We start from the raw sequence: 132,393 nt of genomic DNA, 5'->3' as shown, positions 1-132,393 counted from the left end.
AACTACACATGCGCATTCACACCGGAGAGAGGCCGTACTACTGCACCCAGTGTGGCAAGAGTTTTATTCAAGAGGGAAATCTCAAAACACACCAACGTATCCATACTGGAGAGAGGCCGTACCACTGCACCCAGTGTGGCAAGAGTTTCACCCAAGAGGGAAGTCTCAGAACTCACCAGCGTATACACACAGGAGAGAGGCCGTACCACTGCACTCAGTGTGGCCAGAGTTTTACTGAAAGGGGAGATCTCAAACGACATCATCGCATTCACACAGGAGAGAGGCCTTACCACTGCACTGAGTGTGGCAAGAGTTTCACCCAGCTGCACCACCTTAAAGTACACCAGCGCACTCATACAGGAGAGAGGCCGTACCAGTGCACCCATTGTGGCAAGAGTTTTTGTACGAAGGGAAATTTGAAAAAACATCAACTTAAGCACACCGGGGAGAATCTGTAGACCTGTCCTGGGCGGCAAGTGGAGGTATTTGTGTCACACCGTAGGCTTAAAGGTGTAGTCCATGATTCTAATCTGTAAGATTTTACAGCATGTCCTGCCTGTGAACATGAGACTCACAGTAAAGCAGCCGCTGTGACCACCAAACATGTGGTCACCATAATCTCCCAAATGGTAAGCTCATCATGGTAACAAAGGATAGGTCCCCACGCTGATATTGCACACACACCTGGGGTCAGGAAGCAAACTGTTGTGTGAGCAGCCACATATCGTAGTTTGTGGAATAGGGAATGGGATGGGACATTGTGGAATGGGGGAAGGCCACTGAGAACCATCTTACGCAAAGGGTAAAAGGGAGAGGAACTGAATCATCATACAGAACAACAAAAGGTCGCCAGACCTGTTTGCATTAGAAGCTGAGTTAGGTTCCATTACAGGCAGGTAACCTAAACAGTATATTTGACTGTAGCTTTGAGATGCTTGTTGTTCAGACCCACGGTGTTATTGGTAGGGGTGCCAGTACCTAAGGACCCTGGACTCCACACACACACAGACACACACACTGTTGTGCTGTTCTTGTAGGTCACATTAGCCACAGGTTGTGCGGTCAGTACAAACAGATGCCGAGTTTTATTTACACACTCACAAACATGGCAAACATGTGTAAGGTTACACGAAGCGGTGGTAAACCACACAGCACCAAAAAAGGTAAAAAAAAAAAAAAGAAAAAGTATGTTAATTGTTTAAGTGTTTCTTTTTCGTTTTAAGGGCGGGCGGGCGGGCGGGATGCTGGGGGTGTGTTGCCTTAGACTGACTCACACTGTAGTTTAGACAGAACTCTTTCATGAACACACCCCATCCACAAGGGGGCGCCAGCCTGCTCCTGGGTTACCTGTGGGTCTAGCTGCCCTGAAGCGGCACTAATAGAGGACGAAATCGGCGCTTAGAAACCTGAATTCTGTTGGTTACGTGGGGGAAGTTTGTTTAAGTATTTATTTTGTGTTTGGCACGTTAATCTCTCTCCACAATGAATGCTCTTTGGTCAAACTTAGATCAATGAACACATTCATGGACACACCCCAAACCACAAGGGGGCGCCAGCTGAGGCCTGAATGCTGTTGGTTAACCTCTCCACAATGAATGAAGGAATGCTCTTTGGCCTAACAGAGATCCATGAACACATTCATGAACACACCCCATCCACAAGGGGGCGCCAGCCTGCTCCTGGCTACCTGTGGGGTTGAAGCCTAATGAAGGACAAAATCAATTGAAGCCTGAATGCGGTTGGTTAACCTCTCTCCACAATGAATGAATGCTCTTTGGCCTAACGGAGATCAATAAACTGGGCTATTTGGACTCATTTTAACGTGTTGTTTCTTAAAATTTCAAAATGACCGTGCATGTTTTAATAATTAAGACCTTTGTCAGGTTTTTAAGGGCACACACGACACACTGGAACACACACGTGCATATATGGAGGCGACACAGGACACACACACACACACACACACACACACGCAGGTAAGCCTGAGGTCGCGGTGAATTTAGTTTCTGCTTTTTCCCATCCTGGACTGTCCTTCCTCAAGGACCCCCCAGGAGCAGTGGGCAGCTTGTAGCGCCCGGGGACCAAGTGAAGTGAACTGTCCATCTTTGGTCACGGATGGACATGTGTTCTGTTATTTTGCATGTTTTTTTCTGTTGGGGTTGTTACTGGAGGAAACCCCTTGTGAAGAACATGCACATGTGTGGAGAACATGCAAACTCCACACAGAAAGGCCCGGGAGATTGTGCACTGTGCACTCTGGGGAGGACCTGCCCCCCAGAGCCAACAGCGCCCCATGTGGGAATCGAACCCATGACCTTCTTGCTGTGAGGCGGCAGTGCAAGCAGTGCAAGCAACTGAGCCACCGTGCCACTAGGTAGGCATAGCAGTAGTCAGCAGCCTGTGGTTGATCTGTGTTCAGGACTGATTCTCAGCAAGTGTAATACAGAGACACGCAGAGAGAGCTTATACCAGTGTTGTACAATAAAGAATACATTTTGGGCTCCCCTATTAAAACCTTAAACAACAAACAGCAAGCAAACTAACTAAGAAATAAAATAATATTTCTGGCTTTTGTCAAGAACACTCATACTTTTCGTTGAATCTATGAATAAGCAGCTACGATTTTCAACTGTCAGGTTGTGAGGTTAATGTCTAAGTTGTCTAACTTAACTGACTAACCGTCAGGTTGTGAGGTTAATGTCTGAGTTGTCTAACTTAACTGACTAACTGTCAGGTTGTGAGGTTAATGTCTAAGTTGCCTAACTTAACTGGCTAACTGTCAGGTTGTGAGGTTAATGTCTAAGTTGCCTAACTTAACTGGCTAACTGTCAGGTTGTGAGGTTAATGTCTTCTTGTCAAACACCCCCCTGCCTCCCTCAGTCTTCCCAGAAATAACACGCCTCCCCCTCTGTTTCGGACAAAAAGGAAAAGAAAAGAAGGGGGTAAAAGAAAACTAGGCCTCCATTTTTACTGGCTCACACACTCATGCCTGTTTCACAAGAACCAACACAGATAAAGGCCAACCAACTCTCACTCTGTGTGTGTGTGTGAGTGTGACCAACCAACTCTCCCTCTGTGTGTGTGTGTGTGTGTAAAGGCTGGCTGTTTCCAAATAAAACCATGCTCACTCATATATTATAATGTTTTAGTGTAAATTAAGATGAATATGAAGACTGCAAGGTATGTGTGTGTGTGTGTGTGTGTAGATGGATATGAAGACTGTAAGGAGTGTGTGTGTGTGTGTGTGTGTAGATGAATATGAAGACTGTAAGGAGTGTGTGTGTGTAGATGAATATGAAGACTGTAAGGTGTGTGTGTGTGTGTGTGTAGATGAATATGAAGACTGTAAGGTGAGTGTGTGTGTGTGTGTGTGTGGATGAATATGAAGACTGTAAGGTGTGTGTGTGTGTGTGTGTGTGTGTGTAGATGAATATGAAGACTGTAAGGTGAGTGTGTGTGTGTGTGTGTGGATGAATATGAAGACTGTAAGGAGTGTGTGTGTGTGTGTAGATGAATATGAAGACTGTAAGGTGTGTGTGTGTGTGTGTGTAGATGAATATGAAGACTGTAAGGTGTGTGTGTGTGTGTGTAAATGAATATGAAGACTGTAAGGTGAGTGTGTGTGTGTGTAGATGGATATGAAGACTGTAAGGTGAGTATGTGTGTGTGTGTGTGTGTGTGTGTAGATGGATATGAAGACTGTAAGGTGTGTGTGTGTGTGTGTGTGTGTAGATGGATATGAAGACTGTAAGGTGTGTGTGTGTGTGTGTAGATGAATATGAAGACTAAGGTGTGTGTGTGTGTGTGTGTGTGTGAGAGAGATGAATATGAAGACTGTAAGGTGTGTGTGTGTGTGTAGATGGATATGAAGACTGTAAGGTGAGTATGTGTGTGTGTGTGTGTAGATGAATATGAAGACTGTAAGGTGTGTGTGTGTGTGTGTGTGTAGATGGGTATGAAGACTGTAAGGAGTGTGTGTGTGTAGATGGATATGAAGACTGTAAGGTGTGTGTGTGTGTGTGTGTGTGTGTGTAGATGGATATGAAGACTGTAAGAAGTGTTTGTGTGTGTGTGTGTGTGTGTGTAGATGAATATGAAGACTGTAAGGAGTGTGTGTGTGTGTGTGTAGATGGATATGAAGACTGTAAGGTGTGTGTGTGTGTAGATGAATATGAAGACTGTAAGGATTGTGTGTGTGTGTGTGTAGATAAATATGAAGACTGTAAGAATTGTGTGTGTGTGTGTGTGTGTGTGTAGATGAATATGAAGACTGTAAGGTGTGTGTGTGTGTGTGTGTCTGTGTAGATGAATATGAAGACTGTAAGGTGTGTGTGTGTGTAGATGAATATGAAGACTGTAAGGTGTGTGTGTGTGTGTGTGTAGATGAAAATGAAGACTGTAAGGTGTGCGTGTGTGTGTGTGTGTGTGTAGATGAATATGAAGACTGTAAGGTGTGTGTGTGTGTGTGTGTAGATGAATATGAAGACTGTAAGGTGTGTGTGTGTGTGTGTGTTTGTGTGTGTGTGTGTAGATTTATATGAACACTGTAAGGTGTGTGTGTGTGTAGAAGAATATGAAGTGTGAGAATGTTCCGAAACCCCAGTATTCCGAAAACTCGATATTCCAAAAATATGCTAATTTGTCCAGATACCAAAGTTATGGTAGCCCTACCCTGACAAAAGAAAACTCATTAGTCTGACGGCCCGCTGTTCCGAAATTGTGAGCACAGCAACGTGAACCACTATTGCCCACATGCACATCCCAATGAATTGATTACACAATCATAAACATACAGTATAAATGCATTTATTTCACAACTATGAACTTTAATCAGAATATTATTATACACACATGGCATTTGCATTGCGATGATAAAAAAAAAACTTTTACGATAGCCAACTTTCAGAGCAAAAAAACAGCATCACTCTAAACAGCCTAGGTTATTATAAATAATAATAATAATAATAATAACGATAATAATAATAATAAATATAGCTGCAAGCAGCGATGCGGATTCCTCCAAAGATTGCGAAACCAGGGGAAAATGTATATTCTTCACAATTTTGGAAAGAAGAGTAAAAGAAGGAAAGAAGAGTGGAAGAAGGAAAGAATAGAGGAAAGTAGTGTCTTGCTCAATGACGCTTCGACAGGGAATTGAACTAGCAACCTTCTGATTACAAGACGACTTCTCTACCCACTGTACCACTGTCACCTGAAGTTGCCTTTGCGCACAGCATTAAAGGAGAAGAGAGTGAGACATTACATCGAAATTCACGCTGGCAACTAGCGATTTGCAATTTGCTTTATATCAATCATTTTTGAAGATATGAAGTTGCCTTTGCACATGGGAACATGTTGTAGTGTCTTCCACGTGCATACCAAGTTTGGTGTTGATATCTGAAAGATTTGCTGAGGTATCACTTCACTTTCTGTTTGGCTGCTTTTCTGCTGAATTTGAGTGGCTGTACCGGACAAACGGTTGTGAGGATCAAAATTCTATCAATGTCAAGAAAAAAAAGAAGAAAAAAAGGACCCTAAGGACTGGAATGTGGGTGACTACACCATTCTCTGAAATGGCAGTACACATGGTGATGTTGCCCCCGCGCTGGCCTGGGACATCCACCCTTGCTCCTCTTCTTCTTTTTCTTCCTCTTCCTCAAGCAGGCAGTTGCCCTTGGTTGTTTCCCTGGCCAGGTGCTTCCATGTTCATAAATTGTACTGAACTTGGTCAAGCTCTAGATATTTCATGGAAGAATCTCCCCCTTAATTAGTAAAGTTCTAGTTGCACCTGAAAATTAAGCCGATGATCCAAGAGATCCATATTTTTTTATGTTTATATTTAGAGTATATATTTATTTATATTTAGAAGACATTTGATGTTCAAGCATGTTTGTCAAAGAGAATTGTGGGTAATGCAGTCTATGGTGGGACTACACCTACACAAGCTGTCCTGTTCCATAGAGGCACTACTTCAGACTTGGAGGTCATTCAATGTTCAGGCATGTTAGTCAAAGAGACTCTTTATATTGTTGCATATGAAGCATAGAACTCACCCAACCAATACTGTCTAAAGGCCTTTATTACAGTAAAACATTGCTTCGTTATGACAACGTATTACAGTTTTTCTCCATTGCTTTGGCTCAATTCTTGAAACAGAAATGACATTCTCAAAGCTCTAAGTGCATTGGGCAAAATAGCCTATATGGTTCAGCACAACTACATAGATCACCTTCAAAAGGTCATATCTCACCCAAAACAGTTAATTCAAGCTTCAAAACCAAATCATTTTCTCATATAAATAGTCAGTGCCCCCAAAATGAAAATTTCCTTCTCAATTGCTGTGGCTCATCTCTCGAAAAAAAAAAGAACATTCTCAAAGCTTTAAATACATTTGTCAAAATAACCTAGATGGTTTAGCAAAACACTATGGCACACCTGCAAAAGGTCATATCTCTCCCAAAACAGACAACTCATCAGTCAAAACGAATTATTTTTCTCATACAAATTGTCAGTGCCCCCAAAATGAAAAGTCCCTTTGGCATTGTTTAAACACTGCAGGTCAAAACGTTTAGATGTTTTGTCAGTATGGCAGTGGACCATAGAAATATCCCTGTGCACATTTCAATCTTGGCTTAGTCCTTTGGCACTCAATGGTTACTGCAGTAGATGTTTTCTTTCCAGAATACTATGTGTATCAAACAGAAAAAATATGAATTCAAGAGGAGCCAACAAGGTTTCACATCACATACGGTATTGCACTCATACTGCCATGGAAATTGTTACAGTAATTGTTACAGTAATTGCCAAACAGAAACAGAAAATGTGTACAGCACAATATACTGTCAAACAATAAGCACATCAAAACTAAAATGATGTATAGCCTACACTACTGTAACAACACATACAGTAGGAAAGTAAAGCAAAGCTGGAGTTTAGTTTTCGTCCTCACTCTCCTGCTCATCCTCGCACTCATGTCTGTCTGGCCACAGATTTTCATCAACATCACATCTGATGTTCTCCTTTGCTATGCAACGGGGGAAGAATCGTTGTGCATGCCGCAACCATCCCTTACACTGATCTGCTGTGACATGGACACAAGCAGCATCCATTGCCTGGAAAAGGGACCTCTGGTTTAGAGCCCGATGCTCATAGACCCTACACCTCCATGCAGAAAAAAACTCCTCGATAGGATTGAGGAATGGGGAGTAAGGTGATAAGAGCACCATCAGCATCCTTGGATGGGCAGTGAACCACGGCCTGATGAGCGGGCCACGGTGGAAGCTAACAATGTCCCACACAATGACAAATGTAGGCAAGTGAGACCCTACCAAACCCCCCTCATGTAGAGGGATAAGATCAGAGTGCAGGCGGTCCAAGAACACCAGGTGCTTCTGGGTGTTGTATGGGCCAAGACTGGGAATGTGGGTGACTACACCATTCTCTGAAATGGCAGTACACATGGTGATGTTGCCTCGCGCTGGCCTGGGACATCCACCCTTGCTCCTCTTCCTCTTTTTCTTCCTCCTCTTCCTCGAGCAGGCAGTTGCCCTTGGTTGTTTCCCTGTCCAGGTGCTTCCATGTTCATGAATTGTACTGAACTTGGTCACGCTCTAGATATTTGATGGAAGCATTTATACTCCTGGATGGCACCTGTCAGCTAACTAAACGTACAGTGAGAACGGTGATCGGATGTGTGAATCTCCCCCTTGATTAGTAAAGTTCTAGTTGCACCTGAAAATTAGGCAGATGATCCAAGAGACCCATATTACAGTATATACCATGATGTTTTCCATGGTATTATGTGCCTGAAGGATTTTGACAGTGGAGTGAACTATGGTGTAGGTGATGATGTACAATAGTTTATCGCTGTTTCCTCACGGACCCTATTCTCAGAAGCTCCGGACGCCACTTCCTGCTGCTAGAGTTGCTACCTACTGTGCTCTCTTGCCCCGGAACGCTGCTTATCTGCTTTTGTACTTAAGTATCCCAGTGACTGCGCTCACTACTACTAACTTTCACATTACATCGAGTCTGGGAATTCTCTCCCCCCCCTATTCTCTGTCACTCTTGGCTAACTGTCCTTAATTGGCTCCCACGGCCATGGCTTTCTGTTCTACCTCTGTCTGCTGCCTGGAATGTAACATGTTTAGCGATTCCCCAACACCCTTCAGTGGGCACAAAACTTGCAATAAATGTAGGCTACTGGCAAGCCTGGAAGCGAGGATATCTGTAATTGAGTCGCGTCTCCTCAGTTTAGACCATATTACTTCGTTAGCCCAAACTAGCGAAACCCAGCATGCAGATGAAACTAAATTAACTACATTAACCAACGCCACTCCACCCTCTAGCACACCCACGATAACACCGCAGCTTAAATCCCAAGACAAATGGGTAACTGTAAAGCGAGGAAGTAGTAGAAAAAATAAATCAATGTCCGTATCACACTCACATCCCATCTCAATTTCAAACCGTTTCTCCACAATTAATATCACCGATGCGGATGATAAAGTTCTCGTAATTGGTGATTCCACCCTGAGACATATTAAACTCGCAACCCCGTCACAAACAGTGAACTGTATATCCGGAGCTAGAGCAAATGACATCGAATCCCACTTAAAACTAATCGCTAAACGGAGATTCTCTAAAATTATTATTCACACAGGCGTAAACGATGTCCGCCTACGACAATCGGAAACCGCCAAACTAAACTTCGCATCGCTACTCAATACCGCTACACAAATGGCAGACTCTGTAGTGTGTTTGGGCCCTATGCCCATAAACCGCGGTGATGAGATGTACAGCAGGCTATCCTCACTTAATAACTGGTTAGCAGAATGGTGCTCATGCAATAACGTAGATTTCATAAATAACTGGCCAACTTTTTGGAGGAAGTCTGGGCTACTGCAGAAGGATGGCATCCACCCCTCCTGGGAGGGTGCTAGACTCCTCTCTCAAAACTTAATACACCACCTAGCCCAAACCTACTACTGACAACCCAAAACTAGCACTGGAAGGCAGACCACACTAACTTTGGCTGCACCAGTACACTCTTTGCCCATATTACAGTTTTTTTCCATTGCTTTGGCTCAATTCTTGAAAAAGAAATGACATTCTCAAAGCTCTAAGTGCATTGGGCAAAATAGCCTATATGGTTCAGCACAACTACATAGATCACCTTCAAAAGGTCATATCTCACCCAAAACAGTTAATTCAAGCTTCAAAACCAAATCATTTTCTCATATAAATAGTCAGTACCCCCAAAATGAAAATTTCCTTCTCAATTGCTGTGGCTCATCTCTCGAAAAAAAAAGGACATTCTCAAAGCTTTAAATACATTTGCCAAAATAACCTAGATGGTTTTGCAAAACACTATGGCACACCTGCAAAAGGTCATATCTCTCCCAAAACAGACAACTCATCAGTCAAAACTAATTCCTTTTCTCATACAAATAGTCAGTGCCCCCAAAATGAAAAGTCCCTTTGGCATTGTTTAAACACTGCAGGTCAAAACGTTTAGATGTTTTGTCAGTATGGCAGTGGACTATATAAATATCCCTCATGTGCACATTTCAATCTTGGCTTAGTCCTTTGACACTGAATGGTTACTGTAGTAGATGTTTTCTTTCCAGAATACTATGTGTATCAAACAGAAAAAAGATTACGTAATTCAAGAGGAGCCAACAAGGTTTCACATCACATACTGTATTGCACTCATATACTGCCATGGAAATTGTTACAGTAATTGCCAAACAGAAACAAAAAATGTGTACAGCACAATATACTGTCAAACAATAAGCACATCAAAACTAAAATGATGTATAGCCTACACTACTGTAACAACACATACAGTAGGAAAGTAAAGCAAAGCTGGAGTTTAGTTTTCGTCCTCACTCTCCTGCTCATCCTCGCGCTCATGTCTGTCTGGCCACAGATTTTCATCAACATCACATCTGATGTTTTCACTTGCTATGCAACGGGGGAAGAATCGGCGTGCATGCCACAACCATCCCTTACACTGATCTTATACACTGAGCCCGATGCTCATAGACCCTCCACCTCCATGCAAAAAAAAACTCCTCGATAGGATTGAGGAATGGGGAGTAAGGTGATAAGAGCACCATCCGCATCCTTGGATGGGCAGTGAACCACGCCCTGATGAGCGGGCCACGGTGGAAGCTTACATTGTCCCACACAATAACAAATGTAGGCAAGTGAGGCCCTACCAAACCCCCCTCATGTAGAGGGATAAGATCAGAGTGCAGGCGGTCCAAGAACACCAGGAGCTTCTGGGTGTTGTATGGGCCAAGACTGGGAATGTGGGTGACTACACCATTTTCTGAAATGGCAGTACACATGGTGATGTTGCCCCTGCGCTGGCCTGGGACATCCACCCTTGCTCCTCTTCCTCGTATTCTTCCTCCTCCTCCTCGAGCAGGCAGTTGCCCGGCCAGGTGCTTCCATGTTCATAAATTGTACTGAACTTGGTCAAGCTCTAGATATTTGATGGAAGAATTTATACTCCTGGATAGGACCTGTCAGCTAACTAAACGTACTGTGTGATTGGTGATCGGATGTGTGAATCTCCCCCTTGATTAGAAAAGTTCTAGTTGCACCTGAAAATTAAGCCGATGATCCAAGAGATTCATATTACAGTATATACCATGATGTTTTTCATGGTATTATGTGCCTGAAGGATTTTGACAGTGGAGTGAACTATTGTGCAGGTGATGATGTACACAAGGAAATTATGCCAACATGTTTTGCAGAGAACAACGGCTTGACTGAGAAGCAACAGTCAGTCAGTTTAGACCAGCAAGATATATTCAATTGGTAATTGGGCTAACTGAAGGCAATTGAACCTAACCATTTGCAAAGATGTGCTAAATCATTTGAAATTTGTGCAAACTGTAGGCAATTGTACTTGTCATTTACAAGAATGTGCTAATACAATTGCAATTTGATTAAAGGAATGAGAAATTAAAATCTGTTGTGAACAAGTGCACAGTGGTTTGGAGGTTTGCACGTGTTGTTTTGAGAATGTCATTTCTGTTTCGTGAAATGAGCCAAAGCAATGGAGAAAAACTGTAAACCATATACAAACGGTATCTATACCCAGAACGTACAAACCCAACGCAAATCACACTAAAAGAAGTATCAATCAGGAAAATCTAATAAAGATACAAACCTTATCAGCACACAATGAAACTTGTACAATCCTAAAACTGGGCCTTATTAACATTCGGTCCTTAACATCAAAAGGTGCACTTATAAATGAGCTGATAACGGACAACAACATTCAAATACTTTTCCTAACTGAAACCTGGCTAAAACCAGATGAATTCCTAGCCTTAAATAAGTCCACCCCTCCAAGTCATGTTAACTGTCACATCCCCCGCAGCACAGGGCGTAGAGGTGGAGTAGCTACAATTTCCCTCGCTAACCTATGTATTTCCCCAAGACCTAAATTTAAATTTGCATCATTTGAAGTCCTCGTACTTCATCTTAAAATAAATAAATAAATAAATGTATATCACTGGGCTACAGACAGCGTATGTTGTACCCTGCAACCCTAACAAAGCTTACGACTAAAATCTCCATATGTACCAAACCAAACTAATTGCTAAATGGCAGCATAACTAAACATAACTAATGCTAAACCAAACTAAATGCCAAACCAAACTAAATGCTAAATGCCAGAATAGCTAAACACATCTAAAACACATGCAATACCCCCCTAATCAACATAACTGGGCTACAGACAGCGTATGTTGTACCGTGAAGGAGTGCGGAAGATCCCGGGTACAGCACACGGCGCGTATTGCGACTGTCACCAGCCAACTAAATACTAAATAAAATCCCCATACACCCAGCCAGGCAGCCTCTCTCTCTCTCTCTCTCTCTCTCTCCCTCTCCCTCTCCTTTCTTATCACATTGCTAATGCCTATAATAACCCACTCACTCTGTTCTTTTTCTTTCTCTCCTAATCTAGACTATCTTCGCCATGGGACGCTGCTGTAGTCTCTACCCGGTCTACCTGTAGAAACCCTCGGCCAATTGCACCCACCGCCCCCGCACTGCCGTACACTTACTCTACCTCATACCCTATGCTAGCATTTATATACAATATATATTATTGCCACCATCGACATGTTTCTCTGTTCCTACTCCCCTTACCCCTGTAATAGTAACCCTATCAGCACAGTGTATATCCACTAAACTGGTCTTGTCTGTATCATGTATTTACCACTGGATGTCTGTATATGTATTATGTACATCTACCAAATGCAGGCTATGTACAACACCTGTTGTTTCCCTTCCCCTTCTGCCACACAACCCTCCCCCCTTCCCCCCTTCCTATCTCCACCCGGCCGACCTCAAGCAGATGGGTTCCCCCTTATGTGCCGTGGTTCTGCTTAAGGGTCCTTCCTGACTAACAGGGAGTTTTTTCTTGCCCGTGTTGCCATTGTGCTTGCACTAAGGGGGTTTCAGGCTCTGGGCTCTGTAAAGCGCCTAGAGACAATTGTATTGTTATGGCACTATATAAATAAAATTGAATTGAATTGAATTGAATTATGCCAACATGTTTTGCAGAGATCAACGACTTCGGCCCCCTCAACCAGCACTGCCTTGGCCAAGGCTGTTGCTGGAACAACAACTCCCCTGAAGATCGCTGCAGTGAGACTCTCTTGCATTCCCTTCCCCCTTTCCACAGACACCTGTGGATTGTTGTCTCAGTCCAGGACCTTTTCAAGGATGTCTCCATGGCAACGACAATCTTGCGGACTGAGAATCTGTCTGATTAGGCCTAGGGGAAGGCGACAATCCAGGCCTACTCATACTCGAACTTTCTACATGCATGCATACATACACACATACACATTACTGATATGCATTCACCACCCCATGACCCCCATCCCACGCCTTCGCCTGCTTCGTACCCCCAGGGTGACAGGCGGGTCTGTGACCATAGCCGAATATGGCTGTTGGACCAGATTGCTGCTTGTTTGCGCTGGCTTACCTCCATCCCCCCTCCCTCCTCCCCGTTGCAAGTCTTGAGTTCTGTCATGTTGTAAAATGTATGTGCTTATGTGCTGAGGTGTTTTTTTCCTGCTCCCACACTGTACTCCTCTAGGAGCATAGTCTGGGGGTCGCCTTTTTTTTCTCCTCCCTTTCCTCATGTTATGCTGCAATTCTTCCCTCAACCTTGTCTTCCCGTCCTGTCTACCCCCTTGTCCGATGGCGCTTGTGTAGCGGCCGTGGAGATCTCGTGCAGGAGATAGTTTGGTGATACTATAGCCTGCATGGAGAATACCAAAACAAATTCCTAGTATCTGTATACATGGCGAAATAAAGTTGAATTGAATTGAATTGAATTGACTGAGAAGCAACAGTCAGTTTAGACCAGCAAGATATATTCAATTGGTAATTGGGCTAACTGAAGGCAATTGAACCTAACCATTTGCAAAGATGTGCTAAATCATTTGAAATTTGTGCAAACTGTAGGCAATTGTACTTGTTCTTTACAAGAATGTGCTAATACAATTGCAATTTGATTAAAGGAATGAGAAATTAAAATCTGTTGTGAACAAGTGCACAGTGGTTTGGAGGTTTGCACGCGTTGTTTTGAGAATGTAATTTCTGTTTCGTGAAATGAGCCAAAGCAATGGAGAAAAACTGTAAAAGACGCTCCAACGCGCTTCAAGCATTGTATTCTTTAGGGAGTGAGCATTACCTTTAGTCGGCCATCACACACCTGATGTGTCCACTTCATTTACATGTTGCAATCAACTCGCTCCGACAGGAGACACACAAGCTTCTCTCTTACAACACTGTGGCCTAAAGATGCTTGGAGACACTCCTCAACAATAAGACAGCTTAAAGGTCACTGCACACTGTTAACAGGCCCAGAGGGACTGGTGTGTGTGTGTGTGTGTGTGTGTGTGTGTCAACCTCCGGTACCAGTATATGGCCACTAGATTGCGCTGTTACAACCCACCCTTGACAACCTGCTTTTGAGTGAGGTTGGGTTTAAACCATCAAGTCCATGAACTGAGCCTGGTGGTTGGAATAACTCAGCCTATGGCCTAGTGGGTAGAATTAGTGAAATTCATGATTATCTTTTATTCAACAGTCTGTAACTTTGCCTGAGTAATTCTTGCCACTGAAGTGCAGGTTTGTTTCACTCTTACTACAGAAACGAGATAAAGTGAAGTCCCATGTTTTGATTGGGTGAAATGAAATAATTATTAACACTAATCTCTCCTGTTATTTTTGTGCCATAATGCTCAGTGCACTTTCCATCTCTGAACAGAGTCCTTAATGGCAGGTTTAGGCTGATAGAGAACATGTCTTACTTGTCATGACACGTGTAGCGAATGTGTCACACTGAAACATGATACCTGTGGTGATATGGTGTATTCTAGTCAAACAGGTTTTGGTCCTCTTTCCTGTAAACATCCACAGAGTGCACTGCAGACAGAAGCACTCAGGTGTGTGTGAGACGAAGACTTCTTTTGAAGATCGCCATTCAAACTAAACCTATATCTACAGAATGAATGATTCTTATTCATGAAGGTAAGACATTATAATTGTACACAGACATGGTGGGTGTGATCTCATTGACAGGTACATTACATGAGAACTAGAGATCCAACTGACAAAGGAAGGAAGAATGCAGTCAATAGAGGTTAAATGAATGTACTCAAAGTATTTTGTTTGAAATAGTGGATTAAGAGACTCAAATGAGAGGTCAAATGCATTGCACGGTTCTGTATGAAGTTACAAAGATAGCAGGAGGTCTAAAATGATCATTTCAAATCACAGTTTCAAATCAAATCGATCACATTAACATCCCATATACTGTATATTCATGATGAAATGTACTAAATATTTAAACAAAACAAACAGACAAACAAGGAAAAAGAAGATTGTATAAAAAAAGGAGTGTCAAAAAAGTTTAGACTGTCAAAACTAAGGCTATGACTAAACTAATACGGGATAACTTTCTCGATCGCTAATCACAAATACAGACGTCTCGAATGCAGGTCGCTGGGGTTAAGTTCATAGAGTGCGAGGCCAGATGAAGAGTGAAGGGCTTGAGAGGTATATGTAGGGATGTGACAGGTGCAGGTCATCAGTAGTCCGGTGAGTGTGAACGCGGTGCAGGTGAGCGAGTGGAAACTGAAGGGGGCGTGGCAGGTGCAGGTTCAGGCTCTGACGTGACAGAAGGGCATTTGACTTTGAGGTTTGAAAAACATTCAGTAAGTTGGCAGTAAGTTGTCTTTCATCAAAATATCATGTGATCTTGTGTATGAGAGATGGCAACAAAAACTATGCTGAACAACAGGTTTAGGTGTTCACTGGAACAGTTTGTACCTTTAAGGCAATTATCTACTTTTTACACTTTTATACTATAAAATATAGTTATCTATAGAGAATGATAGTATACTATTATCTACCATATTATACTATTATACTGCTTTGTTGTTTCCTTTCCAAAGTGTGAACATGTTTCTTTCAGCCATAAGTACTTCATGACACTGAGGCCATCTGAGTGAAACTGAAGAGATGGCTGCAGGGGGATCATCTAGTGGTGAGTCCATCAATTTAGCCTAATATCGTGTGTGTGTGTGTGTGTGTCTGTGTTTCTCTGTGTGTGTGTGTGTGTGTGTGTGTGTGTGTGTGTGTGTGTGTGTGTGTGTGTGTGTGTGTGTGTGTGTGTGTGTGTGTGAGAATTGTAGTATTATTAGTAATTATGTTTTAACTATTTGTTTGTAATATGTTTGTGTGACTGTGTTGCTTCATGAACAGGAGGTGTCCTCCATCTCTCAGACTTGAGGATTGTGCTGCTGGGGAACAGAGAAGCTGCAAAGAGTTCAGCAGGAAACACCATCCTGGGCAGAGAGGAGTTTGACCCTGATGTGAGAACACTGCAGTGTGTGAAGAGACAGGGAGAGGTAGCAGGGAGACAGGTCACTGTGGTGGACACGCCAGGATGGACAGACTATGATCTTCGGCTATATATGATCTTCGGCTAACCTCCTTAAACAGGAGATAGTTCTCAGCGTGACTCTGTGTCCTCCAGGACCTCATGCTTTCCTGCTGGTCGTCCATGAGAATAAGACCTTCACAGAGGCAGAGAGAAATGCCACATCAAACCACCTGAGTCTTCTGGGCCATGGAGCCTGGAAACACTCTCTAGTTCTGTTCATTCAGGAGAGACCTTCAGAAGAGAAAGCCTTTGAGGTTAAAGGGAAAATGCTCCTGTGGCTTGTAGAAAAATGTGGGAACAGATATCACGTCCTCAACATTATGAACAAGGATGACACACAAGTCACTGAGCTGCTGGAGAAGATAGAACAGATGGGGGCAGGAAACAGTGGATTTTACTATGAAATACCGAGAGAGAGATTACAGGAGGTGGAAGAGAAGAGGACAGGAGAAGAGAGGAGAGCAGAAGAGAGAAGGAAGGAGGTGCAGAGACAAAGACTGTCTTTCAGCTCAGCAAAGGGTGAGTTAAATTTCTCATCTGCAAAATCACATTATTAATATGAAAATGAAAAATCTTTATGTTGATGAATGTTACTAGCTGTTTGTCCAAATAACCTTCCTTCCTTTACAAGTACATTAAACTATATGCCACTTGAACTATTTACTTACAACAGCACTGAAGACTATTTAATTACACTAACATGGATAAGCTAAGCATTACAAATATTTACTTTAGAGTGAGTGAGTGAGAGAGATCCGTTCATAATCTCTGTTTACTCTTGCAGAAGACACATTGCGTTCAGAACTCAGGATTGTGCTGCTGGGATTTAAAGATGCTGGTAAGAGTTCATCAGGAAACACCATCCTGGGCAGAGAGGAGTTTCAACCTGGACAGAGATCTGCTGTGTGTGTGAAGAGACAGGGAGAAGTAGCAGGGAGACAAGTCACTGTGGTGGAGGCTCCAGGATGGTGGGCATATATCCCTGTTGAGTACAGCCCTGCAATGGTCAAAAGAGAGATTGTGCTCAGTCAGGGTTTGTGTGATCAGGGTCCACATAGTCTTTGTTTTGTCATACGAGTGGATGCTAGTTTCACAGAGGAGCACAAGACATCAGTTCAACAACACTTATCTCTTCTCGGTTTAAGATTGTGGAGTCACACCATGGTGCTGTTCACCTGTGGAGACTGGCTGGGAGACACAACCATTGAGCAGCACATTGAGAGTGAAGGGGAGCATCTCAAATGGCTGATTGAGAAATGTGGGAACAGATATCATGTCCTCAACAATACAAACAGCACTGATGACACACAGGTGACAGAGCTGCTGGAAAAAAATGAAGAAATGGTTGCAGGAAACAGGGGCTGTCATTATGAGATGGACAGGAAGAGACTGGAGGAAACACAGGACAGAAGGATGAAGGAGGAAGAGAGAGCAAAAGAGAGACTGATGAAGGTGGAGAAGCAAAGGCAACACCTCCAGTTACTGAAGAGTGAGTTGTGTTTGATATTTAACAAACCCCCCTCAAATTCACCAGACAAATATGAATCTTTCATTTATAAAGTGAAGGCATTTTAACAATAATAAAACAGCAGTAATTGAGACATAAACAAATATATATAACAAAAATATGTAATGATATATATATATATATACACACATTTTAATACATTTAAAGGACATTAAATGAACCAATTTCTTTAAATGATCTGTTTTTAAACCCTATTACTACAGGTATGTTATTCACACTATTAGGGAAATCTGTGTAAATGTAAATGTAATGTGAGGTCACACACTGAAATATTAATCATTTGATTTACATAAAACACAATTTGTAAGATGGGCATTTAAATATTATGTACACATTTATAATTCATACATTCTGTATTACAGGAAAATCCCCTCTCCTGTCAGAGTTCAGAGTTGTGCTGCTGGGATCTATAAATGATGGGAAGAGTTCATCAGGAAACACCATCCTGGGCAGAGAGGAGTTTGATACCGCAGGGAGAACAGCTCAGTGTGTGAAGAGACAGGGAGAAGTAGCAGGCAGACAGGTCACAGTAGTCGAGGCTCCAGGATGGTGGAGTAATGTCAACCTCAAAGACACTCCTGAGCTCACTAAACAGGAGATTGTTCTCAGTGTGTCTCTATGTCCTCCAGGACCACATGCTGTCCTCCTGGTCATACGTGTGGATAAAGCCATTACAGAGGATATAAGTGCCATATTGCAGGAACACCTGGAGTTTCTCAGTGAGAGTGTGTGGAGTCACACCATGGTGCTGTTCACCCGTGGAGACTGGCTGGGACACACAACCATTGAGCAGTATATTGAGAGTGAAGGGGCCCTGCAGTCTCTAGTAGAGAAATGTGGGAACAGATATCATGTCCTCAACAACGAAAATAGAGGTGATGATACACAGGTTACACAGCTGTTGGAGAAAATTGAAGAAATTGTGGAAGGAAACAGGGGCCGTCACCTTGAGATGGCCAGTAAGAGACTGGAGGAAATGGAGGAAAGGAGGATGAAAGAAGAAGAGAGAGCAAAAGAGAGACTGTTGAAGGTGGAGAAGCAAAGACAACACCTCCAATCACTAAAGAGTGAGTTGTGTTTGATATTTTACAAACCCCCCTCAAAATCACCACACAAATATGAATCTTTAATTTATAAAGTTCATGCATTTTTAACAATAATGAAACAGTAGTTATTGACACATTAAATTAAATATATAATGAAACATATATACACATTTGAATATATTTAAAAGACAGTAAATTAACCTATTTCTTTAAATTGTCTGTTTTTAAACCCTATTACTACGGGCATGTTTTTCACACTATTAGGGAAATCTATTTAAATGTAAACGTGTGAGGTCACACTCTGAAATATTAGTCTTTTTGTTTAAATAAAACAATCTGTAAGATTGGAATTTTAATATCATGTATGTCTTTATAATTCATACAATCTATATTACAGGCAAATCACCTCCACTGTCAGAGTTCAGAGTTTTGCTGCTGGGATACAGAAATGCTGGGAAGAGTTCATCAGGAAACACCATCCTGGGCAGAGAGGAGTTTGAATTGAAGAGAAGAACAACTCAGTGTGTGAAGAGACAGGGAGAAGTAGCAGGCAGACAGGTCACAGTAGTCGAGGCTCCAGGATGGTGGAGTAACTTCAACCTCAAAGACACTCCTGAGCTCACGAAACAGGAGATTGTGCTCAGTATGTCTCTCTGTCCTCCAGGACCACATGCTGTCCTCCTGGTCATACGTGTGAATAAAGCCATTACAGAGGATGAGCGAGGCAAATGGCAGGAACACCTGGAGTTTCTCAGTGAGAGTGTGTGGAGTCACACCATGCTGCTGTTCACCTGTGGAGACGGGCTGGGAGACACAACCATTGAGCAGCGCATTGAGAGTGAAGGGGCCCTGCAGTCTCTAATAGAGAAATGTGGGAACAGATATCATGTCCTCAACAATCTGAACAACACTGATGATCAGGTCTTGCTGCTGCTAGAGAAGATAGAAGAAATGGTTGCAGGAAACAGCTATCTTCATTTTGAGATGGACAGAAAGAGACTAGAGGAAACACAGGAAAAGAGGAAAAAAGAGGAAGAGAGAGCAAAAGAGAGACTGATGAAGGTGAAGAAGCAAAGACAACACCTCCAGTCACTGAAGCGTGAGTTGCCTTGTATCTTAACTTTATTTTTTAAATGCAACGTCTTTGTTTTTATCCCAAGTAAATGTATTAGAAGGAAATTAAAATAAGCTATGAACTTCATGGGAAACATAAATCCATGTATTATGATATTAATTCACATGGCAGGAAAAAACGTCCTTGTGAACTAATTTAAATGTGATATCAATAAAGAGAGATGCCTCAAAAGTTCTGCAGAATATTTATAATTTATGAATTCAAATTAATTTTCACTACTGTCAACAAAATCAACATACATGACCCACAATTTCACCTTCTGCACACTTAGATTACATGAACTTCTAAACTAAATGGAACATATCATACCGAGCTTAAAACACAGCAACACTTGCTTTCATTTCATTGTTGTGTGCTGGATTTAGATACGTATGAATACATACATGGAAATAGCCACTTATCTCTTACTTACTTTTGAACCTGTATGCCTCTTTTCTCCATATGTCTCTTGATTGATAATGAATTATATGTCAATTTAACCTTCAAAGAGGGACAATAGCTTTAAACTAACTCCATCTGAAATTATTCATTTTATGCTGTTTCTAAATGCAGGTGATGTTCCACATCTCTCAGAGGTCAGGATTGTCCTGCTGGGGCACAGAAATGCTGGGAAGAGTTCATCAGGAAACACCATCCTGGGCAGAGAGGAGTTTGATCTGAAGAGAAGAACAGCTCAGTGCGTGAAGAGACAGGGAGAAGTCGACGGCAGACAGGTCACAGTAGTCAAGGCTCCAGGATGGTGGGAAAATTTCAATCTCAAAGACACTCCTGAGCTCACTAAACAGGAGATTGTGCTCAGTGTCTCTCTGTGTCCTCCAGGACCACATGCTGTCCTCCTGGTCATATGTGTGGGTAAAGCCATTACAGAGGACAAGCGAGGCATATTGCAGGAACACCTGGAGTTTCTCAGTGAGAGAGTGTGGAGTCACACCATGGTGCTGTTCACTTTTGGAGACTGGCTGGGAGACACAACCATTGAGCAGCACATTGAGAGTGAAGGGGCCCTGCAGTCTCTAATAGAGAAATGTGGGAACAGATATCATGTCCTTAACAATCTGAACAACACTGATGATCAGGTCACACAGCTGCTAGAGAAGATAGAAGAAATGGTTGCAGGAAACAGCTACCTTCACTATGAGATGGACAGAAAGAGACTGGAGGAAATGGAGGAGAGCAGGAAACAACAGAGACAGAGAGCAGATGACAGAGAGATGTATGTCTACAGGCAGAAAAAAGCTCTTATATTTTCATTGGGTGAGTTGATTAATATTAAAATAATAATTGTATTATCTATGCCATATCTTTTCATTTTAATCATTAAATTGAGAAAGCTCTTGTGAAGTCATTCTACATAATTAATAACGAGCTGTTCTGTGTAGTGGTAGTTTGAGTGTGAGTGGCAGAGCAATTGCCCAATAACTGTCCCTTGTGATGTTGTGATTAATCACTTCAGTGCACACCAAATAAAGAGAGATGCCTCAGAAGTTCTGCAGAATATTTATAAATTACAAATACATTTTTACCACTGACAACAAGATCAACATACATGACCACAATTTCACCTTCACCACCAGGTTACATAAACTTCAGAACAAAATGGAGGAACATATCCAACCGAGCTTAAAACACAGCAACAATTGCTTTCATTACAGTGCATGAAATGCCCTGTATTGTTATTCCTTCGTTTCTTATACTTCTTATTATTCTTCAAGATTCTGAGATTAATTCAGCTCGAACCGCTTAACGTAGAAACTTTGTTTGAACTTTGTTGCGTATGTCTTGTAAAGGACACTTATGCTACGTATTCTTCATTTTTCTGAACATCATACTTTGTAAGATATTAAAGAAAAACTAATACAAATGTTCCCATTGACTTACATTGGGCCATTATGACATAATTGCACCTGTGCTTCACTGACACCTGCGCCAAGGTTCCAAGGCTCCTCTTCTCTCTGTCCCTCTCCAGTTAACTGTATAAATATTAAGAGACACCTTCCATACTCTACTTTTTTTTCTCTCCATCTCTCCATCTTTCTCTTTATCTGTCTCAGTCTACTTTCTCTCACACTCCATCTCTCTGCTTCACTCTATTTTTCTCTCCTTCTTTCATTACTTTCCCTCTTCACTCTCTCTTTATCTCATTATTCATAGCCACTCCTGTTCACTCTTCTTTCCTTTCTTCTTTCAATTACTCTGTCCATTAATTCCTACTCTTTTTTCAACTTTTTTGTCAGCCTTCTTTGACTTCATAGTCCTCTATCCTCCCTCATACTCAATCTCTCTTCTTCACTCCATTTTCTCTCCTTCTTTCAGTATTTTCACTCGCTCTTTACTGTCTTTATCCATAGCCACTCTTGTTCACTCCTCTTTCCTTTCTTCTTTCACTCTTGTTCACTCTTCTTTCCTTTCTTCTTCCTTTCTTAACTTTTACATTTCATGCACTGGTATTTCCTTCAAGAAATGCATATTCTAGTTAATTGTATGCTGTTTCTAAATGCAGGAGATATTCCACATCTCTCAGAGGTGAGGATTATGCTGCTGGGATACAGAAATGCTGGGAAGAGTTCATCAGGAAACATCATCCTGGGCAGAGAGGAGTTTGACCCTGATGTGAGAACACCTCAGTGTGTGAAGAGACAGGGAGAAGTAGCAGGGAGACAGGTCACTGTGGTGGACACGCCAGGCTTTTTGTTTAAAGACACTCCCGAGCCCACTAAACAGGAGATTGTGCTCAGTGTGTCTCTTTGTCCTCCAGGACCACATGCTCTCCTCCTGGCCATACGGGTACATGATTCTATCAAAGAGCTCCAAAGAAAAAATATTGAGGAACACTTGAGGCTTGCTGGTGAAGAACTTTGGAGTCACACCATGGTGCTGTTCACTGATAGGGACTGGCTGGGAGACACAACCATTGAGCAGCACATTGAGAGTGAAGGGGATGCCCTCAGGTGGCTGGTAGAGAAGTGTGGGAACAGATACCATGTCCTCAACAATGAGGGGAGAGGTCACAGGACTCAAGTAACACAGCTGCTGGAGAAGATTGAAGAGATGGTGGTAATGAACAATGGCTGTCACTATGAGATGAACAGAAAGAGACTGGAGGAAACACAGGAAGAGAAGAAGAAACTAGAGGAGAGGCAAAGAACACCCTTTCTTAAGCGTAAGTTCCTATGAGATAGAAATGCATTTCATTTATGAAAGGTATCTTTTGACACAGTTTAGTTCTATCAACAAGAGGGTCAGTTATTCCTTTCCCAAAGTTACACATGTTTTGGCAGCAAAATATGAACCTAAATCTCAATACTTAATCAATACAATCATGAAGCTATGCAATCTGAATGACAGACTAAACATCTGCAGGTGTATCAGATTGACTAACTTTGAATTCTGGAATGCAAGGTTTGTTTAGTTGGAATAAAAGAGATGGCCGGAAGATGAAGAAGGACAAGATGGCAGAGCAAACGACAGAGCGAATAACCGATCGAATGTCAGAGTTGGAGCTGGAGGGAAGCATTGAATGTCCCCCTGAAAGTGAGTAAACAGTCAGCCTTTGTCGAAATGTACTATATTCTAAAGAGTCTCATTTGCATGTTGGAGTGTTGCAGACATCCCTACAGTTACCATGTAGACAGACACAGACAGGTGGATATTAAGAGATTGAAGCTGAGTCCATTTTCTCTGGGGGGGAGCAACTTGTTTCATCTGATCTTCAGCATGTCTGGAAATGCATCAGTGTCAATTAGATGTCCTTGTATTTCTACTTGTAGTCTAACAAGTAGATCACTTTGACACTAATGATTTAAGATAATCAAAAATGGAAATAAAACAGTAACAATAATCAGACAAAATGTTTTAACAGATTTTAAATTGCTTGGCATAAATAGCTGTAAAAACATGGACAGCGTAACGTCTCTTAAAAGTTGATCAACCACAGGTCTAGCGCCCCCTGCTGGCTAGCTGCAGTATGATCTGTAGCTCCGCCCATCCCTTTCCCATGTCACTTTTCTCATCTAAAGGGTCTTTCCATCTACAGTGTCTAACTCTAAGGCCTGTCTCTCATCTAAAGGGTCTTTCCATCTACAGTGTCTAACTCTAACGGTGCAAACCCATGACACCGTTACGAGCGACGCGATATTCTAACCCCATGCATTTCAACGGGAGCCAATCCATTGTGACGTAGACCACCGTTTTGGGCGACGCGACCGATAAAAGTTGGAAAATGTTGAATCCTATGCAAATGAGGAGCGATTTTTCCCGGCAGCGGCCAATCAGATTGTTTGGTGTCGTCTCTGACAGTTTGAAAATGCTATTTCCACACGCTACAACACGCCCACTCAAAGCGATGGAAGCGTATCGCGTCGCTGTCATGGGTTTGCACCGTAAGGGCCCGTTTCTCACTGCCTGCGTTGCATGTGCCTGGCGGCTGCATTATGTAACTGCTGCGTCTCGGTTGCCGATGTTTCTCCTGCTGCGCTGATACTGTGCTGATACTGCGCTGATACTGTGCTGATACTGTGCTGATACTGTGTAGATACTGTGTAGATACTGCGCTGATACTGTGCTGATACTGCGCTGATACTGTGCTGATACTGTGCTGATACTGTGCTGATACTGCACTGATACTGTGTTGATACTGTGTTGATACTGTGTTGATACTGTGCTGATACTGTGCTGATATTACCCTTTCTTTCTGATCAGTTCTAACCATAAATCAATCATATGACTTTTATTATTCTTGTTCAGAGTGAGCGCGAGGGACAGAGGGGGAGGAAACTACTAACTTATAATTTAATTCTAGCTACATTGGGTTACTATATAGTACATGTGACTATGAACTAAAATGGTTTAAATATATAATATTTATATTTTTGTCATGTGTGTCACATGTAGCATAGACATCAAAACTGCAGTGGAAGAAGGTGTCAGTTTATGTAATGTTGCTGGTATGAGGTCAATATGACTATTGAAACATCTTTTTACTCTCTATTTTTAATGAGAACTACTTTCCCACGGTACAAAGTTCTTTGCAGTTTTTTTTGCAGCAAAAAAAAACATTTGAAACTGAATTGTGCAAAAGCCATTTGTTCGTCAGGGAACACATACACTACCAATAACATTAGGATGGCCAACTGAAACTATTAATGCTCGCTGCATAGAAAAAATTACTGCATCTGGTGACACATTTTACCTGAGACCTGTCTTATGAAAATGTGTGTATCCTGATGCTCCCATTTGAAGAACAATAGTTTGTTGACACAAAGGACTTCAATATTTAAGTAACTGTTATTTTTAGTAGCCCATTAAGTGGTAGTCTAGGTGATGCATATTACCCATAATGGTGCAGGCATTCTGGGGGGCAGAAAAACAGTTTAGGCCGAGCTACATTCATTTAGCTGACACTTTTATCCAAAGCAATGTACAGTACAGTGCAGATGAACATTTTCGGGTGAAAGGAAGGAAGGAGGACACGCCCCCCCAGTACCCCCAAACCACTTGGCCTGGGCCCACCCTCCTAGCTCAGTTCCTAAGGACCTCCTCCCCAATGCAAATGTAGCTGTCCCCCATTATCTATACCTGCGAAAAGATGAATCATTTTATTACAACTATAGCAATATATACTACAAGATGTATAGTACTGCACTTGTACTGCAATACAATAACACTTCAAGCCTAATCAACACCACTTGTAATATCACTATAATGACTGTGTCATGGTAATTTACGTATGTATTTTTCTCCTATTACATTTCACCACGACTCTAGAATGTTCTTTCTGCCACTTACCACTAACTCATGCTCGCTCCATTGTGCTGGTCTGTTTAGCTAGTGTTCCACTGTGAAACAAAATGTCATGAAAGCAATTAATAGGTTTAGGTTTGCAAAGCAAAAGCGTCAGAGTCCAACTGAAAATGGAAATTATGAAAATTCATCTTTGTCTGTTTCCATGTATGTATTGGTGATATTTGTTAACATCAAGTTGTGAAGAAAATGTAACTTTTTCACCAAGAATATCATGTGACCCCACCACAAAACTATTATTGTATGGCGAAAAACCTGGGCTGTTAATACTAATGAGAGCATGTGACCCTGTTGAACGAAAAACAAATGTATCAAATGTGGTTTTCACATTTCAGTGTGTTTCATGATGTACATACTTTTAAGTCACTGGTCGCTACAAAAACTGTTCCGCTCTCTTCATCTGTAATGTTAGCTAGCTAGCGATGAATGTTACATCAACGTATTAGTAGCGCCAACATGAGCACCATTTCCATCTTGGTGAACATGACACATAGTGTCTCTACGACAAAGTGATACTAACAGCATCAGTGGTGTAGATATGAAAGTCAATAAAAAATAAAAGCAAGCCAACCAAAGGCTGACATGGGTCTTGCCTGTAGGGGAGTTGACATGCAGGCTAATCTTACCTATAAGCTGCTAGCTAGCATATTAACCTACCGTTTGCTAGTAACGTTAGTTTTATTAAATCGTCACTGGCTATAAGGTGTATGAATATGTAATTCAGTTACACATATGAACTGCACTTTTCCTGCTGATTACATTACACCGGACACATTGAATATCCATAAAAAAGGTGCCCTTGCCTTTGCCGCCATTACTGCAAGTGCCTTCCAGGAGCATTCCATACGTATGTTTTATATGTATACACTTGTGTGATATTATCCAAACCTCAGACCACTGCTCTTTATGTCTTCTTTTGATTCAGTGAGTGAAGATAACAGATCCGACATGTTCACGGTGGACACAGGCTATGGCACACATACATCACCACCATCTCAGATTCCCTCTGAGTGGGGCTCTGTGATGACTGTTAACACTGAGAGTTCTGGAATTGGATCCTTGGCACCTTTAGCACGGAGAAGCTCTCTGTATCGCAGTGTGGACTTGGCAGAGGAGGAAGCAGAGGCAGAGTCTGACCATCAGCAATTAAAACAAGCAGAACTCAGTGCATCAGGTCCTGCTATGAAGAAACCAGAAGGTTCTGAAACCAGCAGCTTCCTTAAGCAGTAGATGCATGAAACCCTCTCACTTTCTCTATTTCTGTCTTTTTTCTTCCCTCTCCCTCTCTATCAGGATTATATGTGACAGAATTATCGTGAACAAAATCTCTTTCGTCAGTGATTGCTTTAAAAGTTTTAGTACTGCCCATTGAAGAGATTCATGTACCTGTGTTAGTAATTTATGTTATGCAAATGCAAATACAAATACATTTAAAGTGTAATAACAAAGAATATAATATAATATAATGGATACAATTGTTTTCAGTGTTTTTCAATAATATATCTATCCTGTTTATTTTACTTTATATAAAATTACCTAAAAATGTACATATTATGATTTTTGTGATTTTCAATTCAATGTAAACTCTCTTCCTTCTAAACACACAGACTACTATTGAGTGATTAAGTGTCAGGGTAGTAGATCAATATACAGTACCAGTCAAATGTTTGTACACACCTTTGTGTTTTCTTTACTTTTATTATTTTCTACATTGTAGATTTATACTGAAGACATTTAAACTACAAAAGAACACATATGGAATGATTTACTAAACAAAAAAAGTTTTATCTACCATGTAGAAAATAATAAAATCAAAGAAAAATCTTCGACTTTTGAATGGTACTGTACTTTTTTACATAGCCATATATTATGAATCTATACACTGTCCTACAATAAAATTGAGAGAAATTAAATAAAAAATGTTTCACGTGTTTATTACCTACCACTACACTGCCTCCTGTTGGACAAAAGTGACTTATGCATGTCTATACACGTAACACCATTCTAGGCAGAGATGAGTTTGTGCAAAGAGACGGGGAAGTAGCAGGGAGACGGGTCACTGGTGGACACGCCAGGAATGGTCCAAAAATAAGAACCTCAGAGACACTCCTGAGCTCACCAAACAGCCGATTGTCAACAGTGTGTCTCTGTGTCCCCCAGGACCACACGCTATCCTCCTGGTCATACGTGTGGATATAGCCATTACAGAGGACAGGCGAGGCATATTGCAGCAACACCTACGGTTTCTCAGTGTGAGTGTGTGGAGTCACAGCATGGTGCTCTTCACCTATGGAGACTGGACTGGCTGGAAGGCTCCAGGATGGTGGAGTGATGTCAACCTCAAAGGCACTTCTGAGCTCACTAAACAGGAGATTGTGCTCAGTGTGTCTCTGTGTCCTCCAGGACCACACGCTGTCCTCTCGATCTTACGTGTAGATCAGTCCATCAGAGACCATGGTGTTTGTACTGGCCTCACTGAGTCTCCTCATTCAGCTATCCATCGAGTTAAACACCACCACACAATAAGCATTAGTAACAGATACATACTCCAATAAGGACAAAAGATAATGTGAATTGTACAAATGCATGCATAGGATGGATACAAGCATGAGGCATGTAGCCTACCAGCTAACAGTGTATGTAGCAAGTATGGAGTGGAGGATGGGGGGAGAGAGAGAGATAAGAGAGGGAGAGGAGTGGGATAAAGAGAAAGGGGAAAGAGGGAGGGAAAGATATAAAGTGGGATAAAGAGAAAGAGGGGAGTGGGGGAGATAGAGAGGGAGAAAATGAGGGGGAGGGGAGTGGGAGAGAGAGAGGGAGAGTGAGAAAAAGAGAAGGAGAGGAGGGGGAGAGAAAGAGAGGGAGAGAGAGTGCAAGAGGGAGGAGGGAAGAGAGAGTTTCATAACCCACACTCAGTCTTTACAGTTTTATAACAATCAGCACCTTAAAAACACAAACGACTGAAAGACCCAATTACTAATTAATATAATATTACTGATCAACATTACTGATTAATATTACTGTGGTATGCAAGTTATGCAAGAAGGTGATGGTGAAGATGCTCACACCCCTCTCTTAGCTCTTAATCCCTTGCAGATGCCTACTCAAACATCGACTGAGCAGTTGCCAACCTGAAATAACACGCTTCTCTTCCAAAAAAAAGAGCAGCAAGGAGTTTTAGGCTATAACTAGCAAGCTAACTAGCTAAAAGGGATGCAGAAACCTCACAAACACCAGTAACAAGTTTGCTAGCATGCTAACTGGTATCTTTGGTGATATAGTTGCCGATGTCATGCCTTTCTTATAAACTCTTTATTATTGCAGAATCATAAAACTCTCTATATCTCTCTCTCTCTCTCTCTCTCTCTCTCTCTTCCTCTCCCTATTACACACACACACACACACTATCTATTAAATATTTTTAGTTTCTTATGCAATAAACTTTGCAATGGTATTTAATGTGCAATAATGTTGTATACATTTGTCACTTTTACGTAAGTCCTCATTTTTGATTGAATTGTGTCCTTATCTGTTCATCTTCGTTTTTAATTTAGTTTTATTCTATTTTACATGATTAGTGTTCTTATTGCTTCTTCTCGCCCAACACATTTCATTGTAGCTTTGACCTTTGACCCCGTGTTAACCATGACTAATACAACTAAACTCAACTCAACTCAAAGGCATTATTGCACATTAAATTTATATCAGCCTGGTTCGATAACAGCAGTCCGGGTTGATAGTATTGTTCTTATATCAGCTGATCTTTACCTTTTTCCTCTCAACAGGACTGTGATTCAGTCAAAGTGTCATATTTATTTATATATATATATTTAAAAGGACCTATTTATTTATATTTATATTTAGAGGACATTTGATGTCCAGGCATGATTGTCAAAGAGTCTCTTAATTCAGATGCAGATAAAGTAGAAAACTCAATGTAGCTTCGCCTAAATATATACTGTCTGTGAAGAATGAAAACCAGATGTGAACCTTGCAACCTTTGGCTCAAACCCAATCATGACTGTCTGTTATGGGAGACAAAAGCAGGAGATATTGAGGAGCTGTCTTGTTCATTAACAGCTTTGTTTGCCAACACAAATAGAGAAACCACTTCAAACTTTGAGCTCATTTAATGTTCAGGCATGTTAGTCAAAGAGACTCTTTATAATGATGCATATGAAGTAGAGTAGTCACCCAATCGATACTGTCTAAAGGACTTCATTACAGTAAAACATTGCTATGTTATGGCAACATGTTAAAAGACACTCCAACGCGTTTCAAGCATTGTATTCTTTAGGGAGTGAGCATTACCTTTAGTCTGCCATCACACACCTGATATGTCCACTTCATTTACATGTTGCAATCAACTTGCTCCGCCATTAGACACTCCAAGCTTCTCTCTCACAACACAGTGGCCTAAAGATGTTCAGCTTACAAGGAGACACTCCTGAACAATAATACAGCTTAAAGGTGCAGCCTGTGGCTTAAAGATGTTCAGTTTACAAGGAGACACTCCTGAACAATAACACAGCTTAAAGGTGCAGCCTGTGGCTTAAAGATGCTCGGCATACAAGGAGACACTCCTGAACAATAATACAGCTTAAGGTCACTGCACACTGTTAACAGGCCCAGAGTGACTGGTTTGTGCGTATGTGTCAACCTCCGGTACCAGTATATGGCCACTAGATTGCGCTGTTACAACCCACCCTTGACAACCTGCTTTTGAGTGAGGTTGGGTTTAACCCTTAAGAGGCCCAGGCCTGTTTGACTCTTAGGAAGTCTCACATGCCTTGATGTTTTTGTATATTTCCCCTAACTAAAAGTATTGATGCTATTGATCGATTACCTGTCGAAGCGTCCTTGAGCAAGACACTGAACCCCTATTGTTCCTGATGTGCAGTGTGCCATCAGTGTAAATGTAAAATGTGTATACATTGTAAGTAAGTCGCACATATGTAAGTCGCTTGGGATGAAAGTGTCTGCTAAATGACTAAAATCTAAATGTAAATGATGCACAAGTGGCATATATGATTATGTTATAGAAGACATCAGCATTAACAACATTAGAGTAAAAGGAATGTAGTAAAATAAAATTGTATTTAAATCAAATGTAAAATCACCCTTACGAAAACCTTCATTCAGAGCTGCTCAGAATTTGTAAAAAAAAAACATTATAAAGATTTCGGACCGAGACTTTTGAACCCTGAACCTTGTAAACATAGGTGTTGGCTATACATATGTGAGTTTAGCATTCAGAAAGTGTTTGTGGTTTCACTACTACATACAGTATTTATAATAGCAGAGTGACCTGTGCCTCTCCAAAATGTGTCTCCCTACAAATGCATATTGATGAGTTACCTGGGACACCTCAGACAAGTACAATGGCCATTACGTAATGGCCCTGGAATGTCTTTGTGGCCCACTACCCCCACAGGTTTTCTCGCCACACCATGACCCAATAGAGATCACTGAATCACCATTACTTATCATATGAATAGCTGTCATTTGCTAAAGGGTGGGTCCTTAGGAGCAGAAACCTCACTCACAGACTGAAATGTGCAAGAGATCAGGTATATTCTCCTTACAAAGTGCTTATTTATATTTTATTTTCGAACTATATATATTTTAAAAGTAAAGGGCTCAAGGTTGGTGTGGGTGTTCTTTTTATGTCTCTAGGACAAAAACTCGCGGAGCTTTAACAACAAGAAGCGTTAATGAACTGAGCCTGGTGGTTAGAATGACTCAGCCTATGGCCTAGTGGGAACCAATCAGTAACAGTCCTGGTGATCTGGTAATCTACAGTCTGTGACTTTGCCTGAGTAAATCTTGCCACTAAAGTGCAGATTTGTTTTACTCTTACTACAGAAACTAGATAAAGTTTCTCCTGTTACTTTTGTGCCATAACACTCAGTGAACTTTCCATCTCTGAACAGAGTCCTTAATGGCAGGTTTAGGCTGATAGAGAACATGTCTTACCTGTTATGACACGTGTAGCGAATGTGTCACACTGAAACATGATAGCTATGGTGCAATGGTGTAAGACAAACTAGTATGCTGTCAAACTGGTTTTGGTCCTCTTTCCTGTAAATATCCACAGAGTGCACTGCAGACAGAAGCACTCATGTGTGTGTGAGACGAAGACTTCTTTTGAAGATCGCCATTCAAACTAAACCTATATCTACAGAATGAATGATTCTTATTCATGAAGGTAAGACATTCTAATTGTACACAGACATGGTGGGTCTGATATCTCATTGACAGGTACATGAGAGTAAGAGAGGTAACAGTTAAAGGTAGGGAAAATTGGTAGTTTACATTAACATCCAATATACTGTATATGTATCATGAAATGTACTAAATATGTCAACAAATAAACAAACAAACAGACAAACAAGGAAGGACATTTGACTTTGAGTTTTAAAAAACATTCAGAAATATGGCAGTAAGTTGTCTTTTATCACAATCATGTGATCTTGTGTATGAGAGGTGACAACAAAACTATGCTGAAAAACAGGTTTAGGTGTTCACTGGAACAGTTTGTACCTTTAAGGCAATTATCTACTCTTTACACTATTACATTTACATTTTACATTTAGTCATTTAGCAGACGCTTTTGTCCAAAGCGACGTACAAGGGAGAGAACAGTCAAGCTAAGAGCAATAAAAAAGCATGGTGTAACAATAAATACTACTTTACATGAGAATTAGAAAAACAACAACCTAGAAAAGAGGAAAAAGAAGTGCAGGAATGTAACTGCTGAAGTGCAAGTTAAGCGCTAGTCAGGTGCCAGTTAGGAGGGGAGGTGCTCTCTGAAGACACATTACACATTATATATAGTTATCTATAGAGAATGATAGTATACTATTATCTACCATATAATGCTATTATACTGCTATGTTGTCTCCTTTCAAACAGTGTGAACATGTTTCTTTCAGCCATAAGTACTTCATAACACTGAGGCCATCTGAGTGAAACTGGAGAGATGGCTGCAGGGGGATCAACTAGTGGTGAGTCAATCAGTCTAATATCCCAATGAGTGTGTGTGTGTGTGTGTTTGTGTGTGTGTGTGTGTGTGTGTGTGTGTGTGTGTGTGTGTGTGCGTGTGTGTGTGTGTGTGTGTGTGTTTGTGAATTGTAGTACTATTAGTAATTATCTCTATTTGTTTGTAATGTGTTTGTGGAGCTAAAGTGTTTTATGTGATTGTGTGACTGTGTTGCTTCATGAACAGGAGGTGTCCTCCATCTCTCAGACTTGAGGATTGTGCTGCTGGGGAACAGAGAAGCTGCAAAGAGTTCAGCAGGAAACACCATCCTGGGCAGAGAGGAGTTTGACCCTGATGTGAGAACACTGCAGTGTGTGAAGAGACAGGGAGAGGTAGCAGGGAGACGGGTCACTGTGGTGGACACGCCAGGATGGACCGACTATGATCTTCAGTTAAGGAAGGACTCTCCTAACCTCCTTAAACAAGAGATAGTTCTCAGTGTGACACTGTGTCCTCAAGGACCTCATGCTTTTCTGCTGGTCGTCCACGAGAACATGACCTTCACAGAGGCAGAGAGAAATGCCACATCAAACCACCTGAGTCTTCTGGGCCATGGAGCCTGGAAACACTCTCTAGTTCTGTTCATTCAGGAGAGACCTTCAGAAGAGAAAGCCTTTGAGGTTAAAGGGAAAAGGCTCCAGTGGCTTGTAGAGAAATGTGGGAACAGATATCACGTCCTCAACATTATGAACAAGGATGACACGCAAGTCACTGAGCTGCTGGAGAAGATAGAAAAGATGGTGGCACGAAACAGTGTATTTTACTATGAAATACAGAGAGAGAGATTACAGGAGGTGGAAGAGAAGAGGACAGGAGAAGAGAGGAGAGCAGAAGAGAGAAGGAAGGAGGTGCAGACACAAAGACTGTCTTTCAGCTCAGCAAAGAGTGAGTTAAATTTCTCATCTGCAGAATCACATTATTAGTATGAAAATGAAACATTGATATGTTGTTAGCTGATTACTAGCTGATTGTCCACAAAATGTGGACAGGTTCAACTAGGACAGATTCAAATGATGGATAAGCTAAGCATTACAAATATTTACTTTAGAGTGAATGTGCGTGTGTGTGTGTGTATGTGTGTGTGTGTGTGAGAGAGAGAGAGAGAGAGAGAGAGAGAGAGAGAGAGAGAGAGAGAGAGAGAGAGAGAGATCTCTTCATAATCTCAGTTTACTCTTGCAGGAGACACATTGCTTTCAGAACTCAGCATTGTGTTGCTGGGATCTAAAGGTGCTGGGAAGAGTTCATCGGGAAACACCATCCTGGTCAGAGAGGAGTTTCAACCTGGACAGAGATCTGCTGTGTGTGTGAAGAGACAGGGAGAAGTAGCAGGGAGACAAGTCACTGTGGTGGAGGCTCCAGGATGGTGGGCATGTCTATCTCTCAAGGATAACCTAAAAATGGTCAGAAGAGAGATTGTGCTCAGTCAAGGTTTGTGTGATCAGGGTCCACATAGTTTTTGTTTGGTAATACGAGCGGATGCTAGTTTCACAGAGAAAGATATGACATCATTTCAACAACACTTATCTCTTCTCGGTGAGAGTGTGTGGAATCACACCATGGTTCTGTTCACCTGTGGAGACTGGCTGGGAGACACAACCATTGAGCAGTACATTGAGAGTGAAGGGGCCCTGCAGTCTCTAGTAGAGAAATGTGGGAACAGATATCATGTCCTCAACAATGCAAACAGCACTGATGACACACAGGTAACAGAGCTGCTGGACAAAATAGAAAAAATGGTCGTAGGGAACAGGGGCTGTCATTATGCGATAGACAGAAATAGACTGGAGGAAACAAAGGAAAGGAGGATGAAAGAAGAAGAGAGAGCAAAAGAGAGACTGATGAAGGTGGAGAAACAAAGAAAACACCTCCAGTCACTAAAGAGTGAGTTGTGTCAATATATATTTTACAAAAATAAACCTCAAAATCACCATACAAATATGAATCTTTCACACTATAAGGACAATCTATTTAAATGTAATTATATGTGGTCACAGACTAAAATATTAATAATCTGATTTAAATTAAAAATCACAAATGGGAATTTTAATGTCATGTAAACATTTGAATTCATACATTCTATATTACAGGCAAATCACCTCCCCTATCAGAGTTCAGAGTTTTGCTGCTGGGATGCAGAAATGCTGGGAAGAGTTCATCAGGAAACACCATCTTGGGCAGAGAGGAGTTTGACCTGGAGAGAAGAACAGCTCAGTGTGTGAAGAGACAGGGAGAAGAAGCAGGCAGACAGGTCACAGTAGTCGAGGCTCCAGGATGGTGCAGTAATTTCCACCTCAGAGACACTCCTGAGCTCACTAAACAGGAGATTGTGCTCAGTGTGTCTCTGTGTCCTCCAGGACCACATGCTGTCCTCCTGGTCTTATGTTTGGATAACGCCATTACTGAGGATGAGCGAGGCATATTGCAGGAACACCTGGATTTTCTCAGTGCAAATGTGTGGAGTCACACCATGGTGCTGTTCACCTGTGGAGACTGGCTGGGAGACACAACCATTGAGCAGCATATTGAGAGTGAAGGGGAGCATCTGAAATGGCTGATTGAGAAATGTGGGAACAGATATCATGTCCTCAACAATAAAAATAGAGGTGATGATACACAGGTTACACAGCTGTTGGAGAAGATAGAAGAAATGGTTGCAGGTAACAGCTACCTTCACTTTGAGATGGACGGAAAGAGACTGGAGGAAACACAGGAAAAGAGGAAAGAAGAGGAAGAGAGAGCAAAAGAGACACTGATGAAGGTGGAGAAGCAAAGACAACACCTCCAGTCACTGAAGAGTGAGTTTTGTTTGAAGCTTTTTAAAAATATGAATATTTTGCTTATAAAGTGAATGCATTTGAACAATTATGACACAGTAGTTATAGAGACATTAACATGAATACTGTATGTAATGAATTACACACACACACACACACACACACACACACACACACACACACACACACACACACACACACACACACACAGACACACACACACAGACACACACACACACACACACACACACACACACAGACACACACACACACACACACATATATATATACAGTGGGGAAAATAAGTATTTGAACCCCTGCCGATTTCGCAAGTTTGGCCACTTGCAAAGAAATGTGTGATCTATAATTGTAATTGTAGGTGTATTTTAACAGTGAGAAATCGAATATCAACAAACAAATCCAGAAAACTGCATTTTATAAGAGTTATGACTTTATTTGGATTTGATGCAGAAAATAAGTATTTGAATCCCCAAGCAAACAGCAATAATTCTGGCTCCCAATGACCAGTTATGTGCCCAAGAAGCAAGGTACACCTGATCTCAACTGGTGACGTGTATAAAAGAAACCTGTCCAAAGAATCATACTTCACACCTTCAACCTCACCACCATGGGCAAGTCCAAAGAGTTGACCAAGGACGTCAGAGATAAGATTGTAGATCTGCACAAGGCTGGATTGGGTTACAAAACCATCGGCAAGCAGCTTGGTGAGAAGCAGACAACTATTGGTGCGATTATTCGTTAATGGAAGCAACACCAAACAACTGTCAATCGCTCTAGGTCTGGGGCTCCATGCAAGATATCCCCTCGTGCGATATCGGTGATCATCCGAAAGGTGCAGAATAACCCCAGAACTACACAGGGGGAGCTTGTGAATGATCTCAAGGCAGCTGGGACCACAGTCACCAAGAAAACCATTGGCAACACACTACGCCGTAATGGTTTGAAGTACTGCAGCACTCGCAAGGTCCCCCTGCTCAAGGAAGCACATGTACAGGGCCGTCTGAAGTTTGCCAATGAACACTTAAATGATTCTAAGGAGGATTGGGAGACAGGATGTGGTCAGATGAGACCAAAATCAAGCTCTTTGGCATCAACTCGACTTGCCGCGTTTGGAGGGGGAAGAATGCTGAATATGACACCATCCCCACCGTCAAGCATGGAGGTGGAAACATTATGCTTTGGGGCTGTTTCTCTGCCAAGGGTACAGGACGACTCCACTGCATTGAGGGGACTATGGATGGGGCCATGTAACGTGGAATATTGGGCTTGAACCTCATTCCCTCATTCCCTCCCATTGAAAACGCAACCTTAAAGATTTAGAGAGGATCTGCAAAGAGGAGTGGACCAAAATCCCTCCTGAGATGTGTATAAACCTGGTGACCAACTACAAGAAAAGTCTGACGTCTGTGCTTGCCAAAAAGGGTTATTCCACCAAGTACTAAGTCATGTTTTGCTAGGGGTTCAAATACTTATTTTCTGCATCAAATGCAAATTAAGTCATAAATGTTATAGAATGCAGTTTTCTGGATTTTTTGTTGATATTCTGTTTCTCACTGTTAAAATACACCTACTATTACAATTATAGATCACACATTTCTTTGCAAGTGGTCAAACTTGCGAAATCGGCAGGGGTTCAAATTCTTATTTTCCCCACTGTATATATTTACATTTTAATAAATTTAAAGGGAATAACATGAACTAATTTCTTTAAATATTCTGTTTTAATCCCTATATCTACAGGCATGTTATTCACAATATTAAGGAAATCTATGTGAATGTAAATGTTTGTGGGCACACACAGATATATTAATCATTTGATTTAAATTAAACCTAATTTATTAGATGCTTATTTTAATATCATGTATACCTTTTTAATTCTCGTATTTTATATTACAGGCAAATCAGCTCCCCTATCAGAGTTCAGAGTTTTGCTGCTGGGATACAGATCTGCTGGCAAGAGTTCATCAGGAAACACCATCCTGGGCAGACAGGAGTTTGACCTGGAGAGAAGAACAGCTCAGTGTGTGAAGAGACAGGGAGAAGTAGCAGGCAGACAGGTCACAGTAGTCAAGGCTCCAGGATGGTTGAGTTTTGTCAACCTCAAAGAGACTGAGCTCACTAAACAGGAGATTGTGCTCAGTGTGTCTCTGTGTCCTCCAGGACCACATGCTGTCCTCCTGGTCATACGTGTGGATTACGCCAATAGTGAGGACGAGCGTGGCATATTGCAGGAACACCTTGATTTTCTCGGTTTAAGTGTGTGGAGTCACACCATGGTGCTGTTCACCTGTGGAGACTGGCTGGGAGACACAACCATTGAGCAGTACATTGAGAGTGAAGGGGCCCTGCAGTCTCTAGTAGAGAAATGTGGGAACAGATATCATGTCCTCAACAATGAGAATAGAGGTGATGATACACAGGTTACAGAGCTGTTGGAGAAGATAGAAGAAATGGTTGCAGGAAACAGCTACCTTCACTTTAAGATGGACGGAAAGAGACTGGAGGAAAAACAGGAAAAGAGGAAAGAAGAGGAAGAGAGAGCAAAAGAGAGACTGATGAAGGTGGAGAAGCAAAGACAACACCTCCAGTCACTGAAAAGTGAGTTTTGTTTGAAACTTTTTAAAAATATGAATATTTTGCTTATAAAGTGAATGCATTTGAACAATTATGACACAGTAGTTATAGAGACATTAACATGAATACTGTATGTAATGAATTACACACACACACACACACACACACACACACACACACACACACACACACACACACACACACACACACACACACACAGACACACAGACACACACACACACACACACACACACACACACACTCACACATATATATATTTACATTTTAATACATTTAAAGGGAATAACATGAACTAATTTCTTTAAATATTTTGTTTTTAAACCCTATAACTACAGGTATGTTATTCACAATATTAAGGAAATCTATGTGAATGTAAATGTTTGTGGTCACACACGGAAATATTAATCATTTGATTTAAATTAAAACCTAATTTATTAGATGCTTATTTTAATATCATGTATACCTTTTTAATTCTCGTATTTTATATTACAGGCAAATCACTTCCCCTATCAGAGTTCAGAGTTTTGCTGCTGGGATACAGATGTGCTGGGAAGAGTTCATCAGGAAACACCATCCTGGGCAGAGAGGAGTTTGATACTGTAGGGAGAACAGCTCAGTGTGTGAAGAGACAGGGAGAAGTAGCAGGCAGACAGGTCACAGTAGTCAAGGCTCCAGGATGGTGGATTAATGCCAACCTCAGACACACTCTTGAGCTCACTAAACAGGAGATTGTGCTCAGTGTGTCTCTGTGTCCTCCAGGACCACATGCTGTCCTCCTGGTCATACCAGTGGATGTAGCCATTACAGAGGACAATGGTAGGATATTGCAGGAACACCTGGAGTTTCTCAGTACAAGTGTGTGGAGTCACACCATGGTGCTGTTCACCTGTGGGGACTGGCTGGGAGACACAACCATTGAGCAGTACATTGAGAGTGAAGGGGCCCTGCAGTCTCTAGTAGAGAAATGTGGGAACAGATATCATGTCCTCAACAATGAGAATAGAGGTGATGATACACAGGTTAGACAGCTGTTGGAGAAAATAGAAGAAATGGTTGCAGGGAACAGCTACCTTCACTTTGAGATGGACAGAAAGAGACTGGAGGAAGTACAGGAAAAGAGGAAAAAAGCGGAAGAGAGACTGATGAAGGTGGAGAATCAAAGACAACACCTCCAGTCACTGAAGCGTGAGTTGTGTTTGATATTTTACAAAACAAAAACCCTCAAAAATATGAATCTTTCATCTATAAACTCAATGCATTTTAACAATAAGAAAACAGTACTTATCGAGACATTAAAATGTATAATGTGTGTATATATATATATATATATATATATATATATATATATATATTAATACATTTAAAGGAATTACATGAACTAATTTCTTTAAATATTTTGTTTTTAAACCCTATATCTACAGGTTTGTTATTCACAATATTAGGGAACTCTATGTGAATGTAAATTTTTGTGGTCAGACACGGAAATATTAATCATTTGATTGAAAATAAATCTTATTTATTAGATGCTAATTTTAATATCCTGTATGCCTTTTTAATTCTCATGTTCTATATTACAGGCAAATCACCTCCACTGTCAGAATTCAGAGTTGTGCTGCTAGGACACAGATCAGCTGGGAAGAGTTCATCAGGAAACACCATCTTGGGCAGAGAGGAGTTTGACCTGAAGAGAAGAACAGCTCAGTGTGTGAAGAGACAGGGAGAAGTAGCAGGCAGACAGGTCACAGTAGTCAAGGCTCCAGGATGGTGGGGGAATGTCAACCTCAAAGACACTCCTGAGCTCACTAAACAGGAGATTGTGCTCAGTGTGTCTCTGTGTCCTCCAGGACCACATGCTGTCCTCCTGGTCATACGTGTGGATGTAGCCATTACAGAGGACGAGCGAGGCATATTGCAAGAACACCTTGATTTTCTCAGTGAGAGTGTGTGGAGTCACACCACGGTGCTGTTCACCTGTGGAGACTTGCTGGGAGACACAACCATTGAGCAGCACATTGAGAGTGAAGGGGCCCTGCAGTCTCTCATAGAGAAATGTGGGAACAGATATCATGTCCTCAACAATGAGAATAGAGGTGATGATACACAGGTTACACAGCTGTTGGAGAAGATAGAAGAAATGGTTGCAGGAAACAGCTATCTTCACTTTGAGATGGATGGAAAGAGACTGGAGGAAGTACAGGAAAAGAGGAAAAAAGCGGAAGAGAGACTGATGAAGGTGGAGAAGCAAAGACAACACCTCCAGACACTGAAGAGTGAGTTGTGTTTGATATTTTACAAAACAAAAACCCTCAAAATTATGAAACTTTCACATATAGAGTCAATGCATTTTAACAATAAGAAAACAGTACTTATCGAGACATTAAAATGCATACTGTATATATTTTAATACATTTAAAGGAATAACATTAACTAATTTCTTTAAATATTTTGTTTTTAAACCCTATATCTTCAGGTATGTTATTCACAATATTAGGGAACTCTATGTGAATGTAAATTTTTGTGGTCACACAAGGAAATATTAATAATTTGATTGAAAATAAATCTTATTTATTAGATGCTAATTTTAATATCCTGTATGCCTTTTTAATTCTCATGTTCTATATTACAGGCGAATCACCTCCACTGTCAGAGTTCAGAGTTGTGCTGCTGGGAAACAGATGTGCTGGGAAGAGTTCATCAGGAAACACCATCCTGGGCAGAGAGGAGTTTGACCTGAAGAGAAGAACAGCTCAGTGTGTGAAGAGACAGGGAGAAGTAGCAGGCAGACAGGTCACAGTAGTCAAGGCTCCAGGATGGTGGATTAATGCCAACCTCAGACACACTCTTGAGCTCACTAAACAGGAGATTGTGCTCAGTGTGTCTCTGTGTCCTCCAGGACCACATGCTGTCCTCCTGGTCATACCAGTGGATGTAGCCATTGCAGAGGACATGCAAGGCATATTGCAGGAACACCTGGAGTTTCTCAGTGAGAGAGTGTGGAGTCACACCATGGTGCTGTTCACCTGTGGAGACTGGCTGGGAGACACAACCATTGAGCAGTACATTGAGAGTGAAAGGGCCATTCAGTCTCTAATAGAGAAATGTGGGAACAGATATCATGTCCTCAACAATGAGAATAGAGGTGATGATACACAGGTTACACAGCTGTTGGAGAAAATAGAAGAAATGGTTGCAGGGAACAGCTACCTTCACTTTGAGATGGACGGAAAGAGACTGGAGGAAGTACAGGAAAAGAGGAAAAAAGCGGAAGAGAGACTGATGAAGGTGGAGAAGCAAAGACAACACCTCCAGACACTGAAGCGTGAGTTGTGTTTGACATTTTACAAAACAAAAACCCTCAAAAATATGAATCTTTCATCTATATACTCAATGCATTTTAACAATAAGAAAACAGTACTTATCGAGACATTAAAATGTATAATGTGTATATATACAGTATATATATATTTATATATATTAATACATTTAAAGGAATTACATGAACTCATTTTTTTAAATATTTTGTTTTTTAAACCCTATATCTTCAGGTATGTTATTCACAATATTAGGGAACTCTATGTGAATGTAAATTTTTGTGGTCACACACGGAAATATTAATAATTTGATTGAAAATAAATCTTATTTATTAGATGTTAATTTTAATATCCTGTATGCCTTTTTAATTCTCATGTTCTATATTACAGGCAAATCACCTCCACTGTCAGAGTTCAGAGTTGTGCTGCTAGGATACAGGTCTGCTGGGAAGAGTTCATCAGGAAACACCATCTTGGGCAGAGAGGAGTTTGACCTGCAGAGAAGAACAGCTCAGTGTGTGAAGAGACAGGGAGAAGTAGCAGGCAGACAGGTCACAGTAGTCGAGGCTCCAGGATGGTGGAGTAATGTCAACCCCAAAGACACTCCTGAGCTCACTAAACAGGAGATTGTGCTCAGTGTGTCTCATTGTCCTCCAGGACCACATGCTGTCCTACTGGTCATACGTGTGGCTGTAGCCATTACAGAGGACCAGCGAGGCATATTGCAGGAACACCTCAGTGAGAGTGTGTGGAGTCACACCATGGTGCTGTTCACTTGTGGAGACTGGCTGGGAGACACAACTATTGAACAGTACATTGAGAGCGAAGGGGCCCTGCAGTCTCTAGTAGAGAAATGTGGGAACAGATATCATGTCCTCAACAATGAAAATAGAGGTGATGATACACAGGTTACACAGCTGTTGGAGAAGATAGAAGAAATGGTTGCAGGAAACAGCTACCTTCACTTTAAGATGGACAGAAAGAGACTGGAGGAAACACAGGAAAAGAGGAAAGAAGAGGAAGAGAGAGCAAAAGAGAGACTGATGAAGGTGGAGAAGCAAAGACAACACCTCCAGTCACTGAAGAGTGAGTTGTGTTCCAAACTCTTTAAAAATATGAATATTTTGCTTATAAAGTGAATGCATTTTAACAATTATAACACAGTAGTTATAGAGACATTAACATGAATACTGTATGTAATGACTCAAAAAAACACACACACACACACACAAATATATATACTTGATATAAATATAAATATATATAGATACATTTTAATATATTTAAAGGGAATTAAATTAAATAATTTCTTTAAATATTTTGTTTTTAAACCCTATAATTAAAGGTATGTTATTCACAATATTATGGAAATCTATGTGAATGTAATTTTTTGTGGTCACACACGGAAATATTAATCATTTGATATAAATGAAACCTAATTTATTAGATGCTAATTTTAATATCATGCATAACTTTTTAATTTTCATATACTTTATTACAGGAAAATCACTTCCCCTATCAGGTTTCAGAGTTTTGCTGCTGGGATACAGAAATGCTGGGAAGAGTTCATCAGGAAACACCATCTTGGGCAGAGAGGAGTTTGACCTGCAGAGAAGAACAGCTCAGTGTGTGAAGAGACAGGGAGAAGTAGCAGGCAGACAGGTCACAGTAGTCAAGGCTCCAGGATGGTGGGGGAATGTCAACCTCAAAGACACTCCTGAGCTCACTAAACAGGAGATTGTGCTCAGTGTGTCTCTGTGTCCTCCAGGACCACATGCTGTCCTCCTGGTCATACGTGTGGATGTAGCCATTACAGAGGACGAGCGAGGCATATTGCAAGAACACCTTGATTTTCTCAGTGAGAGTGTGTGGAGTCACACCACGGTGCTGTTCACCTGTGGAGACTTGCTGGGAGACACAACCATTGAGCAGTACATTGAGAGTGAAGGGGCCCTGCAGTCTCTCATAGAGAAATGTGGGAACAGATATCATGTCCTCAACAATGAAAATAGAGGTGATGATACACAGGTTACACAGCTGTTGGAGAAGATAGAAGAAATGGTTGCAGGAAACAGCTATCTTCACTTTGAGATGGACGGAAAGAGGCTGGAGGAAGTACAGGAAAAGAGGAAAAAAGCGGAAGAGAGACTGATGAAGGTGGAGAAGCAAAGACAACACCTCCAGGCACTGAAGAGTGAGTTGTGTTTGATATTTTACAAAACAAAAACCCTCAAAATTATGAAACTTTCACATATAGAGTCAATGCATTTTAACAATAAGAAAACAGTACTTATCGAGACATTAAAATGCATACTGTATATATTTTAATACATTTAAAGGAATTACATGAACTAATTTCTTTAAATACTTTGTTTTTAAACCCTATATCTACAGGTATGTTATTCACAATATTAGGGAACTCTATGTGAATGTAAATTTTTGTGGTCAGACACGGAAATATTAATAATCTGATTGAAAATAAATCTTATTTATTAGAGGCTAATTTTAATATCCTGTATGCCTTTTTAATTCTCATGTTCTATATTACAGGCAAATCACCTCCACTGTCAGAGTTCAGAGTTTTGCTGCTGGGATTCAGAAATGCTGGGAAGAGTTCATCAGGAAACACCATCCTGGGCAGAGAGGAGTTTGATACTGTAGGGAGAACAGCTCAGTGTGTGAAGAGACAGGGAGAAGTAGCAGGCAGACAGGTCACTGTAGTCGAGGTGTCAGGATGGTGGATTAATGCCAACCTCAGAGACACTCCTGAGTTCACTAAACAGGAGATTATGCTCAGTGTGTCTCTGTGTCCTCCAGGACCACATGCTGTCCTCCTGGTCATACGTGTGGATGTAGCCATTACAGAGGACGCGCGAGGCATAATGCAGGAACACCTTGATTTTCTCAGTACAAGTGTGTGGAGTCACACCATGGTGCTGTTCACCTGTGGAGACTGGCTGGGAGACACTACCATTGAGCAGTACATTGAGAGTGAAGGGGCCCTGCAGTCTCTAATAGAGAAATGTGGGAACAGATATCATGTCCTCAACAATGAAAATAGAGGTGATGATGCACAGGTTACACAGCTGTTGGAGAAGATAGAAGAAATTGTGGAAGGAAACAGGGGCCATCACTTTGAGATGGACAGATTCAAAAGAAAGACACTGGAGGAAGTACAGGAAAAGAGGAAAAAAGCAGAAGAGAGACTGATGAAGGTGGAGAAGCAAAGACAACACATCCAGTCACTGAAGCGTGAGTTGTGTTTGATATTTTACAAAACAAAAACCCTCAAAAATATGAATCTTTCATCTATAAACTCAATGCATTTTAACAATAATAAAACAGTACTTATCGAGACATTAAAATGCATACTGTATATATATATATACTGTATATATTTTAATACATTTAAAGGAATTACATGAACTAATTTCTTTAAATATTTTGTTTTTAAACCCTATATCTACAGGTATGTTATTCACAATATTAGGGAAATCTTTGTGAATGTAAATGTTTGTGGTCACACATGGAAATATTAATAATTTGATTTAAATTAAACCTAATTTATTAGATGATAATTTTAATATCCTGTATGCCTTTTTAATTATCATATTCTATATTACAGGCAAATCACTTCCACTGTCAGAGTTCAGAGTTGTGCTGCTGGGAAGCAGATATGATGGCAAGAGTTCATCAGGAAACACCATCCTGGGCAGAGAGGAGTTTGACGTGGATAGAAGAACAGCTCAGTGTGTGAAGAGACAGGGAGAAGTAGCAGGCAGACAGGTCACTGTAGTCGAGGCTCCTGGATGGTGGAGTAATATCAACCTCAAAGACACTCCTGAGCTCACTAAACAGGAGATTTTGCTCAGTGTGTCTCTGTGTCCTCCAGGACCACATGCTGTCCTCCTGGTCATACGTGTGGATAAAGCCATTACAGAGGACAAGCAAGGCATATTGCAGGAACACCTGGAGTTTCTCAGTGCAAGTGTGTGGAGTCACACCATGGTGCTGTTCACCTATGGAGACTGGCTTGGAGACACAACAATTGAGCAGCACATTGAGAGTGAAGGGGCCCTGCAGTCTCTAATAGATACATGTGGGAACAGATATCATGTCCTCAACAATCTGAACAACACTGATGATCAGGTCTTGCTGTTGCTAGAGAAGATAGAAGAGATGGTTGCAGGAAACAATTACCTTCATTTTGAGATGGACAAAAAGAGACTGGAGGAAATGGAGGAGAGCTTGAAACAACAGAGAGAGAGAGCAGGCTATCGCTTCAGTTACAGAGTCAGCGGGTTACCTGCCTACCAACAGCGTACATTTTCAGTCGGTGAGTTGATTAATATCAAAATAATAATTGTATTAATCTATGCCTGATCTTTTATTTTAGTCCAGTATCATTTAATTGAGAACTCTCGTCAAGTCATTCTACATAATTAATGACGAGCTGTTGTGTGTAGTGGTAGTTTGAGTGTGAGGGGCAGAGCAATTGCCCAATAACTGCCCCTTGTATTGTTGTGATTAATCACATCAGTGCACACCAAATAGTGAAGGAGATGCCCTCAGGTGGCTGGTAGAGAAGTGCGGGAACAGATGTCCTCAACAATGAGGGCCACAGGGGTCACAGGACTCAAGTAACACAGCTACAGAGAAGATTGAAGAAATGGTGGTAATTAACACTAATAATTGTCACTTTGAGATGAACAGAAAGAGACTGGAAGAAACACGGGAAGAGAGGAAGAGTTGTGAGAGTTTGAAGTATCTCTGAAAAATGAGTAAACAGTGAGCCTTTTGTCAAAATGTATATATTTTAAAAAGTCTCATTTGGATGTTGAAGTGTTACAGACATCCCTACGGTTACCATGCAGACAGACAATAATGATTTTAGTTAATCAAAAATGGCAATACAACAGTAACAGTAACTGTTGGTTGTGCTAACAGACACTGTGCAAAGTTCATTGCAGTTTTTTGGGTAAGGCTAATGTTAGCATTAATTGGCCAATATGTGTCACGTCCGGGCAGGGTCGTCAGTCCTCTAGAGGGCGACGCTCATCCTAGAGCACCTAGCACTAACCTTTTCTTCTGCACTGGGCTACACCTGCGGTGATCACCACTTTCTACTTAAGCACCGGGTGTCCTTCCCATAGACATATATACATGTATATATGTCTATGGTCCTTCCCTCTTCACTCTGTCATATTCAAATTAATTTCAAAAGAAACTTGTAATACAAAAAATGTTACTGTTCATGGGTACTTTCATTGTGTAAAGTTTCATTTTGATATGGAGTAAAGGAAACAATTTAATTTTGAGGTGTATTTTTGCCATGCATTATTAGCACACATCTCAGATTGATGAGAATTAAACATATGTCCTCAACTAGGATTTCTTAGGACTTTTAGTATGTTGTTCTGGACACCTCATAGAAATGATCTATGCTGGAAAAAAATATTTTACAATTAGTCTGCCGTCAAACGCTATTTTGCCTGGACTATTATCTCAGGCCCAAAAGTACTGGGCTGCCTTATGAAAATGTATTTATCCTGATGCTCACATTTGAAGAGCAATGGTTTGTTGACACAAATGACTTGTACATAACTCTAGGCGATGCATATTTTCCATGAAGTTGCAGGCAAGCTACATTCATTTACACTTTTAGCCAAAGAAATGTGCAGTACAGCACAGATAAACATTTTTCGGTGAAAGAAAGGGGGAAGGACACGCCCCCTCAGTCCACCAAACCACTTGACCTGGACACCCCCTCTTAGGTCAGTTCCCAGGATCCTCTTAGGTCAGTTCCCAGGATCCTCTTAGGTCAGTTCCCAGGATCCTCTTTGGTCTCTCCTCCCCATTGCAAATGTAGCTGTCCCCCATTATCCATATCTGCAAAAAGACAATTTTATTACAACTATGGCAATATATACTACAAGATGTATAGTACTGCACTTGTACTGCAATACAATAACACTTCAAGCCTAAATAACACGACTAGTAATATCACTATAATGATCGTGTCATGGTTATTACAGCATATAATTTGACTCTAGAATGTTATTTTTGTCACTTACCACTAACTCATGCTTGCTCCATTGTGCTGGTGATACATAACAGGAAATACAAAAAAAAGTTTGTTTAGAGAGTGAAATTGTGTCATGATGTCATAAAAGTAATTTTATTAAAAGGTTTATTAAAGGCAAATTTGTAAAAGGCAAAGCAAAGCATCAGAGACAAACTGAAACTGGAAATGATTAAAGCCATTTGTTTCCGTTAAGATTTTAAGTTGTGAAGAAAATTTAACTTATTCGCCAAGTTTTGTGGCCTCACCACAAAACTATTATTACATGGTAAAAAGCCTGGCTGGTAATGCTAATGAGAGCGTGACCCTGTAGCATGCACATGGAAAGCAAATGTATCAAATGTGTATTTCAGTGAGTGTCCTGATGTACATACTTTTTAGTCACTGGTCGCTACAAAAACTAAGTTAGCTTGCTAGCCTCTCTTCATCTGTAATGTTAGCTAGCTAATTAATTTTACATAAACGTATTAGTTGTTTCAATGTGAGCACCATCTCCATCTTAGTGAACATGACGTCTCTACGTGTGATATTAACAGTATCAGTCCTGACTGAAAGTTGGTAATTATGCTTTTTCTTTGTTAAATAATTTGACTATATCAGTGTCAGAGACAGTTCCTTATCGCAGTTCACTGCGATTTAACAGTATGGTACATGACGTCAGTCATGGGGTACAAATCGAAGCATTTATCTATTCACGCCTGAAAGGCCGCGAGATCTGTCAGCGCGCGCTCCTGGGCCCGCCTCCCAGGAGTACTATAATATCATTACGCGCCCTCAGATCTGCCTCTTTTGAAACTTCGAAAGACGGAGTGAACATCTCCGAGCATATCTCAAACGCTCTACCACAGTCAAAAGAGTTTTGTGTGCTTTTCGCTCTCTACGGGTTGGTGAGTTATCTGGGTTCCTTAACCCTCACTAGCTCAGGGCGCTACAAAATTAATTGGCTCAACTTAATTTTGAAAGTAGTGGCTGCTATCCTGGCTGCCTGGCTGTCTAAGTTTCTGACTAGCCTGCTAGCTTGCTAACAACGTGTTCATTGCAGATAGTGTGCTTGTGTTTTAACAGTCTTCTCTACTTTCAGATTGAAAAAAAGATGGCCAGACACTACCCCGACTTAGGTCACGTCCGTCCCAAGGGCGACCGCCACCGTCGGTGCGTGACCTGCCTAGGCAGGGACCACGCAGAGGGCGCGCTTTCGGGCAAAGCCCCTGTCTGTTCCATCTGTGCTAGCCTCCCGCTAGCTAAGGCTACCGGGCGCCTTGCGTTCTGGAAGCGCAAGGACGCCGAGGAGACTGCACTGGTTCCATCCGGGGCTAACGCCCCCGTAGGAATGAGTGCGTCTTCAGCCTTGGACTTGGTGAGCGTGAGCAGTCGCCTTTCAGCGGCAGCTCCGCCCCTGGGTCTCTCCCTGTCTCCGCCGCCTGTCAGCCCTGGGGCTGCGGGCAGCGAGGCTGAGGAGCTTCAACCAAGCGGTGTCCAGCCTGAACTCGAGCTGGACATCAGCCTGGATGATGATAGTCTGCTAGACTTCTCCGATGAGCACAGCTCAATCGCTGAAGCAATGCAGACGAGCCATGACGTTAGGATGCGGGTGGAGACACCTCCCACCTCGTCTCGGCTCCTGGGCCAGCAACTCCACGAGGTTGCCCTGAAAGCAGCCAGCTGCCTCGGGCTCCCTCTCCCTCCCCCTCCCAGCGTGCGGTCCTCGCTGCTGGACGGGGAGTTTTATGCTGGCTCCGCCGCGTCAGTTCCCAGCTGCATCCCCTTTTTCGAGGTGCACGAGAGGTGCACGAGAAACTGCAGGCGACATGGGCGATACCCTACTCGGGCAGAGCCCCGGTGCCGGGGTTCGCGCCCTACATGCAGCTCCACATGGTTAAGGAGAGGGGCTACCTCTCCTTTCCTCAGGTGGAGGATGCAGTAGCGGGCTACCTCTCGCCCGCCTCCCCCACGATGCGTCTCGGCCAGAAGCCTCTCCTGCCCACGCGGGTGGGCAGACACCAGGCTCAGCTGGCAGAGAAGTCTGCATTGCTACAGCGCTACCAGGCAAAGCTCCTGACTGAGCTTGCCTTGTCGCTGGGGGAAGATCACCCGTCTGTGGCAGAACTCCGTCGCGCGACGGACCTGTCGCTCAGACTAACTCGGTGCACGTCACAGGCACTGGGGAGGGTGATGGGTGCCGCGGTGGCTACCCAGAGGTCTCTGTGGCTATCACTGGCTAAGCTGTCAGACAGAGAAAAAGCACCACTCCTCGACGCCCCGGTCTCTGTCCAGGGCGCCTTCGGGGAGGCAGTGGTCACAATGGCTGCCAAGTTCGAGAACAGCAGAAGAGCAGAGAGGTATTCCAGGCTTGGATGCCTCGCTCTAGTGGCACGGGTGAGACGTCCTCCTCAGGACACACCACACCCGGCCAGAAGAGAAGCGGGTTCCGCTCGCCAGCGCCTCCAGCAAAGGTGTCCACCGGGCGAGGCTGGCAGAGACACACCTTCCGCCCTCCAGCGCAGCCTGCAGCACAGCGACCAGCTGCGCGCCCTGCCCAGGGCGCAGCCCAGGCTCCGCGGCAGCACTCCGCTCGCCGCGGGCGAGGCAGAGGGAGACCTCAGGCTTCCTGATCGTGACAGTCAGCCACTCGTCACACAGGGGGGGCGGTGGAGTCCACACCGCCTCCACAGAAATCAGCCCGTCGCTCACATGTGGAAATCATGTCCAGCACGGTAAGCAGGTTTTCACAAGCACCTGTCCTAACTCCTGTCCCAGATGGCGCAAAGCCCAGGCATGCTTGTGCAACTCCCCCCGCGATGCACACAGTGCAATCGCACCCCCACATTTTTTTCAAAAACATGGGGGCAGCCCCAGATCTCGTCTCCCTCCCTAGGCGGAGTGGGTGTAGATCTAGGCTTAGACTCATTGACCATGAGCGGGTTAGTCCCCGACAAATTCAACTCAAAGCACAACCTCCCTGGTTGTGTGGAGAGTTGGCGCGCATGCGCAGTGTCACCATGGGTGCTAAAGACGATCACAAGGGGTTATGTGCTGCAATTCGCCCGTTCCCCTCTGCAATTCAGCAAAGTGATACAGCCTGTGGTGCAGCGAGAACAGTCTCACTTCCTACGGGAAGAGATAATCTCCCTGCTCAGAAAGGAGGCAATAAGCAGAGTCCCTCCCGAGGAGGAAAATGCAGGCTTCTACAGCCTTTACTTCCTCGTACCCAAAAGAGACGGGAATTATCGGCCAATATTAGATCTACGTGTGTTAAACAAAGCACTCATGCCGCTACGGTTCAGAATGTTGACCCCACGCAGGCTTGTGCAGTTTATAAGGCCAAACGATTGGTTTATCACGATAGACTTAAAAGACGCTTATTTCCACATTCCGATCCACCACAGACATCGGAGATATCTGAGGTTTGCGTTTGGAGGAATAGCGTACCAATTCAACGCACTCCCATTCGGCCTGTCCCTAGCGCCGAGGGTATTTACAAAGTGCGTAGAGGCAGCCATCGCCCCATTACGTCTACGCGGCTTACGCGTTTACAATTATTTGGACGACTGGTTAATTGCTTCTCATTCAAAGGCTGCAGCAGTGCAGGATGGCCATCTAGTGGTGGCGCACCTGTATCGACTGGGCTTTGTAATAAACAGAGAAAAAAGCGTTCTCTGCCCCAGGCAAGTTACACATTTTCTGGGTATGATATTAGACTCCCCCTCCATGGAGGTCAAGCTGTCTCAAGAACGGATAAATGCCATCAAAACATGCGTGCGCCAGTTCCGACGGGGACAGTCAGTCTCGTCGGTGTGCTGCCAACGCCTGTTAGGAATGATGGCGTTGGCCGCTATAGCGCTCCCTTTGGGGATGTTGCGTATGCGGCCATTCCAAATATGGTACCTGTCTATGAAGCTCAACGCAGTCACAGACAGGCATCGCAGAGTAGTGGTGTCCTCCAGATGCAGGAAAGCCCTGGCGATCTGGAGAACCCCCTGGTTTCTCGCCACGTCGGGCACTATGGGCATAGTGTCGCGTCGCGTGGTGGTGACCACAGACGCTTCCACCAAAGGCTGGGGAGCTGTCTGCGAAGGGAGAGGCGTGAACGGTCTCTGGTCTGTGACGTATTAGTTGTGTCAATGTATGCACCATCTCCATCTTGGTGAACATGAAACATAGTGTCTCTACGTGTGATATTAACAGCATCAGTCCTGACTGAAAGTTATTGGTAATTATGCTTTTTCTTTGTTAAATAATTTGACTAAATCAGTGTCAGAGACAGTTTCTTGGCATTTAAAGTGCACCTAGGGAAACTTGTAGATACAGTGGGGAAAATAAGTATTTGAACCCATAACGATTTTGCAAGTTTGGCCACTTGCAAAGAAATGTGTGATCTATAATTGTAATGGTAGGTGTATTTTAACAGTGAGAAATAGAATATCAACAAACAAATCCAGAAAACTGCATTTTATAACATTTATGACTTTATTTGTATTTGATAAGAAAATAAGTATTTGAACCCCCAAGCAAACAGCAAGAATTCTGGCTCCCAATGACCTGGCCTAACAAGGTACACCTGATCTCAACTGGTGACGTGTATAAAAGAAACCTGTCCAAAGAATCATACTTCACACCTTCAACCTCACCACCATGGGCAAGTCCAAAGAGTTGACCAAGGACGTCAGAGATAAGATTGTAGACCTGCACAAGGCTGGAATGGGTTACAAAACCATCGGCAAGCAGCTTGGTGAGAAGCAGACAACTATTGGTGCGATTATTCGTTAATGGAAGCAACACTAAACAACTGTCAATCGCTCTAGGTCTGGGGCTCCATGCAAGATATCCCCTCGTGCGGTATCGGTGATCATCCGAAAGGTGCAGAATAACCCCAGAACTACACAGGGGGAGCTTGTGAATGATCTCAAGGCAGCTGGGACCACAGTCACCAAGAAAACTATTGGCAACACACTACGCCATAATGGTTTGAAGTACTGCAGCATTCGCAAGGTCCCCCTGCTTCAAGAAAGCACATGTACAGGGCCGTCTGAAGTTTGCCAATGAACACTTAAATGATTCTAAGGAGGATTGGGAGACAGGATGTGGTCAGATGAGACCAAAATCAAGCTCTTTGACATCAACTCGACTTGCTGCGTTTGGAGGGGGAAGAATGCTGAATATGACACCATCCCCACCGTCAAGCATGGAGGTGGAAACATTATGCTTTGGGCCTGTTTTTCTGCCAAGGGTACAGGACTCCACTGCATCGAGGGGACTATGGATGGGGCCATGTAACGTGGAATATTGGGAATACTTGAACCTCATTCCCTCATTCCCTCCCATTGAAAACGCAACCTTAAGGATTTGGAGAGGATCTGCAAAGAGGAGTGGACCAAAATCCCTCCTGAGATGTGTGTAAACCTGGTGACCAACTACAAGAAAAGTCTGACGTCTGTGCTTGCCAACAAGGGTTATTCCATCAAAAACTAAGTCATGTTTTGCTAGGGGTTCAAATACTTATTTTCTGCATCAAATGCAAATTAAGTCATAAATGTTATAAAATGCAGTTTTCTGGATTTTTTTGTTGATATTCTGTTTCTCACTGTTAAAATACACCTACTATTACAATCATAGATTACACATTTCTTTGCAAGTGGTCAAACTTGCGAAATCGGCAGGGGTTCAAATACTTATTTTCCCCACTGTATGTTGGCAATTAAATCCGCCTCAGTAAAGGTGGTCCCTCTTCATGTCATATTGGGATGACTAGTGTAATTCTTAAGTGTCTCTTAAGTGTAATTGTGTTCTTTTTCAGTGAGTGGAGATGACAGATCTGAGAGGTTCTCAATGGGAAGCTCAGGCTACGGCACACACACATCAGCATCTTCTAAATGGAGCACTTGCAGTTCTGGAATCGGCTCTATGAGTTCTGGTTCAATGGGAAGCTCAGGCTACGGCTCATACAGATCATCAGCATATTCTAAATCGAGCACTTGCAGTTCTGGAATCGGCTCTATGAGTTCTGGAACTTGGAGTGGTTATAGGGAAGCCAGCGAGTTCAGAGCTGAGGAGACTGGCCCAGAGTCAGGAAACAGTGGCAGTTACTATGAGATGGACAGAAAGAGACCCGAGGAAATGGAGGAGAGCTGGAAACAACAGGGAGCAGAGGACAGACAGATGGAGGACAGACAGATGGATGTCCTCGGGCAGAGAGATGCTCATACATTTTCAGTTGGTGAGTTGATTATTTTATGTACAAGTGTCAAAGGGTATCCGTGTCGACAGTCTTTGAGCGAAGGCACAAAAGGCAGCAGGGAGACAAGGCTCTGAAGTTGGTAAATTAAATTTTCAAAGTGCATAATCCACAGTGAAAAATATATGGGCCATTCTACCGAATTGGTGCAAAGTGTGGTCCCACTACAAGAAAAACTATTTACAAAACAATTAAGTATTCAGACATAGATATTTACTAAGAATATGTTATGGTCTATTTAAACCCAAGACATTAAATGAGATAGGGATAAGCTAAATATATACAAAATCATCGTTTATAGGGTACTTTCTATTGGGAAGTAGCTGTCCCCAACCCTGGCATCTAAATTTCAATGTCTGTAAATAACACTTTTTAGATTTTTTTCAATTATCTAATTTCAAAGATCTTTATGATTAAGTTTAAACAGAACTTGGAAGATTTAGATTTATTGTGGGTTTAATTAAAAAAAATAATAAACTATACTCAAAAAATCATGTCCATAGTTTTTATGTCACTACCGAAACACAGGAGTTTTAGTCCATTGGCTGAGCCTGTTTTTTAGCCACACCCCTGCATTTATAACCAGGCAGTGATACTGCATCCCTGTCCCTCATGGCTGAATGGTAAGTAGCTAGATCCCATACTTTTGATATAAATGTGTTCCAAAGTCTGAAAATCAGTGTGTAACCTTAAGAATTTTCACTACCGAACACCTTTTTTTGTTCAATTAAGTAAACTTTTTGGGGTTTTATGCAAAGTGTTATGTTTGTTTGTGTGTACACCTCTTCAAAGATTTGTTTGCTAGCCATGTGCTTGCTAGAATGATTTATTTATAATAATAATAATAATAATAAAACTTTATTTATATAGCACCTTTCATGCAAAAGAATGCAGCTCAAAGTGCTTTACAGCAAATACATAATATGCACAAAGAAATGACATGCACATAAAAATAGACATCAAAGAAACATAACTCAGATATAGTGCAAAAAAATATATATATATATATAATTATAGAGATTTATTTAATCTAACCCCTTAATATCACCAGTAGAGATTTAAAAGAAATTAAATTAAAAGTATTTATATATATATATATATATAGTGCGAAATGGTAGCTAGTTAAAGGCTAATGTGAAGAGGTACGTTTTTCTTTTTCTTTTAAAGATGTTAAGCGAGCTGGCTTCCCTGATGTCTATAGGCAGTATGTTCCATAGCACTGGGGCGTAATTGACAAATGCTGCGTCCCCGATTTTCTTACGGCTTTTGCTGGGAACCTTCAATAAACCAGCATTCGATGATCGCAGTGTTCTTGAGGGCAAGTATTTGACTAGGGAGTTTGCAATGTAACTTGGTAATTTATGCTCAAATTTAGCTAGAATTGTCACTACCGAAACACTCACTACCGAAACAGTCCCTACTAAAACATATGGTAAAGTTTCGGTAGTGACATGATCGTTTCGGTAGTGACAAAAAGTGAAACACCAAGAATATTTAAGGAAGGAAAGAGAAAGAAATAAGAAACGAAAGAAAGAAGGAAAGTTGAAATGTTTCAGTGATTTATCCAACAGGGAACAAAAGAAGGTCAGAAAATCATGGCGGAAAAGACAGCAAAAGCACAAAACATTTGTGTTTTTAATATTCCCAACCTAAAGCATGGTATGAGTTAAGATTAAGCAATAAGGTTGAGGAAATATGATACAGAAACACTGAATGTTTTGTAAAAAATAAAGTATATTGAGTTATCAACTAAAATGTTATGATACTGATTGGTTTTAATGTATGTTCAATTGCATCAATCATCAACTCTGGAATCAATATGATCAGTATTTTGCATTTTACAAAGAAATATTGCACTGAATTGTATAAATTGAACTTTGAAATTTGGTAAAAATTCAATTTTTATTGATTTCATTGTGAAAACCTTCAAGAAGTACTCTTCAGAGAAGGGAAGGAAACACAATCTGAACAGGTTAATAATAATACGTTTTTACTATAGTTTATTACTATGTTTCGGTATTGACAATTTTTGGGAGAGGAAAAACATTCCAACACATTCTGAACATACAATATAAAAATTGACGGTTCATTTACTAAATATGTGTACTTTAGATATGGTACAATATATATAGGGACAAAGTTTTGGGAATAAAACATACAAATTTTCAAAATATTTCCAACCTGACTTTGCACCAATTCGGTAGAATGGCCCATATAAACAAAAATACTGATTTAAATGAAAACAAAAAGATATTTACAAATATAGTATGTACCATCAATAGTACAGTATACCCTTTTAACGGGTAGCTGACATGCCCACAATTGGCCCATGCCACCATAGGATAAGAACACAGGGGTTAATTCATGTGTGATACGAAATACACGTTAAATAGAGTTAAAATGGTGCCGACAATAATTAGTATTCAATCAGGCATTTACAATATTCATACCAATAGTCATAAGTGACATGCAATACTGGAAACCTTATAATGCAATTGATTGATTTCGCGAGGGCGAAACCACGTTCCTTGCACACCTGCCCAAACCATAAATGTGCCCCATGACGGGAACGCACTTCCTAATACAGGAAAAGAAATCCATGGCGGCAAGAACTCATACAAGCACGTTTTGGAGAACAAGCATAGTAAATAAGCTGTCTTACATCATTATTATTCATGTGTAGACAACGGAATGACAGTGACTTGATGGAATAATAATTATGCAATAAAACGGAGATTATGAACAACAGTAAACTGCGTGTGTAGTGAAATATTTGGCGTAGTGTCAATGATAGGTATGCATCTCTATGCTTTCACACACGTCAGCAAAGATGAATCAGTTCATATGGATATTTGGTGATGTTCCATAAGCACGGTCTTGGTACTGGTCAATGTCTAAGTTGACGGTTAAAAGTATATGGAAAGTCTGGTGCGTCCGCCATTAGGATGCGGTGAGGACGCGCTTAAGAATCGCGGCATCACAACAAGCATAGCTTGTTTTTTGCTTTAATTTCCATTGATGAATTATTATCTGTGTGTGTGTGTGTTCTGTGTTATATATATATCATTAGTATGTACAGCTTACTTTGACACTATGACAAACCAGTGAGTCAACAACTTTCCTTACACAGTCAAACATCAAGCAGTTGCAACACAAGACAACGCAAGACGGCAAATAAGCTACCTACTAGTCCGACAGAGAGTAGTACCCGGGCGGCTTCCAGAAAATTACATAGCGCAGTAATATGCCAAAAGACCCTGGTATGGCAATCGCACAGAGGCCATTCTCCATATTAAGCGTCATTGTAGCGCCCCAATTTTTTTTAAGCTGTTATTTTAAGGTAAAATTGTTAATCCTAACCCTAACCCTGAAGTACAATAGCTACATACTGTTACTTTAATATTAGTCCATTAGCATTAAATTGAAGAAAACAGTTTCATCATTTCACGTGAAGTGTAACACAACATTTACTTCTTTACTGGTGCATTGCTATTATAGCATGACTTTAATTTAACCTAGTACAGCAGTTTTGAAATCATACTATTGTCAAAGTTTGATATTCACCAGAAAATGACACATCTTCAAGAAAAACTCATATTTGTATCCATCAAATAAGTTGGGAAATGAATAGAAAAATACAGTATTTTGAAGTAATTATTTCTTATTTTAAGTTATGACCTAGGCTGGAAATAATTAAAATAACAGCTTGAAAGTGCTTTCAATTCATGCATGAGACTCCTTCAATTCATGCAATTACAAAGTTTGCTGAATTAAAGCTTGACTGCTTCTTCTGAAATAATCCTTGCACAATTTGGAGCAGTGCTTTGGGTTGGTTTGTCTTGTAGTAGGATGAAACTTTTCATGGACTAGTCTTGGATATGACTTATTTTTTTAAACTCTGCATAGAAAGCTAGTAATACAGAGCCTCTTCACAGCTGACTATCAGACTGAGGCCTGTCAGCCACTATAGAGGTAGTTTGACATGCCTTGACATTTTTATCTATTTTACCTATCTAAAAAAACTTTGATCCCAAAGTACCACATATGCTTACATTCAGCACACACACAACGCAAACAATCTGAGAAAATAAAGAAGGTAATTATTCTATTTCTTTTCTTTTTACATATTCTTTTCAAAATCACTATTTTCAGAGGTACCTAAATAGGTACCCCCCCCGCCAACACACACACACACACACACACACACATTATAAAAAAATGCTTACATTCAGCACAGACACAGCACAAATAATCTGAGAACAGTAAGAATGTAATTATTCTATTTCTTTGTTTAAATCAACTGTAAACATACTCTTTTCAAAATCATTTTTTTCAGAGGTACCTAAATATTGTACAAAAAACACACACACACACACACACACACACATGCTTGATCACAGAAGTGTCTACAAACTGATGTAACTTACAATGTTTTTGTCTTCATAAAACGACATGAACATGTTTTCTGTAGTGATCACTTTAAAGGATTGTCAATAGATTCTGAAGTTAAATTTGACCAGTCATCGTTCTGACCATTTTTTTAATTGTTATAGTTCCAAGAACTAAACATCAATTGCGGTTAATGGGTTGAGACATTAATGGTTTATTTTTCTGAAGATGAAGATGGTTATGAATCAGAAAACTACAAATCCCCTGGCCCCTCAGTAGCAGTGCTATCACACATGTCTATTCCAGAGAAATCAGAGAGGTAAACTAAATATAGTTCATTTTACTGCCATTTTGGTATTTGATAAACTTTTTACAAATACATATTTTGCATACAGATTTTGAAAATGTTCTACAATAATGTTGGGAAATAATTATGTTGTTAATTGTGTTTCAGACATTGTAAAATTATGTGAAAAAAGTTATTGGAAAAATATATTTAAAATTAAATGTACTTAATCTTTCATTTGATCTGAAAGTATTGCTGTTTTCTGCAGAGGACATCTTGGTGGACAGCTTCCAGAAAATAAAGGTATGATTAACATCCCACATGTATCTCTGCAGTCAATCAAGTCCTCATGAAGTCCTGTTTACACATCTGTGGTTTTGCAGGGGAAGTGGAAGATATGTGTAGTGCTGAAGACAGGGAATGCAATGGAGATGTAGAGGTATGTGAATTTAATCATTGTATTATAATATTTATTATGTCATAGTTAATACTATATTTTTCCTGTCAGCCATACAATATCAATATGATTGGTTTTCTCTCCCTCAGGTCTTCACACCAGAGATCACTACTTCAGAGAGGACCACATACAGGTTGGCTGTTGCATTTGCCAGTGTCACAAGGTCTTATTTTATAAACTTTCATAAAACGGTATGATTTACTCATTCCTGATTTGCTTTGATTGCAGGTTTAGCTGTAGCTCTGCAGGTGTGTTCCAGTGTCGTTACACAGGCCTGGTCTTCAAAACGGACACGGCGGCTGAGGTGCAGTACCACACAGCATCCTGGGACAACGGACAGCTGGAGTGTGAAGGGTTAATGGCAGCGGGTCCCCTGTTCAAGATGAAAGGTCTTCAGGGGACGGTCAGCCAGCTGGGATTTCCACACTGTGAGATTATTTCCAGTGAGTGGCTGTTTCAAACCTACTTTCCCCTTGCTAGGCATTTAGTATTTGCAAACTTGTCTATTTTGCCACATGCAAGATGACTTTTTCTCTGTTTCTGCAGGTGATAAGACTCAACCACTAACTATAATTCACATATGTGACAAAGAGTTTGAGATGCTCCAGCCTCTGACAACTTCAGACACTCATGTGTTTTTTAACATCAATGGATTCTCTTGGTTTGGACTTTGCAAGAAAAGACACATAGAGGAAAACATCAAGTGTCTGATCAAAGCTCTTGTGATACTTTTTCTGGATGATTCTACACTGAATATTTTTCTGCTACCCAGAAATGTTGATATCATTGAGGTAGGAACAGACAAACTGAGCAATATGGTGGGACACAAATAACTAATGAATCTGAATGTAATGGTGATCTATTGGCCACATAAAAGCACTGTATGATGAAGTGGAGATCTATTGGCTACATACAAGCACTGTAAGGTCAATCAAATCAAATCACAATGTGTGCAGTGTACTTTGGTTGATGGATTGTTTATAAATTAAAATAAAGCATAATAAATATTCCCTTAAGAATTCTGACTTTGGGGCATACATTAGAATACATAATCATGATCAAATGTTTAATAAATGAACATTCATGTGCTCATTTTAGATTATAGTTTTTTTAAATGGCTATACATCTTAATTGTAATTGGGGATATTCTTCCGATTTCAGCTATGTGAAAAGAGGAGGAAGTTGAAGCAAAGAGCAGAGATCTATATTGATACCACATCAAACTGCATACTAACCTCTGATGAGAAATACAGTCTCACCTGCCCTTCAGAGAAGCCCAAAGTAATGCACAAAGTAATTCCAGAGGTAAATAGAATGATGATTCATATTTTTTTATTGGTTCTCAATATAGCTGTTGATCAGTCAAAGGTGATGAGGGCAACTTCTTTTCTCTTTTCTTGATGGGCTGCAGATTGGTAAATTTGATGACAGCTATCAAGGCTGCTCTCCAACATTTCAGGTGACTTTATCCATCATGGAACCCATTCATCTATATCTGTATGAAGGTGGCAATGAGCATGAAGGTGGCTATGAGTCTGTGTGGGAGACTAAGATAAACCTTAAAGGTAAATAGGTGTTTGACACTTTTCATATTGGAAGTAAAATAATGTTTAGAAAACAATTAGCTGAATTGTAGTTTCAGATGATATTGTTATTTTCTGTTAACAGATCTCCAGAAGCGAGGGACTTCAGCAGGTAAGCAGTGAGTTTTACACTAAGGGGATTTTCACACAGTTTTACTTAAAATCACTTACTTATCCTGTTACATAGCCTTTAACAAAAGTAGATGTCCATATCGTTGCCACGATGTCCCTTGTAAGTAATTTGAAGTAATTTATAATAATGTTTAGAATTACAATGAATTCGACTAGTACTTATGTGTAAAATGTTTGAAAATTACCAAGTAATAACCACTAACTACCACAATCATACCCTTTATTTACTCTTTATTTTGTATTACCACTTGCCTAGCAGGTACTTTATAGCAGGCTGTAATTTCATGTGTTAACCAATATTTTAATGACAGAAGCCTACTGTTTCTGTTTTAGAATCCAGGCCCTCAAGTCCCTACACCCCGCCAGGTCAGGACTTCTTCCACAGACACAAAGCAGCGCTGTCGACGCGTCTAGGGCTCCTGGCACCTATCATGTCTGATCTTGTAGCATGTAGAGTTCTTAACTCTCAGGAGAGTTTTTTTTCCAAAGAATCTTTTATCTCTGTCACTCTCCACCTTTCCCTGTAGTGGGTAATGGCCCACTTTTAGACATTTGGATCAAGTGGCATATTAAGTGCAGTATACACACACACACACACACACACACACACACACACACACACACACACACACACACAGACACACATACACACACACACACACAAACACACACACACACACACACACACACACACACACACACACACACACACACACACACACACACACACACACACACACACACACACACACAGACACACATACACACACACACACACAAACACACTCACACACACACACACACACACACACACACACACAACCATTACATAAACCTAGGGATGTTTATTATATTTGTAGTTGAGACTTGGAAATTCATAGACAGACATGTAAAGGGTCTATATCATGTCTATAACATGTTTAAAACAATGATTGTTTTTGGCAGTGAAGGGAAAAGAGGAAAAATAGATACATTTTTACCACAGGAAAGGTGGCTATAAAATGCTGCATCGTTTAATTGTTCTTCAGGATAACCTCATGTTTGTCTCTCTATGTGTTTCTGACATGATGTCTTCACAGCCCTTAACTATAGCCATGGCCAGTTTGGCGTCAGAAAAGGGCATATGTTGTCTTCCATCCCGATGTCTATGATCATTTACAGACTAGCCCTACCAGTCATTTTAGACTGTATGCATCATATATGGAAAGGGCATTATTAAATGAGTCCCATTTCTTTCACCATCACAATTATCATTCTTTCTTCCTTACTACCATGTTTTTTTTACATCAGGTCATGGGTTCTTCAAGAAACACAAGGGGGAGTTAGAGGTCCGTCTTGGTGTCCTTGCCCCTCTTCTGATCGACCTGGAGCGCAACATAGTCCTCACCGCTCTGGAAAGGGAGGAGGTGCAAAGCAGGTCAACCAGACAGGAAAAGAACTATACCCTCATGAGCATTCTGGACAGGAGAGGCTCCAAGGCCCAGGATAGGTTTTATGAGGCTCTGAAAGCTCATGACCCTCTACTGGTGGAGGACCTTGAGCAGTCTGCAATGTAGGTCTTTTGCTGTGCCCTTTTGAGAAGGAGATTTGAATATTTAGCCTTAAAATGTTAATTGTGTGTCAATCACAGATGTATTGTTTAACTCATGGGGCATTTAGATTTTTACTTAAATTCTAATATGAAAACAGGTAAACCAAAACGAGCCGTTGTTTTCTCCGATCTGCCTTTTTAAGCATAAACATTTCATCAAAAATTTTCATTTAATAAGGAAGACTTGTCCCTGCCAGATTTGGCTATAGATTTGTGTCTCGTCATTTGTGTACATGTTAAAATGTTGAAATCAGGGATGGATGTCAAAATGAACGTCATTGCATCTATGTAAAAAACAAACTTTTGAATTTTTCTTTTTCATTCTATTTCATTTTATCCTCTATTTCAATTTCCATTTGTTTCTGTTGAACAAGGTTGAGAACTTTGAGAAATATTTTGCATTTCTTATCTGTAGATCCCATTTTTTGACAGCAGTCATAATAATGTCATCATAATGATCATGTGTGTCCAAGGCTCTCTCTGAAAGCTAAAAGTAGCAGTTAGGGTTAGAGTTCTCACAACCCACACATGGATAAGAGGGAAAACCATTGACAGATGCCAACACCAAGAACTCAGGTTCTCAGATACATTAGCCTACAATGGTTTGCCGTTCCTGGTTGGAAACATTCTGTTACATTTCGTTACTTCTTTCTTCTACACTCTTCTTTACAATATTGTCATAAAAATAGGATTTTAAATAAATATAAAAATGCAATCAAAGTGGTCTGTGTATCTGGTTTCTTGATAACAAGCAACTAAGTTTTCCATTATCTTTGCCTCATTTAAAAGCATCACGAAGAAGCATTCACTGTTAATTGAAAACTTTATTTTGCCATATGGTTTATACACACATACACACACACACACACACACACACGCACACACACACAGTTACTCGCACACACTCACTCACATACACACACACAGCTTGGGTACTCATCAAAGCCAGTAGTAGGCCAAAAGAAAATAAATCTCATTTTAAAAGACGTTTTGTAGACGGGTTGTAATTGCTGAACTGCAAATTCAAATGATACAGGTTATCATATGAAAATCAGAGAATTTATAGTGTAATTGCTTTTTTAAATACTAGAGGATGACTAGACAAGGCAAGTCATGCTTCTATAGTTTGACAACATGTGATATGATCCTCTCAACTGCCCACCTGACTAAAACCTGCCTTTTTTGGGGGGGATTGAACCTAAAGTCAATAAACTGACATGACATATTCTGTATGTGGCTTACATACAACACGCTGTTAACTTGAGGTCAGAATTGCTCAATTTTGCTCTTACCTTCATTAGGGAAGTGTGATTGGAAACAGTCCCTAGGATGGCTCCGGGAACTGTCCCCATGGTAAGTAAATAAGTAAGTAAGACTTTATTTATATAGCACATTTCATACAAGAGTTTTTTAGGCTCCCTGACCCACTGCACACACATTCTTGTCCTGAATTAGGCACATTTCCAACCATGGGTTGGTTTATAATATACCAGGTGCAAGTTCCTGGGCCTCAGCCGTAAGGGGGAGGCACTGACAACTGGCACCGTCCTTCATTAGTGTCTCATTGTATAAGGCCCACGACACCTCCAGAAGGCTCAACAGTGGCGTCCCAGACCCCCCTCCCCCGCACACACACACACTTGATACAAATCTGAAGTACGGGTATACATGATACACATCTGGAGTACGGGTATACATGATACAAATCTGAAGTACGGGTATACATGATACAAATCTGAAGTACGGGTATACATGATACACATCTGGAGCACGAGTATACATGATACACATCTGGGGCACATCCGCGACCCATTCACTGCTCTCGCGATTCCACCTCCCGGCCATTAGCAACTACGACCTTCTAGCCCGCTGAGTGTTAGTTAGTATTGTAATGGCAGTTATTAGCAGTGTTAGCCAGTATTTTAGTGACAGACCCCTTTTTCTGTTTAAGAGTCCAGGCTCTACAAACTACAACTAACTAAGGGCTCCTGGCACCCATCCTCTCTGATCTTGAAGAATGTGGAGTTCTTAACTCTCAGGAGAGACAGGATGTGGAGAGCAAGGAGTCAGAAACCAAGCAGAACCGTGCTCTGCTGCTCACGCTTGAGAAGAAAGGAGGTGAAGCCCAGAAGGAGTTCTACAGGGTTCTCTCAAAACATAATAAGTACCTGGTGAAAGACCTTGAGGGACCTCACAACTAAAGTACATCTGCTTGAGAGTTTGTTCTTGATGCTGGCTTCATTAGCTAAACAGGAGTAGGCCTACGCAGAGACACTGCAACTGTATATTTTGGTTTTCTATCATTGTGAGTTTAGTAGTTTAATCCTTTTTGATGCTTCGGAGCGTTCATCAGTTAGTTAGTTCTCCTTGTTTGTTTCCCATTCCCCTCTCCCTGGCTGCATCCACAATAAAGACCCTGTTTGACCTGAACACCTCTGCGTCCTGAAGTCCCGTGACATATGGTTGCAATACCCAGGGGGATATATACCTGATGTATAGAATGTTTACCTTTACTGTAAATCACTTTGGATAAAAGTGTCAGCTGGATGACTAAATATGCGTGTAGATATGTATGTTTATGTACATTGAACCTCAATCAATTTTTAGGGAACAGTCAGCACATGCAGCCCTTCTTTTGTTTTGTTTTATTGGTTTAGTCCCATGTCAGTGATTGGTTTGAGCCAATGTCAGTGATTGGTTTGAGCCCATGTCAGTGATTGGTGATAGCCAATGTCAGTGATTGGTTTAGTCCCATGTCAGTGATTGGTTTAGTCCCATGTCAGTGATTGGTTTGAGCCCATGTCAGTGATTGGTTTGTGCCCATGTCTGTGATTGGTTTGAGCCAATGTCTGTGATTGGTTTGAGCCCATGTCAGTGATTGGTGATAGCCCATGTCAGTGATTGGTTTGAGCCTATGTCAGTGATTGGTTTGAGCCAATGTCAGTGATTGGTGATAGCCAATGTCAGTGATTGGTTTAGTCCCATGTCAGTGATTGGTTTGAGCCCATGTCAGTGATTGGTTTGAGCCCATGTCAGTGATTGGTTTGAGCCCATGTCAGTGATTGGTTTAGTCCCATGTCAGTGATTGGTTTGAGCCAATGTCAGTGATTGGTTTGAGAGCCCATGTCAGTGATTGGTTTGAGCCAATGTCTGTGATTGTTGTGCATAGACCTCAGATCAATGTTGTGGGGTGATCTACATGGGCCATCAGAGAACTGTTTCAGGAATATTAACATTATTACGCAACAGACTGAGAGCTCAACTGAGACTATAAGTCACTGTAACTGTCATATAATGTAGTGATAGAAAAGATTGTGAAACACTGTTCATAATCAAAGAATGTGAATGTATTAATCAATGCCTTTGTATTCATCAATGCCTTTGTATTCATCAATGCCTTTGTACGGATCATATGCCTTTGTGTACTGGAACATGGCTTTTCTGTGTTCCTGTGTGTAACTTAGATTCTTAAGTGCCGACGCCTCTGTCTGTGTATGTGCATTAACGACGTGCGTAAGAAAGGAACCTTCTGTTCATGTGTGGATGGGTACAGGGGTGATAAGAAATGTCAAACTGTCCCTCTTGCCATTGCTGACTGACATGTATACGTGGCAGAAAGCGAAGCAAGGATAAACACAGAGAGGCCTCAGCCACATGTGTTTATCTCTGCTTACATGTGATATAGTCCCATGGCGTCAGAGTTAGATATAAAAACCCTGTGTGATGTTATTGAAATTGCTTCACTCTCATCTTCGCACTGTGATTGAGCCCGACAAATGTTGATTGAATAAATATACTTATCTACAACTCCGGAGTCCAAGGTAACTTGAGTGTGGATTTTCACCTAACATGTATAACACTTGTGTGAAATTTCTGCACATATTTGTACTGTACATGATGTTTCTGTAATGTTATGGTTTGGATTGTTCCATAAGCAAAGAAAATAACTTGTTCTTTATTTTTGTTTCCATCGTGTGAATTTAATGGCCGATGGCAAACTAAAGAGTTCATTGTAGTCACTTTGAGAACTGTGCACATATTTGTACTATGCATGATGTTTTTGTACTTTAATAGTTTGACTATTCCATGAGCAAAGAATATAATTTGCTCTCCATTTTTGTATACTTGTCTATTCTATATGTAACCTATGTCAAGGTGAGTAGGTCATTGCATTCACTTTGAGAACTTAATAAATATTCTTGTCATGATGCTCATAGTCACATCTGTTGCCTGTATCGATCATGTTAGAATTATTAACAGATCAAGAATGGCACATCTGTTTAATAGCAATTATAGCAATTGGCAAGATCGTTCATCCCTCAATGATGGAAATCTATTTGGCAGTAGAAACCTTACCCAACTCACAAGTGAGCCTACCAGAGTGGATTACAGGTCTATATCTTTGTTAGGTTGGATTCTGTAAGATAAATTCAGTTTAGGTATGAATTTATTAACATTTCATTTCTATTAACAATGTATGCCCATTTAACCAGTAAAGGCAGTTGGAAAACAGGTTTCAGACAGAGGGGCCTATGATAACATTCAAAGCACATGCTTTCAAGTTTAGAATGACCAGTGACATAAATTCCAAGGTCATAGGGCAGCCTGGGCAGGAGACAGATGAGATAGGGAAGCTATCTGTAGGAAGGGAGTGGAGACTCACAGAAACTTAATTGTCAGGCCAGAAATTACGACTGAAACATGCAAGTCACAGAGGCGTACCTGGAGGCAGTGAAGACTGGACTAATATGATCACATGTAAAATTCAGAACGCCTTCTCCAGCCGTGGGTGACAGAGCTGTTGTGAACTCTGCATCTCCGACTGAATCTTGTCCAATCCTAAAACCAGTAAACTCAACTGTATCAAACCAATTGCTATGTTTGGCGGTCCATTACTCTGATTTCTCTGTAAACCAACACGCAATTAATTTAAACTTAACAATTCTCGTCACCCATCCTGACAGAAATATAAATTCAGCTGTGTTGTCCAACTGTTTCAGTGACCATTCCATTATTGTCTGTGTTTGGAAGATTAAAGCACCTCGTCTCCCCACAAAAATGTATTAGGTAACATAATTTAAAAATATTAACAGAATGGATATATTTATTACTGTTATGCAACATTATTTAGGCCTAATAGTTTTCATATTAATACACATTCCTGCTTGAACATTAAGTAATAAGGGTGTAATTCAGTGTTAAACTACAGTCTTAGAGTATGAAGCATGATAAATAATTAAGTTAGCCTACATATTTGTTGGCTAGCTAGGCTATAGAAATAAACTTGCTTGAGACCAACACTATTGCAGGCTCACGTTGCTAAATAAAATAGGGCCTAAAAACCATGCAGGTTATTTTATCAATGATACTGTGTGAAATGCTACTATGAATGATTACTCGTACTGTACTCGTGCAACCCCTAGTACACACCGATTGGTCCTCTGATGGACGTCAAAATGCTCTCAGGTGAACGGTTAACCCATCTCCCCCTCCCAGGCTGTGAGAGTCCTGCGTGGGGCCGACTCCAGAGACCTGTGAGCTGACCTGCTTCCACACGAAGCTCCTGAAGCCCTCCTTCTCAGTGACAGAAGTCCTGGTGAGAATCGGCATCCCAATGAGAACCCAACCTCAATTCTTCTCTAATTCTACCTGCTGTGATGATCTTTTGATCGACTGTCCATGATTGGAAATTATCTCATGGAGAGGACATCATAAGGTCTACTCAGGAGTCTGTTATGTGGGCTTGAATCCCATCAGTGTCCCTCCTGTGATGAGCAGTGCAGATGTTGCACGGTGGCTCAGGTGCTTGCACTGCCGCCTCACAGCAAGAAGGTCATGGATTCGATTCCCGCATGGGGCGCTGTTGGCTCTGGGGGTGTGTGTGTGTGTGTGTGTGTGTGTGTGTGTGTGTCCTGTGTGGCCTCCATATATGCACGTGTGTGTCGTGTGTGCCATTCAAATCTGACAATTAATTAAATTACAGAAGTCGTCCTGCACAAGACCAGTGTGCTACAGGACCTGGTGGCCTCCCTCGTTGACAAGCTCAAAAAGGAACACAAAGCGACATCATGCTTAAACAACTGGACAACTACCTTGCTCAAGACCTTGGCCTGTAAGAAGAAACCGTTCCATTCAGTGGGGTGTGATGCATTAGTGAGTACTATGGAATTAGAGTAAAGTTGAATGGACATTTCAACCTCATTTCTTCTCTAATTTTATGGTTTAAAATCTCAAACCGTTCCTAAAACTGCTACTTATCAGGGTAAATATTCTGAAATAAAAAAAAAACTTGCTATGTTTGGTTTTCCTTTGACTGGCTGTACTTCAGTTTGTTGTAAAGGCGCCCCCTGCAGGTAAGAGAGGAGGCTTGGCTGCTCTTCTACCATGACTCCACTGTCTACTCAGAGATGAAGAGATGAAGATACAATATGTATAAAATGATCATTTCAGATCACAGTCTAACATTAAATAAGTAGTTCACATTAACATCCCATGTACTGTATATTTATCATGAAATGTAAGTTGAGAGAGGAGGTTTGGCTGCTCTTCTACAATGAGTCCACTGAGATACAACATGACTATGATCAGAAGGTATCAAAAGATGAATGGACAGTAATAATATAAATACAATTGTGGGGGTGAGACTAACCCAGATGGGTGTTTGGAGGAGAAGAGATATTTAAAGTCAGTTGCTGTGACAACAGATGGCACTACTTTTGTTGAGAAAATGACCTTTGCGGTGAATTGAGGACAAAATCACAGTCTAACATTTAATCAGTAGTTCATATCCCATATGCATGCCTCATCTTGACTAAATTCCACTGAGTTGTGTGTGTGTGCGTGCGTGTGTGTGCGCGTGCGTGCGTGCGTGAGAGAGAGAGAGTTCTGCTCCCCAAGCTGTGAACAGTGTTTTGGGAGGTGTCACAGGCTCATGTTAATCAGAGCAAAACTCAGGCATGCCTCATCTTGACTAAATTCCACTGTATTGTGTGTGTGTGGGTAGTGTTCATTGCATCTGGGAGGGAAAGGACTTTTCTGATTTTGGATGTCATCGAGTGCGGGTAGGTGGCTCAATAATGTATTTCTCAGTTGTTTAGGGCCTATAAGCATTACTTCAGTTATGTCTGAGTTAATGAGCAGGGAGTTGTTATCTATCTACAGAATGAATGATTCTTATTCATGAAGGTAAGACATTCTAATTGTACACAGACATGGTGGGTGTGATATCATATTGACAGGTACATTACATGAGAATAAGAGATGGAACTGTTAAAGGTAGGAAGAATGCAGTCAATAGAAGAGGCAAAAAAAGATGGTATAAAAAAATAGTGCCAAAAAAGCTAACACTGAGATTGAGCTGAGGTGAAATGCATTGCATGGTTCTGTCTAAAGTTACAAATTTCGCAATTTGATTGGCTGACGCATGCGTTGCCTCTCGAAGAGTTTTCAACTTTTGGTGCAAGCAAATTGCGACGCTGGAAAAAAAGGTGAAGGACCAAACTCCGTAGATGGTTGTCGACCTGTCAATCTCACTATTAACGTCTCCTACGCCCTCAATCCGTCAGGCATCCGTTAAGCAGCGCATGAACCCCGACTGCAGCCGTGTTGACAGCATTGAAACATGACGAGAGTGCATTTTGAATTCTATACTTTTTAAAGCATGCCAATTATATGTATGTATATTCTGTGCCAGTGAATATAAAATGTTTAGGCTATCACCTGGTGATCCTACAAATGTTACAGTTTTTTACGATTGGATAAACACTAAAATCAAAAGTATTACACAATTATCAAAACCTTTACTCAAGGAGCAAAACAACGGCTCAGATTTGCACCACTATAAACACATGTCAACATCACACTTTTTGCAAAACAATACACACAAGTGATTTGCAAAACACTAAACACACTTGAATGCTTTAGACACAGGAGTATATCAAGAGGTCACTTCCTTGCAATTCCAAAACACTGTGTCAAATAACCACACCTATGACCCTGTCAAATAAACACAGCCATCAAGTGCGCAAACACATGATTGCTTAATTGTAGACACACCAAACAGGTTTAAGCACTATAGAAATGCAGCAGATGAGTTCATCTGTCTTCAACCAAAATGGTAGGAGTCAGAAGAAGAAGAGTGAGGGTGAGAGGGGGAATCCACAGAGGAGGAGAAGGAGGAAGAGGAAGAGGCGGAGGCCATGCCAGAGGCTGAAGTCGAGGTGGATGTAGAGGAAGAGGAAGACCTGAAGCAGGAGGAAAACGTGCTCAAAGAAGAAGAAGACCAAATGTATCAAATAAACTTGAAAGGAGGATGGGGGCCCGTATTCACGCAAGAACAAGATCGAGAGATCATAAACATGGTTTTGGCAAATAATGCTATCAGGCTCAGAGAAATTCAAGCCAACATTATCGGTGACCATGCCATTTTCAATACAGTAATGTCCATCAGGTCTCTCAATCAACACTGGCACACATCCTAAAAAGACATCAGGGTAAAATGAAACAACTTTATTTGTACTGTATTTTCAGTTTTTTTCTGATCTTTTTTTAATGGAATTGTAACCTGTACTGGAAACATCATTTTATGTTTGTCTGATTTTTGCTGAGCTTACAGTGTTATGCACACTACTGAAGTAGCATGAAAACTGGGACATGTTTTGTTGTGATTCTCCATGTTGACATGTTGACTGATTTGGGTATATGGAGAGGATACAATTATATTTTCATCAGTCTGCAGCATTGGTCTTGTGTAGTGTTTGTTGAATTTATTGTATATTTGCACTTTCTATGTGTACTTCACTTACACTACTCTAATCACTGAGAAGTAGAATTGCTAAAAGTGTTTTAGGTTTATAACAGCAGTGTGTAAGTGGTACAAACAGAATTCAGTCATATGCAACGTTTGTGTTTCATATGGTAACAAAATATGGTTTTGTTAAATTAGTGTATAGTTTTTACAAGAGTGTTTCATTTTGCAATGGATCTGAGGTGTTTTGCTCATTGGGTGTGTGGTTGTGCTAATTGTGTGAGTGAAATGAAAAACAAAACAAAGCAGTCAAAATTGTGTTTAAGCAATCGAGAAAAAATGTATATGCTCAGGGAAAAGTCAAGTCTGTGTCTCTACCTGACAACAGAAGCTGATTGGATAAATATTAGAAAAGCAGAAGTCACCATCACGAGTGCGGGTCAGCAGAAAAACAGAACTAACGAGGCTTTGACTTTGTTTCGTTTATTTGAAAGGATTGTTTACTCTTATCCCACTCTTCCTAAGGTAAGAAGTTTGTCTATACAATTAGATGATCAATGATTGGTGATGATTGGATAAATATTAGAAAAACAAAAGCTGATTGGGTGAATTTTAGACTACTCCACCACCATGAGTGTGAGGGGCAGGAAACGGAAGTGAAGAGGCTTCGACTGGGTTTTATTCTCTGTTTTGTTTATTTGAAAGGCCTGTTTACTCTTAGAAAATACCCAATAAATAAGTTTAAGCAACCATGTCAAGATACAAACACATATACACATACACGTATGTAGGGCTACTGTGCAAATATGTTCGTTGGCCAACTGTGTAAATTAGTGTGTGTACATGTGTGTATGTGTGCATATTTGTATACTGTGCATATTTGTGTGTGTGTGTTTGTGTAAGCCTACTATTTACAAGAATGTGTGTGTGCGTATGTGTGTGTGTGAGAGAGAGAGAAAGAGAGTGTGTGAAATGAAGGAGTAGGAATGGTTTCACTCTATACAGCATATTTTGTTCAGATCGTTTTATATTTGTGTGTGCATGTGTGCGCGCATATGTTTGTGTGCATGAATACTCTCCTCCCCTTAAGCCATTACTTTAGCTGTTGTGCCAGTTAGAGTTAATAGTATATGGTCAGGAAAACATCAAGTCTGTGTTTCTACCTGACAACAGAAGCTGATTGTATAAATATTAGAGAAGCAGAAGTCACCATCACGTGTGCCGGTCGGCAGAAAAAAGGAACTAACAAGGCGTTGACTTTGTTTCATTTATTTGAAAGGATTGTTTACTCTTATCCCACACTTCCTAAGGTAAGAAGTTTGTTTATAAAATAAGATGATCAATGATTGGTGATGAGTGGATAAATATTAGAAAAACAAAAGCTGATTGGGTGAATTTTAGCTTATACCACCAACATGAGTGCGAGAGGCAGGAAACGGAAGTAAAGAGGCTTTGACTGGGTTTTATTCTGTGTTACGTTTATTTGAAAGGACTGTTTACTCTTAGTAAATACCCAGTAAATAAGTTTAAGCAACCATGTCAAGATACAAACACATATACACATACACGTATGTAGGGCTACTGTGCAAATATGTTTGTAGGCCAACTGTGTAAATGAGTGTGTGTGTGTGTAGACCTACTGTGCATATGTGTGTGTGTATGTTTGTGTAGGCCTACTATTTACAAGAGTGTGTTTGTGTGTGTGTGTGTGTGAGAGAGAGAAAGAGAGTGTGTGAAATGAAGGAGTAGGAATTGTTTAACACTGTACAGCATATTTCGTTCAGATCGTTTTATATTTGTGTGTGCGTGCATGTGTGTATGTGTGTTGACCTACTGTGCATATGTGTGTGTGTGTTTGTGTAGGCCTACTATTTACAAGAGTGTGCTTGTGTGTGTGTGTGTGTGTGTGTGAGAGAGAGAGAAAGAAAGTGTGTGAAATGAAGGAGTAGGAATCGTTTAACACTGTACAGCATATTTTGGTCAGATCGTTTTATATTTGTGTGTGCGTGTGTGTGTTTGTGCATGAATACTCACCTCCCCTAAGCCATTACTTTAGCTGTTATGCCAGTTAGAGTTGATGTTTGTATGACAAACCGCTCTTCTGTACTAGCGCTTAATTCTGGTTAGAAAGGCCTTGTGGGTAATTGCCTGTGCTCCAGAAGCAAACAGGACTGTTATAAATGTTATATGGTCAGGAAAACCGTGAAATCTGTATTTCTACCTGACAACAGAAGCTGATTGGATAAATATTAGAAACACAAAAGCTGATTGGGTGAATTTTAGCCTACACCACCACCATGAGTGCGAGGGGCAGGAAACGGAAGTAGAGAGGCTTTGACTGGGTTTTATTCTCTGTTACGTTTATTTGAAAGGACTGTCTACTCTTAGTAAATGCCCAGTAAATACGTTTAAGCAATAATGTAGGCAAAAGGTCTAAAAACCTGTTTAAACCAGACGTCCATTAGCTTCATAAGTAACTTTTATGTGTCAGTAACTTGCTAAAATGTATAAAGTTAAAGTATAAGCCTTTACAGCATGAAGTATCAGAATGCAAAATTAAGCTTTTGTATGTGTGTGTGTGTATGTGAGTGTGTAGGCCTGGGCCCCGTTCGTCGTAAGGGCTGAAGCTAAGTTAATCAATTGTCCTTTTAGCCCGTTAACATTAGCGAGCTGATTGAGAATAGCAAATATCAGTTCGTCAACGGCTCATCCGCCTCCAAATCATGTGTTTAATTTCAACCAGGCTAAACTTATCAGGGCAATTGCGCGTGCACGTCCTACTTCAAAAGGCAGGAAAGGTCGATCACCAAAACAATGATTTTCTAACGGTATAATGGTTCTAAACTCAAAGAAAAGGGCTCTTTTTTTCTCCGCTGGCGAGCAGGAGATGACCATGAACGCTTATGAAGAATACAAGACCATAATCATGGCAAAATTCAACACCACCACTGCTGTGAGAGCAAGGTGTGTTGGGATGTTTATAGGGTGATATCTATGTATGAATACCTAACGGCAAGTGTCAACTGGTACAGAGGATTCCTCTAGCGGTCCGAACCTGCAAGGTTGCTAGTTCCAATCCCCTCACCTCCTTCTTCGAAGTAGTTTTACATTGTAAGTCGCTTTGAATAAAAGCGTCTGTTAAATGACTAAATGTATTAACCCTCATTTAACAAATGCAATAAATTGAAGCAGTGAAAATAAATTGTCTGTATTTCTCTCTATTCTTATCATGAGTCCACCTTAATCATTTTCTACAATAATGATACGCTATGGTGTACTAATAACACTCATATATATATATATGAGTGCTTTGTTCTCCGCATCACGACACTACAAAAATGTACCACTCGCAAAAAAGCACAAGACAGTCAATGTTCGACTGTGGTGTTTGCAATAAATGACTCGAGAAGGTCGTGTAAATTAATGATTCCTTGTCGGCTGAATCAGTAGCACTCATACAAGAACTCATCAAGATGGAATAATGGATCTTGGCGATCGCAAAGAACTCTCTCCCTACGCTAATCTAACTATCTAATATCAGTCCTCGGTCAATGGGATCCCTCCTTTTCCCGGGGTGTGGCAAGCTTATCCAGCTACACTTAAGTAAGCCTGCGCTCGAGCAGGTTAGTGCTTATTGATATGTTACTATGGTGATTTATCAAAAGTTGCTTCCACGAACCAAAAAGAGGGGCGTTTTTTTATCTTAGCCTGAAAATTAGCTTGCTAAACCACTTAGCGAGCTACGACGAATACCCCCCTGCTCTGTACATGAGTGCGTGTGTATGTGTGTTTGTAGGCCTACTGTGTACATGAGTGTGTGTGTGTGTGTGTGTGTTTGTGTGTGGCTATGTACATGACTGTGTGTGTTTGTGTGTGGCTATGTACATGAGAGTGTGTGTTTGTGTGTGGCTATGTACACAAGTGTCTGTGCGTGTTTCTGTGGCTATGTACACAAGTGTGTGTTTGTGTAGGCTTACTGTGTACATGAGTGTGTGTGTGTGTGTGTGTGTGTGTGTGTTTATGTGTGTTTGTAGGCCTATTGTGTACATGAGTGTGTGTGTGGCCGGTACATGAGTTTGTGTGTGTTTGTGTGTGGTTATGTACACGAGTGTGTGTTTGTGTAGGCCTACTGTGCATGCATGTGTGTATGCGTGTGTGTGTTTGTAGGCCCACTGTGTACATGAGTGTTTGTGTACATGAGTAGAGATGGGTATCGTTTGGGTTTTTTCCGATACCGGTGCTAAAACGATACTTTTAAAACGATACCGGTGCCTGAACCGATACTTAAAAAAAATGGAACAAAACGACGATTGACTTCATTTAAGAAAGGCTTTTTTTATTGCCAAGGCAAATTTGTTTCTTCAAATTGAACAATATATTAACTGTTTAAAGTCTACTATAAATATGAATAAATACAAAGCACTTGGCTTCAAACTACAGCTTCAAACTTTTTAACTTCAAAACTATGAACAATATATTAACTGTTAACAACAGTTTACAGTATACTTACATAAATATAAATAAATACAAAACACACACACACACTCTGTACACACACTACAGCTTCAAACTTCAGCATTTCTACACGAACGCTAGATTGCCTGAATCCAGAGAAAAATGTCTCTGAACCGGGCGGATTGGGTCACTGAATCCGCATACTTTTGAATCGGGGTTCCAAAGTGAGTAGATTTGAATCCGCCAGCGGATTGGTGTTTGTGTAAACCCCGATCCGCACACTTTCTAACCTGATGATGTAATTGCCCCACGTGAAAGCCTCGCAACCTCAGCCTGAACCCTAATTAACCCCGCTGCATCACTTCATAACAACAACAACATAAACTAAATCGATGTCATTAAGATGCTGGTTAGGAAAGAGATGACATTAACAAGCCACACTTTAATCTATCACGGTTTAATATATTTGCATCAGACCATTGTTCAAAAAACGGTTTTTAAAAGTGTCAGCAAAAGCCTATATGAGCAAATCTGACGTGAAAAGATTTTCATCATAGACGGAAGTTTGAAAACGGTAACTTACAGTGTAGTTGTACACAATTCCCAGGCTAGAAAACAAAGGTTACGTATGTAACCACGGTTCTATGAGTTTCGGATGACCGCCAGAGGCGGTGCTTACAGCACTGGATTTCCATCGCACGTACGTGCAGGTCGAGTGTTAATACCAACAAAGTCACCTGTGACCTGGGTGACGTCCTCAATGTGCACCAGCACAAAAGGCCGGCCCACCCAGGAAGCGCCCTCTTGGCAATCTTCTCGTGCAGATTCCGAGTGACTGCCAAGGTCTGGCGGTCATCCGAAACTAATAGAACCGTGGTTACATACGTAACCTTCGTTCTATTTCTTTTCTCCTGACCGCCAGAGGCGGTGCTTACAGCACTGGATGACTAATACCAACAAAGTCACGAGGAAATCTTACCTTACTCCCGCTGTAAGGAAGTAGGAAGAACAGCTGCTGCCACTGGGTTATGAGGGACCACCTTAACCCTATAAAACCTTGCAAATGTGCAGGTTGATGCCCATGATGCAGCTGTACAGATATCTGAGCGCCAGCAGAACAGCCTGCAGCTCCAATACATTTGTGTTGTTCCTGCTGCCAAGGACTCCAGAGACCTCTGACAGTCCTGCATTGCCATACAGCTCCCCACCCTGCCAGAGAAGCATCGGTGGCCACCACTTCTCTGCGAGAAGGTATGGACCCCAAGGGGACCCCCTGGGTGAGAGATGTCTCTCCTCTCCACGGGGGTAGCTTTGCAAGGCAACTGGAAGTGACTCTGACCAGCTTGTGCCTGTGACAAGTGGGGTGCAAGCCAAGATCGTTCAGCCGAATTTGAAGAGGCCGCAATTGACAGAAGGCCTAAAGGGACCACCGATGAGGCCGCTGTGAGCATTCCCAGCAGTCTCAGATATGATTTGAGGGCCAGAGCCCTGCCTCTCCTGAAATGACTGATGAGCTTGAGGGTGTTGTTGACCCGTTGTTGAGAGGGGGTAGCAACCATCAGCTGTGAGTCTAGCTGGATGCCACTAAAGACGATCTGCTGACTGGGAAACCGGGAGCTCTCTTCCTGGTTTATCTTTAGCCCTAACCTGGTAGCATAGGAGATCAGAAATGCTGATTCTTCTGGGAACGGATCAGCCAGTCGTCCAGATAGGGGAAAATGCGCATCCCCCCTGGCCTGCAGTGGGGGACAGTGCCGCTGCCACACATCTGGTGAAGACCCTTGGTGCCAGCGAGATCCCGAATGGGAGCACACAGAACTGGTAAGCCCTGCCCTCGAAAGCAAAACGAAGGAACTGTTTGCCGAGGTGTGATAGGGACGTGAAGGATGCATCCTTTAGGTCGATGGTTGTAAGCCAATCTCCTTGCTTGATGCCCTGCAGCACATCCGCTGTACGCAGCATGTGGAATGTTAAAATCTTGAGATGCGTGTTTAACTGTCTTCAAGTCTAGTATAGGCCGAAGGCCGCCGCCCTTCTTTGGGATGATAAAATAATTAAATTCAATTTTATTTATATAGCGCCATAACAATACGATTGTCTCAAGGCGCTTTACAGAGCCCAGAGCCTGAAAATAAGTGGAGTAGAATCCACTGTTTTGTGCCCGCCTGTCTAATGGCTTGATGGCGCCTTTCCCCTGGAACCTCGAACCCTGGTCGACGTCGGAACCATAAAGGACCTCGGTCTCCCGGGAGCCTCACGGCTCAGACTGGCAAACTGTTGTCTGGCCTGTGTAACCTGTAGGCTGCACTCCAGAGCTTGCTGTGCGGCAGGACCAAACATCTGTCCTGAAATGACAGGCAGAGACAAAAGGGCTTTCCTGCACGGTTCCAAAGATGGAGACTGGGCCAACCATACGTCGGGGCTGGGTTAACGAGGCCACAGCCCACCCAGCTCCCTGTCATGTAGGCAAACGCCTGCAGGGAGGTGTCACTCAGACTCTGTGCGGAGGAGTCAGCCTCAGAAGTCTGCATTCTCTGAGACAGGGCTAGTACCAGGTGTGATATTGAATACCCAAACGTGCAATACGCGCTGCTGCGTCGTAGGATTTTACCATGTAGTCGTCTGTCAAACGGCACTGTGGCCGGGGCAGCGAGCATCAGGCCGGAGTGTTTCACCCGGTGTGAGAACCAGGGCAGCAACGGCTGGTTCGATATTGGGCATGCGATCAAAGCCATGGCCAGAGGCATCTTGCGTTCCTTTGGAGCCCTTCAGTGTGGTGTGGCCCGTACCCAGGGAACTGGGATGAGAGTAACAGGGGCCTCACTGAAGCCCTGGTGGAGAGAACATCCTCCTTGAGGATCTCAAAAGCTGGCGACAGTATTGGAGGGAGCATCTCCGAAAGAGACTGCAGCCGTTGTAGCTAGAGCACTAGCAGGCTGTGCAGCCGGTTGTTGCAGATTTAGAAGCAGAGTCTTTATCTCTGCAAACTCCAAAGGCAAAGTGTCTACCTTCCGGGCATGCGGATCAATCTTCCTGCGTTTGCCCCCACCAGAGGTTTCCCGGGAATCAGGCCTCCGGCATTTGCATTGCTTAGGAGACATGGCACTGCATCCCCGTGCCGCTCAAGAGGGGCCCGGCAATCAGCCCATGTAATGAACATGTTGCAATATCTATACATAGATTTATTTATCTTTTATAGGAGTTGATAGGTGAAAATTCACCCTAGTTACCTCAGGACTCCGGAGCTGCATATAAGTATATTTATTAGACAAACAACAATTGCAATCGGGCTCACTCCCAGCACAAGGCTGAAAGCGAAGCAATGATAAACACATTGCACAAGGTTTATATAGACCGAAGTTGAGTGTTCAGCAGAGATAACCCCTGATCACAGCAAGGATCTCTCTTACGTTACGTGAGGTAGGCTTCCGTTTAAGAGCAGACACGCTCGTTAACAGTTACCAAAATTAGATGCTTTGGAACTGAAATTGCAGGGCGTAGAACACGCCTTCACTAACCATGTTGGGAAAGTTCACTTTCTACATGAACCAGTTCAGTTCAGTTCAGTTCAGTTCATAGTTCACACATTTTAAAATGAACTAGTTCAGTTCATAGTATATAATTGAAAATCTCAAACTAAGTTCATCGCTCCAAAAAAAAATGAACTACCTGTAGTTCCGTTTTTTTTTTTTCAATATGTTGTGAGCTTAAATTGTCTAAATCTCTATCTGTCTGCAATACCGCTCTCGGCCTCTACGCACTTCGGCGCCTCACTTGACAGCCATAGACAGTAGAGGAAAGCACACGCAGCGATTGACTGGTTTGGCAATCCTGGATACAGGACTGTAACTGGTGTGTCTTTCGCCTGGAAGTCTCTAGAAATCTGCCTTATTGAACGAAAATTTAAAAAGAGTGAACGTGCAGTTCACTGTATCGTTCATCAGCAGTAATACAGTAGGCTACGTTCAGTTCACGTTTACCAAAATGATGAACGAGTTCATGAACTTTCGCTCAATGAACGCGTTCAGGTACAACACTGGTCACCAATCAGTAGGTAAATGCTTCTAGCGTTAACCCAAGTCGACAGGAGTGAAATCCTGTTAGTTTACTTAATTGAATGCTTATGGCGAGAACACCGCTTGCAACTTTATAACAACAACGGTACAAAACCAAACTATGCGAACTTCCAACTTGCTTAACAAGTGGGTTTAATTATCAGTTGTAAGGCGAGAAACACCTATACTGACTATGCCGGCCCAGGCTACACCTCAATTAAGAAAACAAACTTCGAGTAACGCAGTTTCTCGGAGGGTGAAAAATCCACTGCCCCGACCATGATAGGTAACGAAACTACCCGCGTCTACCTCGAATGAAAATTTGACCTGCTTCCGCGAGAAGATGCAAGAGGGCGCTTCCTGGGTGGGCCGGCCTTTTGTGCTGGTGCACATTGAGGACGTCACCCAGGTCACAGGTGACTTTGTTGGTATTAACACTCGACCTGCACGTACGTGCGATGGAAATCCAGTGCTGTAAGCACCGCCTCTGGCGATCAGGAGAAACGAAATAGAACTTTCATGAATGCCAGAATTGTCCCGCGAACTTCGTAAGTGGAAATTTCTTCTTAACTGCCTTCGACAATGAGGTCCATTATTATTGCAATATACAACTTTTTTTATTTACTATATCAGTAGGCTACTTTGTATGCAATCATTTCCCAATAGGCTACAGAGGCAAATTATATAGGTAGGCTACCCTCAAGGTCCGAATTTAACATCCACCAAGCGCCAAATGCGTGTAGATTTTGCATTTTATGTGTACGTTTCGGAAGCCACCCAACACTTTGGCAGGTGACTTTTTTGATGAATGTTACGTTAGCTATAGTCCTGTCCGACAACGATAGCTGCTTGCATATGCTGCCTGCTTTCAAGTAAATGTTATGTGTTGCCAGATGTTTCATGAGATTTGATGTGTACATGAGTGTGTGGGTGTGTGTGCCTGTGTACAGGAGTGTGTGTGTGTGTGTAGGCCCACTGTGTACATGAGTGTGTGTGTGTGTGTGTGTGTGTGTGTTGTGGTATCATGAGAGGCTTTACCACTGAGCTGGGTGTAGGGCAATGCGTAATCAACAATACAGAGCCGGCAAAAGTGCTTTCAAACGAGGACCAGGTTTATTCACCAACACAAAGTCTTTCAGGAAGCAAACATAAAAGTTCTTCAAAGGCAAAAACATAGGCTTCATAAAGTTGCTCCTCACTTATATCCTACCCACTGTAGTTGCAGTTTAAAGTTCCTCCGTCCAGGTCCTTCCCAGCTTGGGGCTAGCCTTCCCCCTTCCGGATGCGGCTTAGCAAGCGCTTCAGCAAGCGTTTCCACAACAGCTTCACCCGCACATCAAGTGCTCTCTGTTCTCCCTCCTGACTCTCCCTGCTCTCGTAGCTCGCTCTCTCACAACAGGCACCACCTGTCTTAAATGCCCCTTCCATCAGGTGCCTTAAGCACCTACACCTGGTTGGGTGCTGCTGCATTCTGGGAGATGTAGTGCCACTGGCAGCCATCTTGTGGTGTGGCAGCCAGACCTCCACACGAACACCACACCCCTCTGCTAGCTGGCCCACCGTGATGCCACACATCCCTCTCCCCGGACCTGACGCCCTCGACAGGATAACCCAGGTCCAAAAGGCATCACAGTGGGATAGGACATCTGCTTTTCCACTGCGCCCTCCTGGCCTGTGAACGACAGAGACATTAACCGGATGGTGGCTTAGAAACCATCTACTCACCCTGCCGTTTGTTTCCGTCTCCCCTGGTTTCTCTTTCTGCTCCTGTTGTGCACTGGGGACCATGCCAGTGTCTTTCCCATCTTCTGCCGTCTCCTCAGTCGCCATCTCCTCTGGCAGGGCGTAGAGTCCCTTCCTCCTGAGCACGGCGTGTTCGGGGACATCTTTGCCATCCGTCTCGGTCTTTTTAGGAGTCCTCTCCTTGTAGGCCTCGTTTGTGTGGCACCCTACTACCACATTGCGCTGGTAGCCGGCACACCTCTTTCTCCTCTGGGCAGAGTCAGACACGTTTGTTTGGGCAAAGGTCGACACGTTGGTCTGGTCAAAGACATCCCCCTCTTCTCCGAGGTCGTTGTCGCCATCGGCACCATCGTCTGGGTCATCTGCCTCTTTACCATTGTGGTCTTCCCCAGGCTCTTCTTTAGCAGGGGCTGCCTTGGCAGCAGACTTGGCTGGAGCTGCCTTTTTACCTGGTGGGACTTCTGACTCAGAGTCACCTTCACCTGCTTCGTTATCATCCGCAGGATCTTCGTCATCCGCAGGATCTTCGTCATCAGCAGGATCTTCGTCATCAGCAGGATCTTCGTTATCCGCAGGATCTTCATCCTCCACCTCTTTCTCAGCAATTTCATCATCAACATCTTCATCATATTCATCATCTTCATCACCATCAGTATCACCTGCATCTTCATCATCGACATCATCTTCATCATCGTCACCTTCATCGTCGTCACCTTCATCGTCGTCACCTTCATAGTCACCTTCATAGTCACCTTCATCATCACCATCGTCAGCTTCATCATCGGCATCATCTTCATCGACATCACCGACCTCTTCATCACTGACATCTTCACCATAGACATCATCATCATCGCCATCATCATCGTCCCACTCTTCATCACCGGCAGCTAGGACCACCACTGTTGCGCTGCGCATCTGGCTTAGCTTTTCATGGGCCCTCTCGAACATCGCACCAGACCGGGCGTGCTTCTTCTCGGCCTCCTCTAGGTCATCTCTAGTTGGATTGTCCTTCTGCTGCATCTGCAGCAAGGCTGCACTGGTCTCCTGCTGGGCCCTCTGGCTCTCCCACAGCATCATCACCAGTTCCTCCATTTTGTGTTTGGTGCTCCTTTGCGTAAAGTCCTGAAAAAAGTTCCACCAAGTCGTCGATTCCTTCACTTCTGCTCATTCGCACCTACGCCCTATGCCCGCATTCTCCACCATATGTGGTATCATGAGAGGCTTTACCACTGAGCTGGGTGTAGGGCAGTGCGTAATCAACAAGACAGAGCCGGCAAAAGTGCTTTCAAACGAGGACCAGGTTTATTCACCAACACAAAGTCTTTCAGGAAGCAAACATAAAAGTTCTTCAAAGGCAAAAACATAGGCTTCATAAAGTTGCTCCTCACTTATCCCACTGTAGTTGCAGTTTAAAGTTCCTCCGTCCAGGTCCTTCCCAGCTTGGGGCTAGCCTTCCCCCTTCCGGATGCGGCTTAGCAAGCGCTTCAGCAAGCGTTTCCACAACAGCTTCACCCGCACATCAAGTGCTCTCTGTTCTCCCTCCTGACTCTCCCTGCTCTCGTAGCTCGCTCTCTCACAACAGGCACCACCTGTCTTAAATGTCCCTTCCATCAGGTGCCTTAAGCACCTACACCTGGTTGGGTGCTGCTGCATTCTGGGAGATGTAGTGCCACTGGCAGCCATCTTGTGGTGTGGCAGCCAGACCTCCACACAAACACCACACCCCTCTGCTAGCTGGCCCACCGTGATGCCACAGTGTGTGTGTGTGTGTAGGCCCACTGTGTACGTGTGTGTGTGTGTGTGTGTGTGTGTGTGTGTGGATGTGTGTTTGTAGGCCTACTGTGTACATGAGTGTGTGCCTGTGTACATGAGTGTGTGTGTGTGTGTGTAGGCCCACTGTGAGTGTGTGTGCCCACTGTGGTTGCTAGTTCGAACACATTAAAAACAAGTGCAAAAACAAGAAATCCTGATTTCACGGGAGCTTTTCCAAAATTATGTGATGAAAGTTGCTGTGTTTTTTAGGTGTTTGTTGATGAAATTGCGGGAGCAAATGAAAGTTGCGATAAAAAGTTCAGAAATTCCCTCTTTGTAAGTATAAATGAGTCATTTGTTGAAGAATAAGTAATTAATATACAAACATTCATTAAAGGCCAAAACCATTGTCCTCTTAATAACCTTAGCTACCAACATGCCAAACAAAAGATTACCAGGACTACAAAAATGACTTATCCACAGCGAAGTGCACCACGGATGTGCGGTCAGGGGAGGCAGAGTGAAAGTTAAAAAAAAATAAAAAATACGATAAAATAAATTAATATTTCTCTACTGATCTGTGCTATAAATGTAATATCTGCATGATTCCAATCATTTTGAGCATTTGATATAATCAAATCATTGAATTTGCGCATGTCCTGTTCAAACAGACAGGAGACATTGAGACGGTGAGGCAGCGACGAGCTGTGCCTCATCTCAGATTGCGCAATCCCTCACAAACTGGGTTGAGCGCATGCGTAGAACCTATTCAGTCTTGCTGATCTGACATAAAACCACTGTGAAAAAACACAGAGGGGAGGCAAACACTACCTCTGCCCAAGGTTATTATAGTTTTGCGTTTTTCACTAGTTTTTATTTTTATTTCGTTTTGACTTTTTGTTTTCAATTTCAGTTTAGTTTTAATTAGTTTTTAAAGCAGGTTTGCTAGTTTAGTTTAGTTTCTATTTTTTGAAAATGCTTAGTTTGAGTTTAGTTTTTATTAGTTTCAGTATTAGTTTTAGTCTTTACCGCGGAATGCAAGAAACCAAGGGGGGGGGGGGGGCAGTCAAAACAAAATGCTCAAAATGAATAGAAGATACAAGCTATAATAAATAATATGTAATAAAAACAGAATTTGCGCATGTCCTGTTCAAACAGACAGGAGACAGCGAGACGGTGAGGCAGCGACGAGCTGTGCCTCATCTCAGATTGCGCAATCCCTCACAAACTAGGTTGAGCGCATGCGTAGAACCTATTTAGTTTTGCTGATCTGACGTAAAGCCGCAGTGAAAAAGCACGGAGAGGAGGCAAATAGTACCTCTGCTTCAATAAAGGGAGCATGCGAGAGCCCACTGGTCGGGTTTATTCTTGTTCTGCCGTTACTCTTCTTATATTTGACATTGACTACGAAAATGGAAGATTCTATAGCTAAGCTAAAACATTTCTCATAACTGGACTTTCAATCAAAAAGTGAATTGATCAATAATGGGAGACCAATGCCGTAGCTAAAATGAATGCTTGAAACGACGGGACAGAAGATAACTCGATCGACTTCTCACATCCAAAGCCAAAATGTTTTGAAAATATTTTGAACCTCAAGAATAGATTTGGTTTTGGACGTACAGCGGAGACTAAATATTAGCAGGGGGGTATCTCACCCCTCATTCGCTAACATTACATTGATATCAGAGAAAGCCCTTGCTCCGTTAATTTCCCGTTCTCTTAGGATTGTTTAATGTCTATGTAAAGCCATTTAACATCAAACAAGTGGTTGTGATCACTTTGGTGAGCTGATTTTGAGAAATTAAACTTAAATTGCAGCTAAAGTTGTACATAATCACACATATTAACACGAGTTCATCACAAGCTAGCAGCTGCCAACTGTATGTAGCCACCTTACCTATGTTAGAATGCTGATATGAAAAACAACCAGTAGTCAATGTGCAAGCTGCCAATTGAATGGTGATTTAAGATACTGTATTGGGTTTATATATTTGTAAATCTGACTCTGAAAGAGTCAGTGCCTCACCAGCCACGAACCTCACCGCACGTTACTGTTCCAGGTAATCCCAAATAGGACTCTGTCGCTTTCTCCCGACTTTTGCCGCCATAATACCAGGTGAGGGGCGTGTAGTAAAAGTGGTACGGCGGAAGATAGACGCTATGTATGAAATCAATTGACATCTATGAAATACATTGACAAAGACGAAAACTAAGGACATTTTCTCTATAATTCTATTTTATTTTAGTTAGTTTTGTAAAGACACAATACAGTTTCAGTTAGTTATCGTTTTTTTATAAAGCCTCGTTTTTATTTTTATTTCAGTTAACGAAAAGAAAAATCACACCTCGTTTTCGTTTTTTCGTTAGTTTTCGTTAACTATAATAACCTTGCCTCTGCCTCAATGAATCCCATCGAGAGCCCAACGGTCGGGTTTATGCTTGTTTTGCCGTTGCTTTTCTTCTACACTTATATTTGATCTTCACCGCGAAAATGGAAGATTCTATAGCTAAGCTTAAACATTTCTCAAAACTGGACTTCCAAACAAAACGTAAAGTGATCAATAATGAGAGACCAATGCCGGAGCTAAAAGGTACGCTTCAAACAAAGCTAAAAGGTATGCTTCTCACCCCTCATTCGCTAACATTACATTGATACAAACCGTGTACAACCTGTTGTGATGGTGTAGCCATTTTCATTTGAATTTGCTGTTGAATGCACGACAAGCACCGCAACAAGCACCACCTTGTGGATGTAATATGCAAATGTAATATTATCAGAGTAAACTCTGAGAAAAACAATGGAGAAAACCGAAAGTAAAACACATAATTATATAATTAAATATTGCAATACTTTGCGCTACTGTATCGATATAATTGCGTGCGCAAAATATCGCGATACTGAACAGAAGCGATTTTTTCCCCCACCACTAAGTTATGTATGTATGTATGTATGTATGTATGTATGTATGTATGTATGTATGTATGTATGTATGTACAGTATGTATGTATGTATGTCTGTATGTATGTATGTATGTAGCGCTGCTATGCAAATATGTTTGTAGGATGACTGGCAAAGTTAGACCCCACCGCCTCTCCATCACAGTCTGTCTCAGCACACATGCGCATGTGTGTGGTTGTAGGCCTACTGTTTACATGAGTGGGTGTGTGTAGGCCTACTGTGTATATGAGTGTGTGTTAGGGATGCACGATATTTAATTTTAGCCGATATTCCGACATTTACAAGCTCATTTTGGCCGATTGCCGATGCCGATACCGATATATACACCTCTGCTTTTGAATTATTGAAAAGTCTCTCCTGTACTAGAATTAATCTGTTATTATGATAGGGTATTGCTGTAGATACAGGACATTTAAAAACTTGATTTGTATCATTTTAGAAATAGACATTCACTCATGAAACTATTGAAATTATTTCAAATATGGCAGATTTATTCATATTTGCACGTCACAATTTTCATACTTGAACAGTACCAACTTGAACAACTACACTCTGGAAATGCAACTTGGCTAACTTGGAAAGCTAACGTTGGTTAACTGACTTACAGTTTAATAACATCCCTTCTAGGATTTCTAGACTAATCTATGTAAGGTTATTGCCAAGTTAGCTATATAAATTCCATATATGCAAAAGTAAGCCATGTACAGATAGCGTGGGCTCGTGACATAACGTTTCACATCCCGTCAAATGAGATCATCAACTTCGCTGGTGTCAGGTAGCATGCAAGCTAACTAGCTAGTGTTGTCTAGCTAACTAGCAACTTATTAACTTCTATTAGCGCACGACAGGTAATGTTGCAAAGCGTTGCACGCAGGTGGTCTGCATCTATGCATGCAACCTACGTTACGGCCAAGCTGTCGTCTCCTCTTCCATTTCCTGAAAAGTTTCCTGACAAATAGCATGTCAACATCCTCTGATACTGTGAAGTACTGCCACCCAGCCAACGTGTTGAATTACGTTGTTGGCGCTCATAGTAACCAAAACATTTGCTTCGCGTGCGCATAATTTGAACGTCACTTTATCGGCCAGGTACATCGGCAGAAATTTTCATATCTGCAGATGCCGATAATTAAGCTTTGAAGCTTTTATCTGCAGATACCGATGTCGTGCCGATATTATCGTGCATCCCTAGTGTGTGTGTGTGTGTGTGTGGTGTGGAACGGTGAATTCCCCTTTCCACCGTGCGCAGTCAAAGAGACGTTACTCACGTTGCCCGCAGGAGCGTGAGAGAGAGACATTAGACTCATGCAGGCACGCACACACACACGCACCCATCCGCGGAGTTTGACGTGAAATCAGGCCCGAACGCCATCACATGGCTGCAACGCGGTCTTCCCACGGTATAACACAGCACATTTAATTCACCATTATCACCGTTCACCTGTTGTATTAACATTACAATCCATGCCCTAGTGCGGTACCCACTAGGGCATCACATATACTCTCTGTTACAGCATACAACCCCGTTTAGGTTTAGGTGTTCACTGGAACAGTTTGTACCTTTTTAAGGCAATTTTCTACGTTTTACACTATAACACTATAATATATGGTTATCTATAGGGAATGATAGTATATACTATTATCTACCATATAATACTATAATAGTGATATGTTGTCTCCTTTCAAACAGTGTGAACATGTTTCTTTCAGCCATAAGAACTTCATGACACTGAGGCCATCTGAGTGAAACTGAAGAGATGGCTGCAGGGGGATCATCTAGTGGTGAGTCAATCAATTTAGCCTAATATTCTAATCAGGTGTGTGCGCGTGTGTGTGTGTGTGAATTGTAGTACTATTAGTATGGATGTCTTTAGCTACCCAAACATATTAAAAACAAAAAGTTAAGTATTTTGTGTCTGACTGTGTGACTGTGTTGCTTCATGAACAGGAGGTGTCCTCCATCTCTCAGACTTGAGGATTGTGCTGCTGGGGAACAGAGAAGCTGCAAAGAGTTCAGCAGGAAACACCATCCTGGGCAGAGAGGAGTTTGACCCTGATGTGAGAACACTGCAGTGTGTGAAGAGACAGGGAGAGGTAGCAGGGAGACAGGTCACTGTGGTGGACACACCAGGATGGACAGACTATGATTTTCGGTTAAGGAAGGACTCTCCTAACCTCCTTAAACAGGAGATAGTTCTCAGCGTGACTCTGTGTCCTCCAGGACCTCATGCTTTTCTGTTGGTCGTCCATGAAAACATGACCTTTACAGAGGCAGAGAGAAATGCCACATCAAACCACCAGAGTCTTCTGGGCCATGGAGCCTGGAAACGCTCTCTAGTTCTGTTCATTCAGGAGAGACCTTCAGAAGAGAAAGCCGTTGAGGTTAAACGGAAAAGGCTCCAGTGGCTTGTAGAGAAATGTGGGAACAGATATCATGTCCTCAACATTATGAACAAGGATGACAAGCAAGTCACTGAGCTGCTGGAGAAGATAGAAAAGATGGTGGCAGGAAACAGTGGATTTTACTTTGAAATACACAGAGAGAGATTACAGGAGGTGGAAGAGAAGAGGACAGGAGAAGAGAGGAGAGCAGAAGAGAGAAGGAAGGAGGTGCAGAGACAAAGACTGTCTTTCAGCGCAGCAAAGGGTGAGTTAAATTTGTGTTCTGCAGAATCACATTATTAGTATTAAAATGAAACATCTATATGTTGATGAATGTTACTAGCTGATTGTCCACAAAATGTACACTTTCCTTTACAGTACATCAAACTATATGTCAATTGAACTATTTAGTTACACTACCACAGATTTACCTTAAAGTGTTGAGTTGAGTTGAGTTGAGTTGAGTTGAGTTGTTCATTATCTCTGTTTACTCCTGCAGGAGACACATTGCTTTCAGAACTCAGAATTGTGCTGCTGGGATTTGAAAATGCTGGTAAGAGTTCATCAGGAAACACCATCCTGGGCAGAGAGGAGTTTCAACCTGGACAGAGATATGCTGTGTATGTGAAGAGACAGGGAGAAGTAGCAGGGAGACAAGTCACTGTGGTGGAGGCTCCAGGATGGTGGGCATGTCTATCTCTTGAGAAAAACCTCAAAATGGTCAAAAGAGAGATTGTGGTCAGTCAAGGTTTGTGTGATCAGGGTCCACATAGTTGTTGTTTTGTCATACGAGCAGATGCTAGTTTCACAGAGAAGCACAAGACATCAGTTCAACAACACTTATCCATTCTTGATGAGAGAGTGTGGAGTCACACCATGGTTCTGTTCACCTGTGGAGACTGGCTGGGAGACACAACCATTGAGCAGCACATTGAGAGTGAGGGAGAGCATCTCAAATGGCTGATTGAGAAATGTGGGGACAGATATCATGTCCTCAACAATGCAAACAGCACTGATGACACACAGGTAACAGAGCTGATGGACAAAATTGAAGAAATGGTCGCAGGGAACAGGGGATGTTATTATGAGATGGACAGAAAGAGACTGGAGGAAACACAGGAAAGGAGGATGAAGGAGGAAGAGAGAGCAAAAGAGAGACTGATGAAGGTGGAGAAGCAAAGGCAACACCTCCTGTCACTGAAGAGTGAGTTGTGTTTGATATTTCATAAATAAAACCTAAAAATCACCACAAAAATATGAATTTTTCATTTACAAAAGTGAATGAATTTTAACAATAATAAAACAGCAGTTATTGAGACATTAAAATGAATATGTAATGACATATATACACATTTAATACATTTAAAGGACAATACATTAACTAATTTATTTACTAATTTTCTGTGTAAATGTAAATGTGTGTGGTCAAACACTGAAATATTAATAATTTCATTTAATTTAAATGAAATGTAATTTGTAAGACGGGAATTTGAATATCATGTACACATCAATAATTCATGCATATTTTATTGCAGGCAAATCCCTTCACCTGTCAGAGTTCAGAGTTGTGCTGCTGGGATCCATATATGATGGGAAGAGTTCATCAGGAAACACCATCCTGGGCAGAGAGGAGTTTGACCTGAAGAGAAGAACAGCTCAGTGTGTGAAGAGACAGGGAGAAGTAGCAGGCAGACAGGTCACTGTAGTCGAGGCTCCAGGATGGTGGGCTAATTTCAACCTCAAAGACACTCCTGAGCTCACTAAACAGGAGATTGTGCTCAGTTTGTCTCTGTGTCCTCCAGGACCACATGCTGTCCTACTGGTCATACCTTTGGCTTCATCCTTCTCAAAGGACAATGGAAGGATATTTCAAGAACACGTTGAGCTTGTTAGTGAGAGAGTGTGGAGTCACACCATGGTGCTGTTCACTTATGGAGACTGGCTGGGAGACACAACCATTGAGCAGCACATTGAGAGTGAAGGAGAGCATCTGAAATGGCTGATTGAGAAATGTGGGAACAGATATCATGTCCTCAACAATGCAAACAGCACTGATGACACACAGGTAACAGAGTTGCTGGACAAAATTGAAGAAATGGTCGCAGGGAACAGGGGAGGTCATTATGAGATGGACAGGAAGAGACTGGAGGAAACACAGGAAAGGAGGATGAAAGAGGAAGAGAGAGCAAAAGGGAGACTGATGAAGGTGGAGAAGCAAAGACAACACCTCCAGTCACTGAAGTGTGAGTTGCCTATTTTTGTAAATGCAATGTTTCTTTTTTCATCCCAAGTAAAATGTTCTAGAAGAAAATTAAAAGAAGCTATGAACTTTATGGGAAACATAAAGCAGTGTGTTATGATATTAATTCACATGGCAGGAAAACATCCTCATAAACTAATTTAAATGTGATATAAATGCTGTAACCATCCCCAAAACCAATATATTTCCCATATTATAACACCTTTAAATTTCAATGATGGAAATTGAAATGCAGGACCCAAATATCGCCATCAAGCAATGGGAAGCAAAAGACACTCCGAGCTCATGCTGCCTGCAGAAGTGCATCATGGGCTGGAGTGTTGCTAGGAGATGAAAACTTTCTCACCCAGACATGTAGTGGGATCTGGGGGTTTTCTCTCCTGGGAATTTTTGCCAATTAAATTCTGGAAGTTAACTGCACCATTTTCACACAGTTTGAGACAGAAACAGGGAGCCTAGAGACATGCAGGGCCCGTCATCTGTCTGACTCACATGAACATTACCCCATCAATTAGACCACACCGCCTGTCTATGAAAATACTAGGTCACACTGTCACGGGACATGGACATCGCCATAGATTACCCATAGAAAACATTATTGAGGTTTTATAGACAGAAATTATATTTCATGTGAACATTATAACATTTGAATATCAAAAAAAAATAAAAATGTAAGCCTTTGATTGGTGAACCAAGGTTTAGATAAGCCTACAAAGAGTGCTGTCTGGAGATCGATTTTAAACTGGGAGGTATTAAAACTGAGTCAACAACAGAAGATAACTCTTCCTCCTCCTCACCTGCACCTTGTAGCCTTCAAGTCTTGCCTTAGTGAATTAGCTAGCTAGCTACCACCAGATGATGAGCCCTGTAACTGGTACACGCTCTCTCTCATGCTCACATGTGTGCGTGCCAAGTAGTGTGAAGTAGATCTGCTGCTTGCATGAGACACAGATGACCCAAAGCTACTTGTGTTTTTGATCAACGATATCATACTATTGCTGACCGACAGATGATAAGACCCAGGACTATTTCTATTATTAGGATTCCTCCGTCTCAAAGCAAAACTTTGAGATATAAACCTGGATGACATTGGTACAGGGGTAGAGAAGTCGTTTAGTACTCAGAAGGTTGTTAATTCAATACCCTGTCAAAGCGTCCTTTAGCAAGACACTTCTTTCTTCACTCTTCTTTCCTCTATTCTTTCCTTCTTCCACTCTTCTTTCCTTCTTTTACTCTTCTTTCCAAAATTGTAAAGAATATACATTTTCCCCTGGTTTCGCATTCTTAGGAGGAATCCTCATCGCTGCTTGCAGCTATATTTATTCTTGTACCATGGGAATCAATGGCAGCCCCTAGAACCGTATGGTAACTTTTTCTTTTTCTTTTTCTTTTTCGGTTGTATAGATTTTACGCTATTACCGGTTTTATCAAACTGCTTTGAAAGCCTACTCTTCCTACAATTTTTCTCAAATCCCATATGGTAACTTTTTCTGAAATTTGGCACACTCATTAAGGACAGTCCCTTCTTCACTCACACCAAGTTTCATGTCTCCCACTAGACCACGCTAGCGCCACCAACGGGTCAAAGTTGGACTTTTGTTAACACTGTAACTTTTGAACCGTTTGACCGATTTTCAAAAATTGAGGTACCATTGGATTCCTTGGATCAAGACGAATTCGACGTTCAATGGCGCCAATTTTCGGTTGTATAGATTTTCTGTTATTCCCGGTTTTATCAAAAAACCTTTGAAAGCCTACTCCTCCTACAATTTTGGTCAAATCTTCTTCAAAATCACCAGAGATGATCTTCAGACCAAGAATTTTGATCCTCACAACCGTTTGTCCGGTATAGCCACTCAAATTCAGCAGAAACAGGAAGTGAAGTAATATCTAAGCAAAACTTTGAGATATAAACCTGGATGACATTGGTACAGGGGTAGAGAAGTTGTCTAGTACTCAGAAGGTTGTTAGTTCAATTCCCTGTCAAATTGTCCTTTAGCAAGACACTTCTTTCTTCACTCTTCTTTCCTCTATTCTTTCCTTCTTCCACTCTTCTTTCCTTCTTTTACTCTTCTTTCCAAAATTGTAAAGAATATACATTTTCCCCTGGTTTCGCAATCTTAGGAGGAATCCGCATAGCTGCTTGCAGCTATATTTATTCTTATTTTTGTAAAAAAAAACAATAAACCCACTTTTTTTTAGAAATGTAAAACATTCAGGGCTGTAGCCCATGAGCCAAGCCAAGTCTTGCTCTCAAGGTACGACCTCAGTCATTTTAGTCATAGAGGTATTATATAGACCTGGACAGAGTGAGGGGTTAGGGTTATGCTTGCTGTTGCAGTCCGATCTAGATGGGTGATCTTAATCCTGATATTTTTTTGATAATGTAGGACGCCATTAACACTGCTTACCTACAGGGTCGATGAAAATAAGCTTAAACAAGCATGGCGTCCTATGCAAAATGAGTCCCAATACTTCTGTTAAGGAACAAACAAACAGCAAAACTTGCTGAACTCTCCCTATAGCAGAAGGGGACAGACAGTGCTATAGCACCACCAAGTGGTGTATTCAGGCTACTGCTGTACAAATACATACAGTGGGCCTACATGTAGGGTGACCAGGTGCAAACAGACCAAATGTGGGACGAGTAGTTTCTTACCGCTTAGAGGTAACCTAAAACTTTGATAACTTTGGTAAAATGGTGAAAGGGAAAGGCTCGTGAACATTAACTTCAACATTAATAAAATAGCAGTTATTGAGACATTAAAATAATTCTGTAATGATATATACATTTTAATACATTTAAAGGAAATTAAATGAACACATTTCTTTAAATGATCTGTTTAAACCCTTTAACTAAGGTATGTTATTCACACTATTAGGGAAATCTATCTGAATGTAAATGTGTGTGGTCAGGCACAGAAACATTTATAATTTGATTTAAATAAAACCTAATTGATGAGATGGGAATTTTATTATGATGTATGCCTTTTTAAATCTCATATTCTATATTACAGGGAAATCACCTCCCCTGTCAGAATTCAGAGTTGTGCTGCTGGGACCCAGATGTCGTGGGAAGAGTTCATCAGGAAACACCGTCCTGGGCAGAGAGGAGTTTGACTTGAAGAGAAGAACAGCTCAGTGTGTGAAGAGACAGGGAGAAGTAGCAGGCAGACAGGTCACTGTAGTCAAGGCTCCAGGATGGTGGGGGAATGTCAATCTCACAGACACTCCTGAGCTCACTAAACAGGGGATTTTGCTCAGTGTGTCTCTGTGTCCTCCAGGACCATATGCTGTCCTCCTGGTCATACGTGTGGATGTATCCGTCTCAATGGACGAGGGTAGGATATTTCAAGAACACGTTGAGTTTCTCAGTGAGAGTGTGTGGAGTCACACCATGGTGCTGTTCACCCGTGGAGACTGGCTGGGAGACACAACCATTGAGCAGCACATTGAGAGTGAAGGGGCCCTGCAGTCTCTCATAGAGAAATGTGGGAACAGATATCATGTCCTCAACAATGAAAATAGAAGTGATGATACACAGGTTACACAGCTGTTGGAGAAGATAGAAGAAATGGTTGCAGGAAACAGGGGCCATCACTTTCAGATGGACAGAAAGAGACTGGAGGAAATACAGAAAAAGAGGAAAGAAGAGGAAGACAGAGTAAAAGAGAGACTGATGAAGGTGGAGAAGCAAAGACAACACCTCCAGTCACTGAAGAGTAAGTTGCCTCGCATCTTAACTTTTTTGTAAATGCAATTTTTCTAGTAAAATGTACTAGAAGGAAATTACAAGAAGCTGTGAACTTAATGGGAAACATAAAGCAGTGTGGTATGATGTTAATTCACATAGCAGGAAAACATCCTCAAGTCAATGTGATATAAATGCTGTAACAGCACCAAAACCAATATATTTCACATGTTTTAACACCTTTAAATATCAATGATGGAAATTAAATTAATTAATTTCTTCTGTATATCAAATTTAAAATCATGCAATCAGGGTTCAAAGTGTTACTCCGATGCAGACCAGCGCATGATAGTGATGAGAAGCTCTAAACTGACCTCTTGACACCGGGTCTAACCTTTAGAAGTGCAGATGTGTCAAGACACTGCTTTGGGTGTCGTTCAATTCTACATGTCATGTGATTTTCCTTGACTGAAGCCTACATTTTTTTCCAAAGTAAGCGAAGCCTGGTGCTTCTGTCATCACCAGTGCCTCCATCCTTGTCTGTAGCCTAGACATTATTGGATGCGTTATCTGTGTTGTCAGTAAACCCCCAAAGCTGTTCATATTACTCGTATTTAAGGGAAATAGCGCCTATGTCAAGCACTGATATTGCACCCCTTTGCAAACATCTGACACCCATCATTTAGACGTACCATAATATCAGCACAAAAATGCAGGACCCAAATATCTTCATCAAGCACTGGGAAGAAAAAGACACTCCGAGATCATGCTGCCTACAGAAGTGCATCATGGGCAGGGGTGTTGCTAGGAGATGAAAACATTTGGGGCTTACCCAGTAAGGAACCTGTAGGGGGATCCGGGGGTATTCTCCCCTGGGAATGTTTGGCAATTAAATTCTGCAGGTTAAATGCCCCATTTGTACACAGTTTGAGACAGAAACAGCCTAAAGACTTCATGGCATGCAGAGTCTGTCTGACTCACATGAACATCACCCCATCAATAAGACCACACTGCCTGTCTATGAAACACTAGGCCACACTGTCACGGGACACGGACGTTGACTATTTCCCTTTTGCCCAAATAGTCAACAACAGGAAATAACTCCTCCTCCTCCTCACCTGCACCTTGTTGCCTTCATCCTTTTTGTTTTAGATAAATGTTCTTATATCCTTAGCCTTCAAGCCTTGCCTTAGTGAATTAGCTAGCTAGCTACCACCAGATGCAAACAATGACAAGCCCTGTAGCCGGTGTGCGCTCTCTCTCGTGTTCACATGCACGCCTGCCAAGTAGTGTGAAGTAGATCTGCTGCTTGAATGACACACAGATGACCCAAAGCTACTTGTGTTTTTGATCAACGATATCATACTATTGCTGACCGACAGATGATAAGACCCAGGGCTATTTCTATTATTATTCTTATTTTTGTAAAAAAAACAAAACAATAAAAACAATAAAACCACATTTTCTAGAAATGTAAAACATTCGGGGCTGTAGCCCATGAGCCAAGTAATACCTGGAATTACAAAACATGGAGTCTTGCTCTCAAGGTACGACCTCAGTCATTTTAGTCATAGAGGTATTATATAGACCTGGACAGAGTGAGGGGGATTTATGCTTGCTGTTGCAGTCCGATCTAGATGGGTGATCTTAATCCTGATATTTTTATGATAATGTAGGACGCCATTAACACTGCTTACCTACAGGGTCGATGAAAATAAACTTAAACAAGCATGGCGTCCTATGCAGAATGAGTCCCAATACTTCTGTTAAGGAACAAACAAACAGCAAAACTTGCTGAACTCTCCCTATAGCAGAAGGGGACAGACAGTGCTATTGCATCACCTAGTGGTGTATTCAGGCTACTGCTGTTCAAACAAATACAGTGGGCCTACATGTAGGGTGACCAGGTGCAAACAGACCAAATGTGGGATGAGTAGTTTCTTAACGCTGAGAGGTAACCTAAAACTTTGATAACTTTGGTAAAATGGTGAAAGGGAAAGGCTCGTGAAAATGTACTTTCAACAATAATAAGATAGCAGTTATTGAGACATTTAGATAATTCTGTAATGATGTATACATTTTAATACATTTAAAGGAAATTAAATGAACACATTTCTTTAAATGATCTGCTTAAACCCTTTAACTAAGGTATGTTATTCACACTATTAGGGAAATCTATCTGAATGTAAATGTGTGTGGTCAGGCACAGAAACATTTATAATTTGATTTAAATGAAACCTAATTGATGAGATGGGAATTTTATTATGATGAATGCCTTTTTAAATCTCATATTCTATATTACAGGGAAATCACCTCCCCTGTCAGAATTCAGAGTTGTGCTGCTGGGACCCAGATATGGTGGGAAGAGTTCATCAGGAAACACCATCCTGGGAAGAGAGAAGTTTGTTCTGAGGAGAAGAACAGCTCAGTGTGTGAAGAGACAGGGAGAAGTAGCAGGCAGACAGGTCACAGTAGTCGAGGCTCCAGGATGGTGGAGGAATATCAACCTCAAAGACACTCCTGAGCTCACTAAACAGGAGATTGTGCTCAGTGTGTCTCTGTGTCCTCCAGGACCACATATTGTCCTCCTGGTCATACGAATGGATGCATCCGTCTCAATGGACGAGGGTAGGATATTTCAAGAACACATTGAGTTTCTCCGTGAGAGTGTGTGGAGTCACACCATGGTGCTGTTCACCCGTGGAGACTGGCTGGGAGACACAACCATTGAGCAGTACATTGAGAGTGAAAGGGCCCTGCAGTCTCTAATAGAGAAATGTGGGAACAGATATCATGTCCTCAACAATAAGAATAGAGGTGTTGATGCACAGGTTACACAGCTGTTGGAGAAAATTGAAGAGATGGTTGCAGGAAACAGCTACCTTCACTTTGAGATGGACAGAAAGAGACTGGAGGAAATGGAGGAGAGCTGGAAACAACAGAGACAGAGAGCAGATGACAGAGAGATGTATGTCTACAAGCAGAGAGCTACTCTTACATTTTCATTGGGTGAGTTGATTAATATTAAAATAATAATTGTATTAATCGGTGTCTGATTTATTTTAGTCCACTATCATTAAATTGAGAAGACGCTCATCAAGTATTTCTCAAAGAAAGAAACAGAGGGGCCTCAAAAGTTCTGCAAAACATTTATAAATTCAAATTAATTTTCACCAATGTCAAAAAGATCTACATACATGACCACAATTTCACCTTCTGCACACATACTGTAGATTACATGAACTTCTAAACGAATTGGATGAACATATCCTACCCAGCTTTCTATACATATTAATACATACATGGAAAAAGCCACTGATATTCAATTCAATTCAATTTTATTTATATAGCGCCATAACAATACAATTGTCTCAAGGCGCTTTACATAGCCCAGAGCCTGAACCCCCTTAGTGCAAGCACAATGGCAACAGGGGCAAGAAAAAACTCCCTGTTAGTCAGGAAGGAATCTTAAGTAGAACCACGGCACATAAGGGGGGACCCATCTGCTTGAGGTTGGCCGGGTGGAGATAGGAAGGGGGGGGGGGGGGGGGGGGGGGTTGTGTGGCAGAAGGGGAAGGGAAACAACAAGTGTTGTGCACAGTCTGCATTTGGTAGATGTACATAATATATATACAGACATCCGGTGGTAAATACATGATACAAACAAGACCAGTTTAGTGGGTATACACTGTGTTCATAGGGTTACTGATACAGGGGTAAGGGGGGCAGGGACAGAGAAACATGTTGGTGGTGGCAATAATATATATTGTATGTAAATGTTAGCGTAGGGTATGGGGTAGAGTAAGTGTACGGCAGTCCGGTGGCGGTGGGTGCAATTTGCCGAGGGTTTCTACAGGTGGATCGGGTGAAGAGACTACAGCAGCGTCCCATAGCGAAGATAGTCTAGATTAGGAGAGAAAGAAAAAAACAGAGTGAGTGGGTAGAGTTTGGCTGTCCATATGCGTAGATGAGGAGTAGTGGGGGTGAGGAGCAATGTTTCCACCTCCATCAGCAATTGGAACATGCTATAAGGGAGAGAGAACATTTTTGTTAGTAGACATTCATTTCAGAACCAGATAAGGAGATACCTTTGGGTAGTAGATTTAACAGTAGGCAATATGGCCATGTTATCAGTATTATTATAAGCATTAGCAATGTGATATGAAAGGAGAGAGAGAGAGAGAGAGAGAGAGAGAGAGGCTACCTGGCTAGGTGTATGGGAATATTATTTAGTATATTATTTCGATTTTAGTCATAAGCTTTGTAAGGGTGCACAACAGTGCCCAATTTTCGATAGTTTTAGATAGCGTAATATCTACTTACTTCTGAACCTGTATGGCCCCTTGGTGTCAAGGAACGTCGGGCGACACAGAGATTGCAGGGAGGTGGGAGTTTATTGAAACCAGTACAGGGTGAACAGGGGAAAACACAAAAGCAACTCAGGATTCAAAAGCACAAAAGATATGTCAAAACTGGAACACACAAAAGATGGAAGGGATAATTAAGAATAACCAATTAGGAACAATAGCTTTCTACTGACTCCCTCTCAAATGATTCATTATACGCTCTTTCTAAATGCAGGTGATGTTCCACATCTCTCAGAGGTCAGGATTGTGCTGCTGGGATACAGAGGTGCTGGGAAGAGTTCATCAGGAAACACCATCCTGGGCAAAGAGGAGTTTGATACTGTAGAGGCAACAGCTCAGTGTGTGAAGAGACAGGGAGAAGTAGCAGGGAGACAAGTCACTGTGGTGGCGGCTCCAGGATGGTGGATTGATGCCAACATCACAGTGACCCCTGAGCTCACTAAACAGCAGATTGTCCACAGTGTGTCTCTGTGTCCTCCAGGACCACATGCTGTCCTCCTGGTCATAAGTGTAGATGATTCTATCAAAGAGCTCCAAAGAAAAAATATACATGAACACTTGAGGCTTGCTGGTGAGGAACTTTGGAGTCACACCATGGTGCTGTTCACTGATAGGGACTGGCTGGGAGACACAACCATTGAGCAGCACATTGAGAGTGAAGGAGATGCCCTCAGGTGGCTGGTAGAGAAGTGTGGGAACAGATACCATGTCCTCAACAATGAGGGGAGAGGTCAAAGGACTCAAGTAACACAGCTGCTGGAGAAGATTGAGGACATGGTGGTAATTAACAATGGCTGTCACTATGAGATGAACAGAAAGAGACTGGAGGAAACACGGGAAGGGAAGCAGAAACAAAAGGGGAGGCAAAAAAAAACCCTCCTTAAGCGTAAGTTCCAATGAGATACTCACAAAGATAGCAATGCATTTCATTTATGAAAGGTTGCTTTTGACACGGTTTAGTTCTATCAACTAGAAGTTCTGTGATTCCTTTCCCTATCGAACTGATAAGTTACAATTGTTTTTGGCAGCAAGAGATAAACCTAAAATTCAATACTATAAACATCTGCAGGTATCTGGGATTGACTAACTTTGAATTCTGGTATGCAAGGTTTCTTTAGTTGGTATGAAAGAGATGGCCAGAAAATGAAGAAGGACAAGATAGCAGAGCGAATGACAGAGCGAATGGCAGAGTTGGATCTGGAGGGAAGCATGGATTGTCCTTCTGAAAGTGAGTAAACAGTGAGCCTTTTGTATTACAAAAAGACTAATTTGCATGTTGGAGTGTTACAGACATCCCTACAGTTACCATGTAGACAGACAATAATGATTTAAGTTAATCAAACATTAACTTTATTTCTCCTAGAAGTACGGTAAAAACACGGACAGTGTAACGTCTCTAAAAAGTCAAGCAAACACAGGTCTATTCCCACTGCTGGCTGGCCCATCCCCATGTGTTTCAATGACAAAATAGCCTATTTTCCATGTCACTTTTTGACATCTAAATGGTCTTTCCATAGCCTGACGATGTCATACTCATAATTCTAGTCAGAATATGAGTCTGATACCGCTCCATTGGGCTGTGATTATGGGGCGTGTTTCAACCGAACCAGGAGAAAAAATGCCTCTTCGCTGAATTGGTTACCTACAACCAATCAGAACAACGTAGTATGTGACCAGGGCCAGCTGATAAATTAAACTTTTACCGGATCCCGTAGGAAGGAAGGCAAAAACATCTTTTCGATTGACAAATGCCTTAATCGCGTTTCTCTGTTCCTCTTTCAAAATGAATGCACTGTCAATGTCTAAATGGACTCGAATCTATACATTTCAGCTCTCCAGCGGCAGCCATGTTTGTTGAAAACGAATTCAACTCGTGTGTTGGTGACGTGCTTGATTATGTTACTGTGGATCATCTGTCCATCATCGTATAAAGCCCGCCTTGACAATTTGATTGGTCCGGCAATGTCTGTCCGCAGATAATTTCTCCCCAACGGAGTAATGCCAGACCGAACTTCCCGAACTAAAATGTTGTGGGCGGGGCTAAGTTCGTCTGAAATCCCGGCTAGTCTTTCCATCTACAGTGTCTAACTCTAGGGCCTGTCTCTCATCTAAAGGGTCTTTCCATCTACAGTGTCTAACTCTAGGGCCTGTCTCTCATCTAAAGGGTCTTTCCATCTACAGTGTCTAACTCTAGGGCCTGTTTCTCATCTAAAGGGTCTTTCCATCTACAGTGTCTAACTCTAGGGCCTGTCTCTCATCTAAAGGGTCTTTCCATCTACAGTGTCTAACTCAGAGGCCTGTTTCTCACTGCCTGCGTTGCATGTGCCTGGCGGCTGCATTATGGAACTGCTGCGTCTCATTTTCCAACGTTTCTCATACTGCGCTGATACTGCCAGCCCTATCTTTCTGACCAGTTGTAACCAGAAATCAGTCATGTGACTTTTATAACGCTTGTTCAGAGTGAGGGCGAAAGAGAGACAGAGAGCAACAGGACACTACTAACTTATCGATATAATGTGATTCAAGCCTACATTAGGTTACTATATAGCACATATAATATATAATATTTATATTTCTGTCATCAAGGACGTGCACAGGAGGCGGCTAAGGTTGCTCGGGCAACTGCCCGTTTGCCCTCCTCGACTGAAGTTGCCCCTCCGAAGGAAATATATATATTTTTCAAATAGTATTGCGGCTGCCTAGATAAAATAATCGCGGAATAAGCGTCCAGGGGACGGGGGCGTGGCGGCGGGGGTTAGTGAGAGTTTAAAATGATATAGGCAAAATATGCGTCCAGGGGATGGGGGCGTGGCAGCGGCGGTGACAAAAATTAACGTGTTGCCGTTTTCCAGGGCAGAGCAACTGCCCTTCAAAATTCCTTTGCACGTCCCTGTCTGTCACGTCTGTCACATATAGCCAAGACATCTCAACTGCAGTGGAACAAGGTGTCAGTTCATGTAAGATGCTGGTATGGCATCAATATGACTATTGAAAGATCTTTTTACTGCCTATTTTTGCTGATAACTATTTTCCTAGCGTGTGAAAAATAGGCTCCAAGGCAAAATTCTACAAGGCTTAAGCCGTGCCTGAGATGCACATCTCACGCGAGCCTGTTAACGTGGGCACCAAAATGAAAATCAACAGCTTTTCCTATGATATCTGCACATTATTTATTTCCCCCCATTAATGTGTTTTAAAACTTCATTCTACTATATCGTAAGAAGGCGTGGTCACACTTTAAGTGAATTGACTTAATTAAGTGATTGTCTTAGATTAATTCTTATTCTTGCGTGTTGGTTTCAGAGAAAGAGACTGCCAGACGAAGCAGATAGTTGAACAAGTTGAGTTTTTACTAGTATAAGAGTTGTACAAATTTCAGTCTGACTTGACTTCACACAGAGTTCTGTCATCCAAGACTGGAGAATGCATTCTGGTACACATATGAAAAAGTCAGTCTTTTAACACCCGACCCTCCCTTGAAGTCACTCCTAGGGGTCTAAGGTAACCCCCCCTAGGGAACTGTACTTTCTTCAGTCGTAATTTCTTAGTTGACAATTATGTCTTTGTACAAAATGTACTCCCTTCAAAAAGATGGCGTCGCTATCTCGCCTGCCTTGCCTCAGGAAGGCCTCTGACCTTGACTAGCCATGGTCAGCTAGAATAAGCCAAAACAGATGGCCAGTGAATGTTATCTTAGGCCCCTTGTCTGCAGACACATGGTATGTGAGAGAGAGCTTTCCCCAACTCTTACACTGGCCTTATTTCCAACTACAATATCCTGGCTAAAGTAGGCATATACATTGTTAATAGGAATAAGCTGTTAATACATTCATATTGAACTGAATTTATCTTACAATTGACATTACCCTTTCAAACACTTTCAGTACATGGATTAGCTGAGTTTACAGGCAACCTTCTATTGTTTTGTCATTTCTTATAACTGTTACATTTCAACGTTTTGACAGTCATGTCCTAGACAGTCATGTTGGTTGTGCTAACAGCCCTTCTGTGCAAAAGTTCATTGCAGTTTTTTTGGTAAGGTTAATGTTAGCATTAATTGGCCAATATGATCCAATTAGTTCTTAGACAGCCAGCTAGGCAGTGGCGGTTCTACATGGAATTACGCCCGGGCAAGACCCCCTCCGAGCGCCCCCAAGAGGGAGAATTGCAGATAACAACATCCCATACCAGAATTGTTCAGGGAAAGATTAAATTAATTTACCTTAAGTTAATTTAACTCATCTGGAGAGGCACTGAGACGTAGACCTACGTTTATTCGTTTATTAACTAGCATTACCTTGTCCCTGACAGGGCAGTATCCTAGCGTAGCTATGTCAGTTATCGGACAGTGTCAAACATCGGCCATTCTGTTATACAATCTAAATGCTAAGTTTAATAATGGATTAACAATCGATATGCTCAGTTTAATAATGGATTATCATGATAACACATGCAGTCCGATAATTAACACCGTTACGATAACTGTCTAGCTAGCTAGTAGGGCTGCAACTAACGATTATTTTGGTAATCGATTAATCTATCGACTAATTTTTCGATTAATCGACTAATCTAATGATTATTTCCCATAGCAAATTAAAATAACGACTCAAAATGTTGGAATTTGAATTTCAAATGTATTTGAGTAACAAATGTAATCATAATACATAAATTAAATAGTAATACAAATTAAAGTGCAAATATGCTTTTAAAAGTAAAGAGAAAGTGCAAATAAAGTTTTAAAAGTAACTCAAATGAGCAATCAAGCCTCTGCAAGTGCAAAATAACGCAAGAATAACTGGGCTGCAAGTGACAATCAAATTCAACTTATGAAATATATATTTTTTCCACAATCTTTTGTTTGAAGAATGCTAAGTGGAGGAGGTTAACTATTCAGAACAAACGAAAATACAGGCTACTCTGATAATTCACTGATTTACTACATTGCACTTAACATAAATTAAATAGCGTTAGCAAGCATCCTCCATGAGACGTTCTGTTTTCCAACATGTAAGCTTAAACCTTACTATAAGTTATAGATATATCATATATGTCTATGATAATTGCTGCTAGACACTCACTGTTCTTGTGCTCCCACAGCTCATTCTCTTTGAAATACTGGAATAGTGCTTCTTTAACTACTAATAATTGACCATCATTGAGAAAAATGACAACTTTTCTGTTAGCCATATCTCATATGCAGCAGCTACTAAAGCTAGCTTTGTTTATTGTTTCCATGGTAACATGAGCCGTCTCAGAATAATTCGCTTTTCAGTCGGCCATTTCTGATATGCAGCACATGAAGGTACGAGAACGGAGGGCAAAGAAAACGGTGCATGATTTGTATGCTAGGCTATTTGCAGATTCTGTTCCATTTTTCTCAATGATGGTCAATTATTATTAGTTAAAGATGCACTATTTCGCACTTCCTATAGTGCATTGCAATGCCGAATGAAAATTACCGGTAGCTCTGCTAGCGTCTGCCCAAAAAAAAAAAAAAAATGTTTTAATTTTTTTTAATATATTTTATGACGCGTCGACAATAAAAATCATCGTCGACAATTTTTCATAATCGACATCGTCGATTACGTTGACTAATCGTTGCAGCTCTACTAGCTAGCGCAGCTAATGAATAGCTAACATTAGCTAGTTTTAACCAGAGATAACCTGCCTAAGCCTAGCATAACATCAGTGGTGAAAGTAAGCCGGTACTGTCAATGACAATAATTTGAATAATGAGTATGCCTATGATCATGTCAGCTAAGTTGATTACTTTAGCAGAGGAAAATTCCAACCTAACAAGTTCCATTTGGGAGACCCAGAGGTGAACTGTCCCCCGCGCCCCCTCCCCTTCCCCCTTCTCACACAGGATCTGCGGCACCTTCTTAGCGAGCAGGGGCGCCTGCAGCTGCAGGGGGTGCCAATTTGCCAATTCCCCACACAGTGGTATGATAGATAATAGAAAACCGATTCGCGGCCCAGATGATTTTTATTTATTTATTTTTTCAAGTGCTCGCCCCACGTACCATGAAAAAGTGCTGCCCCGGGCGGCTGCCCGGTTCGCCGTGTCCAAAACCGCCCCTGCAGCTAGGTTAATGTCAGTGTGGTTAGAAGTACTTCACCACAAAATGTACCATCATATACCTACTTATCTGAACCTTTCTGGAGACATGCAGTACTGTTAGCCATTTTTGTTAAAAAATATTTGAAACATCGAGAGGTTTAATAGGAAAAGGCTTAGTTGAAAAACGCTAGCTACCTGACCATGTAGCAACCTTGACAGCTATATTATTTCAGAATTAACAACATCCAACCAGCCAGCTATTGAAGCGTGTGCAAAAAATGTGTTTGTCAGTGAAGACATCAGTAACATTAGGATGACCACCTGAAACTATTAATGCTCTCTGAGTACAAATATTGGCCATATTTGTCTGATCATTTCTTCTAGTGATCTGGTGATACATTTGACCTCAGGCCCAAAAGTACTGGGCTGTGTTTCCGCATTTTCCGTAGTATTTATCAGCCCTCTAGTGTAATTAGCCCGCCCCTAAAAGACGGGAGAATGGGCCTGCGTGTTACTGCCACCATGGATGATGAGTTAGATTTAGAATTCGAGCTTTTGGTTCACAAGGTTGCAGCAAACTTAGGCCCCGTCCACACTAACCCGGGTAAATATAGAAACGCATTAATATTTCTCCGTTTAGCCCTTCCGTCCACACTAAAACGGCGTATTCCGACACTGAAAACGATGCTTTTCAAAAGCGCTGCCCAAGGCGGATACATTTGAAAGCTTGCGTTGTAGTGTGGACAGGGGAAAAGCAGGTTTTCAGAGACGCTGACGTTCAGTTGCCATGGCACTGGGGGTAGCTTGCGCTCGAGAGGCTATAAAGAGAGGGAAAGGAGTGGCGTAACCATGACAACAATTGTCATTTGTCAACCCGGAGTTTTCAAATTTATACATCCAAAAGAAAAAGAGCCATTCAACCGAGCTCAGACCAGGATGACCGGCTCAGGCTCCCCACAAACCGAACCATTAACCATCTTAGAAGATGTCGTCCAACAAACACTGGTTTCTGATCAGGTGGAAAGTGTGGAAGGGGTATGGATACTGCAGAGCCCTCTGTTCAAGATATGTATGGTCTGGTACCCTGTTGTGAACTTAAATGGACAAATTACAGCATTGTAATATGCCTATGAAATGATATATCAAATATAAACATTAAAACAAATAACATTTCTGTTATAATTTCACCTGTATCCCCTCCCAAAACCCGGATGTTTGTATTTTTTATTTTTTTTAAATGAATTGCATCAAATTTCTCGCACGCACATAGTTTTCATTTAGCAGCTGATATGTCATGCTAAAACATCTCTTGTTTCGTTACAAATGGAACAGACCCGATTTAGACCTGCTTTCATGAGGCGGAGAATTCTCATGCAAATTAGAGATGCGCTCTCGTCAGGCAACTTTAAATACCACGCAATGCATAATTAGGGCCATCTCGTCTCATCTTTTTGCGGAGAACACCCACTTTCCCTTATACCCTCCCATGTATGCATATGCATTACACGGGAAGCGCAACTTGCCTCTGCGATTTTACCCAAGTGCGCCGAGTTTGTAAATATGGTTCTATGTCTTTACCCGCATTTTACGTAGAAATTACGCCTGAAGTGGGCGCAATTCTGTAAGTAAATCTGGCCCATACGTGTGATATTAACAGCATCAGTCCTGACTGAAAGTACTGACTGCAAGTTATTGGTAATTATGCTTTTTCTTTGTTAAATACTCTGCTAAATGACTAAATGTAAATGTAAATGTAAATGACTAAATCGGTGTCAGAGACAGTATCTTGACATTTAAAGTGCACCTAGGGAAACTTGTAGATATGGTGGCAGCAAATTAAAACCGCCTCAGTAAAAGTGGACGCTCTACATGTCCTTTTGGGATGACTGGTGACATTGATAGAGTAAGTTGTGACGGACCGAGCCTCGTTTGCCGTCAAAATGTGTGGGTTTGGCCCGAAAGCTCAGAGACAGAGTGAGGGTTCAAATATAAGGTTTATTACGCATCCAATATTCTGGAGAACTGCTAAGCCTTTCAATAGGCAGAGGACAAAAAGCAACAGTCTCCAGGAATATCACCTGCTCAGCCTCTAAATGGGGTAGAGGACAACATGCAGCAGTACAATCTCTAATAAAAATACCTGCTAAGCCTCTAAATGGGGTAGAGGACAAAAATCACCAGTCAAACATAAGGGTCCACATAAATGCACATACCTGACAAGACTTGACTAACTCAACTAGACAGAACAATGAACATATACACACCTGGCGGCCAGCACCATTTTTACACACGAGGGGTAGATACAAACACTAAACGATACACAATGACAAGACAGACCCCGAGACACGAACATAGCATTTCTTCACAATCATAAAACAAAGAGCCCAGACCATTTTTCGTGTCCCCTCTGCCAGTTTAGGCAATTAGCGGTGTCCATGAGGTGGATCCAATTGTAATCAGTGGTATGAGTGTTTGTGTGTGCATGTGTGTGCAAACCATGTCTGTTTGGGTGCGCTAGTGGTTGCAAATATGGGGCAGTTCATGTGCAGTTCATGTGCAGTCGCAGAGTGTAATCCTTAAGTGTCTCTTAAGTGTAATTGTGTTCTGTTTCAGTGAGTGGAGATGACAGATCTGAGAGGTTCAAAGAGGAAAGCTCTGGCTACGGCACACACACATCAGCAGCACCATCTGAAGCCCCCTCTGAACAGAGCTATCAGGAATCCATCAACACTGTGAGTTCTGGAATCGGCTCTATGAGTTCTGGAACTCCGAGAGGTTCTAGAAAAGCTGGAGAGTTCAGAGCTGAGAAGACTGGCCCAGAGTCAGGAAACATCGGCCGTCATTCTGAGATGGACAGAAAGAGACTGGAGGAAATGGAGGAGAGAGGGAAACAACAGGGAGCAGAGGACAGACAGATGGAGGACAGACAGATGGATGTCCTCGGGCAGAAAGATGCTCATACATTTTCAGTCAGTGAGTTGATTCTCTTATGTACAAGAATAGTGTTTTTTGCTTTCATTTCCCTTGATGAATTATTATCTCTGTGTGTGTTTTGTGTTATATATATCATTGATATGTACATTTACTTTAATATTAGTCCATTGCCATAAAATTGAAGAAAACGGTTTCATCATTTAAAGTGAAGTGTAATACAACATGTACTTCTTACTGGTGCATTACTATTATCTCATGACTTCTGTAACGTAGGGAATTTAACCCTGTACAGCAGTTTTGAAATCATACTATTGTTCAAGTTTGGTAAGTTTGATATTCACCAGAAAATGACACGTCTTCAAGGAAAACTCATATTTGTATCCATCAAATAAGTGGGGAAATTAATAGAAAAATACAATATTTTGAAGATATGACCAAGGCCGGAAATAATTATTTTCTGCTTAAAATAACAGCTTTCATTAGAGATTCCTTCAATTCATGCTATTACAAAGTTAGCTGTATTAAAGCTTGACTGCTTCTTCTGAAATAAGTCTTGCATAATGTGGAGCAGTGCTTTGGGTTGGTTTGTCTTGTTGTCTTGTTGATGAAAGTGGCAAGCCTTACTTGTTTCTTTTTACTCTACAAACTCTATACCTCAGCAGTGTATTCTCTGGGATCTAAACACCTCAAGTTACATTCGTCTGTCCATGTTTTCTTTCAATCATCTTCTGCCCAGTAGCAGTTTTTATTTTAGTAATTTGTTCATTTTAGTCTTTACCTTTCACAGGCTAGTCTTGGCTATCTTTTTTTCTTTTTCTTTTTTGAAACTCTGCCTATAAAGCTAGTATTACAGAGCCTCTTCACAGTTGACTATAAGATTGAGGCCTGTCAGACACTTTTGAGGTAGTTTGACGTGCCTTGACATTTTTATCTATTTCACCTATCTAAAAAAATATTGATCCCAAAGTGCCACATACCGTATGCTTACATTCAGCACAGACACAGCACAAATAATCTGAGAACAGTAAGAATGTAATTATTCTATTTCTTTGTTTAAATCAACTCTTAACATTCTCTTTTCAAAATCACTATTTTCAGAGGAACCTAAATATTGTAATTAAAAAGAAAAAAATGCCTATACACACACACACACGCCCTACAGCCTGCATGCACACAGTCAGATGACGCATTCTTAACCACTGGATTTTCATTCAGTAGTATTTAGCTACAATTTTTATTTTTTTATCTGAAAACATTCCAGAGTTGCAGACCTCAGTGACCTCAGAGCTGGATAGAGCCATGCTTGATCACAGAAGTGTCTACAAACTGATGTAACTTACAATGTTTTTGTCTTCATAAAATGACATGAACATGTTTTCTGTAGTGATCACTGGCAATAGATTCTGAAGTTAAATTTGACCAGTCATCGTTCTGACCATTTTTTAAATTGTGATAGTTCCAAGAAGTAAACACCAATTGCGGTTAATGGGTTGAGACATTAATGGTTTATTTTTCTAAAGATGAAGATGAATCAGAGAACTGCGAAGCCCCTGGCCCCTCAGTAGCAGTGCTATCACACATGTCTATTCCACAGAAAACAGAGAGGTAAACTAAATATAGTTCATTATACTGCCATTTTGGTATTTGATAAACTTTTTACAAACACATATCTTGCATACAGATTTTGAAAATGTTCTACCATAATGTTGGGAAATAATTATGTTGTTAATTGTGTTTTAGACATTGTGAAATTATGTGAAAAAAGTTATTGGAAAAATATATTTAAAATTAAGTTTATTTAATCTTTCATTTGATCTGAAAGTATTGCTGCTTTCTGCAGAGGACACCTTGGCGGACAGCTTCCAGAAAAGAAAGGTATGATTAACATCCCACATGTATCTCTGCAGTCAATCAAGTCCTCATTAAGTCCTGTTTACAAATCTGTGGTTTTGCAGGGGAAGTGGAAGATATGTGTAGTGCTGAAGACAGGGAATGCAATGGAGATGTAGAGGTATGTGAATTTAATAATTGTATTATAATATTTATTATGTCATAGTCATTACTATATTTTTCCTGTCAGCCATACAATATCAATATGATTGGTTTTCTCTCCCTCAGGTCTTCACACCAGAGATCACTACTTCAGAGAGGACCACATACAGGTTGGCTGTTGCATTTGCCAGTGTCAGAAGGTCTTATTTTATAAACTTTCATAAACCTTTCATAAACCTGTATGATTTACTCGTTCCTGATTTGCTCTGATTGCAGGTTTAGCTGTAGCTCTGCAGGTGTGTTCCAGTGTCGTTACACAGGCCTGGTCTTCAAAACGGACACGACGGCTGAGGTGCAGTACCACACAGCATCCTGGGACTATGGACAGCTGGAGTGTGAAGGTTTAATGGCAGCGGGTCCCCTGTTCAAGATGAAAGGTCTTCAGGGGACGGTCAGCCAGCTGGGATTTCCACACTGTGAGATCATTTCCAGTGAGTGGCTGTTTCAAAGCTACTTTCCCCTTGCAAGGCATTTAGTGTTTGCAAACTTGTCTATTTTGCCACATGCAAGATGACTTTTTCTCTGTTTCTGCAGGTGATAAGACTCAACCACTAACTATAATTCACATATGTGACAAAGAGTTTGAAATGCTCCAGCCTCTGACAACTTCAGACACCCATGTGTTTTTTAACGTCAATGGATTCTCTTTGTTTGGACTTGGCAAAAAAAGACGAAAAAAGTGTTGGATCCAAGCTCTTGTGATACTCTTTCTAGATGAGTTTACACTGAATGTTTTTCTGTTTCCAAGAAATGTTGTTCTCTTTGAGGTAGGATTTTTAGGATTTTTTAGAAGACATTAATCATATTTCATTTCCTGCTTACTTGTGAATTAGACAAATAAATAGGACATTTAAATAAAACTAAGACATATTTAGGCAATACTGACACATGTTCCCTAAAGAACTCTGACTGTGAGGCATAAATTGGAATACATGATCATGATTACATGTTCAAATGAATTAACATTTCTGTGCTCATTTTAGATTATTCATTTTTAAATGTCTATTTATCTTAATTGTAATTGATGATATTCTTCCAATGTCAGGTGCGTGAAGAGAGGAGGAAGTTGAAGCAGACCTATATTGAAACCATATCAAACTGCAAACTAATCCCTGATAAGGAATATAGTCTCAGCTGCCCTTCAGAGAAGCACAAAGTAATTCCAGAGGTAAATAGAATGATGATTCATGATTTTTTATTGGTTCTAAATTTAGATGTTGATCAGTCAAAGGTGATGAGAGCAACTCCTTTTCTCTTTTCTTGATGGGCTGCAGATCGGTACATATCATGAAGGCTATGAAGTCTGCTGTCCAACATTTCAGGTGTTTTTATCCATCATGGAACCCATTGAAATATGTCTGCATGAAAGTGGCCATGGGCATGTGTGGAAGACCTATATAAACCTTCCAGGTAAATAGGTTTCTGACACTTGGGAAACATTTCATGACATGTATTGGAAGTAAAATAATGTTTAGAAACAATTAGCTGAATTGCAGTTTCAGATGATATTGTTATTTTCTATTAACAGCTCACCAGAAGGGAGGGACTTCAGCAGGTAAGCAGTGATTTTTACACTAAGATGATTTTCACACGGTTCCCTCTGTCAGAACCTGAGTACAGTTGTTCTGAAGGGTTTCCCACGTTGTTGGTAGATAACAGACTACAAATCAACTCATTTAACTAAAGTGTCATTGTTTGTTTTTGTAATTTGTGTTGTTCTTTACAATCTATTGTAAACAATACTTAGAATACAGTACTTATTTTTGACATTTACTTCACAATTACTTATCCTGTTACAAAGTAGATGACCAAATGACTTACAAGGGACATCCGGGTAACAACATGAAGTAATTTGTAATAACATTTAGGATTACAATGAATTTGAAATTGTAGACCTTATGTGTAAAATGTTTGTGAATGACCTAATAGTAACTAGAACTATACTGTTAGTCAGTATTTCAATAGCAGTAATTAGCAGTGTTAACCAGTATTTTAATGACAGACCCATGTTTCTGTTTAAGAATCCAGGTCCTCAAGTCCCTACACCCCGCCAGGTCAGAACTTCTTCCACAGACACAAAGCAGCGCTGGAGAAGCGTCTAGGGCTCCTGGCACCCATCCTGTCTAATCTTGTAGCATGTAGAGTTCTTAACTCTTAGGAGAGGCACTCTCCACCTTTCCCTCTTTCTTTCTTTCTTTCTTTCATCTCTCCCTCCTACTCTCCTGACCCCTTCTCCCTCTCCATCTCTCCTGACCCCTTCTCCCTCCTTCTCTCCTGACCCCTTCTCCCTCTCCATCTCTCCTGACCCCTTCTCCCTCCTTCTCTCCTGACCCCTTCTCCCTCTCCATCTCTCCTGACCCCTTCTCCCTCCTTCTCTCCTGACCCCTTCTCCCTCTCCTTCTCTCCTGACCCCTTCTCCCTCCTTCTCTCCTGACCCCTTCTCCCTCCCTCCCTCCCTCCCTCTGACCTCAACTTTCCATTTCTCCCACTTTTAGACATTTGGATCAAGTGGCATATTAAATGCAGCACACACACACACACACACACACACACACACACACACACACACACACACACACACAAACACACACACACACACACACACACACACACACACACACACACACACACACACACACACACACACACACACACACACACACACACACACACACACACAACCATTACATAAACCTAGGGATGTTTATGATATTTGTATTTGAGACTTGGAAATTCATAGACAGACATGTAAAGGGTCTATATCAGGTCTATAACAGGTTTAAAACAATGGAAAAGAGATACATTTAACCACATGAAAGGTGGCTATAAAATGCTGCATCGTTTAATTGTCCTTCAGGATAACCTCATGTTTGTCTCTCTATGTGTTTCTGACATGATGTCTTCACAGCCTTTAACTATAGCCATGGCCAGTTTGGCGTCAGAAAAGGGCATATGTTGTCTTCTATCCCGATGTCTGTGATCATTTACAGACTAGCCCTACCAGTCATTTTAGACTGTATGCATCATATATGGAAAGGGCATTATTAAATGAGTCCCATTTCTTTCACCATCACAATCATCATTCTTTCTTCCTTACTTCCATCAGGTCATGGGTTCTTCAAGAAACACAAGGGGGAGCTAGAGGTCCGTCTTGGTATCCTTGCACCTCTTCTGATCGACCTGGAGCGCAACAATGCCATCACCGCTCTGGAAAGGGAGGAGGTGGAAAGCAGGTCAACCACACAGGAAAAGAACTATACCCTCATGACCATGCTGGACAGGAGAGGCACCAAGGCCCAGGATAGGTTTTATGAGGCTCTGAAAGCTCATGACCCTCTACTGGTGGAGGACATTGAGCAGTCTGCAATGTAGGTCTTCTGCTGTGCGCTTTTGAGAAAGGAGATTTGAATATTTAGCCTTAAAATGTTAATTGTGTGTCAATCACAGATGTATTGTTTAACTCATGGGGCATTTAGATTTTTACTTAAATTCTAATATGAAAACAGGTAAACCAAAACGAGCCGTTGTTTTCTCCGATCTGCCTTTTTAAGCATAAACATTTTATCAAAAATTTTCATTTAATAAGGAAGACTTGTCCCTGCCAGATTTGGCTATAGATTTGAGTCTCGTCATTTGTGTAAATGTTAAAATGTTGTAAATCAGGGATGGATGTCAAAATGAACGTCATTGCATCTATGTAAAAAACAAACTTTTGAATGTTTCTTTTTCATTCTATTTCATTTCATCCTCTATTTCAATTTCCATTTGTTTCTGTTGAACAAGGTTGAGAACTTTGAGAAATATTTTGCATTTCTTATCTGTAGATCCCATTTTTTAACAGCAATATATAATATATAATAATATCATCATAATGATCATGTAAGTCCAAGGCTCTCTCTGAAAGCTAAAAGTAGCAGTGAGGGTTAGAGTTCACTCACAACCCTCACATAGATAAGAGGGAAAACCATTGACCGATACCAACACCAAGAAGTCAGGTTTTTAGATACATTAGCCTACAACGTATTGGTTTGCCGTTCCTGGTTGGAAACATTCTGTCACATTTCGTTACTTCTTTCTTTTACACTCTTCTTTACAATATTGTCATCAAAATAGGATTTTAAATAAATATAAAAATGCAATCAAAGTGGTCTGTGTATCTGGTTTCTTGATAACAAGCAACTAAGTATTCCATTATCTTTGCCTCATTTAAAAGCACCATGAAGAAGCAGTCACTGTTAATTGAAAACTTTATTTTGCCATATGGTTTCTGTATTATGAAATCCTTGCATGTACACAGACACACGCACGCACGCACACTCACACATACAGTCACTCACACACACAGTCACTCACACACACACACACACACACACACACACACACACACACACACACACACACACACACACACACACAGTTACTCATACACACACAGTCACTCATACACACATACACACACACACACACACACACACACACACACACACACACACACAGTTACTCGCACACACTCACTCACTCACATACACACACACAGCTTGGGTACTCATCAAAGCCAGTAGTAGGCCAAAAGAAAATAAATCTCATTTTAAAAGACGTTTTGTAGACGGGTTGTAATTGCTGAACTGCAAATTCAAATGATACAGGTTATCATATAAAAATCAGAGAATTTATAGTGTAATTGCTTTTTTTAATACTCGTCTCCCCACAAAGATTAATTAGGTAACAAATATGAACAGAATGGATATATTTATTACTGTAATGCAACCATATTTAGGCCTAATAGTTTTCATATTAATACACATTCCTTTAACATGAAAATTAATACCGTTAGCCTGCATATTTGTTGGCTAACTAGGCTATAGAAATAAACTTGCCTGAGACAAACACTATTGCATGACGGGACGTCAAGGCTCAGACAGGTGTTTCGGGTGAAGGAGAGTTTATTGATGAATATAGCCCGGGAACAGGGGAGTGGACACAAACAGGGCATACTAACAAACAGGGTAAACACTTAGAAGTATGCTAGACTAACTCAGTCAAAACTAGAAAAGACAGAACTAAACTACACAGTCACACTCTGGAACACAAAAACAAGAAACTACAACTAACTAAGAGCTTAACAGAACTCAGGAATGTTACTGAAATAACGTGTAACTTAGAAGGCAACAGTAAAACGAAACCAAAATAAAACACCGGAACAGCCAAACAGTAGGTGACGAACAAAACTGAGATAGTGGAATCGTTCCAAGGAATCAATCCACTGGGAACAAGAACCGGTTCTCAATTCCCATCCCTAGTGATAACAGCAGTCCTGGTTGATAGTGCTGTTCTCATATCAGTCTGGTTCTATAACAGCAGTCCTGGCTGATAGTGCTGTTCTCATATCAGTCTGGTGTGATAACAGCAGTCCTGGCTGATAGTGCTGTTCTTATATCAGTCTGGTTCTATAACAGCAGTCCGGGTTGATAGTGCTGTTCTTATATCAGTCTGGTTCTATAACAGCAGTCCTGGCTGATAGTGCTGTTCTTATATCAGTCTGGTTCTATAACAGCAGTCCGGGTTGATAGTGCTGTTCTTATATCAGTCTGGTTCTATAACAGCAGTCCTGGCTGATAGTGCTGTTCTCATATCAGCTGATCTTTACTTATTTCCTCTCAACAGGACTGTGATGCATTTTTGTGATGATTCAGTCAATGTGTCATATTTTTTATGTTTATATTTAGAGTATATATTGAATTGTGGGTAATGCAGTCTATGGTGGGACTACACCTACACAAGATAATTGTGGGTAATGCAGTCTATGGTGAGACTACACCTACACAAGGTAATTGTGGGTAATGCAGTCTATGGTGGGACTACACCTACACAAGCTGTCCTGTTCCATAGAGGCACTACTTCAAAATTGGAGGTCATTCAATGTTCAGGCATGTTAGTCAAAGAGACTCTTTATATTGATGCATATGAAGCATATAACTCACCCAATCAATACTGTCTAAAGGCCTTTATTACAGTAAAACATTGCTTCGTTGTGGCAACGTGTTAAAAGACGCTCCAACACGTTTCAAGCATTGCCTTCTTCAGGGAGTGAGCATTACCTTTAGTCGGCCATCACACACCTGATGTGTCCACTTCACTGTGGCCTAAAGATGACACTCCTGAACAATAACACAGCTTACAGGTGCAGCCTGTGGCCTAAAGATGCTCAGCTTACAAGGAGACACTCCTGAACAATAATACAGCTTAAAGGTGCAGCCTGTGACCTAAAGATGCTCGGCATACAAGGAGACACTCCTGAACAATAATACAGATTAAAGGTGCAGCCTGTGACCTAAAGATGCTCGGCATACAAGGAGACACTCCTGAACAATAACACAGCTTAAATGTCACTGGCTGCACACTGTCAACATGCCCAGAGTGTGTGTGTGTGTGTGTGTGTGTGTGTGTGTCAACCTCCGGTACCAGTATATGGCCACTAAATTGCGCTGTTACAACCCACCCTTGACAACCTGCTTTTGAGTGAGGTTGGGTTTAAACCATCAAGTCCATGAACTGAGCCTGGTGGTTGGAATAACTCAGCCTATGGCCTTGTGGGTAGAATTAGTGAAATTCATTAATTATCTTTTATTCAACAGTCTGTGACTTTGCCTGAGTAATTCTTGCCACTGAAGTGCAGGTTTGTTTTACTCTTACTACAGAAACGAGATAAAGTGAAGTCCTATGTTTTGTTTGGGTGAAATGAAATCATTATTAACACTAATCTCTCCTGTTATTTTTGTGCCATAACGCTCAGTGCACTTTCCATCTCTGAACAGAGTCCTTAATGGCAGGTTTAGGCTGATAGAGATCTTTTACTTGTCAATGACACGTGTAACGAGTGCGTCACACTGAAACATGATAGCTATGGTGCAATGGTGTAAGACAAACTATTATTCTAGTCAAACAGGTTTCAGTCCTCTTTATTGTAAATTTCCACAGAGTGCACTGCAGACAAAAGCACTCAGGTGTGTGTGAGACGAAGACTTATTTTGAAGATCGCCATTCAAACTAAACCTATATCTACAGAATGAATGATTCTTACTCATGAAGGTAAGACATTATAATCGAACAGACATGGTGGGTGTGATATCGTATTGACAGGTACAGTACATGAGAATAAGAGAAGGAACTGTTAAAGGTAGGAAGAATTGGTAGTGTACATTAACATCCAATATACTGTATACGTATCATGAAATGTAGTAAACATTTCAACAAATAAACAAACAAACAGACAAGGAAGGAAGGACATTTGACTTTGAGGATTTTAGCAGTAAGTTGTCTCTTTCCACAGGCGGTGAACAGTGTTGTGGGAGGATTCACAGGCTCATGTTAATCAGAGCAAAGCTCAGACATGCCTCATCTTGACTTAATTCCACTGTACTGTGTGTGTGTGTGTGTGCGTGTGTGTGTGTGTGTGTGCGTGTCTATATGTACTGTGGGTGTGTGTGTTTCCATGTGTAGTGTGTGTGTGTGTGTGTGCCTTTATGTACTGTGTGTGTGTGTGTGTGTGTGTGTGTGTGTGAGAGTTCTGCTCCCCAGGTTGTGAACCGTGTTGTGGGAGGATTCACAGGCTCATATTTATCATATTTTTTATGAAATGTACAAAATATTTCAACAAATAAACAAACAAACAGACAATCAAGGAAGGACATTTGAATTTAAGGCTTGAAAAACATTCAGGAATTTGGCCTTTGTCCTTTATCACAATATCTCATGTATAACACTATTATATATAGTTATCTATAGAGAATGCTTATATACTATTGTCTACCATATAATACTATTATACTGCTATGCTGTCTCCTTTCAAACAGTGTGAACATGTTTCTTTCAGCCATAAGTACTTCATGACACTGAGGCCATCTGAGTGATACTGAAGAGATGGCTGCAGGGGGATCATCTAGTGGTGAGTCCATCAATTTAGCCAAATATCCTAATCAGGTGTGTCTGTGTCTGTGTCTGTGTCTGTGTCTGTGTCTGTGTCTGTGTCTGTGTCTGTGTGAAGGTGAATTTCTCACCGTGGCTCACTGGAGAGAAGTTTGGCCCTAAGGTGGGATGGACTCCCCCACCACAATGGTTGGGTCCGGGTTCCTCCAGGACAGTGGTTGGAACTAGGGGACCTAATTGGACCAATTTAGCCCAGGTGTATTTAAAGCCTCTTCCCTATTTAAAGGGTACCTCACTCCCTGAGGAGAGAGAGTGGAGAGACAGGCATGAGAGGCTGTGACAAGCGTGTGAGCAAAAAACACTTACATGCTGTGAGGAAGTGTGTTTCTACATGTGTGGATACAGTTTGTGTTAGTGATGGCGAAATGAAGCTTCATGAACCTTCGAAGCTTTCCAGCCAAACGTGTTGAAAAAAGGTTCACTACTCGAAGCTTCGTTCGCTCTCTAGTGACACATGCTGGTCAATAAAAATACGGTGTAGGAGAGATTTTCTCGGCACAGTGAATTTGTTCAATTTGTTGTGGTGCGCAGGACCTACTAAAATAACATGCACACAAACGTATGATGAAAAAAACGTACCTCAATGAATTCAAATTTCGTTGTATGAGAATACAATGACAATAAAGGCTTTCTTTTTCTATTCTTCCATCTAATAATTGTTTGTACGAGTTCTATGGTGGCACAACGGTTAGCGATGTCGCCTCATGTGCGGTGAAAGGGAGCTTCGATTCTCGGCCAAAGCATGTTTTAATCCGATGCTTTGGATAAAAACGCCTGCTAATTATCTTTACTTTCTTTTGTATGCTGTTTGAACAGAGGGTAGTTAAAGTGCTTTTGGAATACTGGTCAGTACTTTTGTAAAACCAAGGGTAGTGAGAGTGCTTTTGGACAACTGGTCAGTGAAAGTGCAGGGCAGTGAAAAGGGGGTGAAAGTGCTTTGTGCAACTTTCTCTTCCTAACTGGCTCCATAACTCTATCTCAAATAATCTATACTACTAACAACAGCAAACAATCTAAATCTCTAACTACCGCTAAATCTCCAACTATCACTGAATCTCCAACTATCGCTAAATCTCCAACTATCGCTACGTCTCCAACCACTGACAACAACCACGAATACGAGATGGGACTCGAAGCTTCCCGCCAGAAGTGAAACAACGAACCACTTCGTGAAGCACTTGATTCAAATGAGGCATTGGACGTCACCAGTGACGTCATTTTGGCAAAACGATACAAGCCTCGATACGCGCTCCTTCTGGAAGTGCTTCACTTTCGCGACACATGCTCCGAAGCCCCGGTGTCATTCGTAACATCACTAGTTTGTGTGCTTTGTTTATGTGCTTCGTTTATGTGCCTAGTTTCTGTGCCTAGTTTTGTACCTAGAATGTGTCTAGAATGTGCCGGTATTGGGCCGAGAATGAGGCAATCAGGTGCCTAGTTGCTAGAGTGCTTTGAGTACAGTATGTGTTTTGATTTGTTGTTTATTTTGTGGGCACGTGTTTTGGGGTCAACCTAAGAGGCCCTTGTAAATAAATAAATATATATTTTTATAATAGCCACCATGTCCTGCGTTGTCCAATGTCAAGTCTCTATTTGATCATCTGACGAGACGATACGATATAGCTAGTTTAAGCGCAGAATCTGAACGTCAAGACCTACAAGCTGACTGAGCACAGCCAGAGCCACAGTACACCTGCCGAACGACGCCTTTCAAACATAAAAGTGGTGATGCATGATTTGCTTTTTGGCCTTTAACATGTCCAGGCCCAGGGGCCCGTGGTTTCTTAATCCTGCCATGATGTCAGCACATCCAAATCGGTCAGTAATCCATTAAGTGGTTAAACAGCAACACTGAGAGAATAAACCCAAAGCTAATGGAGCTAATGCTAACTATCTGACCACCGCTACACTGGGCCTTCACCTCCTCCAGCATCACCTGTCTTTTCTCCTCTTCTTCCTGCCTGATTTTCTCATCCAAGTCCATCCTCTTCTTCTCCTCCTCTGCCCTGACTTCTCTCTCTCTTTCCATTCTCTTCTTCTCCTCCTCTGCCCTGACTTCTCTCTCTCTTTCCATTCTCTTCTTCTCCTCCTCTGCCCTGACCTCTCTCTCTCTGTCCATTCTCTTCTTCTCCTCCTCTGCCCTGATCTCTCTCTCTCTTTCCATTCTCTTCTTCTCTTCCTCTGCCCTGACTTCTCTCTCTCTGTCCATCCTCTTCTTCTCCTCCTCTGTCATGATCTCTCTCTCTCTGTCCATTCTCTTCTGCTCCTCCTCTTCCTGTCTTTGTTTGGCTCTTTCCATGGATGTTTTCTGTGATACCGCCAAGATGTCAGACTCTGTGGAAAAGAAATAGAATCACTGCTGATGAAGTGGATGAAACAGTGCTGCTAATGCATTGCCACAGTCTCTATTTCCATAAGAAAATGCATGCAGGTTTGGATACACACACACACACACACACACTTACACACACTTGGACATACACACACACACACTTGGGACACGCACACATATACACTTGGGACACACACACACGCGCTTGGACACACACACACACACAATCGGGACACACACACACACTTCAACACACACACACACACACACACACACACACACACACACACACACAGGTTTATAGTTCAATGAAAAACATTCACGTATGCTTAGACACACACACATACACTTGACACACACACACTTGGGACACGGACACATACACACTTGGGACACACACACACACACACACACTTCGGACACACTTGGACACACCCACATACACAAACTTGGGACACACACACTCACACACACACATACACACACACACACACACACACACTTGGACACACACACACAGAGACACTGAATGGGACACTTTTCATTTCCATCTGTTTTTAAAGTTTGTTATGATTTTATATCTTTAGTAATGTAATGTAAAGTATCATATAATGTAACAGGCGTAGGCATGTCACTGTGGTTTGATCGTGTTCAGTGTTGAAAAGGCCTGCAGTGACCTTTGACCTCTAATCAATGAAAGGGAACCTAACCTCGGAGCCAGATCACTCCTATGACGATGGCGATGACCAGAAGCAGGACAGTCAGGATAAGGAGGACAATCGCTGTCACTTTCCAAGCACAGCACTGGTTGGCACCTTGGAGAGAAACAAGTAAGGAGAACGTTAACAGAAATAAATATGACCCTATTTTACCCTATTGTTTGCAAGTGGAAACTTTTATTAATAACAACAACAACTAAATGTGTTTGGAGCACAGAGGAGCACAAAATTGTCATTCTTTTAGAGGAACATATTTACTTACAATAAAACACACAGACACACACACACACACACACACACACACACACACACAGAGACACACACACACACACACACACACACACACACACACACACACACACACAAATGATTTAAATGAGTCTGAATTGTCATGTTTGTCCAGAGAATATTGTATTTCTTCTTTTTCAGCTTTCTGGAGGCCATCGTATGGACCAGCCTTCAGCTCCTGGTTGTTTGTGCTGGTGAGAAGAAGTAGGCAGAGCAGAAGAAGAAGAAACGTCCATGACACCATGAGACACGAGACTGAGGACATGACACCATGAGACACGAGACTGAGGACATGACACCATGAGACACGAGACTGAGGACATGACACCATGAGACACGAGACTGAGGACATGACACCATGACACACGAGACTGAGGACATGACACCATGAGACACGAGACTGAGGACATGACACCATGAGACACGAGACTGAGGACATGACACCATGAGACACGAGACTGAGGACGTCCTGAAACGCGTCTGATTTCCACTCATTCATAGCTTCAGAGTTTCAAAGCACCATGTGCTTGAAGCCAATAACACATTAGCACATATATCAAAGCATTATATGCTTAAAGCCTGCGTCATATTATCACATATCAAAGCATTAAATACTTAAAGCCTGTATTGCATTGGTATGTCATCATGTCAGAATATCAAGGCAGCTATCTCAATGTCTATCACTCAACCTGTTGCTGTCTACAACTGAGTCATAGCTATGTTTGATAGAGAAATATGAAACTCTGTATCTTTGTGTTGTGGTGTGAATGGGATCTCACTACACGTTTTCTTTCAATCAGAAGACCGGAGACTGGATGTAGAAATCTGGAGGTTTATTGTAATCAATAAGATACAATAAGGAGATGGTCCATGGATTAGCTCGATCTCATTGTATGAACGTTCTGCATGCCTTCTTAAGGCCCACATCGTTGTGTGGTCTGTTCTGTTTGGCTGTTTGCCAAAACCAATCAGAATTAACTATTGCCTCTTCTCTAACACCCCTGAGTCTCTCTATGTGTGTGTGTGTCGTGTCTGGATCAACTGAGGCTCCCTGAGATCCTCTAAGACCCCCTGAGACCCCCTCCTCGCCGGGGGTTTCTTGGAATGTGCCTGTGTCGTGACTTTAGTGCTGACTTTAACGTCAGTGTATCATGTCTATGGCTAAGTTACTGCTTCCCGCCTGGTCTTCCTTTCCTAAAGTGAGACTTTCATACTGATGAAGTAATCCATGTTCATCTAAACATAAAAAATATCCCGCACTTTGATTCTTAAGTGCTGACGTTTTCTTTCTCTGTGTATGAGCTTAAAAGTGTACTTTCTGTGTGTGTGCATAAGCAAGGGCTGTAAGAATAACTAATAGTTCTTCTTTTCTGCCATGCTGATGTATTACATTGCAAAAAGCATAGCAAGATGACCTTGGATGTGGGAGACCCACCACGTGGTTATCTCTAGTACTTTGGCGTCAGAGAACGCTACCTTCATTCTACATAAACCTTTTGTGATGTGTTTAGCTTTGCTTCTCTCTCGCCTGCTGCAGTATGGGAGTGAACCCAGGCTCTCTCTCTCTCTCATCCTCCAGGATAAGCTTGTTGTTGTTGAATACAAATATACTGATACACACCTTTGGAGTCTGAGGTAAACTTGAGTGTGAATTTTCACCTAAAAATGCTGATATTCATCATGCATTATTCACTCAAGTGATATTGCTTACATATTCTTGCTGATTGAGCTTCTGAATACTTGTGCAATAGAGAAAAGACTGATCTTATCTACTGTAAACCCGAACCATCCAATTAATCCTTCCTCTGAAAATATTGAAATAGAATATTCTTGACTTTTGAAGGCTATCATGACAGGAACAGTATTCGTGTGACGATGTAAAGTAATGCAATAAGGAAAACTCACGAATTTCCCTCGGCATCAAATTAGTTATTTTCAGAGAGTGTGTCACAGTTCTTCTTGTATTCCATTTTATGACTCAGCACCTGTAGCCACAACATCTGTAGATAGCCTGTAGATGTCCATCCAAATTAAATGACCCAAATCCTTACCACAGATTATAACACTATGTAACTAATGTCACTATGTCACTAACACTAACTATGTCACTAACACTATGTAACTAACACTATGTCACTAACACTATGTCACTAACAATGAATGTAATGAAAAAATACTCTATATTATAACAATTATTGCACTCTTCAGTTTACCCTTACTCAACACATCACACCATGAATCAACACCTTAAGATTCAGACACACTTGAACACCTATCCAGAGTTGTTAGTGGTTCAGGATAGCACGACACACTTCAACACTTACCCAGAGTTGTCAGTGGTTAAGGATTAGTTGTTTAACAATCTGCTGTTGGAATAAGATTCACATTCATTTCCTTGAAAACAACTCCAGTGCTGGCATAAGTTTCACTTCCTCTTCTCCCATTACCAGTGACAACCAGGCTAAAGCTAACAGCTCATACAATAACTTTAAACTTAATATAAATGTTCATCTTCATATACAATCTCATTTGGGACAATTCATATGTTACTATCTCGTCAATGCACAGACGTGGTCATTTGGGCACTGACTCAGTTTCTCCAGCTGTTCATGTCCTGGTGGTAGAGGCTGAATATACCTGCAAACAATGCAGCTAAGTTATCTAACAGAGGGAAGTGTGAACTTATTTACCTTTATTATTTATTATTATTATTATTAATGCAATGCAGCTAAGTTATCTATCAAGGGAAGTGTGAATGTATTTACCTTTAGTCTTTATTTTAAAGTTCTAAATGTGTATGAGATAATTGTTTGATCCAGTCTAGACTCACCTAGTCTTATTTAGTGCTTCTCTCTCTCCCTCTCCCTTCCAGGCTGTGTGTGTGTGTGTGTGTGCTGGTGTTAATGTCCAAAACTGAGCTGGCCAGATCAGAAACAGCCCAGACTGTCCAAACAAATAGGGGTTCTCTGTCTGTGTATGTGTGTTTGTGAGTATGTGTGTGTATATGTGTGTGTATACTGTAAATCCTCAAATTGTGGCCGGGGTCTTTTATTTACTTAGGCTGCACAGCGCACCGGCCTTTGGGGCAGGCTTGTATTAGGGGCAGGCCTTTATTTCTTACTTATTTTACGGCTCTTCAGAATGTTCCAAAAAGTTCAGTGGATTTTAATGGGGCATTGCAACGTTCGCAGGTCTGTAATTTCATGATATTCACCACTGCGAAAAGTTAATGATCGCTGTCATTGGCAACGGGTTTTGTGCTTCTAATTCACATCTTTCATATCATTCCGCAAGTAGTCTGGTCATTTGACGTAGCGGAAAGTCATTGTAACTTGAAGTCAGCAAGTAATGGGTTGCTACGCAACACCTGGAACTTTAAAGCCTGCAGAACTATTTTTTCTTAGCGGAAATCACAAAATGGCAAAAAAATCATTAAAAAGGGGTATTTTGGAGGAATGTCTTCTATTGTTTTGGCAAGTAACTGTATAATAACAAATTCACCTAGTAGGCTGAAACATTTATTTTTTTATTGCAAACAGCCCATGAAATAAGCCAACAACATTAAACATGAGGAGAACATGTATTTATGAAATGCATTCAATTAAGTTGTGATGTCTGCTTTATGCTGATGGACTGATGCTGGTAGGCTACAGTAAAATAGGCTACCGGTACCTTATTTTACCCCCGGCCTGTATTTGTCTGAATCGACCACGCCCCCGGCTACTATCTGAAGCCCGGCCTCTAATTGAATCCTGGTCTTTATTTGAGGATTTACGGTATGTGTGTGTTTATGTGTGTGTGTGTGTGACCTGCTTTGCATCAGATTGAATTAGCTTGACCTATCACACTGGTCCCTCCAGGTAGAGACAGAGACCAGAGTTGAAGGTAAAACATTTATTTGAAAAACACAATGTACAAATAAAACATGATAAATATACAGCAGTTGTTCCAAAACTATGTGACTGGAAGTGTTCTTCCTCTCCTTCTCCCTGAAGACTGAGCCCATTGCCTCATCAAAACTTTAAGACTCATATCACAAAGGCAAACATTCTTCTAGTCTTTGGTCATGCAGAACACATTCAAACACTTTGAAGAACCATACACAACTATATATGTACATACAAAAAGAATACAGAGTCAGTCAATCAAACGACTGAAAGCTCAATAAATGACAGCAGAAATTCTATCAATCATGAATTTAAAGTATTGAAAGTATTTTTGAACTTTTCCTCAGTGAAAGGTTCAAAAGGGGCAGGATGGCAGAGCTCATCTAACTGTTCTATGGATAAAACTTAATTAATAGCACACTTTACATGCAACAGCAAATTAAAATAACAACAAAAGTAATGGTTATTATAATAATGGCTCAAAATTAAAAAGTAATAGAGATGAAAATACACAAAATGCAATATTAGAAAAGTTAGAAATCTGTTTCCTCCACGTAGAGACCAGAGTTGGCAAGGTAAAACATTTTTTTGAAAAATACAGTGTAAAAATAAAACACAAGAGAAATACAGCAGTTGTTTAAAAGTACATGACTGGGAGTGTCCTTCCTTCATCTTCCTGAAGACTGAGCCCATTGGCTGAATGCAGTGGGTGAGACCAACAGTAGACCTGGACAAACCATGGGGGTGCAGCTGAGTTGCCTACTCTGTTCATGATCATCAAAGCTTTAAGACGCAAATATCACAAAGGCAAACGTACTTCACATAATTCTAGTTTTTGGTTCAATAGTAAACTATATGTACATAAAATAAAAAATACTGAATAATACTGATAATACAAAAAAAATACTGTCAATCAAATCAGTCAGTCAATGAATCTACTTAAAGCTCATTGAATGACAGCAGAAATGATCTCAATCCTGAATTGAAAGTATAGAAAGTATTTGACCTTTTACAGAGGGAAAACTAAGCTTAATTGCAGGCTGGCAATGCTCATCTCACTGCACTATGGATAAAAGTTGTATAAAATGAATATAACATAACAGAATAATACTGATAATACTGAAATAAAACACTGAAAATAATCAATTGAAAGTATTGAAAGTTTTGAACTTTTCCACAGTGAAAGCTATATTAAAAAGGTGCACGCTGGAAATGCTCATCCAACAGTACCATGTATAAAAGTTCATCAATAGCCTACTTCACATGCAACAGCAAATTCAATGACATTAATGATTATTACAAGAAGAACAAGAAAAAAACAGAAAAAAAAACAGAATGACAGCAGAAAGTCTCTCAATCATTAACTGCAAATATTGAGTGCGTGTGTGTGTGTGTGTGTGTGTGTGAGTGTGTTTGTCCTGCTTTGGTTCATATTGGATTAGCTTGACCTATCTCACTCCAAAGAAAACATTTGTTTTGTCTTTGGTCATGCAGAACACATTCATACACATTAAACAACTACATATGTACATAAAAAAAAACATTTTCCAAAGTTCAAAAGGTGGAGGCTGGCAAAGCTCATCTAATTGTTCTATGGAAAAAAGTTAATCAATAGCCTACTTCACATGCAACAGCAAATTCAAATAACAACCAAATGAGTGATTATTACAAAATTTGCTCATAAATGTTCATTTTAACCATTAAGTAATAGAGAGATGAAAATCCACATTATGCAATGTTAGAAAGTCTCTTGATTGGAAACCAGTTCCGCTTTTCAGTGGAGGTGCTTCTGATGGTGAATAAGTTCAGTAGATGATATCTGTTTTACGGCTGATCTTGGTCTTACTTTCTTTCCTGGGTTTTGTAGTCGATGTCATTTCCTCAGTGTTATTCATATGCATTTCCAATAATAAGAATGAATCAAAATACAATTAATCCAACCACAACCTCAGGCAGGTACACAGTGAAACAAATGTAGCCTTGATGATCTGTGATGATTCAATGAAACCCAATCAAGACACTTAACAACAAAAGAAACCAAAAACACATATCAGCCAATAACCCAAGGTACATTTTTTAGCCTCTTCCTTCTCTTCATCTTCCTTTTTGCTTATCTTCATCTCCCCTTCCTCTTTTCTTATCTTCCTCTCCTCTTCCTTCTCTTCCTCTTCTTTTTCTCTTCTCTTCCTCTCTTCTTCCTTTTCTGTTATCTTCCTCTCCTCTTCCTTCTCTTCCTCTTCTTCTCCTCTTCCTCACTTTCAGCTGTTTTATTCCCCCTCTGCTCTGTTGTAGCCTTGAGGACCCCATTAATTTCATTCAAGGTAGCTTTTGCATCATCAATCTTGCTTATGATTTTCAACTCCTCAATAATTTTCAGCCTCTTCCTCTCCTCTTCCTCTTCTCTTGTCTTCCTCTCCCCTTCCTCTTCTCTCCTCTTCCTCCCTTACATCTGTTTTCACCTGTTCATGCAGGCCATCGGAATACGAGTAACCCGTGTTCTTTCTCAGTAGCAGCTCTATCTTCTCCAGCAGCCCCTTGACCTGTCCATGCCCTCTGGGGGTTTTATTATCAAAGATGTGATATCCTCCACCAGTGCTACTAACCAGAGTCTGAAGTCTAGAGCTCTCATTCAGAAATTGCTCTGCGTCTGCTTGTTCCATCTGGTCTCCTCCAGTGAACAAGATGATGGTGAACTTCAGGGTCTCCTCGCCAAAGTTGCTTTGGATCCATTTCACTTCTGTCCCGTCCACTTCTGTGAATCTACTCAGTGGAATCACCAATAAGAAAACATGGGGTCCTGGGTCTACCTTTTCCGACAAACATGACGCCTTACTTGTTGTGATTGTTGGTGTGTCAATTACAGTGATGTTTCGTCCTTCCACAACTCCACTTTGACTATCACAGGACTTGGTCACAGGTAAAGGCGATACTCCAGACTTAAATGCCTCTCTGCCCAGGATGGTGTTTCCTGATGCACTCTTTCCAGTTCCAGTCTTCCCCAACATCATCACTCTCAGCTCAGGAAGCTCAACAGGATCTAAGGGAACACAGTGATGACATATTATCATGACATTTAGCAGAAAGGTTTAGTAGTGGACACTGGGTTTCACATTAAGCAATGCACACACAGAGACATCACTCTCAGCTCAGGCTGAGGCAACAGAATCTGAGGCAACAGATGATGTAAAGTAAGTGTCTGTAATTAGTCAGATGCAAAGTTAGTATAGTTAAATGTAGTCTTAGTTGTACCTTCAGGATAGTGATGGAACCTGAGAGCAAGTGCTGTCAGGACGCTCAGAATAATCAGCAACATCCAAATACCTGCATTTATTTTAGTGAATACAGAAACAAATCCAGTCATTGTAAAATATTAGCACATGAACATGTAGATCAGTCAGATAGATGTATTTTAGCATTAGCATGTAGATCAGTCAGATAGCTGTATTTTAGCATTAGCATGTAGATCAGTCAGACAAATGTATTTAAACATTACCTGCTTTATATGCCTGGTTGTCTCTCATATTCTTCTCCTCTTGAATCCTTGTTCTTTCTGCATTCTCTTTCTCTCTCTCATATTCATGTATTAAAGCAGACTTCATCTTTTCCAGCTCTTGAATCCTTGTTCTTTCTGCATTCTCTTTCTCTCTCTCATATTTTTGTCTTGCAGCCGTCTTCACCTTTTCCAGCTCTTGAATCCTTGTTCTTTCTGCATTCTCTTTCTCTCTCTCATATTCTTGTCTTACATCCGTCTTCACCTTTTGCCGCTCTTCATGTGTGTAGGCATAGCCCAGTTTACTGATCAGTACATGTTCGATTTTCTTGATGAGTCCCCTCACCTGGCAACGTTCTTCTGGAAAGCTATTGTCGAAGACATGATATCTTCCCTCCACATGACCAAGAATAGCTTGGAGTTTGGAGCTCTCACGCAGAAAATCCTCAAATGGTTTTCCATTTAGCTGGTCTCCTCCAGTGAACAAGACGATGGTGAACTTCAGGGCCTCCTCGCCAAAGTAACTCTCGATCCACTTAACTCCTTTTTCATCCTCTTCCGTGAATCTACGCAGTGGAATCACCAATAAGAAAACATGGGGTCCTGGGGCTACCTTTTCCAACAGCCATTCAGCCTTCCTTGTTGTGATTGCTGGTGTGTCAATTACAGTGATGTTTCGTCCTTCCACAAATCCACTTTTACTATCGCAGCACTTGGTCACAGGTAAAGCCGATGCTTCAGACTTAAATGCCTCTCTGCCCAGGATGGTGTTTCCTGATTTACTCATTCCACTTCCTGTCATCCCCAACATCATCACTCTCAGCTTAGGATGCTCATCACGATCTGTAGGAACATGGTCATGAAACATTATCACGAGAGATTGGGTTTTTCATTTGGCTTACATTTTTTGTCACAAATCACCACAGTTTCAATGATAATAATAATAATAATAATAATAATAATAATAATTATTATTATTATTATAATAATACAAGACTGGGGCTGTGCGATATGACGATATATATATATATATATATATTTGGGCTGTCATAGTTAACGCGTTAATCTATGCGATTATTTTGGCCGCGATTAACGCACTAAAATATTTAATATTTACGCACTAAAATATTGGATCGGTAACCCAGCGATTTACACAGTGGGCTATTAAAGACCCAGATGCAGAGCAATGTCAAAAACGTCTAAAGACGGTAATAATCCAAACACAAAAGGTAGATTCCAAAAGCAGAGAAGATCACTCCAAAAGATAATAGTCCAAACGAAATTGTTAAATCCAACAGTGTTGTAATCCAAACATAGGAGGTCTTTCCAAAGCACAGAAGAACATTCAATACAGCAAAAAGGCTTAACTAAAGAACCTACAAAAGTATAGCTCTTGCTCACCTGAGCGTAGAAACAAAAACAAATTCCAGGAGACCGCTGCTTGTTGACACAAAACTGCCGCGTGCCTGCAGTCAGTTGGCTAGGAGAGACCGAGACGGTTGTTATTGATGGAGAGAGCTGAGGGCGGTTGGGCGGAGAGTTTCACTTTAAGAGACAAAGTGACGGAACAATTGTCAAAACCAAAGTAGTGTTTAGCATTTGTCGAGCTGATTTAAGCTACCACAGAAGCAACTTGCTTTAACGTATTACCTTAAAGCAAAGCACCCAACAGAAAGCAGGCCCAGGTTAGATGGTCGCCAATCAACACTCCACGACTTTTCTAGAAAAATAACTAGACCAGTAATACCTCGTTTCCACCGACATGGTGCCGGTGCCGGTGCCTTATCTGGCACCAGTTCTGCGCGTTTCGACCAAAATTTAGCTGGTGCTGGTGCTGAGAACCCGGCACCGGCACGGCTCCCTGGAGTTGCTGGGCCCAAAATCGGGCACCACTAACGTCACAGTGGTTATGGGCGGGGCTATCCCACCCGCAACAAAAGTTTTCGCCGCCATTTTTTTTCACCCGTCAACCAAGATGATGAGTGAGAACGGTGAAAACATAAATGAAAAATACATCCAGCAGTGGTCCACGGATGAAATAAATACCTTGATAGCGATTTGGTCATCAACAGAAATGCAAGACAAAATTGAAAAGGCAGTAAGGAAAGCTAAAATATATGAAGAAATACGTGGAGAATTGGAGATAGCGGGGTTCAAAAGGACAACAGACCAAATAACAAACAAATAAAAAATAATAAAGAAAGCTTTCATCCATCAAAATGTGTTGGTTTGTCTGCCTAGTTAGTGTGAACAGGTAGGTGGTAAAACCTGCTAGGCTCTAGGCCTGCCGCACCTCCACCGGTGCCCTTTGGGCTAGCTGCGGGGTCGTCAGCCGGGGACCACCTTTCACAGATGTTTCGCCCCTTATCCCGGAACATCTCCTGGTGGCGGGGCAGTAAACAGGGACGTCTCCCAGTCACCCCCCGCAGCTAGCCTTTCTCAGGAGTTGCTCGCTCCCCATGCCTTGTCCCGCCTCCTTAACCAAAGTCAAAAACTTGCCTTCTCTGCTTCCTCAGACAGCTCTCTGGTGGCTTTGTGTAGCTCCTTGCCCCTCAGCCCTAGCTCTTTAAGTAGGCGAGTCATTGAGCTTCCCACAAACCCCCTCGTGCCAACCTCCACTGGAAAGAGTCGTGTACTCCAACCGCTCTCCCTGCACTCCGCAACCAGGTCAGAGTACTTTGCCCTCTTCCTTTCGTGGGCTCCCTCCATCCCCTCCTCCCATGGCACCGTCAGCTCCACAAGCAGCGCAGATCTCTCCGTCCTGGCCCACAGCACCACATCTGGCCTCAGTGTGGTGCTGCAGATCTCCCCTGGAAAGTGGAGCTGCCTGCCCAAGTCCACCTCCATTCTCCATTCCACTCCTGGCAACAAAAGGGTGGATGCTGGTCTCCTTCTGACAGTCCCCCTTTTCCCCTTCCCTAAGGAAATGGGTCCTCTGCTGGCTCCCCGGCTGCCTCCCAGCGCTTGCCTCTTGCCTTTTCCCCTCCACTACCTCTGCTAGTTTCCTCAGCACCTGATCGTGCCGCCATCCATACCTGCCCTGGGATAGCGTGGCCTTGCAACCTGACAGAGTGTGTTGTAGGGAAGCATTGATGGTCCCACAGAGGTCACAGGCCTGCTCCGTGCCCAGCCACTGTTGGAGGTTTCGGGGGGAGGGCAGAGTGTCGTAGGTTGCCCTGATGAGGAAACTGAGTCAAGCCTGTGGCAGTTTCCAGAAGTCTGCCCAGCTCACCACCCGACCCGCAACCCCCTCCCACGTCGTCCAGCGTCCCTGCTGCCCCTGCGCCACTGCCTTGACCCTGTACTTTTCCTCTGCCATCTTTGTCACCTCCGAGACAACAAGATCCTTCCTCTCCTTCCTGCTAGCTCTGGACCACAGAATAGGCGGATCTCCCCATCCAAGGCCAGCGCGCCCTGTTTGGACTCTGCCCACCATCTCCTGGTGCTGCAGCCTGCCCACTGCCTTCTGCACCTCCTCCTCGGCCCTCCACTGCCTCCCAGTCAACACCCGGGCTTCCATGTCCCTCACGGTCTCATCTGTAGATTCCCTCAGCTCCATCACCAGCCTTGCCTTCTCCTGCCTGTAACCTATGGTGATAGATTTCAGGGGAAGCTGAAGTGTGTTCTTTCCATACAGGCTGGCCGATGAGTGGCCCCTTGGGAGTCCTAGCCATTTGCGGATGAACGAGCTGGTCTTTGCATCCATCTTGCTCACGGCTGACGAGGTGACTTCGCACAGCTTCAGCGGCCACATTACCCTTGGGTACAGTGTGAAATTGAAACACCACACCTTGTACTTTCCAGGTAACTGGCTTGAGTCGATTTTGGCCAGGCCTGCTGAGAGCTGCTGCAAGGTGGTCTTTCCTATTTCCTTGTCTGAGAGGCTGGCTGTATATTGCCTCCCAAGACTTCGGATGGGCTGGTCTGCAATGCGTGGGATGTTTTCTCCGCCGATTATAAAGGTGACCCTGTCATTCAGCACCCCTTTCCGCAAGGAAAGGCTCCTCGACTTTTTAGCTTTGAACTTCATCCTGGCCCAAGTGATCAACTCATCCAGCCTCTTCATGAGCCTGGACGTGCATGGAGCAGTTTGGAGCAAGCATGTAATGTCATCCATGTAACTCCTTAGTGGCTCCTCCCACCACCTGTCTTGCTCCAATCAAGATCACTTCAAAAGCTGTGATGAAGAGGATGGGGGAGATGGAGCATCCCATCGCGATCCCCACTTCCAGCTGTT

The 132,393-nt window shown here is 41.6% G+C and overlaps 5 protein-coding genes and 2 long non-coding RNA genes across 9 annotated transcripts in view; 6 read left to right on the top strand and 1 right to left on the bottom strand.

The window, feature by feature from the left end:
• The window catches only part of LOC105901797 (zinc finger protein 2-like), a 13,219-nt gene extending 11,403 nt beyond the window's left edge, over nt 1–1,816 (top strand). The window contains exon 9 of the mRNA XM_031562394.2: nt 1–1,816. This exon is cut by the window's left edge and continues 351 nt beyond it. Within this exon, the coding sequence (XP_031418254.1) occupies nt 1–458 (458 nt within the window). The 3' untranslated portion in view covers nt 459–1,816.
• A 12,610-nt stretch (nt 1,817–14,426) lies between these two features.
• Nucleotides 14,427–16,001, top strand: LOC116219288. The gene is made up of 3 exons (XR_004163131.2): nt 14,427–14,574; nt 15,521–15,592; nt 15,811–16,001. It is a non-coding gene; the product is annotated as an uncharacterized LOC116219288 (long non-coding RNA).
• Nucleotides 16,002–16,296: 295 nt separating this feature from the next.
• Nucleotides 16,297–95,854, top strand: LOC105894517 (GTPase IMAP family member 8-like). Its single transcript, XM_031562365.2, has 4 exons — nt 16,297–16,510; nt 88,589–89,293; nt 89,625–90,332; nt 93,367–95,854. Exons 1-4 carry the CDS (start codon nt 16,312–16,314, stop codon nt 94,101–94,103), a joined length of 2,349 nt encoding a protein of 782 aa, XP_031418225.2. The 5' UTR covers nt 16,297–16,311; the 3' UTR covers nt 94,104–95,854.
• Nucleotides 60,158–62,142, top strand: LOC116219267 (caspase recruitment domain-containing protein 8-like). The gene is made up of 3 exons (XM_031562461.1): nt 60,158–60,253; nt 60,357–60,383; nt 61,694–62,142. Exons 1-3 carry the CDS (start codon nt 60,163–60,165, stop codon nt 61,957–61,959), a joined length of 384 nt encoding a protein of 127 aa, XP_031418321.1. The 5' UTR covers nt 60,158–60,162; the 3' UTR covers nt 61,960–62,142.
• A 3,729-nt stretch (nt 95,855–99,583) lies between the features above and the next one.
• Nucleotides 99,584–111,098, top strand: LOC116219242. 3 transcript variants are annotated; one of them, XM_031562403.1, is made up of 11 exons: nt 99,584–99,635; nt 107,082–107,441; nt 108,923–109,007; nt 109,243–109,277; nt 109,358–109,413; nt 109,521–109,564; nt 109,671–109,885; nt 109,989–110,221; nt 110,500–110,622; nt 110,729–110,864; nt 110,983–111,098. In XM_031562403.1, the coding sequence occupies exons 1-11, from the start codon at nt 99,590–99,592 to the stop codon at nt 111,018–111,020; spliced, it is 1,371 nt and encodes a 456-aa protein (XP_031418263.1). In that variant the 5' UTR covers nt 99,584–99,589; the 3' UTR covers nt 111,021–111,098. The 3 variants fall into 3 exon arrangements, with proteins under 3 accessions (XP_031418263.1, XP_031418264.1, XP_031418262.1); XM_031562404.1 differs by having other exon boundaries at nt 109,225–109,277; nt 110,777–110,864; XM_031562402.1 differs by having other exon boundaries at nt 109,225–109,277.
• A 298-nt stretch (nt 111,099–111,396) lies between these two features.
• LOC116219311 lies at nt 111,397–113,598 on the top strand. The gene is made up of 2 exons (XR_004163154.2): nt 111,397–111,508; nt 112,561–113,598. It is a non-coding gene; the product is annotated as an uncharacterized LOC116219311 (long non-coding RNA).
• Nucleotides 113,599–126,898: 13,300 nt separating this feature from the next.
• The window catches only part of LOC105891501 (GTPase IMAP family member 8-like), a 12,252-nt gene continuing 6,757 nt past the window's right edge, over nt 126,899–132,393 (bottom strand). The window contains exons 2-4 of the mRNA XM_031562007.2: nt 128,160–128,999; nt 127,916–127,987; nt 126,899–127,703 (exon numbers count right to left, since the gene is read on the bottom strand). Of these exons, the coding sequence (XP_031417867.2) occupies nt 127,030–127,703; nt 127,916–127,987; nt 128,160–128,999 (1,586 nt within the window). The 3' untranslated portion in view covers nt 126,899–127,029. The remainder of the gene's footprint in view (nt 127,704–127,915; nt 127,988–128,159; nt 129,000–132,393) is intronic.

Source organism: Clupea harengus, chromosome 24, assembly GCF_900700415.2.
Source record: "Clupea harengus chromosome 24, Ch_v2.0.2, whole genome shotgun sequence".
Lineage (NCBI taxonomy): Eukaryota > Metazoa > Chordata > Actinopteri > Clupeiformes > Clupeidae > Clupea > Clupea harengus.
This window is presented reverse-complemented; position numbering and strand designations above follow the sequence as displayed.

Excerpts from the sequence above, each read along its gene's own strand:
- LOC116219267 (XM_031562461.1), top strand. The coding sequence starts at position 60,163 with ATGGAACCCATTCATCTATATCTGTATGAAGGTGGCAATGAGCATGAA. Across the intron at positions 60,254-60,356 it reads GACTAAGATAAACCTTAAAG|ATCTCCAGAAGCGAGGGACT; the intron begins GTAAATAGGTGT and ends TTCTGTTAACAG. Across the intron at positions 60,384-61,693 it reads GAAGCGAGGGACTTCAGCAG|GTCATGGGTTCTTCAAGAAA; the intron begins GTAAGCAGTGAG and ends TTTTTACATCAG.
- LOC105894517 (XM_031562365.2), top strand. The coding sequence starts at position 16,312 with ATGAACAAGGATGACACACAAGTCACTGAGCTGCTGGAGAAGATAGAA. Across the intron at positions 89,294-89,624 it reads ACACCTCCTGTCACTGAAGA|GCAAATCCCTTCACCTGTCA; the intron begins GTGAGTTGTGTT and ends ATTTTATTGCAG. Across the intron at positions 90,333-93,366 it reads ACACCTCCAGTCACTGAAGT|GGAAATCACCTCCCCTGTCA; the intron begins GTGAGTTGCCTA and ends TCTATATTACAG.
- LOC116219242 (XM_031562402.1), top strand. The coding sequence starts at position 99,590 with ATGGCAGAGTTGGATCTGGAGGGAAGCATGGATTGTCCTTCTGAAA. Across the intron at positions 109,278-109,357 it reads ACAGCTTCCAGAAAAGAAAG|GGGAAGTGGAAGATATGTGT; the intron begins GTATGATTAACA and ends GTGGTTTTGCAG. Across the intron at positions 110,865-110,982 it reads GACCTATATAAACCTTCCAG|CTCACCAGAAGGGAGGGACT; the intron begins GTAAATAGGTTT and ends TTCTATTAACAG.